The 121,896-nt window shown below is 44.0% G+C and overlaps 2 protein-coding genes across 2 annotated transcripts; both read right to left on the bottom strand.

Annotated features, from left to right (window-relative positions):
• Positions 1 to 2,105: 2,105 nt before the first annotated feature.
• On the bottom strand, positions 2,106 to 98,133 carry FAAP20 (FA core complex associated protein 20). Its single transcript, XM_085609329.1, has 5 exons — positions 98,029 to 98,133; positions 52,364 to 52,460; positions 25,591 to 25,738; positions 5,497 to 6,140; positions 2,106 to 3,823 (listed from the first exon to the last, which is right to left on the bottom strand). Exons 2-5 carry the CDS (start codon positions 52,414 to 52,416, stop codon positions 3,751 to 3,753), a joined length of 918 nt encoding a protein of 305 aa, XP_085465455.1. The 5' UTR covers positions 52,417 to 52,460; positions 98,029 to 98,133; the 3' UTR covers positions 2,106 to 3,750.
• KDM8 (lysine demethylase 8) lies at positions 83,076 to 98,149 on the bottom strand. Its single transcript, XM_085609326.1, has 2 exons — positions 98,029 to 98,149; positions 83,076 to 86,096 (listed from the first exon to the last, which is right to left on the bottom strand). The coding sequence occupies exon 2, from the start codon at positions 85,820 to 85,822 to the stop codon at positions 84,557 to 84,559; it is 1,266 nt and encodes a 421-aa protein (XP_085465452.1). The 5' UTR covers positions 85,823 to 86,096; positions 98,029 to 98,149; the 3' UTR covers positions 83,076 to 84,556.
• Positions 98,150 to 121,896: the final 23,747 nt, after the last annotated feature.

Genomic DNA, 121,896 nt, shown 5'->3' with positions numbered 1-121,896 from the left:
TGCTGTAATGACCACTGGTTAATCACTGAACTCTATAAAACAAAAACCTCTATCTAGGGTCCGCTAAGTTAATATAGAATAAAGTTGTAAACCTGCTAAAACACGACTTTCAAAACAATCACTGTGATCCTCCTTAATCATGCTAGTACCTTCATACAATTAAAACATGATGGCTACACTACCAGGCCGGTACCCCATAATGGGGCAATGATACTCAAGTGTAGGTAGATACAGGTTTTGGCTCGTCAACGAGTCACTTAAAATGCCAAAAGAGGGCTTAAGGCATATAATTAAGATGTTTACTAACACGAATGGCTTTCCATATAAAGGAGGCATACATATAAATAAGCATCATTGTAATTCCCAATATTATTAGCTAAAAACAATGGTTTTAAATAGAATTCCCCGATTCCACAATAGAAACTACAAAATAGGATAAAATGCATTTTTGTTTCCATCCAATGGGCATTTGACAGCTACCTCAGGCAATTGTTTCATTTTTGGAAAGGCTACCAAAGCACGGGCTGTACCCAATCGTAAACGTGTCAAAACAAAACGATGTTGGGTGTTAAATGTAAAAGGCTGTCTCAGAATTCAAAATTAATCTGACAACGTTATAAAGGCTTTACTTTAAACAGCCAAAACACTGAGGCACACTATACAATCTGAGAGAATTGGTCTATAAAAAAAAAAGAGTTAGAATACTTTGGGCAACATACCGAAAACCTTAGTTATTCAGAGCTAGGCCATGAACAATCTCAAGAGGTGACATCCAAAACCTGCAAACCCTTTGCTTAAGATACATTTGGCACTGCAAAAAGCCAAGACAGAGCCAAAAATATAGAAAATATCCATCAAAAATGGGGTCTCTGAATCCTGCATTAGATAAAGTATTATCAAGCAGCCCACTTGAGGCATCGTCTAAAGTGGCCCTATGCAGTGTCTCAAAAGGAATGGTGTTATGTGGCTCACTCTCTGTCGGGTAGATCCCTATGGGAAGTAGCCTGGATACCTAAGGCACAAAGCGACCATCTGGTTCTACATCTCACCTGTAATCAGGGCCATCATGAATGTTTGGGGATGATAGAGGGGTTAACTTCCTATCCTGCACCTTTTACACCTCTACTAAAGAACACAGACTTCACTATAGGGTTGAATAGTAAGGACTTTAAATATTGTAGAATAAACAGATGTGACACACTGTTGATCTCTTCCAGAAAAATCAAATCAACCACTATAACGGTTAAAAGAGGAATATGCCCTACCAGATGTAGAAAGATGCCGCTAGCTATCAGGGAGACGCTGTGGTACGCAACCTGGAGCTAGAAAAGGTACGGCTACATTGCTAACCCTAGTTGAAAAACGAATCAATAGCCACACTCAAGCTCTCTCCGCAATTTATAAATTGTTAAAGAATTCAAAGAGCGCCCTCTTGCAATTCCAAAAAAACAATAGGAGAAAGAACCAACAATTACGCTACATCAGCGCTTGTCAAACATTTTAGAACCACTTTTTAGAACAACAAACTTTCACGACACACTTAGCTTTAATGGATATGAGGCTGTCAATTATTTTTATGTAACTAAAGCATCGTGTGGGAGTGCACTGTCATTTACAGACATCAAAGTTTTCTTTGAAGTGCCCACTACATTTGCACAGACATACAATTTCACTGATAAAACTATATTGCACACAAATGATGGGTGGGAGTCGGTTTTTAGTGAATGTTGATCATTTCTTCATAACCAAGGAAAGTGTCTTGATTTGTTTTGATTCTATGAAAATCTTTTCTTCCATCACACTTCAGAATTACAAAACTGTGCTTTGTTTTGCTTTCCTTACTGCTGAATGTGTACAATTCATTGACAGGTATTTACATTTTGTTGGACGTTACAAAGAATGACATCCCACAGCCTTTCTTTCACTCTCTGTACCCCAGCCAGATTGTCACACGATTCACTTTACCTTTCTTTCTTTGACTGCAAAGTGAGAGGAATTTGGAAACACCAATCCCAGTGTTAAAAAAACATTAAGAAGCAATTCGTCAGAAGACATAGTCTGAAATTAGACCTCTGCCTTTGAAGCGCAGCAAGAGAGACAAGATAGATACAAAAATCTTTATTATTTGGACTTTAACAACCCACCAAAAATCGACTCACAGTTTGGGAAACACTGCACTAGATATTAAACAAAGGGAACAGATAGTGCTTAGACAGAACATCTTTACAAAGTATGTACAAGGAAAGGAATCCCCTTACAAAATACTACATAGATGATACTTTACCCCATGCAGATTACACCAGACAGACGCGCGAGGGGGCGTGCTGCTTTCTTTGACAAAGTTTAAAATATACCGTTTAATGAAATGCCAATAAAAACGATTACAACGAAAAATCAGTGATATTTTTCCTTCTGTATGAAACTTCATGCAAAACGGCAAATGATTTTCTGAATATGACTATGCAAGGCTATTCCTACGCTTTTTATTTTGCATCTTTTATATAGCGCGAACTCGACCCGAAGGTATTGGAGCGCTTTACATAGCAACGTATTTACATTACATATTCAGGCACGGGGAGATTAAGTGATTTGCCCAGAATCACAGGATGTGGACGCGACCCCGAGGCTCGAACCCTGGTTTCCAGCACGAACGTCGGCAGTCTAGCCGACGGACCACATCCTCTCCCCAAAGCTATATGGTTTTCAGCTCCATTGCGCTCTGAAGCATCTGGGGACATTTGTATCAGGGTGCCCTGGACTTGGAGCCATATCACTTTCTTGTAATCAGTTTACATTGCGATAAAGGAACAATCAAGATTGTTTTAACGATTGTTCAATATTTTCAGACTAGGTCCAAAACAGCTTTATTCACTGCAACTCGCTGCTAGGTATGTCATAATATGACATTTGTGACCGATTGCATGATTGCTTGCAATAGCTACAGTTTCTGTTTTCGATTTCTGCTCCCGGTTTTCCTACCTCTTTCCATTCTTGCCTTCCATACGGTCTGTCACCATCTTCACCTTCTTCATGACCCACTATAGACGCTCTCTCTTGGTCTCCACTACCTCATCTTTCTACTCCATCTCTAGGCTCTTTTCTTTCTTCTGCCTCGCTCTTCACCCTTTTTTAGTCTTACGCAATCCTTTCCTTCTTCCTATTTTATTGGTCTACCCTCTTATCTTCTCTGTAATTCTTCTCCAGCCCACCTCACAGTCCTTTTCCTGTTTCTCTCCTTGGCAGCTCCTCTCAGTCTCCTGCACATATTCGTGGTTCTGTTAGAAGGATAATGTCCTTCATTGTTAGAAAAGTGAAACTAAAACCTGGTTGATCTGCATATATGCCTCAGGGGGTAGACGTATGCTATCACAGCTCGATTGGTCTGCAGTCTAGCCTCCTGCTAGACCATCTTACAGGCCAAGCCTCCCAGGCATCCAAGTCCTAGCCTCAGGTAGGGCCTGCAGGTGCGTCGACTCCCTTGACTCCATCACATTACTTCACAAAATGGAAGCCAGGAACAGAAACTAAGTGTACTGGTGAGTCCACTTAGAACACAGAAGGTGGCACCTACATGTAGTTTCTTGGCTGGTTCACAGAACCCATTTAATAGTCTACAGTAGAGGAACATTCATTAAGATTGAAAATGACCATCATTCCCTTGAGTATTTAAACAAGTCAAAAGAACAGCTGCAAGCGTTTGTTGTTATTTTAGTTTATTTGTTTACTTCCTGCATCTTCTGCCCAGACAATTCACCACATAATATCTTCAGTAGTCTCAGATAAGCACTTGGCAAGATGGCTGTCGATATCCCAAGGAGTGAATCTGCAATGGAAGACACGACCATGTTACCGGTGTTCACGTGGCTTGCAACAATGATGAAACCTATCAATACATTTCCTCTCACCCATCGGAGCAGCCCAACATGTTGTTTATTACAAAAATGCTACCCAGAGATGAAATGACGTTTGCATGTCCATCAGTCCCTAACCAACCATGTCTCATGCAGGAAAAACTGGAATAATGTTAATGCAACAGAGCAGGAAACAGCTGATGTTTAGAAAGTCAGTTACAATTTCTAAGTACTGCCAATAACTTATTCTGCTCTTTTACAAGGGTGCATGGACAGGAAGACATACAGTTAGATAACCTGGCAGCTCTCCCAACAGTAAAGATTGACAAAACAAGCACTGACAAAGCCAAAAGATTGATTGCCAATGCCATACCGATTGGCTTTATCAGTGCTTACTGTAATCAAGTTACACCAACATGCACGCCACAACACACTACCAAGCTCCAGGCACGGAGCACACTCACAGATTGGTGAAAGGTCGTAAGTGTCACCTCTCATTTGAAGACTATGATGTCAAATGTAGGAAGCACACTGACAGCCAGACTGACTTACCCCTGGTGCTGCTTAGAACAAACAGAGAGGGCGATGTAGTAGAAAGCATTAAGGAAATACTGGGTTGTGAAAGGTTGCAATATTACACCTCACCTATAATATACCACATACAAAAAGAATATAACTGAATATAACTGTCCAAAAACAAATCATCATGCTCAAAACACCAAACTGTACCACAAATTAAAATAAAGAGCCAGTCCTACTGCGCATGTCGAGCATGGTTGAAAAGCAGGTCAGACCACCGCCTGGCCAAAATATATGTATCTATATAATATATCAGAGCCTGTTGAACGGGCAGTTTATGTGGGACAGTTTACTATAAAAAAAATAAAGGGTTCAGGTGTTAACATTACAGATCTAGCCAAGATAAGCTTGATCTTACAAACGTTGGGTCCCATTCACAAACGGCCTTGGCACTCCTGACAGAGGCCCCCAGCACTCACGGCGACAGAGGCCCCGCACTCACGGCAACAGAGGCCCCCAGCACTCACGGCGACAGAGGTCCCCCGCACTCACAGCGACAGAGGCCCCCAGCACTCACAGTGACAGTAGCCCCCACCACTCGCAACGCAGGCCCACCACTCGCAACGGAGGCACACCACTCACAACGGAGGCCCACCACTCACAACGGAGGCCCACCATTCGTAGCAGGACCACTGCACTGCATTTTCTCATGGCAGAGGTCTAGCCACGAGTGTGCCACACCCCCACCCCTAAGAGTGCAGGGCCTTTGCAACAATTGCAGAGGCCCTTTGTGAATCAGGCCCGCTCTTTGTGATTGTCACTGTATCAACACCTACGTTAATGCCATAAATTCCAAAAAGACCTTTTAAAAGTAGGGAGTGTGTGGAGTATTTTGTTCTAGCGAGTATTGCCCGCAAGGTTGCTGGACCACACAACCAACAGCGAATATGGATGGGTATTAGGAACCCAGGAAGAAGTAGCACACTTCTCCAGAGTCTGGTTCAAAGACGCTTTACTACTGAGGTACAAAACAAACAAAAAAAGGTGTTAAAGAATAATTGCTCTAAAACACAGAACAGTTCAACATTTCATAAAGACTGAAACAAGGAATAAGAAAATGACTCACTGTTCTGGGAACTGTAAAGAACACATGGGGCAACTCTTTAGACGGGTGCTTTCTTCAACATCCTTCTCAATAGGGATGAAAGGGGCACACTTTCCATCTTCTATGCCTGAAATCTCCTCTTCCACGGCACTGGGGTTAAATGGCCTGGCTGTGGGTGGTGTCCCTTCAGTTTCCTTCCTCTCACTTTGTGAGTTTGATTTGAAGAGCCTTTCAAAGCCAGAAACCTTTTTCGCATTCTGAGAAACCATTTGTTGAGGAGGATCCAGACGGTCGACTGAAATCTTAGTAATTCCCCTTTTCTGCGAGCTTTGGGTTGGGATTCTGGGTTTTGATGGTTTTGCTATTTCAGTCTTTCCTTTTCTTGACAGTTTAGGAATGCGTTTTTTGCTTTGTTCGGCTGGACTGTGTTCAGTTGTGTCCTCTCTAGAGGGGTTGCCTCTTTCAGGTGCTAAGACCATAGGTTTCTGAGGCAACACCTCCGCCGTTAGACGGTCAGGTGGGCTAGGGACCCGCTGCACCAAGTCAGAGATCACAGAATGTACTTCTTGCTCTTGAATAACTGATGGGAATGGGGTCCACTCAAATTCTTTAAGTCCAACCTGAAAAACCTCAGTCCTTTCAACATTCTTGTCTTTTTCTAAAGCCTATATGGTATGGAGAGATATTAGACATAACAGCCACATTTACAAAGAAGATCAATCTACATTTAAGTTGCATAGCATCAGAACAATTTATATAAACATGCAGTACCACAATCAATAAAGCAGACGAGCAAGAACGTGATTGTCATGCATGAGAGCTAAGTAAATGTTACTATGATAACAAGTATTTTCCGCCTGAAAATTATTTTTTGCCTTGCACCATTTTATCTGAAACGTACTCCAAGAAAACATTAATTCGCAGACCTTTACGTTTTACACAGCTATAGCTTTGTATAACAAGAAAAAAATCATTTTTTATGCAACCTTCACTAAAAGCAAATAATGCACCTTAAAATCTCAGTGGATTGCACTGGTTTGAAAAAGTTGATGGATGAAAGTGTACAGGAAAAATGGAATAAAATGTACCTCTCCACCCTTAATGATTGCAGACATTTAGTTGAAAAAGAAAGGCTTTTTTGGACCCAAGAGAATTGGCAGGTATGTAAAAGCAAGTTTTATTGTATCCATGGTAACTGACTATTATTTCATATAGTTTGCCGAAGTCAAATTACAACCCAAATCCCCCTCTCTGGCATACATAAAAGGCCACCATTCAAAGAAGGGATACTGTCTAATTGGGATTTCCTTGCATTTGTACTGTTTTGTGTTCTTTGTCTGGTTCTTAATCAGTTACCCTGTTTTTGTTTTTTCTATTCTTTCTATTAGTTTCTTTTCGCATTACCTTACAACAACTTTTTTCACATGGCTACCAAATTGATGAAATGCTTTAGAAAACATGTCACTAAACAGGTCAGGAAATGAAAATGTGCACCATAATTCTTTCTCCTTCCCACTACTTTGCAAACCAAGTACTTACCTTGCCGAATCTACATGCTCTTCTGCCACAGTTATATGTTACCAGCAGGAATTTACCATGGTCTGCACTGCTAGCAGTAGCGACTGGTGTGCCAGCGGAGTGGCGGGGGGCAGGTGTGAGGAGAAGAAAACACTAAAATAAGAAGTAAAAATAAAAGAACTTACCTGCCGCATCACCGGAACGTCGCTCGTCTGCTTCTTCCTCACTGAAGCACAGGCTCCCCAGTCTCCCCTGGGGCCAATCTTGACTGCTCCCATGCATGAGAGTAGAGTCAGGAGCAGAGTCAGGATTGGCCTTAGCGTCCTCGATTTGCGCTCCCAGGGAGACTGAGAGCCTGTGCCTTCTGTCTCCAGCCTGGCAACGCAGCTGGGTTGGAGACAGCTTCAGTGCGCATGTTGGTTTGGCAGTTCGGAGACGGCTGTCCCAATCCACATGCACACTGAAGGTAGTGCCCACCACTCCCCCGCGTGACTTGACCCGCCCCCAAGACTTATTCAATGGAAGAAAAATAAAACAATAATAAACACGTTTTATTGTTATTTTATTGTTAAAATTTTGAGGTTGATCCCCGTCAGGGTCTCAATCAATCAAAAACCTTTTGACTTGCCTTGTATAGGTGGAAACATCCACTATATATGAAGAAAGGTTCTCTTGTCATTATTGCATTGGCAACAATGATCTGTTGTGCAGGGTAAATGCAGTGTGAACTTGTTGGGGTCATGTACCACTGATAAGCATTTTCCGTTTGTGGAATATTTCTGAAGTATTTAGGCATATTCCTCCAAAATATCTCCGCCCTCTTTTTATGAACTATCCCCCTGCAGATCTCCCTCCCTACTTGGCTGGATTGCCTAGAGGTATTTCAGATCACTCATATGTAGTGCCCTTTGATCCAACATGGGTCTGCACTTATTTCTCGAGTTCTATGAGATCACTGATAGCGGTCTCTATCTCAAGTTTGTGCATGTACAGGGCCCAATGTCTAAGCTGACAATGCAGTAAAAGGAATTATCTCTTGGTAGAAAATTCTATAAGTTCATTAACTAGAAAGCTTAGGTGCACAATAGAAATTCTATCATGTCACCTTTGCATTACACTCTCTAACCACACTTAATCAAGCCCATATGATAGAGCATATCAACTATATATATATAAACACAAAAATATTATATCAGAAATGAAATTGCATTTATTAATTCATTTGTTTAAAAACATCCCATATATCGCTGTATCATATATCTTTAAAATCTGTATGTTATTGATACATTGCCGACCTTGATTCCATCTGTTCTTTTTAGATCTTGAGTGCTAGTAAACTTTTGGGGCTCCCTGTTTTTTGGACACTTGCGACGTCACTTCAACCGGGACTACTGGAAGCTGCTCTCGTCTGCTACACTCAGGGGAGTGCCCACACTCAGGGGAGTGTAGCAGACGAGAGGAGCTTCCAGTAGTACCGGTTGAAGTGACGCCGCAAGTGTCCAAAAAACAGGGAGCCCCAAAAGTTTACTAGCGCTCAAGATCTAAAAAGAACAGATGGAGTCCAGGGAGGCAATGTAAAAATAACATACAGATTTTAAAGGCAGATAACGAAAAGGAAGGATACGAAAGATTTTAAAAAGGAAATATATGAAAATAAGGAATCCCTGTGTGATTAGCGTATTTCCCGATTTTTATCAGGAATTGATTTTATGGTAACCATACAGTGCCACTAAGAGAGTTAAACGTTGTCTTGAAAAAGATGGAAAAATAATTGAGCCATCGAAACGCGTCAACGCTTCTGTTGCATAATCTGTGGAACAAGCATATCCTGCAGACAAATGATAATACAGTGTATCCAGAATTAGCTAGAAAAGTGTTCCTACCGGATATGCTCTTTTATGACAAAGTGTATTGTCTGGGTGTTTCTCTCTAGTATTTTTGTTAGTGTAATGAATGTTATTTGTATATGAATTTTATATTTGTACCATTGTCATATGTATGGTGTTTTTAGGATACAGCGATATATGGGATGTTTTTTTTTTTTTTTTTAATTTCTTTTTATTAAACAAATTCGACAGTCATACAACAAATAGTCAGTGGCAGGCGAGAGCCGGATTCAAATGGCCACATTCTGAACATTACAAGACATTGCATCTGCGGATTTTCTTCGCGATCAAGGGGATGCAGAAGCCTCATCCACTGTCTGCCTGCCCGGTGGGGAACAGATACCCCCCCTATAGCTGTTCCAGGCTCCCCACACCTTGTGCCACTTTCCGGGGCAGGCCCTGGCAACAAACACGGACTTCTCCCTCCACATGCACCAGTCTAGATCTTCTCTCCACTTCCCAAGCCCTGGTGCCTGCGCCGCGCCCCACAGCTGCGCGATGTTCCTTTTTGCTATCATGAACGCCAGCGCAGCCCACTGTTGAGTATACGTATTGAGGTCATTGGGCTCCCAGACGTTTAGCAGGCACCTCCGCGTCTCTGGGTGGATGTCAACGCCTAGCACTGCCCGCATGACCCGGTGCACGTCCCTCCAATATGCTTCTATCCGTCGACAACCCCAAAGGATATGAAAGAAAGTCCCGGTATCTCCACACCCCCTCCTACACCGCTCGCTTTCCGCCCGCCCCATGCGAACCAGCCCGGGGCCCGTAACGTATGTCATGTGCAGAATATTAAGCTGCACCAGCCGAAGTCTAGCCTGAGTCGCCACCACCCTAGGGGAAGAAACCGCGTCCTGCCAATCCTCGTCATCAAGCTCGAGACCTTCACTATTCCACTTACTCCTAAGGCGCACCAGCGGATCATCCATATTATTGATCAATTTCCTATAGATGAGAGAGATAGTTTTCTCGGGAATATGGCCGTCCAATACCCTGGCCTCCAGCGGCGAGGCCTCTGGCAGCGCCCCCCCCCCCCGGGACCCGTGCCCGCAACGCATGTCGGACCTGCAGATACCGGAAATACTCAGCGTCCACCATGCCATACTGCTCCTTAAGGGTGGCAAACGGCAAAACCCCTCCCAGACCCCACACATCCTTAATCTGGGTGAGCCCGATAAGATCCCATTTGACAAAGCCCTTGGATTTCCAGAGGCTTCCTAACTGTTCGGAGCTCCAGAAAGGCGTTGCCAGCGTCAGCCTACCGTCCCACCCCAAATGCTTATTTACTGCGTGCCATACTTGGACGGCGTGCGCCGTAGGGCCGGTGAGTGGGAATCTACCCGGCCTAGCGTACAACACTCTAGTATAGTCTCCCCCCGGAAGCAGCCACCTGTCCATCGCATACCCGGGATCGCCCGGGCCGCAGTATATCCCGTGATTAATCGCTGCCAGTTGGGCCGCCCAATAGTATTTCCTGATGTCGGGGAGGCCAATGCCCCCATCGTACCAGTTGAGGGTCAGCTTAGAGAACGCGATCCGGGGTCTACCCTCCCATAGGAGCTTCCTCTGGAGGCTCTCGACTTCCTTAAAATAAGAGCCAGGTACCGGGTCCATCGTGTTGTGGAGTGCATAGAGAAAACGCGGAAGGGCCATCATCTTAAAGAGGACGGCCCTCCCCAACATAGAGAGAGGAAGGGACCTCCAACGCGCTACGTCCGCCCTAAGGCGCTGCAAAGGCGGGTCAAGGTTAACGGCAAAGCGCCGCCCCGGGTCAAGAGAGACGTATATCCCAAGGTATCGGAAGCCATCGGAGGCGACCGCGATTGGGCAGCCCGGCGGTATCCGTGGCGGCGCGCCCGCAAGCACATAGATAACAGACTTGGACCAATTGACTGCATATCCGGAGTACCTACCAAAGATAGCCAAGACGTCCAACAAGCAGACCAGCGACCCGGATGGGGCGGCGAGGTAGAGCAGGACATCGTCCGCGTACAGGGAGATCTTGTCTTCCCACTCAGGAGTCCACCGCAGCCCCCGGATAGAGTGATCCTGCCGGACCCAAGCCGCCAGCTGCTCGAGCACCAGCGCAAAGAGAAGCGGCGACAGGGGACAACCCTGACGCGTGCCCCTGCGCAGCTGGAAATCCCTGTACTTCCGATTATTTACCACTACCCGGGCCATCGGATCGGAGTATAACAGGCGGATCCAACTACAAAATACCAGGCCAAACCCGAACTTTCACAGCACTGCGAACAGATAGGGCCACTCCACCATGTCGAAAGCCATAGTGGCGTCCAATGAGACCAGAGCATATGGGATGTTTTTAAACAAATGAATTAATAAATGCAATTTCATTTCTGATATAATAATTTTGAGTTGTTTATATATAGTTGATATGCTCTATCATATGGGCTTGATTAAGTGTGGTTAGAGAGTGTAATGCAAAGGTGACATGATAGAATTTCTATTGTGTACCTAAGCTTTCTAGTTAATGAACTTATAGAATTTTCTACCAAGGGATACTTCCTTTTACTGTTAAGCAGTACCCTAATCCCCTGGTTTGGCAAAAGGGGTCCCTCTCTCTTTTTTATATTTATTTTTATAAGCTGACAATGCAGCAGCCTTTCTGTTTCGGGGAGTGTGAAATGTTCCCTATCCTCATTGAATGTCTTAATCTTCCCATGTTGGAAAGGATTGTCCAAGGTTTCTGCACACCGCCCTGCCATCTGCGCAATATAGTACCTTTCATTACCGGGGTAAAGACTGGATAATGGTGTATTGGGGTGTGTGATGACAGGAAGGAGGTAAATCCACTTTTCTCTACTATACGATTCCAAACTTCCAGCATAGTTTTGACCTGGATAGCCAAGTATGCATATCTGGGTCTCAGCTTTTCTCAGCTATGCCAAGTCCCACAGTTAATATACTACTATAACTACTACCCTGTTCGTAAAGGGCGACTTCAGTAGATCAGGATACGCATGGCCGTCCTTTCCTTGGGTACTATGAGAATATTCTTCGGTACATGTTCTTGGCCCCACTACCCACACAAATGACATTAGCTGTTTCTATCATGTAGGTATTTCGGCGACCAGGGTGGCCTATGTTTATCTAAGTCATCCTAAGTTGCGTCCCAGGTGATGTGTACTGGGCACCATGTCCTTTCGTATCTGTTCTTGAAGGTTTTGTCAAATGGCATCACACTAGCCATCCACCCTCCCCGCTAAAAGTCATTCAAATTAGGGTGGCTCCCAGCGCAGTGTGCTATTTAATTTAAGCTGGCTACTTCCCCTTTGGAACAGTCCAGTGCAATATACCCGATTTTTGCATATTACCTTCGAAGCCGGATACAGGTTGAAATCGTTCTCGTTGTTCCATTACTGCTGGGAGCGACTTCGTTGGGTTTGTCACTGCCACACATCATCTGCAAACAGACAACTTGTACTCTTCTCCTGCAAATGATATTACTTTTATTTCTGCTGAGATCTAATATTTAGGGCAATGGACTCCACTATCAAACAAGAGAGCGGGAGGGGAAATCCCTGCCTTGTTTCCCTCTGGAGAGGGACATTTGAATGCTTGTTCTGCATCCGAAGACACCAAGAACGCAGAGAGGTTCATTCTTTGGGACTTCTCCACTAGGTAAGACACTACCCTGTCCATTTTCTATAAACCCTACTTGATCTAGATTTATCTAAACCGGGACCAACCCTTTCATACGGCTTACCAAGATTTTCATGTAGATCTTCACACCTTTATTGAGAAGGGAAATTGGCCTACAGAATGGCTTTGTGTGTTTTGTAATTACAGTTATATCGAGCTCACTCAGAGAGTGTTAACCCCAATGCCTGAGTGAAGGTGTTCTAGAGTCCGCCAGCTGTTCTCCCAAGTACGGCAAAAATATATTTGCAAAAAGCTAGGGGGTGCCATCAGGCTCTGGGCCCTTATTCGGGTGCATGGTTTTCAATGCCGCTTTTATTTCACTTAGATCAATGGGATCTTTCAATGATGCTCTAATTTCATCCGTGAGGTTTTGCCATGCACCATTATGTGTGTAGCCCCAGATTTCTGCTTGGTCTTCCTGTCATCTAGAGCAGTGGGCTTCAAAGTAATCTCTAAAATCTTGTGCCCACAGTTTTGCCCAGGAGTCATCAGGCCTCTGTATGGTTGCTAAATTAATTTTGGCTTGTTAGTGCTTAACATTTCTGGCTAGTAAAGTTCCTACTTTTTTTCCCCATTCACAAAACCACCATTCTGTGTGCAGGAGGTCAGTTTATACTCTGTCTGACATATGCATTCTACATCAGTTCCTTATTATAGTAACATGGCTTTTGCCGTTCTTGGCAGAACTTTGCCTTTCCACTTCTTCTAGCTCTTGCACCCATTGGCATTTTATCATCACGTAATCGCATTTCCCTCAACCTTGCACCTTCCAAAGTCATTGCAATCCCTATCACCGTTTCCTTAAACAAGTCCCTGACTATAGCTTGCGCAGTGTCTTGTTGGGATTCTGCCTCCAAATATTCTTTGATTTCCTTTGCCATTTCTGCTTTAAAAACCAGATCTATAACCATACTACTTCTTATCTTTCATTGCTTACTTTGCAGTGCTTCTCACTCATCTTCCAGTACCATCTCCACATTCATGTGATCTTAAAGGGTTATATCCTACTTTGCAACTTCCACAAGTGATTAATAGTAGTAGGGATGCAAAAAGATAATCAATGAGGGAGTACGTGGCATGTATATGAGAAAAGACTGAATAATCCCCTACAAAAGGTTATAACATCTCCCCGCGGACAATAGTCCCAGATCAGGTAGTTTGGTCTTTAATGTCCGGGACAAGGCTCCTGTAAAGGAGGTAAATCTGTGTGACCGTCTAGGTCAGCGTCCCATGCAAGAATGAAGTCTCACCCCTATCACACTAAGGCCCTCGATGCTAGTAACACCTTATTCATTAAGCCCATGAGCAACGGCTCTTGGGAAGTAGTAAGGGCATATACGTTTACTAAAGCAGGCAGTTGTTTATGATCAATGAATTGTATTCTTCGTCTATTTTAACCTTGATTCCTCCCCCGCTCCCCCCTTATGGTTTTTGCCGAAGATGGCTACCCCTGCTGTCGTTTAAGCTGATGTCTAATATTTATGTGGGTAAAACTTACAATTCCTGTGGAATTTCTCCTTTAGCACTAAATGCGTCTTCTGCATGAAGAAAAAATAGGGGTAATTTTTTTTTTTTTTGTACAGCTCTATACCTGATGTCTCTTTTGGGGGAATGTAATGCTTTTACATTTATTGACAAGAGTTTGAGTGGCATTTCAGTTATGGTGCATCATCTCTGCCCATCCTAGCCTGTAGTAGCTTCTTTCCAGTCTTTGGTACCTAAGTGATCACCCTTCTCTCTCATGAACAAACACCTGGGGCCAACAGGGCTCAACTATTATCTCTATTATAACTGCCCTGTCTCTCTTCGATCTGGAAGCAGCAGACCACGCCCCCTTAATTAGAGGTAAGAAATACGCGAAAACACGGGGTCCCCACAGAAAAGGTCTACTTGGGTATCTCAAATCTGGTTTTTACCCAGATCTTAACTTTCACGCCCACTCAGCCGCAAACAAACACTGGCCCTGTAAATGATGCATCTTCAGTTGTGACAGTTCTGCCGGTTAGCTTCATACTTCTTTCTGTATTTTCAGGAGGGGAGTTTTTATGGTTGTTATCTTGGCATTCTCCTCCCGGCAAACTCATTCTCTTGAGGCTTTTTTGGATTTCTTCTCTCACTTCGGCCCGCCCTCAGGGTTTGCTCCATGTTTCACTTCAAGGGACTGTTCACCATATGGGCCTGATGTCTTTGCTTCTCGAGGCCCCTTGTCTTGCCCATGCTCTTTGTCACAGTCATCTAGATCCAAGATGTTTTTGCTTCTTTGAGGGATCAAGTTGCTCTCAGTTCTACCTTACAACTGAAGGTTATATCGAATGACTTACTTAATGTGTGTGGGTTTCAATGATTTTTAAGGAGCCTGGTTACCTGGCAAAAGTCTTTTCTCCTTCAGTGTTGCTCCTGAGAGGCCCTGATACAGGTGTATTTTGTTACCTCCATTTTATCTCTTCAGCTGTCCTCGCCAGTTGCATTATCAGTCCTTCATCCTATGCACCCTGGTTAGCATGTCAGGTGGTTAATTGTTAACATGGTGCCATTGCCTTGGCTCTGTGCCTGCAGCTTAGTTTAAACGGTGGTGCTGCTGGTAAACGCCCGAGTTGTCGCAGGTTTGCGACATATTCCTGCTAGTTTTCTCCCTCTGCTCTGTGGGATCCCCTGATTCTTATCTTACATCAAGAGTGATTTTCGAGGTCTTCTTGTTTTGTCTGCACCTTCATGTTCTGTTCTGCTCTTCCAATTTCTATTATAATTGTTGTTGCTCTTCCAACCTGTCCACCACTTGCTTTAGACTTTCTACTCTCTCTTCTACGTCAGCTAGCTCTCCACAGAGTTCTAGAAAGCATGTAATTAGGTCCACCCACATTGACTAAATCTCCTTTTAAATCTCACTTAGGAAGGCTTCCAGATAGACTTGTGTGACTTTTGGGGATTTCCTTCTGCACCTGTTAGATCATTTCATGCTCACCGGATTCAGGGTCCATTTTTATACTTTTTCATTCGGAGCACCCACAAATGTTACAGAGATGTGCTCTTTTTTTCCAACCTCATATTAACTGGGAGGGGACTAGGGTAGGGGTGCTATCTTCTTGTCTGTATTTCTCCCTGCTTTTTCTTTCAGTGTTTTCCAGTGTTCCGTATCTTGAGTGGCTTACTTATTTACCTCCACTAGGCTGGTCTCTTCCACCGTAGGAGACATCTAATTCTGAATTCAATACTGCCTCAAGAGTCCAGCATTTTCAAGAGTCCAACATTTCCCCCTCCGTTTCATCTCCAACTCAGGTTTGTGTAGGTCCCCAAACTTTAGTTTTCTGTACCCACCTTTTAGTGGGCAGAGGGGTCCCTTATATATAGTTTTTCCAGAGTTTCTCTGGCACCCCTTCCAACCACACAGAGTTCTCTCTGTAGGTTTACTTTTGATCTCAGTGGAATATATGCTTAAGGACCCAGGAATTACTGGTTCCTCTTTCATCCCTACCTGGAGGTCGACAGCTTGTTTAAAGGACCACACTTCACGAGATACAGGTGCTACAAGGGTAATTTGTTAGCCTCCGCCCTATAGTTAAGGTTTCAATACGGGGCTGTGCTCCTTTTCTCCTGGTCACCACCATGTTGACTTACTTGCTCTTTTGAGTATTAGGAGCTTGGAAATGTCCTGCAATCTTCTCCGAGGCTGGTTCAGTAGTAAACATCCAGCCCCTTCCCCTACTGCCACCCCTCCCCATGCTCCCTCCATTCAACATTCTTACACCGACTCGAAGGAGGACATCCTCCATGTCCTCCACACACTGTGTGGCCCACTTCTCAATCAATCAATCAATCAGGGGGATTATAAGCGCACTACTCGCCCGTGAGGGTCTCAAGGCACTGGGGGTGGCGGTCAGCAGTTCAGTTTCAGTTTAAGAACCAGGTCTTCAGAACCTTCCTGAAGGTGTTCAGGGAGGGGGCACGTCTGATGTCTGTGGGGAGCTTGTTCCAGGTCTTGGCCGCGATGTAGGAGAAGGATCTTCCCCCTGCTCTGCGGATGCAAGGGGTTTCGGTGAGGAGGTTGTTGGTGGAGCAAAGGTTTGTTTGGATACGTGGAGGGTGATTCTGTCGTTGAGGTATTGGGGTCCGGTGTTGTGTAGGCATTGGTGAGTATCTTGAAGGCGACTCTTTTCTCGACGGGGAGCCACTGGAGTTTGCGCAGTTGTTGGCTGTGTTCGTGTCGGGGGGTCCCAAGGACGAGTCAGGCGTCGGTGTTCTGTATTGTCTGGAGCTTGCAGGGTAGAGACTTGTTGATGCCGGCGTAGAGGGCGTTTCCGTAGCCCAACCTCCTGGTAACGAGTGCATGGGTTACTGTTTTCCTTGCCTGGGAGGGGGCGGGGGGGATCCATTTGAAGGTCTTGTAGAGGATGCAGAGGGTGTTGAAACAGCTGGAGGTGATGGCGTTAACCTGTCGGTTCATGGAGATGGAGGAGGTGAGTATGATGCTGAGGTTATTGGCGTGGTCAGTGGGGGTGGGAGGGCTGCCAAGGGCACTGGGGGCACCATGTGTCATTCCACGCCGAAGGGGTGGTTCCGAGGACGAGGACTTCTGTCTTCTACGAGTTGAATTTTAGGCAGCTGTTGGTCATCCAGGCTGTAACGTCCTGCATACCTTCCTGGAAGTTGAGTCTGGTGGAGGTGGGGTCCTTGGTGAGGGAGAGGATGAGCTGGGTGTCGTCGGAGTAGGAGACTATGCTGAGGCCGTACTGTCGGAGGATGGCAGCGAGGGGTCCATGTAGATGTTGAAGAGGGTTGGGTTGAGTGATGATCCCTGTGAAACTCTGCAGTTGATTACTGTGGGTTCGGAGAGGAAGGGTGGCAGTCTGATCCTTTGGCTCCTGCCGGTGAGGAACGATCTGATCCAGTCGATGGCAGTGCCTTGTATGCCCCCGTTGTGTAGTCTGGCTGCGAGTGTGCGGGGGGAGATGGTGTCAAAAGCTGCTGACAGGTCAAGTAGAATCAGGGCTGCGGTGTGGCCTTGGTCGAGGAGGATGCAGATGTCGTCGGTAGCGGCGAGTAGGGCGGTCTCGGTGCTGTGGTTGCTTCAGAATCCGGATCGTGAAGGGTCAGGGATGACGTTGTCTTCGATGAACCTTGTCAGTTCTGTGTTGACGATCTTCTCTGCGACTTTTGCCGCAAAAGGGAAGAGCAAGATGGGCCGGTAGTTCTTGAGGTCCGTCAGGTCTGCTGAGGGCTTCTTGAGCAAGGGCCTGACTTCTGCGTGTTTCCAGTCGTTGGGGAAGGAACCGGTCTCGAAGGTGGTGTTGATGGTGCTTTGTAATACGGGTGCGATGGGGGTGGCGGCTCTGTGGTATATGTGGGGCAGGCAGGGGTCTGTGGGGGCCCCGGAGTGGATGACTTTCATGGTGGCGGCGGTCTCCTCGGACGTGATCGGTGTCCAAGCGGAGATGGTGGTCTGGCTGGCGTTGCCGCTGGGCTGCACTGCGGGGGGAGGTGTGTGGTCGAAGTTGTCGTAGAGGTTCTTTATCTTCAGGTGGAAGTAGGATCGGAGTTTGTCGCAGAGGTCCTTGGAGGGGGTGATGTCCATGGCTTCGCTGCGGGAGTTGGTGAATTTCTGGACGACACTGAATAGTTCCTTGGAGTTGCTGGAGTTGGCGAGAATTCTGTTGTGGACGAAGGTCCTTTTGGTGGTTCTAATGCGTTCATGGTATTCAGTCATGGCGTCCTTGTAGCTGGTGTAGTTTTCGGGTGTCTTGCTGTTTCTCCAGTTCTTCTCCAGACGTCTGCAGGTGCGTATTGCTTGGTTGGGATGGATTAGAGACCAGAGAACTTGCTGTAGGTGGCTGGCCAGCACAGTTGCCAAGATCATAACTTTCCCGTTAATAAGAGAGATAGGCCAAAAATTGACACAGGAGATGGATGGTGGGTGCGTCTTTGGTATGACCACTACAGTGGCTTAATCAAGATCTCGGGGGAAGAAGCCAGCCTTTATCGTCTCTTTGTAAAGGGCTAATAAGTGAAGGGTCAGGGATGACGTTGTCTTCGATGAACCTTGTCAGTTCTGTGTTGACGATCTTCTCTGCGACTTTTGCCGCAAAAGGGAAGAGCAAGATGGGCCGGTAGTTCTTGAGGTCCGTCAGGTCTGCTGAGGGCTTCTTGAGCAGGGTCCTGACTTCTGCGTGTTTCCAGTCATTGGGGAAGGAACCGGTCTCGAAGGTGGTGTTGATGGTGCTTTGTAATACGGGTGCGATGGGGGTGGCGGCTCTGTGGTATATGTGGGGCAGGCAGGGGTCTGTGGGGGCCCCGGAGTGGATGACTTTCATGGTGGCGGCGGTCTCCTCGGACGTGATCGGTGTCCAAGCGGAGATGGTGGTCTGGCTGGTGTTGCCGCTGGGCTGCACTGCGGGGGGAGGTGTGTGGTCGAAGTTGTCGTAGAGGTTCTTTATCTTCAGGTGGAAGTAGGATCGGAGTTTGTCGCAGAGGTCCTTGGAGGGGGTGATGTCCATGGCTTCGCTGCGGGAGTTGGTGAATTTCTGGACGACACTGAACAGTTCCTTGGAGTTGCTGGAGTTGACGAGAATTCTGTTGTGGACGAAGGTCCTTTTGGTGGTTCTGATGCGTTCATGGTATTCAGTCATGGCGTCCTTGTAGCTGGTGTAGTTTTCGGGTGTCTTGCTGTTTCTCCAGACGTCTGCAGGTGCGTATTGCTTGGTTGGGATGGATTAGAGACCAGAGAACTTGCTGTAGGTGGCTGGCCAGCACAGTTGCCAAGATCATAACTTTCCCGTTAATAAGAGAGATAGGCCAAAAATTGACACAGGAGATGGATGGTGGGTGCGTCTTTGGTATGACCACTACAGTGGCTTAATCAAGATCTCGGGGGAAGAAGCCAGCCTTTATCGTCTCTTTGTAAAGGGCTAATAAGTGAGGTGCCAGGATGTCTTTGTATTTAATGTAACATTCCATGGGATAGCAGTCTGGACTGGGTGTTTTCATAGACGCCATAACTGAGATTGCGTCTCCAATTTCTTCGAGGGTAACTGGCTGGTCCAGCTCTTGCCGTTCAGTGCTAGAGAGGCTGGGCAAGGGTATCACGTCAATAAGGGGGGTGGCCCTTTCTGATTTGGGACGGGCGGCCCTGTATAAGGTTGCATAATAGTCCGCAAACACTTGGGCGATTTCTAAGGACAAACGGTGCACACAACACAGGCTGTCTGTTACTTTGGGTATAACCCTTTCGGCCAGGGGGCGAAAGGCCAGCCAGTAAAACAACTTGCTATTTTTGTGCCTCCCCTGTACACCTGTGCTGTAGTGGCATGCCAAATTTGCTTTGCTGCTTCTAACGAGTGGGCTCTAATCTTTTCTCGAAGCAGGGTCAGCTCCCTAGTGATAGTGCTGTGATCTATGCCAGAGAGCTGAGTCTCTAGGCATAGACCATGAGCTTCAACTTGGGTGACCCGATTGTGTTGTGCTTTTTCTTTTTGATGGAGGAGGGTTTTGGCATGCCCCCGAATAGCAGCCTTACATGCCACTCAGTGTGCCCTTTGATTGGACCGACCCCGTATTTGTTTGGAAATACGCCATAATTCTCAAGTGTATGTTGCATCTTGAAGATGCCAGGCGTTGAGCCACATAATGGGACATCTAGTAGAGTCCGGTGTACTGATGTGAAGAAGCAAGAGGCGTGATCAGAGATTTCCCTTGAGAGCATTTCAATGCGTGCAAGTATATGGTGTGCTGCTGAGGTATGTGTGTATTTTATCTGTCTAGGATTCCAGGTTCTCCACACACGCATAACCCTAGAGTGGTCAACCACTTGTGTAAGGAGTGAGCTCTTTGGTGGCGAACAGCTGATGGGGGACTAGTGGAATCTGTCGCAGGATCTGGGATCGCATTAAAGTCACCTCCTATAATAGTTAGTCCCGGAGGCAATTGAGCTATGACATCAAGGAGTGTGGCTAGAAAGGAGTCCAATGCTGTGGAGAGGGGCTGGGGGGCATGGAGGCTGAATATTCAAGAGGCTGCCCTCATTCATACCCACCAGGGCGAGATACCGACCCTGTGGATCTATCCAGCTCTGGGCAACCAGCAAGGGGAACGAGCAGAGCAGCATGATTGCCACCCCGCAGGACTCCAGCGTGTATCCTCATTGATAGACTCTGTCAAACCCTTGATGTACCAGAAATGGACAGCTGGTGCCCATCAGGTGCATCTCTTGGATCATTAGGATAGAAGGGAGATAGTTGTTGACGTGTGGGAGCACTACAAATCACTTAATCTGGTCTAAAAGACTGTTTACATTCCAGGACATAACACCATAAGGGGCCATGACAACACTAAAACATGGAATTTGCTTGGGGGCGCGTCTACTGTGAGAGAGGGGCCAGGTGTGGAACTCGAAACGTGTGGTTGGGTGCATAGAAGCCATAGTTGGCTGGGTTGGGTTGTGATGAGACTGACATCCTGGAAAAGAAAAGAAATCAAGAAGCATGAAATAACACAAAACCATAAAAGATTACGGCAGAAACCCCACCTCTCCCACACACCATACTCCCCCCACTCTTCCCCAGAAGCATCTGTTGCCCTACAATGTGTTTCCCAACTTGTAACCAGTCTGTCTTAGATGGGTGTAGAGTGGTGGACCCCTACAAATGTAGGATCATTATAGTTCAATGTCCGACCCAGTGCCAGCAATCCGGCGCTATTCAGTAGTTGTGTGCTGAGTCAAAGACAGACCCGGGAACCAAAGGTGTTGCCCATGTTGTCGCTAAATGGGAGAAGGTGTCCGGCTCACTTGTTCCTCAGTGTGGGGTGAAGCGTGAGGGTTTCCTCCGTTCTTTGGAGAGTGATCCGATCGTTGCGGCAGTGGTGGCGCCGCTGAGCCAGAGCTTAGTGATAGGGATGCAATCCGCATATTGCTCTCCCGTGACAAACTAGAGTACGGACACACTTCCGGTGGCGTCCTGCGTCCGCCCAACCCGACTTCTGGCTAGTCGATGGAGGGGGGGAAGCTAGCTGGTGTAATTGCTTTTCTTCCGTTAGCCATTCCCATGCTAATTCAGAAGTTTAGTTTCGAAAAAATGGGTCTTATCTGCATATATCACCTTGAGGTATGCCGGGGACAATAGCGCATAGGACAGTTGGAGAGTCCGCAAATTCTGTTCGACAGATTAATAAGACCTGCGTCTGGCCTGGATCTCCCATGTGTAGTCGGGAAACATTTAAATGTTGGAGTTTTGGTACTGGAGATTTGAGTGAGCACAAGCTTCGCGCAGGATAGTATCTCTGTACTTAAAGTTGAAAAACTGTGCTATCATAGGCCGGGGTGAAGTGCCAGGAGGTGGTTTAGGAGTAAGTGCTCTGTGGTGCAAGTTCCACCGCAAACCAGGGTGACAGTTTATCAGCCGGCATCCAAGACTTGAGCTATTCCTCCGGGAATTCCACCGGTCAGATGCGTTCTACATCCTCCAGAAATCCCACAAAACACAAATGATTGCATTTCAAGCAGTTTTCTGCATCTTCCGCTTGATGGCGGAGCTCATTCGTTCGAGTGAGGAGGCGATCGATCTTGGTCTTAAGGTCGGCGACTTCATCTTCAACAGTAGAGGTGTCATTCTGCTTCTGTGATGCGGCTGGTTGCATTGTGCAGGTCTTGGCAGAGGAGTGTCACGTCCACCTGCACCTCCTCTATTGTCGTTTCAACCGCTGCCTGTGACGCACGGATGGCTTGAAAGTTTAATCAAGATCTCCTTCTGTTGGGGAAGTTTTGTCCAAGGCGTCCCCCCCGTCGCTCCAGCTGAAGTGGTAAACTGGTTGATGCGTGCCTTGGAGGGATGGGGTTTTGTGGCCTGATCTTTCCCTATGCTTGATGTGGCATGAGTAAAACAGTTGTGATGGGGGGCTTGGCCTGCTCGCCACGGTACGCGGCTGCAAAAGCAGCCAAGTATCCAGCGGGTCTCTTCTTAGGTGTGTCGAGGGCTGAGAGGAGAGGCACAACGTCTGCCTTTGAGTAGGTGTTGCTGCACTGCAGGGGAGGGCAGACCTGCAACTCAGCTCCACCACCTTTCAGGTGTCAAAAAGTGGGCAGCAGGAGACAATTTACATGTGGGAGTGAGTCCAGGAAGAGGCTCTCCAGGCCTGTGTTTGAGTGAGCTTGATTTCACGGGGCTCAACCTGGATGGAAGAAGAGGAGAGAGCCCACATGGCCTCTGGGCACCCCAGTCCTGATGTTAAGGCATCCAAGGCAGGAATTGGGATAGTTAAGGGCCCCCACTTTCGGTCACTGAAAGCACCCTCCACCAGACGTTAGTGATATGCAACCAGACTCAGTCTGGGTGGCAACACAAAGGCCGTGGGGTTCAGGCCGGTAATCAAGATCTCTCTACCGGTTCACAGCCACTCCTGACCTGTGCCTCAATGTACCCCTTTGGCATTGAGCCTTACTCCAGAATAGAATAGCTGGGCTCCACAAGTTGAGTTCCAGGAGCACGGCGCGGCTGCAAGTAACTCAATCCGGGGCTCATAACAGGTCTGCAAGGTGAGTCCAATTGGTATCAAAGGCATCACCCCTGCAAAACAGCTGTCCAGGCTCCGGGCCCTATGTGTGGGCCAGAAAACAGAGGGTGAAGCCAGAGGCTTCGCGAGAGGGAGCAGTTAGTAGCGGTGCCGGCTCCCCGACCCAGATCGGAGGCCGTGTAGCGGAGGCCACACGAATCAGTCAGCCCCCGGGGCTCCCACAGTGTCTGGTTGGTCAGGGGGTTAGATTCTTAGGAGGCTCCTCATAGATCTGTAGAGGGAGACCCAATCCGCGTCCAAATGATCAGGCAACACCCTGCAAAATAGCCGCCCAGTCACCCGGGCTTCCTGTGTGGGCCAGAGAGTGCAGAATGAAATCAGAGGCTCTGCGAGCGGGAACAGTTAGTTGCTGTGCTGGCCAGATAACCCAAATCGGCAGCTCAGTAGCGGGGGCCCCCACGGACCAGACGGCCCCTGGGGCCCTCACAGTGTCCTGTTGGTCAGGGGTGAGAACATTAGGAGGCAGGGTCTTCGCACCAAAAGCTGGTGCCTCTGCCCAAGAGCCCTCTGCGCCTGCCGGACAAAGAGATTCCTCTGTTCAGGGGCTCTGTCTGATTGCAATCGAAACGGGTGCATCAGATCCTTTATCATCAGTGACCCCCACTCACCGTCGCCTCTTATGTAGCTCTGCAGTATTTCACTTGGTTTGTGCAGGTGCCAGGGTATGAAGTCACTCGCTGGTTAGCTGCTGGGCCCAAAGGGCTGATCTCCGTATGGCGCCGCCATCGTGGGTGTTAGCTGGGACTAGGCCATGCGGGACCTCACCATCTCGGTGCTGGACCGCATGCCCCTTGCAGATATGGAACAAGTGTGGTGGGGCCCCTGCAGAGCTTCTGCTGGCTCACTAGAAGCAGGACATCAAGGTGGATGGTGGCAGATGACAGAGGGGTACTGAAACCGCCATCTTGATGCCGCAAGCCACTCCATCAGCTCCTACCCTTCTTTCAGCTACCTCTCTGTCCAAGCCACCTTTTTCTTTCTCAACTCCCTCACTGCTTGTGCTGCGAGTCCTGGGCAGCTGGAAGTTTGTTGCATCTGCTCGTATACTCTGCCTTCTGTTTTGTGGGCATGGAACCTAGTTTACATGCTTTTTTGGATTGGGCAGAAGTGGAGCTCGGCATCTCTGTATCCTATTCCATAACTAGTCAGGCTATGTCCGCCTAGCCGATCCACACTGTTCAGAATTTTTTTTTTGCCAGATCACTAACTAGATTATGTGCATAAGCACCATTATGCAAGAGACCAAGTTTCCTTACCAGATAATGTTGTGTGGCTCTCACAGAGGTACTAATATTTGTAGGCCTTGAAGAGCAGGATCACAGTCCAATCTTATAAGGGGGATGGCATCTACAGAAAGGACACTCAACATTCAGGTGGCACCTTGAAACCCGGATTCTAATCCCAGCTGCAGCCCGTCAATCAAAACATTGGGCTACAAATGACTACCTTCCCTTGTCTCAAAGAAAAAGCTACTTTCTTTGGGTAGCGATCTTTCTGGTGGATACAGTCTAGCATTTTCAATTATGGAAAACAATACAGATGCACTTTTAACCAGTGGAGTTATCTCTTGCCGCTTCTGGATGCTGAATAATAGTAGGTTTGCTTAACTTGTCCGCAAGAAGAAATCCTTATATTCTGTCACTGATTCAGCATTCATTATGCATACGCAGACCGTTATATTGAACACTGTGATTATTTTTCTGTCAAGTGCTAAATTAGTGTTGGTCTTTTCTGTAGAACTTGACACCAGGGCAGATATTGTCCAGTGGCTGTGTTGCAGGCTGTGTAACCGTGAACCTATCCTCACATGCTGGTTTCCGTACTTGACCAAACTGTGTCATCTTGGGTATATCACTTTGCTTCAACAGTGCCCACTTCTTTTTGATAAATTTGGGAACACCTAGAAGTAATTCAGTTCAGGATATAAATTACACAACATACTTGCCGGTATATAGTTTACAAGACTATAATGTCGCTCGATCTATAAAAACACATTTCGCCATGTATATAAAGCATGTCTGATCCTATAGATTTTTAAAAAATTGGAATTTAGTGCAACTGTCAAAAAAATACACAGTGAGGTGCAGAATCTCCCAGTCACAAATTACATTTGTGCTTGTGTCCTTAGCAACCAAAAAAAGGTGAGGAAACTGCATTTGAGCCTGTTTTATCTCAGCATTTTCGAACTTCTGCGCTCTCCGTTACCAGCAGCTTAAAGTGAAGGTAACAGTAACAAGAACACTTATTACTGCACATGGCTAAAAACGGACAGAAGAATTTCTCTGCTCAACAAGACCTCAACTGATGCAGGTTCCTAAGAGGTTAAAGAAAGCTTTTACCAACTAGTAACTAAAACGACTACTGAGTTCAATTTGCAAAGATAACATATGCTGGTCTGCCAGTCATGACATTCAGCAATCCAAAATACTTGCACTGAATACAACAGGTTCTAAATCCATTTCAGGCCCCGCCCTCTTTCACTTAGTAGTACCGTTTCCGGGGATGCTGGTAGGTTGGGGATCGATTCCCAGTTCCTGCTTTTCAAGTCTGGATAAGCAGCGTTCAGCACTTCCTTCCAAACATTTTCGGCTTCATTCAGTTCTTTTGCCTCAAGCCAGTAACAACTTTCGACTGATTGCCTGAAAGACAAAAAATACATCCCCAGTTGTAGTAACATGTGATTGAAATGGGCCAATAAAACTCAACCAATAGCCTGCCAAATCCTGGCAGGACAGAAACTGCTTAGCAGAGATGTAAAGTGCATCACGCCCCACCTTCCACTATACGAGCCTATGTGCTATGAACTGATCTACAGTGCAAACATAAACCCTGTACCAGTTCCTTTCCTTCGGCCTTGCTTACAGACAGCTGTCTGTTGCGGAAAGACATCTTGTGGACCATACCAAAAATTTACAGTGGGCTCAGCGCCAACCCACCGCTTACAACTGGTTGGCTTTCTTGTCAATCCCATTTGCTTGTTCCTTAATCTATGGCTTGCCTCTCTCTCTTCTTCGAGATTTTTCTCCCCTTGGGGACAGCTTCTTTACCATCCTTTTGATTGGATAACTTGTAACCTACCACTTCTCACATTCAGTGAACTACCTTTTTCTTTATGGAAGAGCATGTGTCTTCTTGCGTGCACCCTTTTTTGCTGCTTCACTCTCAAATACCCAAACTTCTTCTGCACACTGCCCTCCTTTCCTTTTTCCCCCTCTAATCTTCCCTAGCCTTAAGCTTCTCTGTCGTTTCCCTGCCTCCATTCTCTGTTGTTTCGCCCATACCACTGACTATGCCCCCAAACACACCTCCATAAGCTTCATGTTTTATTTCCTCCATTTTTAGACAGCCTGGCACCTTGAATTTGTCATTGGGCAGGCCATTTCTCAAAATATGCATCCACGGCCATTTGAAAAAGTCACTTACCTTCAATAATGCTCTTTTTAGTGGTTACTCTAACTGCAGATTCCTCACCTTTAGAATAGTCTTAGTCGCCAGACAGGATCCTGAAGATTTTTCACCATACAATGAACACAAGGAGAGGAGAGACCCAGTTATTTGTGACAGTGTCTGTCTTGTCTGTATCCGAGACACGTAAGAATAATGCACCCAGGTAAATCGGTACTTGCTCCACAATTTCTCAGACAGTAAACTTTCTCTGGGATGATGTGAAAAATGAATATATATATATATATATATATAAATATATATATCTATAAACATCAAAAAGTGAATCGCAATCCAGGGATGTGTATAAAGGCTGATTTCTTATCACCACCAAACAACGCGTTTCAACCTTCACGGTCTTGATCACGGTTAGTTTAGGCCTTCTTCCATTTCTGATTTATATACAATTGGTCACTTGGCCCATAATGAGGCACTGTGGGATATAGAGTCCAGATGAATTAAAAACCTATATATTCTTAGATTGTCATTTCATGGTCTTATGCTCTCCATTATTATTTCCTTTAGGGTGGCTTTATTTGTTCAGTTGTTTACTCCAAGGACCATTTAAAGAGGTTAGTACACTATTCCTTTTTAATCCGTTCCCGGATTCAGTCATTTTATGTCTCTGTTACTTTGTAGCAAGTTCATCCAATCTCATGTTGAATGTGTTTTGCAGCTCTGGTATCTTTTTTCTTCCCTCTTTTCTTTTATTAAGATTCTTGTATCCTTTCTTATAGCGTTGAAAGTTCGCTATCTCCCTCTTACACCATTTCGGCTCAGTGCCCTGTGTCCATTGTTATTGATGGTCTTTACTTTCGTACCAGGAGTATGACACAATTTCGGCTCAGTGCCGAAAGAGAGACAGAAAGAGAGACAGAGAGAGAGAGAGACAGAGACAGAGAGAGAGAGAGAGAGACAGAGAGAGACAGAGACACAGAGAGAGAGAGAGAGAGACAGAGAGAGAGAGAGACAGAGACAGAGAGAGAGAGACACATAGACAGAGACAGATATATATATATATATATATATACACACACACATATCCAACCTGTGGCATGCTTCATCATTGGACCCTCACCCAGACACTAAGCGTGGAGAACAAGTTACTTAGCTTCGGTAATGATGGATCTGTGTTAGACATAGGTTAGTTATAGATTCCTTACCTTAGAATTACCGCCAGACTGGATACGGAGGACTTTTCCTTAGCACCACCCCTGTGCGTCGGTAGGTGGCGTTGGTCGACTTTGCATCGTGTTTGCCGGGATGACGTTGCGGTGCCTACTTAGACGCCGCACCTGCGCGCTGACGTCAGTTCTGACACGTCTTTCCACGCCAGAAGTGCAGAGCCATGCAAGACCCTGACACTGGTGTGCTAAAACTAGGGCCCTGCAAGGGAGTGCCTGTCAGTTCACAGAGCGGGGAGGATGGGTGGGGCGGTAAGGAATCTATTAATAAGCTATGTGTCTTACTGATACATCATTACCGAAGGTAAGTAACTTTTTCATCTGGAAGAGACCGTTAGTTATAGATTCCTTACCTTAGAATAGATACCCCAGCAATACCAACCCCGAGTAGGGTCTGCGACCAAGTTCACACCAGAAAGTCCTGGAGGACAGAACGGGCAAAATAGCTGTCCCCCCGGACTTTGCTGTCCAGGAGTAATGTCTGGTGAGCGTGTGCAAGAATGCCCACGTGGCTGCCTGACAGATGTCAATAAGTGAACTCCACGTCCAAGGGCAGTGATGGCTGCCGTAGCTCTAGTGGAATGAGCTCGGAGCCCCACTGGAGGTTCCTTCTTCGCCAAAGCGTAACAGAATTTAATACAAAGGACAACCCATCTACAGATAGTACGCTTCTGAACAGCCCGACCATTCTTGGCACCTACACAGCCAAAGAAGAGTTGATCATCCACCCAGGAATCTTTTGTGCGGTCAAGGTAGAAGAACAGCGCACGTTTAGAGTCCAGACAGTGGAGTCTCTACTCCTCCTTGAAAGGGTGTGGAGGTGGGAAAAAGGTGGGCGAAGTAATGGTTTGTCCAATGTGAAAAGGTGTAACCACTTTTCGAAGGAACAAGGGTCTCGTTCGAAGCACCACTTTGTCCGGATGCACAGAGAAGAAAGGACCTCTTAAAGAGGGGCAGAAAGGGGATCCACAGTCTTTGCATTGCACCATGCCACAAACTTATTCTAACCCTGGGTGGGCAACTCTGCTCCGCCAGCGGAGTTTGCGGAGATTTTCCTACTCCACGCTCCGTTGTGAACGCGGAGGTAGGCAAAACTCCGCCTCCGTGGTGGAGCGGAATTAGCCGCTCCCTCCCCCTCACAAATTCTTTGAAAAAGATAAAAGAAGGCACTTACCTGTGTGTCTGCCGCCTCCCCTGCCTGGCCGCTGTCTTTCCTGCTCCTCTCACGTCCTTCTTCATCGAAAAAACCCACTACGTTGTACGTTTTGCCAGTGCGCACACGCAAGACGTACAACGTAGTGTTTTTTTCAATGAAGAAGGACGCGAGGAGCAGGAAGGTAAGCGGCCAGGCAGGGGACCCGGCAGACACGCAGGTAAGTGCCTTCTTTTATCATTTTTAAAGAATTTGGGATGGGGGAGGGAGCAGAGTGAAGCGTAGCCCCACTGAGTTTTTTTTCCAAACTCAGTGGAGCTATGCGTTGAGGCACTAAGCCAGTTCCGCCCACCCGTAACTTATTCCATTGACCGGCATATACAGGTTTAGTGGAGGGACGCCTGCTGCCAAGATGCCGTTACAGACTTCGGGCGGAATGTCAAAAGCTGTCAACTGTCGCCGCTCAATCTCCAGGCAAGGAGGTGGAAGCTGGACAGGTTCGGGTGAAGAACCCTCCCCTACTGCTGCAACAGAAGATCCTACCGAAGAGGCAGTCTGAGTGGAGGATCGATGGCCATGCTCAGGAGCTCTGGGTAGCAGACTCTTCGTGCGCAGTCCGAAGCCACAAGAATAACTTGGGCCCGGTCACGCTTGATCTTCTTGAGCACTCTGGGCAGAAGTAGTACAGGCGGAAAGGCGTACAGGAGGCCGCAGTGCCACTCGTGACAAAAAAAGTGCCGCCTTGGAAAATCCAACGTGCAGAATTGCTGACATTGTGCGTTCTCTTCGGTGGCGAACAGATCTAACCAAGGCTCCCCCCCACTGCTGAAAGAGACCTTGTACCACCTCCAAGTGAAGATGCCATTTGTGATCTAACAGGCACCGACGGCTATGTTCGTCAGCCCTGGCGTTAAGAGAACCTACCAGGTGTTGAACCACCAGGGTCATGTCCTGATGTTCCAGCCATGTACAGAGACGAAGAGCCTCTTGACATGGGGTCCACAACCCCACCCTGCCCTGTTTGTTGCAGTACCACATGGCGGTTGTGTTCTCTGTGAACACCTGCACCACTTTCCTCTTGAGAGAGGGAAGGAATGCCTTCAGTACCATGGGAATCGACTGAGGGGGCGCGGATGAAAACTATCAAATCTCAAAAGATTGTTTTTTGCTGTGGGTTTATGGTACGTGTCTGTATGTAACCTACCCTCTTCATGGAAGATCGTGACACCAAGGAACGTGAGACTCCCTTATGGCCAGTTTCTCTGCCTCTGCCCTTATTTGGCACTTGGGAATAATGAGAGTGACACCCAGTTCTGATCTCTGAGGCCGGTTCTTTCTATGGCTCCTCTCTCAAAAACAGTCTAAATGTTCTGCAGCAAAATAAACAAATGGACATATGAAAGCTGCTGTGATGCTCATGGAAGATACAGCGAGTCAGAAAGGAATTGGGGAGCATAGCTGTAGGAGAGTAGGGTCTGCTATCCTATGGTCACCCCAAATTTTTGCTTTTTGCTTCACTGGTTTTTGACATATTGAGGCTGTGGGCCTGCCAATCAGACCCCCAGCCTGCTGTTCTCTCTACTAAATTCACACTATGCACCCTAGGTGCATAACCAATTGGAAGTGGATCACCCTGTGAGCCCCTGTACCAGTGTACACTAGGTACACAGGGCATTGGTGTATCTAAGGCCTACCAGGGGCTGAAGCATGTATTGTGCCACCCCTGGCCTGGCCTAACAAATTTGACACAACTGGCTGATCACTCAGCTGGGGTAAGTTGGTGTAACCACCTCTTACTTAGGTGTAGTATACCTATACCTAACCTTAAATGGGACACATTATAACCTATAAGTCACTCCTATGGCAGGCCTTAACAATCCTGAAGGCAGAGTGCTTGGTTCCATGTGAGATGGTGCTCTGGCATGAGCTGAACCTGTCTGCAGTGGTCGGAACAACTTCCTTCTACTGTTTCCAGATATCGTCATACCATATACTCTTAAGTGCATTATGAACCTCGCGGTTAAATGCTATCTTTGGTTTGGCTTTATCAAAACATGTCGAGTAAGGTGTCATACGAATTGGAATACTAACCCCTCGCCAATTCTGGCGACGGGGTTAGCATTCCACCCTTCTAGAGGGACACGACATGTACAGTACCTGAAACCCGGGTAAAATCAGACATAGCCTCAGCTCCACAAAATGGATGCTGCCACCACAGACACAAGTCTGCCCTCCTGCTGCTGGGAGTCCTTCCAGCTTGGGAGGTGTGGACAAAGGGTTTCCTGCCAGGGGAGGTGCGTGCACCACCCCAGACAGGATTTTGTGTATTGGTCAGGTAGGGCTTGAAAGAAACCAGACATGCCTGAGGCTCACAAGGAGCCTCGGTGCATATGCCAGTTCAAACCGGTCCTGGGGCACACCAGCCCTGGACCTGGGGCGAGCTGGACAAAGGATTGGGGGTGTAACCACCCCCCTTCCTGGTCCCACCCTTAGGGAGGGACCTAGCAGGTAGTCCGGCCCCTAGAATCCGCTTAAAGGTAGGAGCTGTGTCCTAAGACTTCAGACATCCTGGAATCAACTTGAAACTAAGAAGAAGACGGGAACTTCGACATTCTGCTGCACAGAAGACTGAAGGAAATCTCCCCTGTGGTCAGGGAGTGACCACCTTGCTAACGCAAGCACCATCCAGCGAATCAACGTCTGCTTTGCCGCCGCCTCCCGCCGGAGCCCGAGCCCAGAGACTGACAAGACCTGGACCTCCAGACCTCTCACCACCCGATCCACAGTCCCTGAAAAGAGGAGACCCGTGGAGGCAACGAGACACGTGGAGCCAGCCACCTTGAAACGACCACGACAAGCTGCAAGTGCAACAACCGAGGCTCCCTCCAAGTTGTGCTTTGGGATCTGAGAAGCCCAACCCTCGAGCAGCATCTGCACCAAAGGTGAGCCCTCAAGCATCTCCACGATCTGCGTGGGGCCCTTCTGCATTTTGCCACTCGACGCGCCTAACCGGTTGCTGGCCCGCTGGCTAGTGGCCATCTTGGCGACGAACTTCAAGAAATACACCCCTGGTCTGGTTGCTCCAGACTGGCCCTTGCTCCCCTCCAAAGGAGCAATCCCTCTGACCTTGCTGGTCAGAACCATCAGCTTATCTTGTTCTCCACAACAATTGCTTTTGCCAAGGCTTGTTTGCTTCGATCAAGTCGCCGACACCGCCGACAGCGAGAGCCTGCGTGGGACAGCTCGTGAACCGACTCCTGGACGTCGTCGACCTCCAGGGACCACGTGGCTGCAGAGACAAGCTACACCTTTCTTCCTGTTTGCACCCGACATCGCCTGGTACCCACCTGGTGCCACGCTGGTCACTGGCTAGTGACTGTGAACACTGTCCCCTCTGCTTACAGGTCTTCTACAACTCCGATCCACTCTTGGATCCACCGCATCCCTTCCGGACCGACCGCCTGCAGCAACTTTGTCCACAGGCTCCATTGACCCGATAGAAGAAACCCGACGCACTTCGACACCTATGCACCCGCTTCCTGTGGGTGAGGTAAAGCTGGCACTCCGGTGCCCAAGTGTAGAGTAACATCTCTAGTGTCTGTGTTTCCAATCTTAAGGCCATAGTCCATCCGGAAGATCCTTTTTGCAGTAACTTTGTACTTTTTACGCACCCATTGAAACCTATGGGAGCACGCGTGTGACTATTTGCTCTGCACACGCCACCCGTGGACCTCCTGGTCACTAACTGAAGTTAGCTCCTTGTAGGCCCAGCGATTCTAGAGGCCCTAGGTCTTTTCCCTTTTCTGTTCATGGTACTTATACCACTATTTTAGTATATGGTTTGAGCGGCCACCAGGACCTATCCATATAAAGTGCAACTTCTGTGTATTCTACTGTAATCTTGTTTGACGATTTGTGCTCCTGTGCTCATAAAGAGACTAGGGGTTACTTTGAGAAATAAATACATATATATTTTGAATATATATCTGTGTAGTGTCCTTTCATTGGTATAAAAGGGGGTTACATTTGGTAATACAGCTGGCTTAACACGCTTCACGAGTTTAGCCTCAAAGACTGCTTAGCCTACGCTACCACTAGTGCAGCTAGTCCGAAAAGGTTGACTTACAACCACACCATAAGGGTTGCTTGGCATGGTACAAGGTGGTCACTTTAACTAGTGAACATCATATACCAGGCCAACTTCTCACATTGGTGAGCAGCGGTTGGATTTGAGCTTGCTGTGTTTTACCATTGTAATCTCTTGGTTACCAATTGAAAGATCACATAGGTACCTGTAGGTACATATAAAACAAGATTAGATATACTTAAGTTCTACTGAACTTAGTTGTTGTAGAGCAAAGGGAGTAGCACACCCTGACTACAACTACTAGATAGGTTTAGTAGGTAAACCCAAGTGTAGGTAGATTGCAACACATCCACCCACACTTAAGAGCAATGGCTGGGGCAGAGGGGTCCACTGTACTCATCTCTGTTGAGAGTGACCCCCAGAGGGCACCATCCATCTTTGCTACCCTTAATCAAAATGCGCTCAGGCAGTTGGCAAATATCAGGGGCCTTAAACAGCCCAAGAATCCTACTTCTGCTGAACTCAGGGAGCTTTTACAGGCTGATGAAGATCAGAAAGCTCTCAGGAAAGCCTCCCAGTTAGGCCCCTTAGGGACAGGAACAGGAGGCCCCCCTTCTGAAGATGCTACTGAAGTACCCCTTTCCAATAGCCATCCCTTAGATGAGAATCATACTACAGAGGAGGAAAGTGGTGAGGATACGGAAAGTAGTGAGGATGAAGGGAGAACTAGCCCAGTGCCAAGTGTTATACTTGGCCCAGCTAAACTAAGGCTATTGGGGACTGACAATGGGATCATCCCATTGGATCTCCCCAGTGGACTTAACCAGGGGCTTGGGAGGCAAAGGAATCACTCCGGTGACTCTAATGCTTCTCATGCCGCTAGAGGCTCTCAAGGTCACTCCAGGAGAAGGATGACCACCCCTCAGAGGAGGGAGCATGAGGCCAGAATGCAGGAAGCCCAGCTGAGGATCAGGAAGCAGGAGCTAGAGGTAGCCCTGATGGAAGAGAAACTGAACAAAGCTAGGCAACCTAGAGAGAGTGGGTCTATACCCACTGGTGGCAGCATTGTCCCTAAGGACAAAGATAGGGTCTTTGATAATAGGAACCTGTCTAAGGTTGTGCTCCCCTACAAAAGTGGGGACGACATCCACAAATGGATGACTGCTCTTGAGAGAGCCTGCAAAGTGCAGCAGGTTCCTGAAGACCAGTGGGCAGCAATCCTCTGGCTCTCCTTTGAAGGAAGAGGCAGAGACAGACTCCTCACTGTTAGGGAGGAGGATGTCAGAAATTACAGAGCCCTGAAGAGTGTCCTAGTTGATGGGTTAGGCTTAACCACTGAACAGTACAGGTTAATGTTCAGAGACACCCAGAAGACACAGACTCAGGACTGGTCTGAATACATTGAATGTGCCACTAAGGCTTTGGAGGGTTGGTTGCTGGGAAGTAAGGTATCTGATTATACAGGATTGTACAATTTGATGATGAGAGAACAGATTTTAAATAACTGTCAAAACCAGCAACTGCATCAACACTTGGTTGACTCTGATCTGACCTCTCCCCAAGAATTGGGAAAGAAGGCAGACAAATGGGTCAGAACCAGGGTTAAGCAAAAGAACCAGAACCAGGGCCAAGGGGGTGATCAGAAGAAAACAGACCAAAAGGGTGGAGATCAGAAATCTAAAGACCAGAAGTCTTCAACAGGGCCCCAAACTACTGCTAAGGAGGGTGGGTCCCAACAACAATCCAAGGGAAAGAAGAAAGAAGGTCAAAAGAAACCCTGGTGCAATCATTGCAAGAATACAACTCACTGGACTAGTGATTGTAAGAAGGGTGGAGCCCCCAACACTGTTGCCCCTAAGGCACCTGCTCCCAGTACTACTGTTAGCAGTGTTGGTCCCCAGACAAAGGGTGTAGTGGGAATCACTATGGGAACTGAAGGAGATTCTGACTTAGACAGAACCCTGACACAGGCAGTCTTGATCTGTGATGGGGACATTGATTTGTCCCTGACTGTGAGCCCCAGTAACCTGGGCAAGTACAGACAGACTCCTTTAATTAATGAAAAAGTGGCTCAAGCCTACAGGGACACATGTGCCAGTGTCACTATGGTGACACCAGGCTTTGTGGACCCTGGACAGTACATACCAGGTGAGAATTACCTGGTGACCAATGCCAGCAATGCCACTACTTCACATAGTGTGGCTATTGTTAACTTCTCATGGGGAGGGGTAACTGGCCTCAAAAGGGTTGTGGTTAGTGCAGACCTCCCAGTAGAATGTTTGTTGGGCAATGACCTAGAGAGTTCTCTATGGTCAGAAGTGGAGTACAGGACTCATGCAGAGATGTTAGGTATATCATCACATGTCCTTGCTGTGACCAGGTCACAGGCCAAAAAGTGCTTCACTGAACCTCAGGTCTTGGATCCTGGAACAATGGACCAAGCACCTACCAAGAAGAAGAACATGAGGGTCAAGGCTGTGCCTTCCCCCCTGCCTCAGAGTGATGATCAACCTTCCCAGGAAGCTGATCTAGAGGACCCTGAAGGAACTGTCCCTGAAGAGCTCGAGCCTGATCAGGTTGAGTTTCTGGGGACAGGGGGGCCTTCAAGGGGTGACTTGAGGCAGGCTCAGTTATCCTGTCCCTCTCTTGAACCCCTCAGACAGCTGGCTGCTGCTGAGGCTGCTGGGAATGCTCAAGGTACCCATAAAGTGTATTGGGATGAAGGGCTCCTTTATTCAGAGGCTAGAGACCCCAAGCCTGGTGCTACCAGGAGGTTGGTTATACCTCTGCAATTTAGGGGCTTCCTTCTTACCTTGGCCCATGATATTCCTTTAGCAGGACACTTAGGCCAGAACAAGACTTGGGACAGGCTTGTCCCTCACTTTCACTGGCCTCACATGAATGAAGATACAAAGGAGTTTTGTCGCTCCTGTGTGACCTGCCAAGCCAGTGGCAAATCAGGTGGCACAACAAAGGCCCCCCTAATACCACTACCTGTGGTGGGGGTCCTCTTTGAAAGAGTGGGAATAGATATAGTGGGTCCCATGGATCCTCCCACTGCATCTGGGCACAGATTTATACTGGTGGTAGTGGATCATGCCACCAGGTATCCAGAGGCAATTCCCCTTAGGACCACTACAGCACCTGTTGTGGCCAGGGCCCTGCTGGGAGTATTCTCCAGAGTGGGGTTTCCTAAGGAGGTAGTTTCTGACAGAGGTACCAACTTCATGTCAGGATACTTGACAGCTATGTGGAAGGAATGTGGTGTCAACTACAAGTTCACCACCCCTTATCACCCACAATGCAATGGGCTTGTTGAGAGATTCAAAAAGACCCTAAAGGGTATGATCAAAGGATTACCTGAAAAGCTCAGGCGAAGATGGGACATCCTTCTACCCTGCCTTCTGTTTGCTTACAGAGAGGTCCCACAAAAGGGGGTTGGCTACAGCCCCTTTGAATTGTTGTTTGGGCACCCTGTAAGAGGCCCACTGTGTTTAGTGAAGGAAGGATGGGAGTTACCTCTCAAAAAGCCTAAACAAGACATAGTGGACTATGTACTTGGTCTCCGCTCCAGGGTGGCTGAGTATATGGAGAAGGCATCCAAAAACCTTGAGGCAAGCCAGGCCTTACAGAAAGCTTGGCATGACCAAAAGGCTGTCTTGGTTGAGTTTCAGCCAGGACAGAAGGTATGGGTGTTGGAGCCAGTGGCCCCAGCAGCACTCCAAGACAAATGGTCTGGACCCCATACAATCCTGGAAAAGAAGGGAGAGGTTACCTACTTGGTGGACCTAGGAACTCCCAGGAGTCCCCACAGGGTACTCCATGTTAACAGGTTAAAAGCATATGTTGACAGGGCAGACATGGGCTTGCTCATGGCTACAGATGAGGGACAGGAGGAAGAGAGTGACCCTCTCCCAGACCTGTTGTCTCAGAACCCTGAAGATGGCTGAGTTGAAGGAGTGACCCTTGGAGGCAACCTCACTGCCCATCAGCAGACTGAATGTAGACAAGTTCTACAATCATTTCAACATCTGTTTTCCCTAATACCTAGCCAAACTGACTGGTGTACCCATGTGGTGGACACTGGTGACAGTCTGCCTGTAAAGAACAAGCTTTACAGACAACCTGACCACGTCAGGGACTGTATAAAGGCTGAGGTACATAAAATGCTGGAATTAGGTGTCATTGAACCCTCAGAGAGCCCCTGGGCTAGCCCAGTGGTTCTGGTCCCCAAACCTCACACCAAAGATGGCAAGAGACAGATGAGGTTCTGTGTGGACTACAGGGGTCTCAATGCTGTCACCAGGACAGATGCACACCCTATTCCAAGGGCAGATGAGCTCATAGACAAACTAGCCTCTGCTAAGTTTTTGAGCACATTTGACTTGACAGCTGGCTATTGGCAAATCAGATTAGCTGAGGAGTCTAAGGCCAAAACAGCATTCTCAACCCCAGGTGGGCACTACCAGTTTGTGGTGATGCCCTTTGGTCTGAAGAATGCACCTGCCACCTTCCAAAGGTTGGTGAATCAAGTCCTTACTGGGTTGGATGACTTTTGCGCAGCATATCTTGATGACATTGCTGTCTTTAGCTCCACCTGGGAGGATAACCTGATCCACCAGAAGAAGGCTCTCGAGGCTCTGCAAAGGGCAGGCCTCACTATCAAGGCTACTAAGTGCCAGATAGGGCAGAGTAAGGTTGTGTATTTGGGCCACCTTGTAGGTGGAGGCCAAGTTCAACCACTGGAGAGTAAGATACAATCCATCAAGGACTGGTCTCCTCCAACCACCCAGACTCAAGTTCGAGCTTTCTTGGGCTTGACTGGGTACTACAGGAAGTTTGTTAAGAACTATGGGTCCATTGTGACTCCTCTTAATGATCTGACATCCAAAAAGATGCCCAAAAAGGTTCAGTGGACAGTAAGCTGTCAAAAGGCATTTGATGACCTGAAGGAGGCCATGTGCTCTGCACCTATCCTGAAAAGTCCTGACTACTCCAAAGAGTTTATTGTCCAAACAGATGCTTCTGAGTTGGGTGTGGGAGCTGTGCTGTCACAACTTAATGTAGATGGTCAAGACCAACCCATTGCTTATATTAGCAGAAGGTTGACCCCCAGAAAGAAGAATTGGTCAGCTATTGAGAGGGAGGCCTTTGCTGTGGTGTGGGCCCTGAAGAAGCTGAGGCCATACTTGTTTGGCACTCACTTCAAGATTCAGACCGACCATAAGCCCCTCTTGTGGCTAAATCAGATGAAGGGTGAAAACCCCAAACTGCTTAGGTGGTCCATTTCCCTACAGGGGATGGACTTTACAGTGGAGCACCGGCCAGGTACTGACCATGGGAATGCAGATGGTCTCTCCAGGTACTTCCACTTAGGACATGAAGACGAGACTGGTCAAGGCTAGTTTAATGTCCCAGCGTTTGGGGGGGGGGGGGGGGGTTGTGTAGGAGAGTAGGGTCTGCTATCCTATGGTCACCCCAAATTTTTGCTTTTTGCTTCACTGGTTTTTGACATATTGAGGCTGTGGGCCTGCCAATCAGACCCCCAGCCTGCTGTTCTCTCTACTAAATTCACACTATGCACCCTAGGTGCATAACCAATTGGAAGTGGATCACCCTGTGAGCCCCTGTACCAGTGTACACTAGGTACCCAGGGCATTGGTGTATCTAAGGCCTACCAGGGGCTGAAGCATGTATTGTGCCACCCCTGGCCTGGCCTAACAAATTTGACACAACTGGCTGATCACTCAGCTGGGGTAAGTTGGTGTAACCACCTCTTACTTAGGTTTAGTATACCTATACCTAACCTTAAATGGGACACATGTTAACCTATAAGTCACTCCTATGGCAGGCCTTAACAATCCTGAAGGCAGAGTGCTTGGTTCCATGTGAGATGGTGCTCTGGCATGAGCTGAACCTGTCTGCAGTGGTCGGAACAACTTCCTTCTACTGTTTCCAGATATCGTCATACCATATACTCTTAAGTGCATTATGAACCTCGCGGTTAAATGCTATCTTTGGTTTGGCTTTATCAAAACATGTCGAGTAAGGTGTCATACGAATTGGAATACTAACCCCTCGCCAATTCTGGCGACGGGGTTAGCATTCCACCCTTCTAGAGGGACACGACATGTACAGTACCTGAAACCCGGGTAAAATCAGACATAGCCTCAGCTCCACAAAATGGATGCTGCCACCACAGACACAAGTCTGCCCTCCTGCTGCTGGGAGTCCTTCAAGCTTGGGAGGTGTGGACAAAGGGTTTCCTGCCAGGGGAGGTGCGTGCACCACCCCAGACAGGATTTTGTGTATTGGTCAGGTAGGGCTTGAAAGAAACCAGACATGCCTGAGGCTCACAAGGAGCCTCGGTGCATATGCCAGTTCAAACCGGTCCTGGGGCACACCAGCCCTGGACCTGGGGCGAGCTGGAGGATGTAACCACCCCCCTTCCTGGTCCCACCCTTAGGGAGGGACCTAGCAGGTAGTCCGGCCCCTAGAATCCGCTTAAAGGTAGGAGCTGTGTCCTAAGACTTCAGACATCCTGGAATCAACTTGAAACTAAGAAGAAGACGGGAACTTCGACATTCTGCTGCACAGAAGACTGAAGGAAATCTCCCCTGTGGTCAGGGAGTGACCACCTTGCTAACGCAAGCACCATCCAGCGAATCAACGTCTGCTTTGCCGCCGCCTCCCGCCGGAGCCCGAGCCCAGAGACTGACAAGACCTGGACCTCCAGACCTCTCACCGCCCGATCCACAGTCCCTGAAAAGAGGAGACCCGTGGAGGCAACGAGACACGTGGAGCCAGCCATCTTGAAACGACCACGACAAGCTGCAAGTGCAACAACCGAGGCTCCCTCCAAGTTGTGCTTTGGGATCTGAGAAGCCCAACCCTCGAGCAGCATCTGCACCAAAGGTGAGCCCTCCAGCATCTCCACGATCTGCGTGGGGCCCTTCTGCATTTTGCCACTCGACGCGCCTAACCGGTTGCTGGCCCGCTGGCTAGTGGCCATCTTGGCGACGAACTTCAAGAAATACACCACTGGTCTGGTTGCTCCAGACTGGCCCTTGCTCCCCTCCAAAGGAGCAATCCCTCTGACCTTGCTGGTCAGAACCATCAGCTTATCTTGTTCTCCACAACAATTGCTTTTGCCAAGGCTTGTTTGCTTTGATCAAGTCGCCGACACCGCCGACAGCGAGAGCCTGCGTGGGACAGCTCGTGAACCGACTCCTGGACGTCGTCGACCTCCAGGGACCACGTGGCTGCAGAGACAAGCTACACCTTTCTTCCTGTTTGCACCCGACATCGCCTGGTACCCACCTGGTGCCACGCTGGTCACTGGCTAGTGACTGTGAACACTGTCCCCTCTGCTTACAGGTCTTCTACAACTCCAATCCACTCTTGGATCCACCGCATCCCTTCCGGACCGACCGCCTGCAGCAACTTTGTCCACAGGCTCCATTGACCCGATAGAAGAAACCCGGCGCACTTCGACACCTATGCACCCGCTACCTGTGGGTGAGGTAAAGCTGGCACTCCGGTGCCCAAGTGTAGAGTAACATCTCTAGTGTCTGTGTTTCCAATCTTAAGGCCATAGTCCATCCGGAAGATCCTTTTTGCAGTAACTTTGTACTTTTTACGCACCCATTGAAACCTATGGGAGCACGCGTGTGACTATTTGCTCTGCACACGCCACCCGTGGACCTCCTGGTCACTAACTGAAGTTAGCTCCTTGTAGGCCCAGCGATTCTAGAGGCCCTAGGCCTTTTCCCTTTTCTGTTCATGGTACTTATACCACTATTTTAGTATATGGTTTGAGAGGCCACCAGGGCCTATCCATATAAAGTGCAACTTCTGTGTATTCTACTGTAATCTTGTTTGACGATTTGTGCTCCTGTGCTCATAAAGAGACCAGGGGTTACTTTGAGAAATAAATACATATATATTTTGAATATATATCTGTGTGGTGTCCTTTCATTGGTATAAAAGGGGGTTACATTTGGTAAAACAGCTGGCTTAACACGCTTCACGAGTTTAGCCTCAAAGACTGCTTAGCCTACGCTACCACTAGGGCAGCTAGTCCGAAAAGGTTGACTTACAACCACACCATAAGGGTTGCTTGGCATGGTACAAGGTGGTCACTTTAACTAGTGAACATCATATACCAGGCCAACTTCTCACAATAGCCCTATTGGCTGATCTGTAGGATCCACTAGTCAGATTGAATGGCTTGCACCTGTGGAGAAAATGACTCATCCTGCCTCCCACAGAGTGTTTGTGTACTGCTAAGGGCATACTAAAGCGGCTTCGAGCTGGCTGGATACTAGGATGTTTGCAGCCTTGGTGAGCCTGAACATTGTCTACTGGATCCCAGGCTCTGACCTTGAAAGGATTCGGCTGCATGCTGTTGGGGTGGTGGGCCTTGATGCTGTCTGTAGGCGAAACCCCTAGAGATCCCTCAAAAAGTGTAAAATTCTTGGGGATACTGCCTTGAGGGAGTGGAGAGACAAAGACGCACGTGTTGGCTCTACTTTCTTGGAAGTGCTCAAGGGTGAAGTTGACCTTTTCACCAAAAAGGCAAGACCTGTCAAAAGGCATTTCCATGAGTAATGCTTGAATTTCCACCCGAAAAGCCCATGGATCTCATCCATGCACAGCGCCAAAGGGCCACGCTGGTGCCAAAGCTATGTCTAGACAGTCTGTCATGTCCCGACCTGACCGTATGACATACTTGACAGTATCCTGACCCTATTAAATGTTATGTGCCAAGTGGCCTCGAAATACTTCTGGGACTGCTGGCAAGATATCAGTGACCATGCCCCACTATGCATGGGAGTACCTCTCCAGCACAGAGCTGACATTGACTGACCTGAGGTTAAGGCTAGTTGAAGAAAACATCCTCTTCCCAAATGTACCAATTCTTTTTGGCTCTCGCTCTGGGGTGGGAGTGTTGTAGGAAAAGAATTGGGGTTAACCTTCCTAGCAGAGGCCTGATCTATCAAGCTTTCAAGAGTGTGGTGCTATGTCAGGAAGGGAGGGTCATGCCATCTGTCTGTTTACCGGTTGGTAGTAGCCAGATTTTATCAAGTGCCCCAAAAGGTGTCCTTCAGGGCTTCATTAAAAGGTACTAAAGGTTGAAATGAGGTCTGTCTGGCTGTGAAACTTCAGTGAGGACAATTGATTTTACCTCAGTGGAAGGCAACTGCAAATCTAATGCTTCATCCTCTCGCCTAATAACCACAACAAATGTGGAAGGTCTAGGGGAGGAACCCTTCTCTGTATCAGGAGGTCTTCTGCGCAATAGCCTCCTGTAGGTCCAGATAAAAATTATTTTATATTATGAGGAAAATTCATCCCCACTATCATCACCAAGGTTGGTAGGATCTGGTAAAAATCCTATCCAAACAGTTGTTGGAGCACTGGAGGGTGACTCCTAGGCAGAGGCACTGTTTAATAAGAGTCAGAGTGTACTGGGGCTGGGCGCACCGCATTTGTGCTGGGACTTCACGTCAGTAGAGGTCCAGACAGATTTTATTCAAAGTCAGACAGAACAATGAGATCGGTGTCCACCTTAGGTGTTAATGTGGCAGGAACCAGAATGAATCGCAGTGTGGGTGTGAAGTCGGCTCCGCAGTTTAAGCTGAACCCGAGTGGGTTCAGGAGGCACCGACGGCTTCTAGGGCTGACCTGTCGGTGGTAACCCGATTGGAGGCTTTCATGAGGCCCAAAGCCCCACAAAGGAAGCCAGCAGGGTGCAGAAGATGCAAAACATGGCGTCCTTAAATGCCTCGATCTGTTCTGGCGACAGGCCAAGTAATTCAGGGTGCATCGGGATAAACTGTGGGATCAGCCTTTCCGACTTCTCAGAATAAGAGTGGTGAGACTTGGATGTGACCCATTTGGACTTCTTGTGCTTCATTTTTGATTTGGACTACATGTTGTGAGAACAAGTCCTACTCTACATCGAGTGGGCCTTACATGACTTTCTGCAGTGCTCAGACATACAGCTTTGCATTCCTTGATCGCATTCAGGTGCGTTAAGCCATTATTCTCAGAAGACTAGTAGTCATGATGATAGTGGAACCCAGTTTGACCTGACTGGTCAAGATTTAAATGTAAGTGGGTAATATCACAATGCATATGATCTCACACAGTACATCAAAGTTTAGAATTCAACAGTACTAAATACTGCTCAACATACCAATAATGTCAGGGCACGCAATTGCCCATTTAACCTGTGTGGTGAGTCGCCCTTACTCAACATGCGTAAGTGTGTTATCTATGGCAGAGGAGAAAGCCTGGCTGGGAGTGACTAACTCAGAGGAAAACTATCTAGCGAATCAAGTCTTTTGAATGAACAAAGAAACAGGATGAAGTGATCAATTGCACACCTGCTGGGAAGGCCTTCTAGTATTCCTCAACAGGCAATGTGTCTAATGGATCAGCAAAGACTCCGTCTCCATTATATCAACTTTCTTCCACCAGCTCAGTTCCCGCCAAAACGAAATACTTCAGAAGGAAGACCACTGGTCTGGCTCAGCCTCAGTTGGGCGAAGAAGTAACAGTGAATTCCCTTTTCTTTGGTTTAGACCCCATACTTTTTGTCGCCTATGGAAGTTCATATCCACCATGGAGGAAGAAGTGCCTCCCGTTTTTCCCCATTCACCCCGCCATCATCATGGCCACTGTTCACTCAAACGTTATCCACTCCGACAGTGAGAGACACAACTGAAAAGATTCCTGGAACACAATCATCAACTCCAGAACCTCCAGCTCCAGTATAGAGACTTCTAATGAAAGAGGCAATACATGCTCTCCCTTAACTTGATCCTAATGGTCAGAGTGTTTTCTCCCCAAGATAAAGACCGATGTAGCCATGATACTCGGGCAGCAAGAGAGATATGTATTCAATCAGGAAACTCATTACCCTAACTTTACCTACAAAAAACTGGTAATATGAGAATATTGAATCTTCAAAAGAGCAACACTGCAGGGATAATCAACGTGCAGAGGAACAGAGTATAAATTTACAGCCCTCTTGAATGGGAAGTTCTTAATTCAAAGTTGGCAGTGTTCAGCTCCTGATCACTTTCATTGTGGTTTTCTCCTTTCAGCTTTGATTGCAAGGATGGCCACGGGAGGAACATGTGAATTGCTGACATGCAGCTGACTACCCTCCACCCTGGCAGTCTCCAAACCCTCACATACTTTTGTGAGGGGTACCTGAATGGTGCTGTGATTGTGGGTCTGCTAAAGGTAACTTGGAGTTTGCAGGCACCTTGGTGGCAACAATCTCAAGCGGATCGTTGCTAATGCAAAAGTAACATTTCCTTCCACAAGGAGAAAGATCCTGAGAAAGAAAAAAGGTCCTGGGAGGTCTGTCTGGGAGAGTGGTTCGGGGACCAGAAGAAGAAAAGTGAGAGTACGGTGGCACCAATACTAGGTGATCACAAATGTGGCAGGTCTCTAGATTTTTTGAGTTAGGTGGATTACAAAATGGTTGATCACTGGATGACTGAGTCACTTTCAGTTTCCTGCTTTAGGGCCTGAGGCTGGAAAGATCTGCATGCCTTCCCTAAGGTCGATGCACCAGCAGCTGAGGAGCTGAAACAGACAAGCGCAGGCAGCTGACAACAGGTAAAAGAGGGTGTATGCAAGTGTGGGGGAGGTTGCGTGTGTATGCATTTGTGAACAGAGTGAGTGGTATGGAAGTGAGGATGAATTAGTAAAACTGAGTAAAAGTGTAAATGCTGACACAAGCATAGCAGAGGTAACTGTTGGCATGTAGGGCATTTATGGCAAATGCTGTTTCCTGCATGCTAGATGTAATGCTTGCAATAAGGGGTATGAATGTCAAAATGATAGTTGTAGGGGCGTGGCTTGGACGCCGCAGCGACATGGCGGCTTTCCCGTGAGCTCCGTTGGGACGCGGAGCTTTTCTGCTGCTATTCCACCCTCGGACGCCACCTCTTCCCGCTTGGAAGACGTCTCCGTATCCGTGATGGGTCGGTGAGTCGGCGGGCTGCGAATGGAGGCTTCTACGTTGTTTTTCGCCCTGGGAGCCGCGGCGGTGAATATTTCCTCATAATAACGCGAGCGTCCGCCATTTTGAAACGCGGCGCTCGCGTTCCGATTTTTCTGGCTTCTCCCTCCTCAAATGTTCGCTGCCTGTTGTTCATGTCTCTCATTTGGCCATTCCTACATTTTTATGATGTGGACAGTACAATACAGTACAATGAGTAATTTTTAACGCCCTTTTCATCAGTTTAAGCGGCTCTTCACAGTTTGATGCTGGTATTTACCTCTAAGATGCGAGCGTCCGCCATTTTGTATGTCTTTTTTGCGGTGCTCGGCTCTTTTTCCATTATTTAACTTTGTACTAAGGAATTGTCTCTTTTTTGTCTACAATGCTCATACATATGGCCTGATGCTCCTCAAGGGCATTTATTGACTATATTTTTTGCTGCCTCTTCTCGCCTCCTGCTGCTGCATTTGTGTTTTTTTTCTTTTTCCATGGATTTCCAGCCAATGAGTCTTTCCTACTTATGTTCTTCATGACGTGTTTTTCCCTCCTCAGCTGCGGTCACCTCAATTGCTTGCTGTTTTTATGAGGCATTTTTCCGTTCGTCATCATTGTGCCAAGTCCAGTCATGGCGGGGTCTTGTTGTACTGTGTTCTAGTATTCAAATGGACTAACTGCTCCAGGATTCTTTATTACATATTAGACTTCTAAGTCGTGTTCCTGCTTCTGCTGAATTTGCTACTAGCCCACGTTAATAGTATCGCTAGGCTTTTCCTGCTTTCGGATTACTGTATCCTGAACTCTCTACCGCTCCAGGATGTCAAACGACCCTCATGTGCCTAGAGCTTCTAGCTCTGGTACAAAACCGAAAAGGCACAAAAACGACCCGCCTTCACCGATTTTATCTTCACAGAACCCTGTCCTGGACTCCATATTGGATGAGGTTCGTGGCCTCCAGCCATTCATGTCCGCTACTAATGACAAACTTAAACAAATTGAGGAAAGATGGATTGTTATGGAAAGTAAGGTGCTAGATCTTGAACAACGGGTCAGTGATTTGCAGGATATCTCCACGAAGATCCCTTTTCTTGAACAGGAAGTTCTTAAATTAAAGCTCCATACAGAGGATCTTGAAAATCGCAATCGAAGAAATAACCTTCGCCTTTTTGGCCTGCCGGAAAATGTTGAAGGGGCTGATCTAGTTTCGTTCCTAAAGAACTTCCTTCGTGAGCTCTTAGATCTTCAACCTTCATCAAATCCTCTTAACATTCAAAGGGCTCACCGATTGAGTCGGCTTATACCATCTGCTAACAAACCGCGTGGTATTATAATGCTTTTCCTGGAGTTCACCGATCTTATGCAAGTCTTGAAAGCTGTCAGAATCAAGCGCCGTCTTTCCTGGTCTGGCCATAATATTTTTATTTCTCAAGATGTTTCCAACGCTACCAATGCCAGACGTAAAGAATTTCTTGCTCTACGACCTCAGCTGCATCAACTTAACATTCAATATGGAATTCTTCATCCCTGCCTGTGCAAAATTACTCATGAAGGTCGCACACGCTCCTTCGAGGTTCCGGAAAAACTCAAACTGTTTCTACACTGGCTCATGATGGCTTCCTTATTGCTGGATTGTTTCTTTTTATTGTTATATTGATCTGCTTATATTCCTTTCTTGTTTTTCTGTCAGCTCTCTACTTGTGAGGTTTTAGTACATTTTACTGTTTTCTCCCTCTGGTCTCATGGTGGTCCATGTTCTCGGTGTCACTATGCTCCCCGTTCTTTGATCTTCTTTTTTTACAGATCTGGATGTTTTTCCTTGATCTGTCTACTCTTCTTCACCTGATCCTTTTTTTGTATTCTCCTCTCTCTTTCATCTATTTCTATTTCTCTTTTCCTCTTTTCTCCATGCTTTTTCTTCTATCTTCTTGCGTTGGTGTTTTTTTCAGGATTATGTCCTTTGTTTTTGCTATTGTAACCTGTCTTACTTTATATTTTTCTGTCACCTTTGCAGTTTTGTGGTCCTATGTCTGTACGTTCCCCTCCTTCCAGAAGAATGGTTAATGTCGTTTCGTGGAATGTTCGTGGTCTGGGTCACCCGGTCAAGCGTCAGAAGGTATTGTCTCATCTTGCTAAACTTAACACCCAGATTGCTTTTTTACAGGAAACCCACTGCAATGACTCAGAATCTCTTAAACTTAAACGTCAGTGGGCTAATCAAATTGTTTTCTCCCCTGCTGCAGATCGTCATGGTGGTGTTGCTATTTTGTTTCACAAATCTATTAATGCTCAAATTTTATCGACTGAATGTGATCAAAATGGTCATTGGGTATTGGCTGAGGTTATCATAGATAAGAAACAGATTGTTTTTTTCAATATTTTCGGGCCTGTTAAACCAGATCCGGATTTTTGGCATTCTATAAAGTTGAAACTCCTATCCCTGTCCAATCCTAATCTTGTGGTAGGTGGTGATTTCAATAATTGGTTAGACCCGTTCACAGACAGACAATCCAAATGCAAGTTCAAACCTGATAAATCCCACAAGTCATTCCAAACTGCCATTGCCTCCCGCCCTCTATTTGATTCATGGAAAACGTGCAACCCTGATACTTCTGAGTTTACATTTTTTTCACCCGTTCACCATACTAGATCCCGTATTGACTATATACTTGTCTCTAAAGCACTGTTACCCTGTCTCCTGTCCTCCGACATTGGTTCCATTTTTATATCCGACCATGCTCCTGTCTCCACCCGTATTGATCTATCCCTCACCACCTGTAAACAGGGCAGATGGCGCTTCAATAATTTTCTGTTATCAGATCATACTTTTATTTTAGAAGCGTCTGCCTTTATCAAGGAATTCTTTTCCTTTAATAATTCCCTAGACACTTCCTTGCACAACAACTGGGATGCCTTTAAAGCATCTTTTAGAGCCTTCACTATTGCTTATTCCTCTAAGAAGAAAAGGTTACTACACACTAAATATAAAGAAACTTTATCCCATATAAAACTGCTTGAACATACTTATTTTTCTTCCAAATCTTCTTTATCATTGCAAGAGTTAATCAAAGCTAAATTCACTTTAAATAAGATTGTTACTAAGGATGCCTGTAATGTTCTCCTTAAGATTAAATCGAAATATCATGGTGGCCAAAACAAAGCTGGGAAATTACTTGCTAATTATCTAAAAATTAAATCAGAACGAAAAGTTATTGGTCCCATTCATTCAGAGTTGGATGATACACTCCTCTCATCTGATTCGGATATCATTGCCTCGTTTCAATCGTTTTACAAGCTCTTATATACTGAAACTACCAATCCCTCTAAGGAAGATTTTGTCTCTTTTTTTCATGATATCCCTAAGCCTATAACCTCCCAAGATGATTTCCATTCCCTGGAAGAAGAGATTTCCCTACAAGAATTGAATGATGCTCTTAAATCCTTAAAGAAAGCAAAAGCTCCTGGCCCCGATGGCTTTTCAATTGAATTAATTTCCGCTTTTTCCTCCATTTTCGCTCCTAAATTACTTGAACTTTTTAATTCTTTTATTTCCAATTCCCGGGCATGTGGATCTTTTCTGGAAGCTCTTATTGTTGTAATCCCCAAACCTGGTAAAGATCCATCCTACTGCAAAAATTTCCGTCCTATTTCCCTAATTAATTATGATTGTAAAATGTTTGCAAAAATCTTGGCGTCTCGTCTAGAGAAAATTATCCCTATACTCATTAACCCTGACCAAGTTGGTTTTGTTAAGGGTCGATTGGCATCTGATAATGCCAGGATGTTTTCCAATATTATTGCCCTTAGCAAAAAATACCCTTCCCCGCTAGCTGCTCTATCCTTAGATGCAGAAAAAGCCTTCGACCGTGTTAATTGGGACTTTTTGATTCATACATTACAATGGTTTGGTTTTGGCCCGAAATTTATTTCTTTTGTAAAATTATTATATACTAATCCTAAAGCTTGTATTTTGGTTAATGGTCTCTCTTCCCCCTACTTCTCCCTGCAAAGAGGTACACGTCAGGGCTGCCCTCTATCCCCATTACTGTTCCTGTTATGTTTAGAGCCATTTTTGGAACGTATTAGGAATAACCCTCTCATTACCGGTTTCAGTTTTAAGTCTACACAAATTAAGTTGTCTGCATATGCTGATGATGTTCTTGTTTATATGTCAAACCCTAAATCCTCCCTACCCCCCTTTTTACAGGAAATCTCGTCTTTTGCTAAAGTTTCAGGTTACAAATTAAACTTCTCTAAGACTGAAGTCCTTCCCTTAAATCCCTCCTGTTTCAGGTATATGTTTGAGATATCTAGTTTTATCTGGTGTCCTCAAAAAATTAAATATCTCGGCATTTGGTTCTCTCCCAACATCCATGATACACTACTTCATAATTTTTCTTCCCTAAAACTTAAGATTACTAACTTGTTAAATCTTTGGTCCCCTTTGTTTCTCTCTTGGTGGGGCAGACTTGATACAATTAAAATGATGATTGTCCCCCAGGTTCTATTTATATTGTCAATGTTACCATTTAAAATTCCTAGATACTATTTTACTCAAATTAATTCAATATGCTCCAAGTTTCTATGGAATAACAAACATGCACGTATTGCTTTATCTAAACTGATTCGTCCTAAAAATGAGGGTGGGGTGAGATTTCCTGATTTTAATTTATACCATGATGCATTTTTAATTCGTCAATTCTTTGCTCTGTCTAAGGATTATCAAAATGTACCTATGCCTCCATGGGTTGCTGTTGAAAGCTCACTGTTAAATGATTTTTCAATACGTGATGTTGTACACATGTCTAACTGTACTTTTATTTCTAAATATCCTATTTTGAAACACTCACAAGTTTTGCTACGCACACTTTTCTTTAAGTCATTTACTAACTACCAATCTTTTCTAGCGTCATCACTCTGGTTTAACAAATACATCAAATTTCGCCACAAATCATTTTACTACAAACAATGGAAAGAGAAGGGTCTTTTTTATGTACATCAAATGTTTGCCAATAATGTAATTCTCTCCTTCCATCAGCTGCAAGAATCTTTTCATTTGCCTGACTCGTGTATTAAGCAATATGATACTTTAGCTCCAATTCTTCAGGGATGTTTTCTGTCTTTCCTCTCTCTGCCAGCTCCTACTTTTTTTCTTCCTGATTCTTCTTTGTATCAAATCTCTAATGACATTATTCCTACTGCCTCTTTCATCTATAAATCTTTATCTTCCCCTATAGTCACTCGGAATAAGTCTAAGGTTGAATTGGATTGGGAATTGGATCTCTCTTTGACTCTCTCTATCTCACAATGGGACAAGTTCTGGCTGAAAATTTTTAAGACATCTAAAGCTGCTAGTCTCACTCAATCACTATTTTTTATTTACAATAGAGTTGTTATTACTCCTGTCTTGCTGCATAAAGTGAATCACTCTGTCTCAGCATCTTGTTGGTCTTGCCTTTCTGCTGAAGGGTCTTTATTGCATCTTTTATTTTACTGTCCTAAGGTTTATGCTTTCTGGAATGCTATTTGGTCAAAATGTGCTGTGATTTTTTCCTATAACTTACAACTTACTCTCCAAAATGTGTTTTTAGGCACTTTGTCACCAGCTTTTGATAATGCGAATCCTATTTCACCATTACTGGATTTATTCCTTGCTATGGCCTTTAAAGTTATATTAATTTGTTGGAAAGACAATTCTAAATTATCCTCTTTTCATTGGTGGAACTTTATATGTGATGAGCATAGAATTGCCTCCATTCCTCAATCCTCCATTCATCTACAAATTAAATCTGATCTATTGTGGCTTCCCTTTACATCTTTTCTATCACCAACATCATCATCCTCTTTCTCTCCTTTCCTTCTCCTCTTTCTCTCTCGTTCTCTCCTCTCTCTGTTCTTTTGTTTTCTTGCTCTTTTTCCCTTTTTTTGATAAAAAAATCTTAACCTATTTTTTACAGTTTTTTTTTTTTTTACTCAGTCTCTTTAGGTCCTCTGGTTCTTTGTGTACTATTATATTACAATTAATTTTTGTTATAGCCTTCAGTTATTATCCACATTGTTATCTCTGTTTATAGAGTATATTACCTTTTTATATATAATATTTGCTTAGTGTTTTACTACTACTTTATTTTTGCCTGTACGCTTACTCTTATATACTTATTGATTTTCTTCTCATTTGTATTCCTGTGCTTTCTTATCTTCAATAAAAATTTACCCAACTTAAAAAAAAAAAAAAAATGATAGTTGTAGTATACTAGACGTAATTCTTATCATAATGGGCACCCATGGCAAAATGCTGTCACACTGGAGTAGATTGTTGTCATAAGGCGCATGCATGACAAATTACTGGCACTCACAGTAGAGCTAGGTCCTTGCATATGGTGCAGCCATGGGAAAATGCAGGCCGTGGCATATTGGACAATTCTTGGCATTACAGAGTACAAAACCAGCGTGTGGTGGGGGAGGGGCAACGTTGGCACTGACATTCTCGAGGTTATTTTTGACATGCTTTTAGTGTATGTATTGCATCAATGGCAATACTGTGGCACACTCATACTGCACTAATTCTTGGCATGGGATTGCCCACAAAAAAATGTTGGACCCTGCACAAACGGAGATAATTACTCACAAACAGAGGGCATCCTCTGCACATTTTGGGAAAAAAATAAGGTCAACTCCTGGGAAACATCGCGCGTCATTGTTTTGGCACACTATGAATGTACTTGATTATCTAATGAGCATGCTTTTGAAGCCTATGGCATTGAACACACTTATGTGAAAATGATGCTTTAAAATGCATTATTTGAGCTCATTTGGAAAAAAATCCTCTGGGGTGAGGGATAGAATCTTCAAGCCATGTTAGAAGTTAGTCATCGCTCGTCTGATGGAATTCTGATGGAATTCTCCCCCATCCCCAGTCAAGTGCACACATCAGGTATTAAAAAAAGCTTTTCAAATCGATGTCTCGCACAGTTTTTGCTATCAAGTATAGCATGTTTAACTGCAGTAAATAGAAAGAAACAACTAGCTGCAATGTAATGGAAAGTTTAAATAACACAGAAAAAGATCCACATATTTATTTTAGGAAAAGCTCATTACTAACAGGAGGAGAACGAATTTTTGATGATCAGTTTGGAGGGAAAAAAGCAGTTCTCTTTGCCGAATCCTGCATTGCTAACTATCACCAATAGGCATTCCAGCAAGTTCCTTTGAGGACGTCTGCTTGGGATTTGAGACGTCACAATCCCCCGAAGACCCTTTAAGACCTAACAACACAGTAGCAATCAAAGGGTCACCTCTATCATCCGCCATGGCGCTTTACCGAGCGGTTCTGCATTAAATAAGAAGCATACATGCTGATCATGAATTCACCCGTACCGAAGCTGAAGCGCAGTTCGTTTGGAAAGGAGGCCGCCTTTCTTCCGGTCCATGCCAGTCAATTTCAGTATGCTGCTTGTAGCATAGAACGGAGCCACTGAAAAAAATTACACATTTATATAATCAGTTGAGCAATTATCATGGAAAGCTGAAACAGTGAAGAACTTCAATTAGTAAAAAAAACAATCATTGGCATAGCCAATAGGTCTCGCCTTTGGGACCTTATGTGTTTAGCCAGAACTTTTGGCTAGGTTGTAGAGCATTATGGCTGCTGTGCATTATTTTGAAAAGTTATAAGAAAAAGTGTTAAGCATTTTTGTTACCTTTATACAAGTGAAGACGACATTATATACAACTGAAAAACCTGATTAAAAAAAGATTTTACGGCGGTAGCGAAGCGTGACATTGCCGCACTATGGTTCCAAGCCAAACCACCCACTGTACGGCGATGGAAGCGGGGAGTGGATTGGTGCGGAGCCCAGGAGGAGCCCCTCTTTGAGGCCAGAGGTTGCCCCGTGATGTTTGGTAGAATATGGGGTAAATGGTTCAACCTACTTCCCCTGTGAGGGGTCCGAATGTGTAGGAGAAAGTACATGCAATCACATAATGGTCTATCTATTGCATCAGTGCTCTAGGAGCCTCAGTCTTTTTGTCTTGATTGTACTTCACCCGAATAATGTGTTTATCTGCTACCGCTGTAATTTTGTGTTGGCAAATGACAAATACAAATGCAATAAAGTTTATTATAAAAAAAAAAAAAAGAAATTAGAACACGAGCAGCGGACGGACACTAGGGGATAATCAACAGATGCCAGATTCCAAGGGCAGACTGACGTGATGCTTAGGTGGTGCGCTGATGCAAAATGGTGGTGGTGAATGATGTTTGGTGATCAGGTGGTGACACTATGTTTTGGGGATTGGAGGTACGTTGTGGATTGTGGAGTTGAAATATGTTGTTTGGTGTGTAATTATGCGGTGTGTATTGGAAATGTGTGGAGTTGAATTGTGTGGCGTGGAACTGTGGTGTTGAGTGAAATTATGCTTAGTGAAATTGTGTCATGGTGTGGAGTGCATTTTGCAATAATGCAGCGTAATTATGTAGCATATAATTATAATTATGTGGCACTGAGTGGTATTGTGTGGAGTGTATGTTGCATTCAGTAGAGTGTAATTATGTGGCACAGAGTGGTATTTGGAGTGTATGTTGCATTGAGTGCAGTGTAATCATGTAGCATATAATTATGTGGCACTGAGTGGTATTGTGTGGAGTGTATGTTGCATTCAGTAGAGTAATTATGTGGTGTGTAATTATGTGGCACTGAGTGGAATTTGGAGTGTATGTTGCATTGAGTGCAATTTTGAAAGCGAAATGAATATAGACTCAGTCGTTACTATATTGGCTTGACTTGCCCAGCCGGACAGAGGTCTAATATTTACTTTTGAACAATTTAAAAGAATTAGTACAGACAATACAAAAAGTGGAACACAAGCCTGTGTCCTACTTAGCCATGAGGTACAAGAGAACGGTGAACGACAGGAGGCTCAGGCAATGTTAATTGGTTTGTTTCACGAGTATACACAGAATTGCGAGGAACAAATCGCAAAAAACACCTTTACAAAGGAATAAATAACAGTTTTTTGTATAAGGTGTATCAAGGTGTCGACTGCGTTTCGAAACGTGGAGAGAATGGGCGGTTCATCATCAGGACATAAGGTACATGCCTGTTAGGTAAAGCCTATCAGCCTAAAGGGAAAGTGTGGAAGGAAAATACAAGGAGGAAATTAGGGTATATATATATCTAGATGTCAAGAAGTTAAAAGACAACGCAGTTTCAATCAATCAATCAAAGAAATTTATAGAGCGCACTACCTACCCGTAGGGTCTCGAGGCGCTTGGGGGGGGGGGGGGTGCCGCTACTGCTCGAACTGAGTTTTAAACTCAGGAAGGTGTGGAATGAGTGGTAGTGAGTTGCGTGGTTAAGGAGCGGTTCTGGAAGTGATAGGGTACGTGGTGTAGTAGATTAAAGATATAGGTGTGACCTATCAAGGTGGCTAAAAGGTCAAAAGCGTACAGTGCTTACGCGAGCAAAGGCGGCAAGTAGGAACCATGCTGGGGAAGATGTGAATAGGATCAGTTAGTTGCTACGATCACGTAGATTGAACATATTAAAGATAAAGGTGTCAGCGGAGAATAGCCAGTCTACGCATTACAAAGTGGTGTGGTTTTTGCCAGAGTGGTTAGAATTAATAGAACCTATACTACAAAAGGAAGTGAACCCCTAGAAGGTTAGAAATGTCATGCCAATTGTAATTATTTGAATCGTGAACATTTGTGTTGTGCCCGCATGAGTAGTGCACATAATCGGCAGAAACCTTAGACGTGGATCTATTCAGATGGTATCACGAAGATCATACAATTGTGGGTCAATTTGTTCTAAAACGTGATACTTAACCATTAAGGCATAGAAACTGATTCGAAAAACATACAGTCGATGGAGTAGACACAAATTATAGGCAGCACAAGCGATTTCTAAAACCAGAAGGTCTAGTCATTGGCCCACAATTTACTAGCAATTGAAGCAGGAATTATAAAACACATCATGATGCATTACATGAATGAAGGTTCCAGAATTATACATCCCACGGAGGCGTGATTAATAGGGGGAGGCTAGTGGGGGGCGGTGGTAAGAGTCCTAGTGCCAGAGTGTGAATTATGCGGGTAATTTACATACCTAAGCGGGATTGGATAGGGAACAGAAGGCGATGCTGGTACGCTGCTAGTTGGGCGGCGATTGGGGGTGAGAGAGCGCTGCTACAATGGCGGCGTCTAGGAGTGAAAAGAATTGGTTAGACCCATGCAGTGTCGTGGGTAGGGCCGAAGTAAGTAAAGGAAGGCACTCACCAGTAAAAATCCTTCGGGATTAACCCGGTAAGGGATAGGTACAATTATGTAACTTGGACAGCTCGATCGCCTGGAAGAAGGGGGGAAAAAATTAAGGTGCTGGCAAGGTGTTGAAGCGTGCACGTTGTCCCGTTGGAGTCTAGGACTTACCGATTAGAAGCTGTGGCTCGATCGCGGCATCAGACGTTTAATGTTAAATTTAAATCGAGGAGGGGCAGGAGTGATGATTGGATGTTATGGGTCAGGTGGGATGTGAGGCAAGTTAGAGGAAGGACTAAGGTAGGGGGATTGGTGTGAGAATGGAGGATGGACTAAGGAATGGCAAGGAGGTGGTGACATCTTGGAATGTGCTGTGGGTGGTTAGTAAACAGTAATAAGGAGACAGGAAATTCAATATATTTAACAGAAAACATTTTCCAAAACCAGATATGAGGAGTTTAAATTAGATACATTTTTGAATAACGGAGAGACAAAAATTCAATATATTTTGCAGAAAACAATTTTCAAAGCCCATTTTAAGGAGTTTAAATTAGAGACATTTCAATTCTTCTTTGTTCAGAAGTTTGGCAATGTCCCCCCCTCTGGGGGGTAATTTGACCACTGAGAAAATAGTCCAGTGAATGTCATTTTCAGAGTGTCCTTTTAGTACAAAATGTTCCACCAGGGGCGCGTTGGCTGTTTTACACTTGATTCTACTCCGATGTTGGGAGATACGTAGACGGATTTTTTGAGTGGTCTGTCCGATGTATATTTTGTCACAAGGGCGAAGAATTGCGTACACCACATTGCAAGTATTACAATTTGTAAACATCCTCAGTTCACTTTTTATATCTTTAAATACAAATTCTTTGCCTTCTATGGTGAAATCACAAACCACACAGTTACCACATTTGGAGTGTCCTTTAAGGGTGCAGGGGCCCATAGATCATTAGGGTATTGGAGCTTTTTTTGTTGTTGGGTAGTGCTGCGCGAACAAGGTGGTCTTTGATGTTCTTGATTTTCTTAAAAGCAAACATTGGGTGTTCTAAATGTAGTGTGCCGGCATTTAGGACAGGCCACTTGCGTAATATGGTTTTGCGTATTGCATTTGAGACTGGAGAGCAGGTGGTTACGCATACCAACCGATCTGAGTTGGATTTAGTTTTGGGCTCTAATAAGACCTCTCGGGGACAATACCATGCTCTTTTCATTGCATTTCTGACCAATCTACGTGGGTATCCTCTACTGGCTAGTTTAATACAGAGTGTTTTTGCTTCATGAAAGTAGTCAGTTTTAAGGAAACAATTTCTCCTAATACGTAGGAACTGCGAGAAAGGAAGAGAATCTCTCAATGCACGGGGGTGATTGCTATCATAGCTCAGCAAGGTGTTGCGTTCCGTGGGTTTTCGAAATAATCCAGTGATAAGAAAGCCATCATTGTATTTAATGTTGAGGTCCAAGAAGGAAATAAGTGTTCCTATCATGAGTTAAGGTGAATTTCAGGCACCCACAGTTGTTATTGAGCCAGTGGAGAAATGAAGCAAGTGTGGTTTCACTTTCCTGCCATATCATAAAAATGTCATCTATGTAGCGTTTCCATTTTCCTATGCATGAGCTGAATGGGTTTGTTACTGAGAGAATATGGTTGGTTTCTAATGAGTCCATATAAAGAATGGCCAGATTAGGGGCAAAAATAGCCCCCATTGATGTGCCTTTCACTTGTTGGTAGAATTGGTCTTCGAATAAAAAGAAGTTTCTTGTTAGGCAGAGCTCTAGGAGCTGAAGTATAACAACGGTGGGGACTGTGTGTGGTCGAGGTCTTTTGTTGAGGATGGACTCCATGACCAGAAGGGAGTCCCACTGTGGTATATTGGTGTACAGGGACTCAACGTCCAATGTACACATTTTCACAGGAAGGATCAAAAGGATAGTTCTCTATGAAGGATTTTTACTGGTGAGTGTCTTCCTTTACTTACTTCGGCCCTACCCACGACACCGCATGGGTCTAACCAATTCTTTTCACTCCTAGACGCCGCCATTGTAGCAGCGCTCTCTCACCCCCAATCGCCGCCCAACTAGCAGCGTACCAGAATCCCCTTCTGTTCCCTATCCAATCCCGCTTAGGTATGTAAATTACCTGTATAATTCACACTCTGGCACTAGGACTCTTACCACCGCCTCCCCCCCCCCCCCCCCCCAACAGCCTCCCCCTATTAATCACGCTTCCGTGGGGTGTATAATTCTGGAACCTTCCTTCATGTAATGCATCATGATGTGTTTTATAATTCCCGCTTCAATTGCTAGTAAATTGTGGTCCAATCACTAGACCTTCTGGTTTTAGAAATCACTTGTGCTGCCTATAATTTGTGTCTACTCCATCGACTGTATGTTTTTCGAACCGGTTTCTATGTCTTAATGGTTAACTATCACGTTTTAGAACAAATTGATCCATAATTGTATGATCTTCGTGATACCATCTGAATAGATCCACGTCTAAGGTTTCTGCCGATTATGTGCACTACTCATGCGGGCACCAACACGAATGTTCACGATTCAAATAATTACAATTGGCATGACATTTCTAACCTTCTAGCGGTTCACTTCCTTTTGTAGTATAGGTTCTATTAATTCTAACCGCTCTGGCTAAAACCACACCACTTTGTAATGCGTAGACTGGCTATTCTCCGCTGACACCTTTATCTTTAATATGCTCAATCTACGTGATCATAGCAACTAACTGATCCTATTCACATCTTCCCCAGCATGGTTCCTACTTGCCGCCTTTGCAAGGGTAAGCACTGCACGCTTTTGACCTTTTAGCCACCTTGATAGGTCACACCTATATCTTTAATCTACTACACCACGTACCCTATCACTTCCAGAAACGCTCCTTGACCACGCAACTCACTACCACTCATTCCACACCTTCCTGAGTTTAATACTGCGTTGTCTTTTAACTTCTTGACATCTAGACATATATACCCTAATTTCCTCCTTGTTGTATTTTCCTTCCATACTTTCCCTTTAGGCTGATAGGCTTTACCTAACAGGCATGTACCTTATGTCCTGATGATGAACCGCCCATTCTCTCCACGGTTCGAAACGCCGTCGACACCTTGATACACCCTTATACAAAAAACTGTTATTTATTCCTTTGTAAAAGTGTTTTTTGCGATTTGTTCCTCGCAATTCTGTGTATACTCATGTGAAACAAACCAATTAACATTGCCTGAGCCTCCTGTCGTTCACCGTTCTCTTGTACCTCATGGCTAAGTAGGACACAGGCTTGTGTTCCACTTTTTGTATTGTCTGTACTAATTGTTTTAAATTGTTCAAAAGTAAATATTAGACCTCTGTCCGGCTGGGCAAGTCAAGCCAATATAGTAACGGCTGAGTCTATATTTATTTCGCTTTCAAACATTTTTCCTTCTTGGGACCATTGTTGTCTAGAATAATTAACTCCCAAGGTCCCTGGTCCATTACCTTTGGGTTTCCTTGTTTAAAATATGTTTAGCGCAATCGCTTGATTGCAAGGGTCTATACCTAATTCACCTTTGCTCTCTTAAACTGGGTAATTTTCCCCAGCCCTGCTAGCCTTCTCTACCTACACCCCTTCTCTACAACTTATCTCTATTGCCTTGTCCTAACCCGACACACAGGCACGTGCTATGTCTGACAACGCACCATTATATTCAGATGAATATATTTTAAAAATCTGTGAAGGTCCCTCACTTTTCAACAGTTCAGAAGGCACACCAGAAACAAAAACAAAAAAAGAAGTTTGTCCGGTTGGAGCTAATGATACGCATGCTCACTGAATACCTCAAATCCAATACTATCCCAGTTGGCCTCCAAGTCAGAAATATTCCCGGGCTCTTTACGGATAATCCAAAATATATCAGCAATTTTAGCTACGTTGGTACCACATGCTCCAGACACTGGGATGGTTTTAGGGATCGACATTGCGACTGAGGAACTTAAGAAACTAACCGATATAATCAGTGACATTGAGAAACAGATTAAAGATAACAACATATTACCTGAAGCTAAAAAACTTATTGAGAAAGTGGGAAAAACAGTAGAAGATTTACATCGACTAGAGCAAAACAAAAAATCTAATAAAGTGAAAAAGGATATCAAAGCGTTCACACAAGAGCGTGCCTACCCCTACCTTAATGAAGACTACTATACAAACAGATCCTACAACAACCCCAGGAACTCAAGCCCTTGGGGACGTTTTAACAGACTTAATACTCTAGTGGGTTTTCCACAAGGAACCCTAACACTCATTTTTTTAGGGAGGGATCAATCAGTCCCCCCAAGGAGAGGACGTGGCAGACAACCAAGCTGGAACAACAACCCCCCAGGGGAACGCCAGACAAGACAAAAGTTCTATCAATGGTAAACTCACCATTGGACTCCAGCATTGACAATAATACCATGACCATCCCCATCTTTAACCTCTCCACTCATGAACTATCCAGTCATGAAATTTCGATCCTCAGCAAAGGGTTATCTTTTGTCCCTACTACCTACCCAAATTTTCTAGAGTTACAATCTGAATTACTTCGTTTTTTTCCGCAAAATAAGACTACATAGCTACTTCTTGCTTGACCCCAGTCCTACTAAGACATCTAACACACCATTCAGACCTCCCTCAACCTTTTCACCTTTTACTAACATGATTCCGACTGAAATCATCACATTTGAGAAATTGGTCCTCAAAGAAGTATCGCGCTTAGCGGGTATACATCACTACATGCCATATAATATCTCTATGGGTGAAAAAACTGCCATATCAAACCTATGTGAAAATAGTAGCCTAGTTATTAAACCTGCTGACAAGGGTGGTTTGGCACTGTGCTACAGACAACCAATCAATACAAAGAGGAGCTTAACCGTCAACTTTCCAACACAGATCACTACTGTAGGCTCCCCACACACCCAACTAAAGAGTTACAAACCCTAATAAAAACAAATTACCGATGATGGCCTACAACAAGGTTTCCTTCGCAAACACGAGTACCAATTCCTTAACACTAAATCCCCTCACACACCTGTCATTTACACCTTACCTAAAGTACATAAACAACTGGTTAACCCTCCCGGCCGACCAATTGTCTCTGGTTGCGGGTCCATTTTGGAACCTTTAGGACAGTATGTCAACCACTTTATCAAGGACTTTGTCCCACTCACGCAATGTTTCATCAGGGATAGTATGTCGATTATTAATTTCATAGAGAACTATCCTTTTGATCCTTCCTGTGAAATTTTGTGTACATTGGACGTTGAGTCCCTGCACACCAATATACCACTACTTCAGCTCCTAGAGCTCTGCCTAACAAGAAACTTCTTTTTATTCGAAGACCAATTCTACCAACAAGTGAAAGGCATATCAATGGGGGCTATTTTTGCCCCTAATCTGGCCATTCTTTATATAGACTCATTAGAAACCAACCATATCCTCTCAGTAACAAACCCATTCAGCTCATGCATAGGAAAATGGAAACGCTACATAGATGACATTTTTATGATATGGCAGGAAATTGAAACCACACTTGCTTCATTTCTCCACTGGCTCAATAACAACTGTAGGGGCCTGAAATTCACCTTAACTTATGATAGGAACTCTATTTCCTTCCTTGACCTCAACATTAAATACAATGATGGCTTTCTTATCACTGGATTATTCCGAAAACCCACGGCACGCAACACCTTGCTGAGCTATGATAGCAATCACCCCCGTGCATTGAGAGATTCTCTTCCCTTCTCGCAGTTCCTACGTATTAGGAGAAATTGTTTCCTTAAAACTGACTACTTTCATGAAGCAAAAACACTCTGTACTAAACTAGCCAGTAGAGGATACCCACGTAGATTGGTCAAAAATGCAATGAAAAGAGCATGGTATTGTCCCCGAGAGGTCTTATTAGAGCCCAAAACTAAATCCAACTCAGATCGGTTGGTAAGCGCAACCACCTTCCCTCCAGTCTCAAATGCAATACGCAAAACCATATTACACAACTTGTCTGTCCTAAATGCCGGCACACTAAATTTAGAACACCCAATGTTTGCTTTTAAGAAAAGCAAGAACATCAAAGACCACCTTGTTCGCGCAGCACTACCCAGCAACAAAAAAAGCTCCAATACCCTTAATGATCTATGGGCCCTTGCACCGCTTAAAGGACACTCCAAATGTGGTAACTGTGTGGTTTGCGATTTCACCAAAGAAGGCAAAGAATTTGTATTTAAAGATATAAAAAGTGAACTGAGGATGTTTACAAATCGTAATACTTGCAATGTGGTGTACGCAATTCTTTACCCTTGTGACAAAATATACATCGGACAGACCACTCAAAAAATCCGTCTACGTGTCTCCCAACATCAGAGTAGAATCAGGTGTAAAACAGCCAACGCACCCCTGGTGGAACATTTTGAACTAAAAGGACACTCTGAAAATGACATTCGCTGGACTATTTTCTCAGTGGTCAAACTACCCCCCAGAGGGGGGGACATTGCCAAACTTCTGAACAAAGAAGAATTGAAATTGATACTTCGAGCTGACAGCCTCAACACTGGACTGAATCGCCTTGAGGATTAGACTTCTTTGATTTAAAAATGTCTCTAATTTGAACTCCTTAAAATGGGCTTTGAAAATTGTTTTCTGCAAAATATATTGAATTCTTGTCTCTCCGTTATTCAAAAATGTACCTAATTTAAACTCCTCATATCTGGTTTTGGAAAATGTTTTCTGTTAAATATATTGAATTTCCTGTCTCCCTATTACTGTTTACTAACCACCCACAGCACATTCCAAGAAGTCACCACCTCCTTGCCATTCCTTAGTCCATCCTCCATTCTCCCAAACCCCCTACCTTAGTCCTTCCTCTAATTTGCCTCACATCCCACCTGACCCATAACATCCAATCATCACTCCTGCCCCTCCTCTATTTAAATTGAACATTAAACGTTTCACTTGGTACGTATGCACGTCCGTCTGATGCCGCGATCGAGCCACAGCTTCTAATCGGTAAGTTCTAGACTCCAACGGGACAACGCGCACGCTTCAACACCTTGCTAGCACCTTATATTTTTCCCCCTTTCTTCCAGGCGATCGAGCCGTCCAAGTTACATAGTTGTACCTATCCCTTACCGGGTAAATCCCGAAGGATTTTTACTGGTGAGTGCCTTCCTTTACTTACTTCGGCCCTACCCACGACACTGCATGGGTCTAACCAATTCTTTTCACTCCTAGATGCTGCCATTGTAGCAGCGCTCTCTCACCCCCAATCGCCGCCCAACTAGCAGCGTACCAGAATCGCCTTCTGTTCCCTATCCAATCCCGCTTAGGTATGTAAATTACCTGTATAATTCACACTCTGGCACTAGGACTCTTACCACCGCCTCCCCCCCAACAGCCTCCCCCTATTAATCACGCTTCCGTGGAATGTATAATTCTGGAACCTTCATTCATGTAATGCATCATGATGTGTTTTATAATTCCCGCTTCAATTGCTAGTAAATTGTGGGCCAATGACTAGACCTTCTGGTTTTAGAAATCGCTCGTGCTGCCTATAATTTGTGTCTACTCCATCGACTGTATGTTTTTCGAACTGGTTTCTATGTCTTAATGGTTAAGTATCACGTTTTAGAACAAATTGACCCACAATTGTATGATCTTCGTGATACCATCTGAATAGATCCACGTCTAAGGTTTCTGCCGATTATGTGCACTACTCATGCGGGCACAACACAAATGTTCACGATTCAAATAATTACAATTGGCATGACATTTCTAACCTTCTAGCGGTTCACTTCCTTTTGTAGTATAGGTTTTATTAATTCTAACCGCTCTGGCTAAAACCACACCACTTTGTAATGCGTAGACTGGCTATTCTCCGCTGACACCTTTATCTTTAATATGCTCAATCTACTTGATCGTAGCAACTAACTGATCCTATTCACATCTTCCCCAGCATGGTTGCTACTTGCCGCATTTGCTCGCGTAAGCACTGTACGCTTTTGACCTTTTAGCCACCTTGATAGGTCACACGCATATCTTTAATCTACTACACCACGTACCCTATTACTTCCAGAACCGCTCCTTAACCACGCAACTCACTACCACACCTTCCTGAGTTTAAAACTGCATTTTCTTTTAACTTCTTGACATCTAGACATATATACCCTAATTTTCTCCTTGTTGTATTTTCCTTCCACACTTTTCCTTTAGGCTGATAGGCTTTACCTAACAGGCATGTACCTTATGTCCTGATGATGAATCGCCCATTCTCTCCACGGTTCGAAACGCCGTCAACACCTTGATACACCTTATACAAAAAACTGTTATTTATTCCTTTGTAAAGGTGTTTTTTGCGATTTGTTCCTCGCAATTCTGTGTATACTCATGTGAAACAAACCAATTAACATTGCCTGAGCCTCCTGTCGTTCGCCGTTCTCTTGTACCTCATGGCTAAGTAGGACACAGGCTTGTGTTCCACTTTTTGTATTGTCTGTACTAATTGTTTTAAATTGTTCAAAAGTAAATATTAGACCTCTGTCCGGCTGGGCAAGTCAAGCCAATATAGTCACGAGTGAGTCTATATTCATTTCGCTTTCAAACATTTTTCCTCCTAGGGACCATTGTTGTCTAGAATAATTAACTCCCAAGGTCCCTGGTCCATTACCTTTGAGTTCCCTTGTTGTTTAAAATATGCATATAATTATGTGGCACTGAGTAGTATTGTGTGGAGTGTATGTTGCATTCAGTAGAGTGTAATGCACTGTGTGAGGGGGTGAGAGCTTCCACCGTTCACCCCGGGGTGCTGCTCTGGGGCTCCGGGCAGGTGTGTCGTGTAAGGAGGCTGTGGGCAGGGAAGGAGCATCACAGTCACTGCATCAGGGGCGGGGACGTGGGGGGCATGGTGACCGGAAAGTGGGGATTCTGTGATTTTCTCAATATTTTTTTACTAAGCACCAATCACCACCTGTATATGGGTGGCGATTTAGAAAGCGCACATCAAACGGTCTCTTGGCGCTTACCATACTGATGTCACTATCGACCATGTTTCTGGTGGCAATTTTACCAAACCCATGAAAATAAAAGGCCGAGAATGCCCGGCTGGCACAACCAGCTGAGCAACTTCAGCACGGAAAAATGACTTAACACATGCACCGGATGCATATAAGGAGCATTTATAGAATGTATTCATGTGTGATCTCCTATTCTGAGGGTGGGGTTTCTATGGAATGGGTGAGCTTGAAGGAGCACAGGGGATGGCAGCCTGGAGCATGTGTTCAGCGTGTGTTGGGGGTGCGTGTGTATAGAGGGGCGTGGTGCGTGCTGTGTGGGGGTTTGCAACTGTTGGGGGCTTGCAGCTGTGTGGGGGCGTGGGGTTTCTCTGTGGAGACTAGCGAGGCAATGTCTGTGTGCGCTGGGGAGAGGCGGGGGTGGTGTCTTCTGTGGAGGGTGTTTGTCTGGGTGCAGGTGTGTGAAAGACATTTTGTGTAGAGGTAGGAGTGATTTATGTGTTTTTGAATAAGTTAGTCGTGCAGGAGGGCCGTTGTGCGTGTTTCTGTGGGGGTATGCGAGAAGGATAGCTGTTGGGTTGGATGCAATAGCCAGGTTGTGTGTGTATTTTTGTGTGAATGCGCGTGCCCATGTCTTTGCGAGTGCCAATCAGTATACGAGGAGGGACGTGTGACGTGTGTTATTGTGCAGGAGAAGGGGGGGGCATGTTTCTGTGGGGATGGTGAAGAGGTTTGTTGGGTTGCTGATATGGGATGTGTGTGGGGTAAAGGAAGGTCTGTGTGTGTGTAGCACATGCCCCCACCGTCTGCTGAGTTGCTCTCAGGATTGCCTGGAGAATATATTTTTTTCTCAGCTAAAGCGCTGTGCATTTGTTGAGTGCATCGCCCCGCGATGCCACGTCTATTTTTGGAGCACGCGTTGTTTGCACCTCAGCCAAGAACGACGAATGAATTGCTGCTTATTTCAATCTCTTCATATGTAGGCAAAAAAACAGCCAGGAAAACGAATTTGGTGAAAAGAGGCCACAGCTGTGAGCAAGTGTGATTTAAACACCTGCGCCCTCTCGCCTGCACATCACACATAGTGCACAGCTTGCCTGGGGTGATGGAGGGGGGCGACTCCCCTGCACAACCCCAGATGGGGCCATGCTAGGTCGATAGGGCATGTGTATGAGGGTGCAAGACTCATCTGTCGTTGACCTTCAGGGAGGGTAGGTGTAGCGAACCGTCAGACCACAAGCGGTCTGTGAGTCGAGGGCGCTTGGGCACACTGGGTGGGCCTGGCGGTGTTTACTCTGTGACTCAGCGCTCCGAAACTGTCTAATTCCGACATGTGGCGCTCTGTAACACTCCATAGCTGAAGACATGTACGGTACATACGCTAAGAACATGTATGCATGTATGTGCCAGTTCTTGATTCTGTGAACACATTGCCCAGTGGATTCTATGCACAGGGCACCACAGACATGTTGGGTTTGTTTGGGTACTTGGGGGGGGCACATCTTCAGTGAGGGGATCCCCACGCGTCGTTGGCTAGGACCCTGGGCTGCTGCCTGCCTTCAAGGTGCTGGCGGAGTGGTCCGAAGTAACGTGGAACCCCCGGAACGTGCCCTCACACTCCTCCATTCACAAAACCCTGGGCTTGCGGCTCAGTTTCTCATTCACACCAGCAGGTACTGGGGAGGGGTAGAGGGCCGTGCGCTGCTGGTCAGGAGATATGGGGGCGAGGCCATGGCAGATGCCTGGTCCTGGGGGGAGGGGGGGGAGAGAGGGCTCCAGCTGGACGTGCAGGGGGTGAGGCTGGCGCGCATGGGGGGAAGAAAATGTGGTTGTAATCGGAAACGGGAGAGACTGGTACGGGCCCAAGAGAGGCTTTGTTCTATAATGAGTGGGTGGAGTGGACAGAGGCTGGCCCTGGGCAGTGAGCCTGCCGTAAATTATGCGAATGGGAAACTGAAAGGCGTGGCAGTCTGTCCTACAAAAACCTATGCGGCGTTCTGTTGATATTCGAACAGGAAAATTACCCCATCATGACGGTAATTATGTCATTAGGCATGATGTGTGGCCACCATCTTAAATTGGGGCAATATACATTAACAAGCGCAGGAGTAGTGCGCGCGCGCTTGTGCCTGCCGCTGCAGGCGAAAAACCAGCGCTGACCGCCATCGCTCCATCTGTTTCCAATTAACGCGAACACGATAATTGGAAACAGATGGCATTAATGCTCGCTCCAGAGCACCCCAGGCCAGGGAACAAAGAAGGAGGGACAATCACCCGCCTTGGACCAATTGCGTGCCGTCTTTTTAAGAAATACGCATGCACAGGCCAATTGCGGGTTCATAAAAAAATGCACACACACGAGCGTGTGTTCCGAGTTCAAAAGCCCTTACTAAATGCCTCGCAGCGCTTGCGCACTGGCTCAGGTGAGACCTAAAAAGGAGCGTCTTATAAAAGAGAGTATAATAACAACAAGATGGAGGCGAAGCGCAGGACGTCCATACAACTCCCGTTATTCATCGACCCGGTAACTGGATGACGCTCATCCTCCAGCCGCCACCAGACGAAACCCTGCGTTCTAGGGCAGGGAATGAGGAAGCACGCGCACAGACACATTAGGAGGGGGAAGGAGGTCAGAGAATAAGACGGCAAGGGCAGTAAAACAATGTAAACGGCATAATCATATGACTCCACCTCCCTTTTTATGGACAGGTAGCCCAATAGGCCCCCACATTGTGAGAATTAAGGCAATTCGCCCTGCCACATAAAGCTCACGTGGGGCTTGTGCCTATGGAAGTGTTTTAACATCATGGCTATGGCTCTCTGCAGGAAGGCTAATTGCCAGGCAGCCAGAATCACAAGCTGACCATAAGCGCTCACTTCGTTAGACATTCTAACTCGTTTTTTTTTTGCTAAACTGAGGTGATGCGAGTACAGCATGGAACGCATTTCAACAATGCCATGCCCAATAACATTCGCACTCACCACACACAAAAGTTGGTTAAACTTAGCACTCCCATCCATGTATTTCGGTTGGAAATGTGGCTTACCCATGGCCACTATGGGCGAACACAGCAAACACAATATGATGGACGGAGTGCTGACATTTTTGAAACACTCACCCTCAGTCAAGAGATGTGGGTTAAATCCATCATTCTTTTGCTGATCACGCCATCCCAGTTTGGACCCTGCCATATGCAAATCAGTCATGGCCCTGCTCCTCATGGAACAGCCTGAACTGCCAGACCAGGTCCTTCCTGGACCAGAAACAAGCATCCTGGCACCGGTTTCGGGGTTTCGCCCTTCATCAGTCAGTGGCCTGGGTTAATCAAGCACTCCTTTTTTATTTTTTGAGGTGTGATGGGTATGACCAAACATGGTTCTTGTGTGCACTGTGCCACTGTACTCAAGCAGCACATCACCGATGAGTCAAAAAGGCTAAAATGAGTCTGGTGTTGCTTTCGGGCACATCTGAATGAGGGGGGTAGGGTTAGCATAGCAGTGTGTGATGGATTGGCCTATTAGAGCAGGAAAAATGCAGATTTGCATATGGCTGGTCTCCGACTCAAATGGTATCGTGCGCCTTAAGGCCCTTCCTGTCAAAGAAAGGTCTCCGTTCAAAACATGGTGCCACGTCCACACAACTTTGCACTACCATGTGCATGAATACCTTTTCAAAATCTCCCAGCCTTCACAACCCTGCAGGAGGTGGACATCAGTCACCTCATCATAACATTCCTGCCTCAAAGCCGCAAACAATTCAGCACCAGACCAATTCTGTGTGCACAGGCAGGTTATCATTGCGAACCAACCTGCCTGTGCACACAGGACTCAGAAAGAATTCTTTAAGTTCTAAAGAAGTCCATAATCTATTGCCACCAGGAATAGTTATTTTAAATTGTTAAAATTATTGCACACTTAATTTTCATAATATGATACAGTACTGTTGGGGCAGTCAGTCACCTATTTAAGAGTGCTTGGGGAGGTGAGACTATCACTCTTTCAAATGCAAGACTGACATATGAGTGATTCTCCCCCAGTGGGTCGACCTTTTAAAGGTGATCCAGACATGTGGCTGACAGTATCTAGCTTGACTAATCTTTCAGTTACTCGTCTGAACAGTGAATCTGACCAGCCTTTTAAAATCAGATTAGTCATGTGACTGACCTTAAGACAGCCCCACCTCCCTCTTGCAAGAAATCCTGGCACTTGACTGACCACTACCAGCCTGCCAATGGTAATTGTGACATGAGACATACTCTGCTCCGAGTTTGCTCACCTTTCAGAGATTATGTTGACTGGTGAGAGCAGGTTCAATTATTTAAGAAGGCATTTCTATCCTAAATATGCGATTGTTGGGTTTCAAAAATCATTACATGATGTATATGAAGGCTAATAGTCTACATTCTAGATGTATGCACCCTTTGCACGTTAGCTTGTAATGTATGACCAAACACATCGTACAATTTAATATTGTTGCAGAATGGAAAGCTGCGTTTGGGATGCAACATTTAAGGACATACAAACAGAAGAGGCTCTATTGCCCTGTACTGGTCACTGAATATTCATCTGTTTGGTTTTTCCTGCTTTCAGGACTCTTTGCTCCCCTTGTCTGTCTTTCCAAGTCATCGGCAAATCCTAAATCTTGCACGAGTTCCGCCCATAGCCACTTGCAGTTCCTGTAGTTTTATCTAGGAGTATTACTCACCTTATCCGAGGTGCTCTACCACCACTTGCGTCACTGGAAAGAGTTAAGCTGTCAGCTTTCAACAGTGTACGCACAACTCATACACTTACTATAACTTTTTACAACACCTCTTCATGCTTAGACCTGACAGGCACCCATTATGTGTTTATTCATTTATTTACTTTATTTGTAATGCTTGTCATAGCTGCCATGTTGGCGCTTTGAGAAGAAAGACAAAAGGATGGATTCACAAGACGAGACACAGTCCTACTCCAGTGTGAATGCAAGTGGCCACTGCACATACAGTCGTAGTGATGGAGAAAGGACTCATAGAAAAGAGACTTGCTCTGAAGCAATCCGCTCCTTTAACTCACTAACAAGTTACCTAAATTGTTTTGGGTAAATCTAATATGCATCACACGAACACGCGGGTTAGTGAAGCTTGCTTATGTGTTATTAACGAGATTAACATGAACGAAGGACTAAAACCGCTTTTAACGGGGAATCTTTATTGCGCATGCGTCAACTGCATCTACGCAGTATGACGAGCTAATGCTTGGAGGGAAATTCTTGCGCATGAGCAGTAGGCACTAAAATGGAGTCTTAAAGACTCGCGTGAATGGCATCTGCTTGGCTGAAACGAAAACGAGCCATTTTACTAATGCTAATGCGGGGAAAGTATTAACAAGTAGAATGGAATAGAGTAGAGATGGGTGGTATACAGTGAAACCATTTTATTTGTGAAAGTAACATCTGTCTTTTGACTTGATCACTAGTGCGTGTTTGGGCCTCTCCTGCATAACCGGACTGAATGAAGTGACGCGATGCTTGCCCATGCTCACTGAGTGAAGCTATGAAGGCCATGACTAAGGCGTTGAATGGAAGCAAAATTGAAGTGCTACAAGCCTGGGAATGGATGGTGCAGAGTTCAACAAAGAGATGTTCTATTCATCATGGTGTCATTAATGTTTCCAAATGGATACATGTAGTGGATGGGAATAAAATTTCGAATAGAAATTAAGGGGATGGGTTTGCGAACAATGGTTTAACTGAATTAAAATGACATGTAAGCATGGTGTGATGATCTTTCCCCTTTCCTGACCAATTAGATTTCGTATTTTTACGATATTGAAACTTTAGTGGGTGGAACCTGCAGAACGAAGGTATAATTAAGATAGCGTTAGTTAGCACAAGAGCACGAGAGATGATGAGACGGAGATGGTGTCGGTGTAGTAAGAGATGCTGATGCTGGGAGAGATGCTGTGAGATGCTGATGAAGAAGCCGAATGCAGAAGTTTCTATCCTAATTATTGGGTTAGATAAGAAGATCGCGGAAGAATCTCGAGGAGGAAGAGAGGGATGCGGCGCAATCGTCGGTATTAGAGAGGTCAACTATCCTGTCCAGAATTCTGTCCTGAAGTCTTTGTCGCCTGATCTATCCCGGGGGACCCTTACCAGCCCTTTGGCCAGGGGTTTGGTCTTCACACCATTCTTGATAATTATATTTTCACGTTATTTGCAGATGTTCTTTTCTCTCTGTCCTATCCCTTTCTGGCATAAAGTCATTGCATGAGTCCGAAGTATGTGTTTTGATGATCAATTGTGAATGATGGTGACTGTACCGTATTTTTGAAGTGGTTCACAAGCATTTAATTTAGATAATGATTTAAAACTTTTCTCGAGTCTGTGGTTATTTTACTTTAAATGAATAAGTTAGAGTTAGTGTTCATTATCACCATCAACTAATGGTCCAAGAACTTTTTGATCAGTGAAAGGTTAGTTAGGAGTATAAAATAACTAATACTAAACATTGAAAAGAACTTACAAACCAGTCCAGCGGTTTACTCAAAACTGTGTGTGTATATGGGCCCAGGTGAGTATATGGTACTAGAGTATCTGTTGATGGTACGCCGCTGGATCAGTAGAGCCTCGAGAACGACGAAGCATGGGGTGCTTGGGTCTTGTTATGGCTTGAGGGGCTGCTTTTAAGCACCTGACTAGGATGAGGTGCATTGGATCTGGGGCTGAGGGGGAAGTTTTAGTCGAAGCAGTCGAGTTGAGTTAGTCGTTGACCTGTGGTGATATGTTGAGTTTTTGATCTCTATCCACCTCTACTTCACAGTCACACAGACTGCAACACCAGCAGCGCTTCATATCGAATTGACTACTTTCTCACAAACACTATGCAGCAATCATAATGGTGGAGAAACAGGACTCCATCTCAACAAGACACTTGTGATCGTTCAACCCCCGTTTTACCCTCCCTTTCTTCATCCTTGAACTAACTTTCAGCTGCAATCATTGCCCAATTTATTGTCTACACAGTGACCTTTCATCTCTCAAAGGGGAAAACTGGCTCCTTCTTTGACAACCATGACAATATCCTGGCATTTCGATTTGTGTCATGTTAGGCAACTTCAACCATCAGCCCATTTTCCTCTGACTATGCAGTCAGATTCCAGCCATTCCCTATGCCCGTGCATCAACTCTCTTCTCACCCAAGGACTCATTCATCCCTCTCACTATAAACATTTTGCCTCCCCCTTCTCTTCCAAAATCGAAGGCCTTAAAACTAACCTTTTAACTCTCCTCTTAAGGCTACGTCCTGTCTCCTACATCACTTCAACCCATCTCAATATCCCTGACAGCGCTTAAATGTTGCCGAAACAACACCTGCCAAATAAACACACATACTCCAAGCTGCCAGTTCATTATGTACAACATCGGATATGTTAAGTCTCCACATATTTAAAATCTGAGCTCTATCCTCATGTCGTATTCTGCCAGATATCTCTAATCACTCTCTTAACACAAGCATTTTTTCTAACCACTTTGCTTTAAACCCGCAGTGCCCTTACCCCTACAGATGCAAAGCAGACCGTTCAGTATCTCTTAACTCTACTCCATTTCTTCTTAAAAATGAGAGCAATTACAGTTTCAGTACCGAGCTACCTTCTTCACTGCACATATCCTGCCTCATTCATTTTAATACGGATTAGTTGCTCTGCATTACACCAGAAATCGTCCTCTCCCATATATCGAACTTAATGACCTCAGCCCATTACAGTAGCAACTCCTGTTATCACACCTCAATCTCTGTGGCACATTTGGTACTGCCCATCTAGCCAATCTTGGCATCACAGACTTTACATTAAACTGATTTCCACCCTACCTCTGTGATAACCCCTTCTTAGTCTCTAAGTGCTCATAACGCTTCACTATCTCAACTCTGAAAAAAGGTGCCATTCAATATTATGCATCTGTGCTTCTCCTCTTTTCCCTTAACATCTCATCTCTTCTCAAACTAGTCAGTTCCTTTGGATTTGCCTACCGTTCCTATGCTGATGATACTCAACTCACTTTCCACTATCACTCTTGACCTAGACATACATCTCTGAGTGCCTCACAGCCAGTAACTGGACAGCTATTCAATCACTTTGTCTGAAAGCAAGCAAAACTGAAATTATTCTTTTGATCCCGGATCAGGCGAGGTGTACCCCGCTAGGAATTTTGTGAACTTTGTGAACGTAAAATGAGTACCATTGCATTGGGTAACAATAAACATCTGTTATTCAGCATCAAGATACTCTTGGGTGAACGTGCGCTGTACAAATACACATGCTCTGTTAACGTGAAGTGATACAGGGAGCAGAACCCTGAATGGAGGCAACTTTCGAACTGCAACCGCATCCCTCCGCCACACAGTTCGCTGATGGTTTACACATCATTTTGATAGGTCATGGATAGTTCCCCCACTATGTGCTCTAACCTCAATGTACTTGTGAACGTTTTTCTATTCCTTGCAATATGTGGGATGTGTTATGTTGTATGTATGAAACCAATAAAAATACTTTAAAAAAAAAAACAATATGGAAGACTCCCTCCAGTCCCTCAAGGACAAATGGATTAAAGATGGAATTGAACTAGATGACGAAGACTGGCAAATAGCGGTCTCCTCCCTGAGGGAAATGGCGGTCCAAGCTAGGCTGCAGTTGGTGCAGCTAAAGATTCTACACAGAATATATGTCACTGGGCCAGATTTAGTACGGATGGGTAGAATGGATAATGGTAAGTGCAGACGTGGATGTGGAGAAGTTGGTACATTTATCCACATAATATGGGAATGTGTGAATATACTGGCAACTTATCCATCGCACTCTCCGGGATGTACTTGCAGTTGACCTGCAACCCGAAGCCCGCAGGTGCCTCCTAAGCATTTGGGAACCAACAGACCTCACCTTTCATACTAAGCAATGGGTGATCCTAGCACTGATGGTGGCCAAAAGAAATATAGCACAAAATTGGGGGCCCATCAACCGCCAACTCTAGATAAATGGGAGGACGATCTGGACTGGTGCATGTTCTGGGGAAAGTCAGTATATGTGGCCAGAAGGTGTCCCAGGAAGTGGAACAAAGTATGGGGCCCTTGGAACTTGTATAGAGGAAATATTTGTATCCCTGAATAAGGACGAGACTCTTGAAACCCCCGGTCATGATTTGTATATCTGTGTTTGACTCACTGTAACCCAGATCAGAGAATTGGAGTATTTGTAATCTCTTGCTCATGTCGTATAATGATAAGTAATGTCGATTTGTTTATAATAAAAAGAAATTTAAAAAAAAAAACATACTAAAAAAAAAAAAGATTCTGCAGCTTCAGCACATGCATCCTTTCCTTATCCAACTTCTCCAAACATTTCACTTTAAACACCCTCAGTCAGAAGCCTTGAACCACATTTAAACTGCTGTACAAGCATGGAAACATTCAGAACTAAGACAGCCACTTCAACCAGATTTGAATTCCTGAACGTTCTAAAAATCTGAACACGTTCATCTTCCCACACACACAAAGCACCAAAATCCTTTCTTTCCATTACAAAAATACTTTTGCCATAAGGGGCTTGTACAATCGTTCTAAAAACAATCCTATCTCAGACCATTGTCACCAAGTCAGCTAGTTGTTGGCTAAGAATAAATCACTGTACAGGCTACTGATCCTGGCCATCAAAGCCAGATATAGCTCCTCCTCAAACTACCAACCTTCAAACCCGAATCAATACATCCAAACGTGTAACCTACATTCAGTTATCCTTAAATACCGGATCCCATCTAAGCCTTCATAGTAGTAGTACTTGTCACTGACATCTGATCCGGCGATTATATAGGTAACTGGTGTTTTGCTACTTCTGCATTCTTATACATTTCCCTCCCCACATTCATGCCATTAGCTCCTGTGCAGATCCATATTTGGATTATTTAACAAATAGGCCACTAGTGGGCCCTATATGTCTCTCGGACATGACGTCAGTGGTAGCTCCTCCGTGTGGGTCGACCTTTTAAAAGTGATAGAGACATGTGGCTGACAGTATTTAGCTTGACTACTCTTTCAGTTACTCGCCTGAGCAGGGAATCTGACCAGCCTTTTAAAATCAGATCAGCCATGTGACTTTAAATGCTAGTCTTACAGTAGATCATATCTGTTATCCATCACTGGAACCTAGGTGCAGTCCGCCCACCCCAGTTCATTGCCACACATCTCTTGGCTAGTAATAGCGCTATCGCTATGAACTTCTTGTTAGATGGCTGTATGTTTTTGACTCGCCTGATCAGGCCCATGTGAGGGGTCCAGGTCACCAGGTCTGAGGTCATATCTTTCAAGGCCTGTACCACCTTCACCCAGTACTCTTGGACCGGGCCGCATCTCCAACCAGGAGGAAAGGTCTGCTTCGGCTTTCCCACATCTTGTGCAGTTTGCATTCACTCGCAGCCCATATCGAAACAATCTCATAGGTATGTGATACATTTGTTATAAAAATTTGAAATGAATTATGAGTAGATTGCAGTTGGGTGTCAGCATCCCTGTCAATGCACAACAGAACTCACAGTATTCCAGCAACATTGGGGGTCTGGAGTGTTATTCCAGCTAGCTGCAGCGATTCTTGTGCCGGTTTGTCCCTGTGTTATATTATATATTCTCGTGACTGCAGGGCGTTCACATGGGAGGTTCCTCTGGAAATGTAGGGAAAAGCTCCCTAATGGCAACCCAGAGACGGTGGTATTGAAGTGTAAAAATTGGTTTAGTGTTTTGGATAAATGTCGTCTGCTTGCTCAACGAACCTTTCCTCTGGGTATATATCTCCCATTGTTTTCAACCCCACCTGTTTGAAGAGGTCCAACGCGATCACTTCTTGTGTCCCCAATAGGGCCGGGTGATGGCCCAGAGCTAGAGCACTGGCGTATAACGGAAGTTAGTGGGCTTTCGCTACTAGTGCTTTCCAAGCTGAGGCAGTACAGTGGATCGTGTTTATTTCTGTCTGGTGGACGGTCATGCTTGCTTCTGTTAGTATATGAAGGGGTGTCAGGTGTGCGCTCCCGGACTCTATAGCCAGGTGAGAAATGTATGTCTGTGGGTAGTACCAGCAGTATGCATATTGCGCTTGGGCACATAGATAGTATGCATGCATACATGTCTGGTGCTCCAAACCCTCCTTGCTCGTAGGGTAAAATAATTTCCTCCCCATTTAATGCGTGGCTATTTTCCCGCCCAGGCTAGAGTGATCAGGTGTGTTCATAATGTTTTGAAAAAGGATTTGGGAAGTACGATAGGCATGTTGCTAAACAGGTATAGGAAGCAGGGCAGTATAACAATTTTCATAATTGCCACTCCATCTGCCAGTGAGAATGGCATCTTTATCCATCTTGCCACTTGGCTTTCAAGGTTATCTACTGCCCGACCATAATTTGCTTTGATAACCACGTCTGGGTCTCGGTGCAGCCATACCCCGAAATATTTCAGTGGGTCTGTGCTCCATTCCAGGGGTAGTCAAGAGCGTGTGGCATCGTGTGTCTCTGCGCATCTCATCCTGGATCACTGTTAAAGAACACCTCATATCACAAGATACGAAGAAACCTACCCATGCCCTTACCGTACTTCTACACTAAGTCTGGGACTGCTTAAATGTCTTATGATGGGGGCATGGCTTGGCGCATGTGGGATGGCTGCTCCTCACTGAAGCTCCGGCGAGGTCGCTGGGGGAAACAAGCTGATGCCTCCTCACTCCTAACCCGGTTTTTGTCAGCATACTTCGGAATACATGCTGAGTTTGGAGGCGGCATCATGGTGCTTTTTAATGTAAATCGGCTGGCGCGCTGAGGAGAGGAAAGCACATGCCATTTTGTTTTTCATACCGCTCTTCCATGGGGAGTACTTCTCTTCCGGTAGCTCTGCTCTGTTTTACCGGATGCAGTCCTCTTTTAACTTGTTTTAAAAGACGTTTTCCTGGCAGCACTGTTTTGGGCTCTTTGTAATCTGTACTAACAGTTCTGCTTGGAGCTTTTCTTTGACTTTCTTTGATACCCTGACTGGAGTTTCATGCCAGTATTTTCTTTCTCTTGCACTGTCTTGGCATGACAGTATTAATTGAAGTGGAACTATGTGGACAAGGAACTGCTTTCAAACATTGTGTTAAGGCTTTGAGACTACTTCTTTGTATAAAGAGCAATTAATTATTTCAATTGAAATTTTAGTCTCAAGCCGGTCTTTGCTATATTTTTCACTGATGATTTTTGGTCATATGTCAAAAGTGTCATATTTGGATATTGCCACAACTTACCAACTGTTTAATCAATATTATTCACCAATATTTTTGTGGTAACTCTTATTATTTCTACTGATAACTCCACCCATTGTTAAAACTAGAAATTTAAAATGGCATGTTCCCAACGTCAATTGCTAAGTCTACTACCAATGTTGCTACATTTAATTCTTAAGCCATATTGGAAAATATGGCGGACAATATAAGTACCAGTCGGCATCTCCCTCTTCTGTGTATGCTGTATCCACATCTAATACGAAGGTGTCATCTTAAATTTACTTCAACACCTGCTATTTCTGCAACCCAAAGAGTTAAAGATCTGCCCTCTGCAACTAAATCTAATAAAACAATTTCAATGGAGCTGCTTCTTGATGAGATTAGGGCACTTAAGCCTTACATGGAAGATACAAATACTCCAACTATTGGATGAAAAATGGGCTCTAGTAGAAAACAGAGTTACTCAAGTGGAGAGGAAGGTTGAGCATCTTCAAGACTGTGCAGAATATTCATACATTACAAACTGAGGTATCTTTAAAAAAGCAAACGAAAGACATTGAAAATCGCAACAGGAGAAATAATTTACACGTTTATGGTCTAGTTGAAGGATCAAAAGGTTCAGACCCCATCTCCTTCTTCAAAACATTTCTCCCACAGGTTTTGGACCTTCCTCCATCGGCTTCTTTAAACATACAGCCAAAGCTAAAGGTCCCATTTCCTGGTCTGGGTCTACCTTATTATTTGCGCAGGATTTTGCAAAAGTCACAGCAGACAGAAGAAAGACATTTCTTGACATGCACCCAGCTCTATGTTCTCTTAATGAGAGATTTGGTCTTTTCCACCCTTGTCTCTTCAAAGTAACTTAATATAGTAAAGCTACCAATTATGAGGATCCGTCTCCCCCTTCAGAACTTTAATGACACTTGCAGAGTAGCAACGATGAATACCTCTTCTATATAATTGCATCTGATATTATTAGTTGTAAATAATTTTTCTTCTGATTTGTAATGCTATTTCAGAATGAAAGCTTTTTAATTTAGTGATAGATTTGGAATTTGTTTTATATCTATTTTCCATTTATTTGATAATATAATGTTCTATTTTTTATGTTTCATTTTTTCTTTCTGTTCCCTAGGCTTCCTCTGTGTGTGCAGCATAACTTATTGAAGTATTTTTATGTGGTCTGCTTCTTTCTCATGTGTTGACTGCGTCGAGTCTCTGTTGTTGTTATTCCCTTGTATGGTTTCACCACTCTCGATTTTTTTGTTTGTTCCATAGGTATGATCTTTTTGTTGTTTATTATATTCTCTTTGATGTTCTCTGTTTTCTCTTTTATTATTCTTTCTTTTCTTCTAGGCTTTCTTTTTAACCTTTTCCTATCTATTCTGTATTTCTTTATATCCTTTCGTATTTTTTCTTTGCTTATTTTTTTAGCTTCACATTAAAATTGTATGTTTATTATTACTATTTTCTTATCTCAGCGTTGCTTCTTTTTACCATTGAATGCAAATTGCAAGTTTATTATTTAACTGTTTATGTGATGATCAGCTTGTTTAAATCATATTTATTAAATTGTAAATGTCTCTATGAGTTATCTCTTTGAATATTAAGGGGTTGGGTTCCCCTATAAAATGGCAAAAAGAGTCTTAGTACATGTGTCTAAACGTAAAAGTGATAGTCTTATTACAAGAAACTCATTTAATTCAATCAAAAATTGTTAAACTAAAAAAACAAAGGGTTGGTCATGTTTTTTCTTCTCCAAGCACTGGCTAGTGTAATGGAGTGGCTATACTGTGTAATAAACATTCTAACATCCAGGTTTTTCCCCATAAGAATCAGATTCTAATGTCAGGTGGATTATTCGCTCCATTAATATTAACAAAATTCCCATCACTATTTTCAATATATATGCTCCCACACAACATGATAGGTCGTTTTGGCCCGACGTTTTATTTAAATTAATGTCCCTTACTGATAATTATCTAATTTCTGGAGGCAACTACAATAGGATTACTGATTCATTTCTTGACAGAAACTCCACTTCTAAATCTGCATCATCCTCTATGCATAACCAGTTTACTTCAGCCATAAAACGAAGAGGTTTAACTGACGCCTGGAGAATTTGCAAACCAACCTAATAGGTATATACGTTCTCTCTAGTTCACTCCTCAGAATCTAGATTTGATTATTTGTTTGTTTCTCAGTCTTTAGTACAACATATTTTACATTCTGAAATTAGCTCTATAGTGATCTCTCATAATGCCCCAGTTATGTTGGATTTACATTTAATTCCACATATCCCTAGGGGTGGGAGATGACTGTTTAATAACTCTCTTCATGATATTAATTTCACTCAAGCTTTCGAGGTGTTTGCTAAAAAGTTCTTTCGCGAGAATTAATCTTCTAATATTTCTTTCCAGACAGTGTGGGATTCTTTTAAAGCTGTGTCTAGATACTTCATTATCCTATTTGTAGCCCAGAAAAGGAAATCTTCTGAAAAGCTACTCCAACTCTTGAATCATATGAAACAGTTACAGCACAATTATTGTTTATCTATATCAAAGGAGTGTTTAGATCAATTAATTCAAGCTAAATTCACTTTTAACAAAAAGTCAACAGAAATTGCTAATTCATATTTACTTAAATCTAGTGCTAAATATTATGGGGGCAAAAAAAAATCAGGGAAATTATTAGTTAATTAATTAAAAATTAAAAAAGAATGTACTAAAATTGACACTATTTTGTCTTTGTCCAGTGTTCTTGTTCATGAAAATGAGGATATTTTAAATCAATGTACTAACTATTTGGCACCTTATATATTGCTGAATCCCAAACATCTAAAGATGATATTTTACATTCTATCACACCACCTTCTTCACAGATATTGATTTTGCTTCCTTAGACAAAGACATTTCTTTTAAAGAGATACTTTTTGACATGCGATCACTTAAAAAAGGTAAGGCACCGGTTCTCTTTTCCAAATTTTTAACCTCCAAATTACATTCCCTTTTTTCACACTTTATATCATCCAGATTGGCTGGTGATTCATTCCAAGATGCACTTATTTGTATTATGCCCAAGGAAAACAAAGATCCTAAATTGCGTAAAAATTATAGGCCCATCTCCCTTGCTAATTTAAATTATAAAATGTTTGTGTAATTTTTGCTCTTCGTCATGATCCCTTACGTCCTAAGTTAATAGACAGGTTTTATCAAATGCAGATATCTCTCAGACAACACTATTATTTTTTAATGTTCTAAGTAAATCAAGAATGTATAAACATTCCTTAACGGCTACTGCATTAGTTTCAGAAAAAGCTTTTGATCGGGTTACTAGGCAATTTCTTTTTTCTACTCTATCTTAGTTTGGCTTTGGCACTAAATTCATACAGCTTGTTTTTTGCTATACTCTTCGCCCAAAGCGTCTATTACGGTCAATGGTCTTATATCTTCACAATTCTCCCTGATTAGAGGTATTGGACAAGGATGCCCTTTAACTCTACTACTCTTTATTCTTGCATTAGAGCCTTTTCTGATTAAACTTTGTCTAAATCAAGACATTCATGGTTTTCAATATGGTGACCAGCAATTAAATCTTTCTACACATGCAGATGATATTCTGCTGTTTATGTTGCAAAGCTCTTTGTCAGCTTTTTTAACAGAAGTCTCATATTTCCCTTTGATTTCCAGGTATAAGTTGATCTCTGACAAATTTGGGATTCTTCCTTTAAATAAAATTTATTTTCATGCTGATTTTATTTGATTCTAATTTTAATTAGAATCAAGACAAAATCAAATATTTAGGTCTTTGTTTTCATCCTACCATTAAGGACACAGTCTTCACCAATATGAAACAGGTTCGGTCTTCTATTACTTCTCTTACATCTAAATGGAATCCTTCATTTTTATCTTGGTGGGGTAGGTTGGAATCTCTAAAAATGATGATTTTCCCCATAATACTGTTTACTTTATCCAACATCCCTATCAATATTCCCTCTTTTTATTTAAAAACAAATACACTCACTATTATCTAAGTTTCTTTGGAACAATAAGAAACTCTGTATGTCTCTTCAAAGACTTAAGCACCCCAAGCACTTAGGAGGAGTTAATTTTCCAGATTTTTGTACCTATCATACAGACTTTTTACTCAAACAAGCTGCATTTTTACTTAATGGTGACATCACTATTCAGACCCTTATTTGGGTTGATATTTGTCCTTTTTCTTTTCGGTAATTCCTCTTTTTCTCTCAAAAACCTCTTTCTAGGTCTGTTCCTATTTCAAAGAATGCTTACAAACTTTTGCGTCCAATTTTTATTACGTATGACTCTAGGACTCAATTTTTACATTCCTCAATTTGGCACAATAAATTGGTTAAATTAAATAATAAAACTATTTTTTTGGAAACTCTAGGACTCAATTTTTACATTCCTCAATTTGGCACAATAAATTGGTTAAATTAAATAATAAAACTATTTTTTTGGAAAGCGTGGCATTTGAAAACTCTGAAATGGATTCATTAACTTTTTGAAAATAATTATTGTCTCTCATTCATTGCAGCTCAACAACAATTCTTCCTTCCCTCTTCATTTTCAATTAAATACAATTCTTTAATATTGGTTATTCATTTGGTTTATAATTAAGGCTCCCTGTTTTCCGTTTTCACAGATAAATACAGACAGAAAACATTCATTTTCTTGTCTGTATTTTTAATTATGGATAAAAACGGAAATTAGGTTGCTTTTTGAGTAATTATAAATACTGTCTGCCGTGACTGACAGGCCAATAGCTGTGTGGATTGATAGGTAAGGGGGATAAAAAAAGAAAGGACTTTTAGTAAAGAGGCTTTAGCAGCAGTAGATATGCACATGGTTGATACTGAAATTTGCATATTTTCTTATAAGCGCATTGATTTATCTTCTGTGGGTGTTTACAGCATTGAAACCTGATAGGCAGCCAAGCATGAGTGCATATTTACCGGTGAAAAACATTTGGAAATATACTAATTTCAGCTTCATATTTCCAGAAAACTCTAAATAAATATGGATAGCTACAGATAAAATTAGCAAAAAATGAATATGGATAATTACAGACGGAAATGGCACACAAAAAATACAGACGGAAATGGCACACAAACAATACCATAAAACTAGGAGCCCTATTTATAATAATCTACCAGAAGATTTCTCTCCCATCACTTCTTCTGCTCATATGGTTTCTACCTTGCTTACCTACTCTTCTGCGTCACAAATATATCATAACATTAAAACTTCTCCAGATATGAGAGAAAAGACAGATGTGGAGTTGCAATGGGAATGGGATTTAGGTGTTTCTTTCTCTATTTCTCTTTGGAATAAATTGTGGCTAAAAATTCAGAAATCTTCAAGGGTAGCTAATGTCATTCAAACGTTATTCTTTATTTATAATCGTCTATTTACGCCTTCCACTTTACATAAGATACGTTATACTGCCTCTCCTTCTTGTTGGTCCTGTAATGCAACTCCTTCTGATCTTAAACATATGCTTTTTGAATGTACCTCTACTTATCATTTTTGTCCGAACATCTGGAAACAGATACATAATATTTTTCAAACACATATTCCTTTAAATTTAAAAAAAATATTTTTAGATAGCCTCTCAGAAGATTGGTCTTCTTATAGTGATATAATTATTATATTGGATTTACTTCTTGCAATAGCATTTCAACAAAAAAACAAATCTTGGAAGGATTCTTGCAGTTTATATTTCAAGTATGGTGGTATAATCATAGATTAGACAGAGTATATGTTACTCCCATAATACTTGCCATCAAAAGAGACCTTCTTTGGCTTCCAGCCACAAATCTTTAAGATTTTTGGGCAAAATTGACCACCTTTCATAACCCTCAAATTGAAGAGGTTTCCAAACCACCGTAATCTTGATTTTCTTATCAATGCTACTATGACTTTCCTTTTATGGTATACTTACAATCATTTTCTTACTTTTGTTTTGCAAGGATATTGTATATAGACTTTTATTCATAGGATATTGTTGATTAACTTATATTATTGTTTGTTTTCTAATATAATCTGTTGAAAGATTTCTTCTTTCTTCTACTTTATTCCCTATAATCTATTGTCATTTACTAAATGCCAATACACTTTCCTTTTAAAAACTATAAAAAAAATGTATGATGAAACATTATCTGTACTGTCACGTCTTTGTTGATCATCCACCAGCCATCACGCCCAGGAGTAACTTCTCTACGTGTTACTACTCAAAAAGCTAAATCATCCATATACTGGTAGGCTGCTGTGTAGAACATTTCTTGTCAAAACTCTTCCATTGCTCTAACAAATAACCAAAGAAAAACAGTTTGAATATGGCCATTTGTGCAAATCATGAATAGGCCTCTGTATGCTGCTTATCCAACTGACAGAAAAAAGTTACGCTTACGATGATGGATGCAATTATACCAACCAGTATGTGACAATTTCGGACACCTCGGACTTGCTACTGTGAAAAGGCAGTGAAGCAAGTACTACTTAATGGTTCAAGGTCAGATTCAGCTTTATTGTTGCTACTGAAAGACTAACGCATATGCTTAGTTACAGTTGTTCTCAATATAAGTGAGCCTACCAGAAGTTAGAACACTTACTATAAATTTGTCAGTGCTCTGTGTTAAGGTGCATAGAACGTATTTAAAGAAATAAAAGGTTCGTTTTGTTTACCGTTTAATTGCTTATTCAACATTTCATCCAGCCCCTCATTTTACAGATGTTTTCTTTGAGTCTCAAAAACGAACACTAATTGAGGCACATGTCCTTACCAACATAGGATTTATTTGATAGATTGAGGCCGACGCAGGGAAGTATTGTGAACAGGTTCTTTCAGAAAATAATCACCAAAAACCAAGTAACAAGGCCATGGGTGCAAATATTACTTTTTACAAGTGCCACATTGCCCTACAATAGACACTCTGTTGTTCATTAACAATTACAAAATATTTCATTATTTTGAGAGTACATTCACATGAGCAGGACATATCCCTCCATGTTTGGAAGGGCTGTGCAGTGTAATATAAAGCAGTCTGTATACTGAATGTTTTACTGCCAACAAGCCGAATTCTCACTTTGATTGTCACAGAACTATATTTCCAAGAATACAGAATTTGAACTGAGGACTTGGAAGAAAAACATGGAGGAGTGGCTCGACATATTCTATAGAGCTAAAAGTTAGCAAGTTATTTTTCAGAAGCAATCTACCACGGTAAACAAGAAGCCAGATTACAAGGAAGATACTGGGCTCGCCGGGTCTCTGCCTGCCTAGCACCCAAAATTGTTCTCCTGTCAGCAAAGCCTGTAAACAAAGGCCTTCACTCTCACAATGAGTGTACCATCAGAGCCTCAACTAAGAGCATTTAATGCCAGAATAACCAAGGCTTAAGGCACGAGTAATCACCGCCATCCTAATCATTCCCATGTAATTCTCAATGTGCAAAATGTCATGTTGTTAACAAAAAATGTTGCTCACTCAGTGATTTTATAGATTTGCAATAGCAGACAACTGGTATATTTTATAACATTGTTATGATCAGAACACTCATTTGTATCTTGTGGCGACTTGCTTTACATTCAAGCTTTTACGATGAAATAGGTTTGCCAGAAACATCCTCTGGTGTCCCAATGTCTCCCTAACTTGTTCTTGTACACAAGGTGAGAATTGCAAAATTGCTCTTTTTAAATAAGCCTCCTTGAGCTCCTAGTTTGATGTCAGAATGAAGCTGAAACAACCCTGAAATGAGGTATTCAACAAGCAAAAGAACACAATGTTTAAAATTGTCAATACATTTGCCCGTAGTTGTCTGGAATATGTACAAGGGGCATAACAGAAGATTTCGTTTTAATCACCTCTACAACAGGTCTGACTAAGTTTGATTCCTTCAACTGACTATCAGCTTTGTTTAGCGACACTGTTTTAAATTGAATGCATAGTTGCTATGAGTTCTTGTTAACATCCTATTACGCCACTGGTCAAGACCACCAAAAACTGACGGAAAAGCTCACATCAAGTGACCGCACATAATGCCACCATTTGACCGGAATAAACAGAATTTGCCCAGGAGATAGAATACACTCTTGGTGCACAGCTCTTTTAAACTCAGGGAACCTCTCCAAGTCTGCATTTTCTACATCCACCTGACTGGTGTTATGCAAGATGGAAGTCTCATGTGGATACACATTTTCAGATTCATTAGGGGAATATAAGCGGATGTATTTTCTTCCTACTACTTGAGCTAAAAAGTTCTGTTGGGGATCATGGTGGAGAGGAGAAACCGTTCCCACTGGGCCAAACCATGCATTCACTGTAATGTCCTCTTCATCCCCTTCCCCAAGACAGCAGTAATCTGGGATGCAAATGTCGCTCTTCAGTTCAGGTATCTGGTCAAAAAGCTGGTGCTGAGCTAGGTATCCAATTCTGCTCTGCTGATCTACTATAAAATTACTAATAAACTCATCAACTGTCATAAGGGTCTGCGACCAAGCTTCATCCGTATATCGAGAACCCACCTCTACAGGCACTGTCCGGCATCCAGCTACTTCAGATATATAATCCGAACTCCACTTCTTCATGCAAGGCCAATGGTCAATCACCCCATTTAATATGACTGGCTTCTGAGGGAGAAGGTAGTTATCTTTGAAGTGTTGTAGGGATGGACAGTAAAGTTCTGGAACTGCAGTTTCCTTACTAATCACTGGAAGCAAGGGGCCAGATTCACACTTCATTTTCTTTGTAGTGCAATCTCTGTTTTCTACCTCAGCAGATCTCTTTCCAAATGCCAAATATTTCTGGAAAATATTTATGATTCTGACAAGAATGTTGTCCAGAATGGACGATCCCATTAACAGTCCCATATCACAGGCTCTTACAGCTTCTCTGAGCGAACATTCATCAGTACACAGTCCCAAGGCCTTAAAAAGGCACCCGTAAGAATAGACTCTTCTCCATTCTTTGTCCACGTCTTTCCAGGTTCCACCATTCAGCTTCTCCCACGCATAGTCCAGTATTACTTGACTAGTCCGCAAACATTTGTGGTTTTCCTTGTTATACAATTGATCTGCTGCTTCTCGAAGTAAAAATACAATACTTGTGTCAATTTTTTCTGTGAATTTAAGACCCAATCCTTCCTTAGAGTCTGGCAAAGTAGTCATGATGTCAGCCCAGAGGGAATGCATTTCTTTCTTCTGCTCCATGTTTCTCAGTCTAGTTTTGATCTCCGTTGCTCGAAGTAGTGCCATAAATCCTGTTATCACTATTCATTCAGTACACCCAGTGGGACCTTGAACGTTATTATCAGACACACACATATATATATCAAAATCCAATTTTGCAGGGTCCCAAAAAATTATCCGCTAATTTAAAATGTTAGAGGCACTGGTTCTTATTAAATGAGCTTCCACGTCACAATTTGCTCCATGTGTAAGTGTGGTTTAGCAATCCGCGACAGCTTCTCCATTCTGCGTCAAGAGGTTGTGGGTCGCCTGTCCATTTTAAATACAGAAGGAATTCCACCTGCACAAAAATCACACAAAATATTTCAGAAAAAACACTCCATGTTTATGTTTCATGGATTAGCGAAATTGTGTAAAAAGGTATTTGAAATGATGTACCATTATATTACCATCGTGAAAGCCATACAGACCCACCTCTGTAGCAAAGATGAGTTCGGGAAACTTTTCTGAAAAGTATAATGCCTACAAGCTAAAATGCAGTACATATATTTCCAACGTAAGCTTACTAGATCAAGGAACAAGAGAGGGAAATATAGGGAAGAAAAGGGCACACAATTACAGAGCAGGGGTGAAAAAGTATAAACACAAAAAACTTGCAAATGAATAAAAGTTACTATATCAGCTGAAGAGTTGTTTTATCTATTAGGTTACAATTCTGCAATGTTTAATAAATGGAGGATGTTTACTCTCTAATATTTGCCATCAATGAAATATCAGGCTGTGAAAGTGAAAACAAATTAAAATATTGTGACTACATGCTTTCATGAAACAAAAAGGTGTAAAAAAAAAAACACACACAAACAAACAAATAGATTACTGTCTGTATTCAACACAAACAATGCAAGCCATAGAGATCACAGCCTTGACAGTTCATCAATCATGTCACCCTTTGCTCATTTAACTGTATATTTGTTAGCCCCCAACACACTGCATGGTAACAAGTTATTAATTATGTTAGTGTCAAACAGAAGTGTTTTTTAATTAGGTAGCACATTCACCCCTAAAAAGATTTTGCAATCATGCAATTTCCAATTTGTGTGATTGATAAAAATCATTACAATATGCATTAACACTATTTCAAAAACACCTTCCTCCCGATGTTTATGCAATAACATTATAGAATTTTCATAGAACCTTCTGTCCAGTATCATAAAGATGTTCATAATAAGTAGAGTACCAAGAAAAGATAATAAGGCAAGTAAACATTATCACATAATTCCTTCCAAACTCAAAAAAACCGCAGTGTACAAGGCATTGATTATATCATATGACTACATAAAAAGATTTTTAACACGCAAAGTTCAAATCATTTTACATTTCTGCAGCCTTCTTCGGTCAGAACAGGCTGATAAGGTCTTATTACTGCAACTGCAGTGTTCCTCAATCAATGCTATCCTTCAGTGCATTCATGGGCAAACATTTTACCATTAGCCTTTTCGAGATCGATAATAGACAGATCCAAATATTTAACTAGTCTGCAGGCTAATTATGTGTCAGTGCTCATGACACAAGCTGCAGTGGCATCCTTTATTGTGTGTAGCCCCAACCTTAAAATGTATGGATTCCCAAAAAAGTCTACAAAGAGCTCAAACCAAAAGGGCATAGACAAATAATGTGAGACTAGGATTACGACCTATAGCCACAACATCTACAGTATTAGAGGAGAAAGTATCCTTTGAGCTCCAGCCTGATAGTAAATGTGCTAATTGTAAAAGTTTGAACCTCAACTATTTTGTTCTGATTATTGGTTTCAGGTTAAATAAATGTTGGCAATAAGAGCTCAATTCTACAGAGGGCCTATATTTTACAGAAAAGAGACCACAATTGTTGGATTTTTTTGCAAATTTCTTGAAAACACTACAGTTTTGGTTGTTATTCCAATCCTTATTCAGATCTAGATTATTTAAAATTATGCTTAAATTCGGAATACCATTTGAGTATATTTTGGAATTATCACAAAGCTCCCTTCATGTTAACTTTTTTAGAGTTCTTGTGGTAGCATTTTTAGCCGTTCACAAAACTTCACCAATTGTAGGTCCGCCATCAGGGTAAAATTAACAAGGCCAAATTAAAGTCTCCGTTGACGAACTGGAGTACAGGTCGGAAGACCAAAATTTTGTCTTACTGCTATTAACAGAGGTTTATGGAGTTTTGCTCCGTACAACAGAGAGCCATATGTAATGGCTGGAAGACAATAGCTCCAATATAGCTTGCCCAGACAAGCTGTGTAATTTAATGTAATGGCAATCAAGCATCCCCAAATGAAAGTGATACTCTTCATGGCAAGATCCAGGGGCTCGAAATTTTATAAAATATCTACTTGTCCAAGGGACTATGTGTTGCAAAAAACTATTTGTCCTACAAAAAAATTCTACTTGTCCCTTTTGGTGCCATGCAGCGAGGTGACAAATAATTGTAGCGTTCTTATTATATCAGATCTCTAATAACGTCTCCAATTATGTTTCGGCTCACATTATATCCGGGCCTGAATTCTAGCACGGTTGTGATTTTGCCACCTTTCGGCAAATAATCATGTTGGGGTTGCAAGTAGACAGGAAATGGTAGTGGCAGAGTTGGAATATCCTGCGAGTCTGTGCACATCAAATCCAGGGGTTGGGACTACTTGTCGAGTGAACAAAATAAACATGAAAACATGTTGTCCTTGACTACAAACAATATGTCCTAGGTGTCTGGTGATTGGAATTCCACACCCATGCAAAAACCTTAAAAAGGATGTTAGGATTTTTTCCAATACTTATTGAGCACATGTTTGACTGCATAAATAATTGAAATAGGGGTGACCTGAAATGCAATGTAACATAATTGTGATGAGGTCAAGATGCATGTATCATTGTGCATTGCAGGAGGACTGGTGCAACACATGACACTGCGAGTCACACCTGTTAAATAATAGCAAAAGCTTATTCTGAGGAAGGAGAAAAGTCAATTTGTTGTTTCAGCCAGTTGGGGACACAACATTTTAGTTGGTATTTCACTGCAATAATATATAAACAAAATGTAAGTATCACAGGTTAGAAGAGCTACTTATGCAAGTGTTGGTCAGTCAGAGAGCCGAGGCTCAAGAGTACTATCAACACGCCAAGGCTGACAGTAGAGAGATTAAGCAAGCTCTGGTGGATGTAACAACCAAGGTTACTCAGCTCTCTTCTGAGGTCCCTGACTTACAGCAGCGCATTGTGGCTGTGGAAGAGGCCAATACGTACACAGTAAATCTCGTCAAAACACAGGATTCTCAAATGCTGCTTATGCAATCCAGGATTGAAGATCTTGAGAATCAGCAGCGGTGCCAGAATTTAAGGATTTTTTGCATTCCAGATGAAGGGAAGGCCATGACCCACTGGCTTTCATCGTCAGTCTTTTTCAGAAAGCTATTCCTGACCTAGCAGACTGGGATATGGATACCCAGGTTCAGCGAGCACACAGACTGCCTTTGTCTATTTCGCAGAGTAATCAAGCTAGATCCAACTTTGCTTGGCCAATTTTTGTGTTTCTGGGCAATTTTCTGCTACGCCAAGCGATATATCTAAAGGCGCGTCCATCGTCTCCAGTTAAAGTGGATACAATGTCTGTCTTTGTACGCTCTTACTTGTGTAAGGCAACAATGGACAAGCGATGGAGGCTCGCAAGTGTTTCTGCAAGAACCGGCTCGCTTAAAGATTATTAAGGATGGTCGACAACATTTTTTCTTTAATTAGCAGGACGCTAAACAAGCCCTATCAAAGTGGCAAGCCACGGTCAAGGAATGAGTCTATGCTCAAAAGCAGCAATCATTAGGACAATAGAGAGGAATAACCTGCGAAAATGTATCTATTGTTCTACAATCTCAAAGCTATTTTTTGTCTTGTTAAGTCACTATGGAACATTTATTTTGGGAGAATGGATAGGGTGCGGGGGGGCCTTGTGGAGGGTGTAGAGGGGGTGTCTTCACTATGCTGTCATTCTGGGACAGCAAAAGGGCGATTCCTTTTCGTAGGTCCTGGGGGGGATAGGAAGGGAGGGGGAGGGTTTAAAAATGGCTGATTGGTCTACAAGTAGGAGGGGGGGTAGGGAGGGGGGTGTAAAGAGCTACAGTATAGTTAATTTCACATTGGTTGAGCACTGGGGAAAGGGGCATGTAATGAGGGTGGTGATGACTGGATCGAGTTTACCAATGCTATTAAACGTCGGACTTTAAATATATGTGCTGGAATGTGGCGGGTTTAATCAAGCTGGAAAGCGCAGGTTAGTAATGGAGGAGCTCCGTGTATTTAAACCCAATTATTAGGGCTTGCTGAAACACACCTTGCCTGCAAGGGCAGGGCTCAGTTAAAACAGTTGAGGTATGATATAATTTTATGTACTTTGCAATCAATTTCTATACGAGGAGTGGCTTTATTAAAGTCCAAGAGTTGTTGGGTTGCTGTCCTTCGAACATCGGCTGACTCTAAAGGGAGATGGGCAATTGCCCAACTGATGATTTATGGGCGTAAGGTTATAGTATGCATGGTATACGGCCCCAATACTGATTGCCCAGAGGTTATATTTCATTTAAGCTCTGAGTTGTTGGAGTGGACTGGTGAGTTAATAGTCATGGGAGATTTTAATTGTATCTTAGATAGGAAGATTGATACTACTAATGCTGCAGCTCGCACTAGAATGTGTTTAAGACTAGGGCTGCCATCTTAGAATTTCTTCATATACATCAGTTGGAGGACTGTGAGGAGATTATTTCCAAATATACCGGGTTATACATTTTTTTCAACACCACAAACACTATTCAACGTATGATTTTTGTCAACAATATTATGTTGGAAAATGCATCTGTGGTGGTATGTCCCAAAATTACATCCGATCACAGCCCGGTGAGGTTAACGGTGCAGCTTCAGCCAGGGGTTAAAGAATCAGTGAGGGAGTTTTCCTTTGCTACACATCTCCTTAGTAACTCAGAGTATGTGGAACTTATGCAAGCAGCACTAGGGGAGTACATCGAAAATAATTGAGGCACGGCGCCTATTACAATAGTATGGGACTGTCAGAGGCCCATGTAAGAGGGGTTACGTTGCAATATATTATAAAACAGAATCGTCAGGGTGCCTGCATGCTTGAGCAGGAACACAGGCTCTATTTAGATTTGGAGTAACAGCATGCTAGAGCCATTGCAGTAAAGGATGCAGGTGAACAACTGATTTATCAGCAGGTTGTCGAGGCAAGAGCTAAGCTCGGGAGAAGGTTAAGGGACGAAGTAGCAAATACGTATCATAAGTACAAGTCCAAACAATATGAATACGGGGAAAGGGTGGACCGTGTGTTGGCTAACCAAATTGCTAATCAAAGGGCCAGATCACATATTAAATTAATAAAAGGGGTAGATGGTTTGGCTTACACTAGATCTACAGATATAGTGGAACAATTCAGGCTATTTTATGCTGACTTATATGGCGATTCAGTATGTTTTATCCAACAAACTGCCATGGATTACATACAGGAGGGTGCGATGCCTGTTTTAAATCCACTGCTCTCCGAGCCAATGGAAAAAGATGTTGATGTTGGGGAAGTCGAAGCGATTAATGCTCTGTCTGCCGGCAAGGTGAGGATAACATTCTGCTTCAATTCTATAAAAAATTTTAAAGGTACATTGATTCCCGTCCTTCTTGCATTATGTAACGAAATTATGCAAGGGGAAGATGGTCCCTCCACTTGGAATACTACTGACATTATTGTTTTCCCAAAAAAGGGGAAACCAATAGACGATATGAGCTTTATCGGCCCATATCACTTATTAATGCTGATGTAAAACTTTTTTCCAAAATTCTCGCATCCCGACTGGCCCCAGTTATTCATCTTTTAGTCCCGAAACAGCAGCACAGCTTTGTCCCCGGAAGAGACACGGCTGCGCATATTAACACAGCGATTGCTGCGTTTGATGTTTCTGGCCAACTGGGCCAGCAGTTTGGGATGTTGATGTTGGATGCCGAGAAGGCCTCTGACCAGGTAACTTGGGGAGCTTTATGGGCAACAATGTCATCAATAGGTCTCGGTCAAAGGTTTATCTCGGCGGTACAGAAACTGTATAGGAACCCAATAGCTGCAGTTAAGCTTAATGGCCATTCCTCATCTTATTTTGCTGTTCCAAGGCGTACGCAGCAGGGTTGCCCACTATCCCCTTTATTGTTTGCTCTTTACATCGAGCCTTTTATCAAGTATCTGCTGCGTAATGCTGATATTCTTCCGGTCCCTCTTAATGGGCTGGAATTGAAACTAACCGCATACGCGGATGATATTGCTATTTTTTCAACTAGTCCAGTCACCGCTTTATCTAAAATTACACAAGAGACCCAGGGATATGGTTCTTTTTCCGGTTAAAAACTAAATTTGAATAAGACACAGACGATTTTGAATTTTCAACTTGAAATTCCCCCAGCAGCATTAGTGGTTACAAGAACGGCAATATATTTGGGAGTCTGTCTTAGTAGCCAAGTTGACGATGTGATCACATTAAACTATGAACCACTGCTGAAGAAGGTGGTGGCAAAATTACAATGCTGGCACTGGCTTCCCCTTAGTGTATATGGGAGGTCCAACGTCGTTAAAATGAATATTCTTCCGAAGTTCTTGTAGTTCTTTCGTACGATTCCCCTAAGGGTGCCGCTGACGTTTTTCAAGCGTTTAGATGGTGCCATTGGCAGCTTCATTTGGGGCTATCGAAGCGCAAGGAGAGCCATCCGGTATGTAAAACTATCATACAAACAACGCGGCTTTAAACTCCCAGATTTTTTTGTTGTTGATCTTTTTATATTTTATTGGCATTTAAGATATATGTGTACAATCAAACAATACATCGGTGGAGCATTTAATGGCGTATACAATAAATGATCTAAATAAACTCCCAGATTTTAAACTGTATTTTTGAGCTGCATTTGCCGGTCGAATACAGAGTTTACTTAAGGGGCCCAATAGTACTAATTGGCTCTCATACCAGCTGGCCTGCGGACCAAATCCTGGGGTTTTATTGTACAAAACGTCTGACCCTAATTTCTTTAAGTGGGTTTGATTCAAGGTAGTTAGGGACATTACCAGGATATGGCATGAAATTAGTAAGGAATATACACTCTTAGATCTCCATGTATATACTGCATTATGGGGAAATCCCATGCTGCCTAACATATTTCACGACTATGTTGGGAAAGAGTGGCAGCGTAAGGGTATACTACAGCTCGGCCATTTGTATGACGAACAGGGATTCCGATCTTTTTTATCCTTGAAAGAAGAATTTGGGTTGTTACAGACCCATTTTTTAAAATATTTGCGAGTGAGGGATTTTTTTCATTCGTGGTCGGGGTTTATTAGAGCTATCTAATCCTTCTGAGGTACTATCTGTATTTTTTCATACTACAGGGCGAGGAACTATTGGCAAAACTTATCAGAAACTTATAGCAGCTGTTAGTGATGACGGTATACAGATAGCAGCCAAGCTAAGTCGGATTTTCAATTTTAATATAACCAAAGATGAGGTACAGGAATCTTTGGAAATTATAGACTCTGCAGTGACTTCAGTTAATCTGAAACTTCAGCAATATAGAATTATATTTATGCTTTATTATACCCCAGAGCGAATCTGCAAGTGGGCTAACACTCAATCACCTGCTAAGTCATATTGTCCAAAGTGTCAAGAATATGCTGCAGATTTGCGTCACATGTTCATTACATGTGACGCATGTAATGCATGTTGAAAACATTCTGGTCTAATGTAACCCTTGCGCTTGTAACACTGGTTGGTCATGATAACCAGATTTCAGAGAAGGAGATAGTGTTAGGGTTAGTCTCAGAGGTTGGTTGTCTCACGAAATCACTTGTTTCAATTATTTTGGCATGTTCCCGCTTATGTATTGCTCGATCTTGGATTCAAAGAGTGGATTCAAATATTAATGAATTTTGGGTCTTACTAAGGAAAATTTGGAGCTAGCATTAGCCAAAGCTAAAGGTCCCCGTCCTGGCTAAAATTTAAAAGGGTGTGGGCTTGTCTCCAATGGGACTAGGAATCTACGGTATTATTTTTATAATTATCTCGCTTTACCTTATATGTGTGGTAATTGTAAATGGATGTCTATAATTTTGTTTTGCTCTTTGTGTTCTCATGTGCTCTGTTAATGATCCTTGGTACTTCATTTTGTTTTTTTTCTCTTTTTTGTTTATTTATACATGTGGCTGCAAAATTTAATTTTTTTTTAAAAAAAGGTTCGAAGAAATACTCTTCTGGTGCATGACAAAAACATGTAACACGTGTCAAGAGAGTTCCAGTACTGACTGAGCAAGTATTTTACTGTTGATTAAATCATGAGCAAACAGAACTTTAAAATAAATTAACTGAAAGGCAACTGAATTGTGTCTACCATAATCCACTGCAGAAGTACTGGTTCAATAAGTGAGTGTGAACCATATCTGTGAAATGCCAGTGAGAGTGGCCTGACACAGTATAAGACAGTATGACAGCTTACATTGTAAAGCAACTCCATGCTACCAGTAGTATGAGGAGGCTTTGCGAAGCTGACAATGCTCGAGTCTTGAAGACAAGTTAAGCCCGAAGTTCAGCTTACTTCAATGTAGCACAAATAACTAACTACTTTAGTGTGTCATTCTTGATATCAACTTTATAACTTCCAAGTATGAAGGACTGCCACATTATGTAAGCTGAATGACGGTGTGAACAAATTCATGCATTATTTTAAACGGTAGGCTTCTGTAAAAGAGAAGCAGTGCAGGCCATGGTTATCCAGTTGCATTGAAGTCAGCAGTAAGAACTGCTCCATAAGGAAGAATAACAGTCGCAGTTTCTTAACGACCAGCCCAAGACCTGTGTAGTAGCTCACATATTCCCATTCCCTTTATGTCTGAGCTGTTGTCTGAATTGCTGCACGTGGAATGCTGATAGCGAATGATGTAACAGAATGTTGCAGTGTGGTCTGCAGTGGAAGCTAAGAGACAGGGACATTTGGACAGAGGATAGAATTCTGTCATGAACTACCTTCTGTTGCTGTAACCTTAGGGCTTAACCTGAGATAAAGAAAGTACAGCCCACCCGAGGAGCTCCAGACTCCTGTATGAAGACCCTACCTTCTGACTTCAACAACCATCAAATGGGTTTAATAAGAGGTGATGGAAACTATGAAATGGCATGGGGAAGGGAACTTATGTCGACAAGGAATAAGGGTGCTCTGCCCAAGAATGGGAAACAGGGGGCAATGCGGGAAATATATGCTCCACCTACCCCAGTTGCTAACAAGGGTATCCACCTCTCAGTGAGTAATTAAATTGAACAACACATATAAGGATAATTTCTGAAAATGAATTTCACTGCATGGGCACAACTGCTTTGGTCTACACAAGATGAAGAGTTATTCAAATTATCTGTTTCCTGCAGGTATTCTTTATCCAGCTCCAAATCACAAAAGTGCATCACATTTGCAGTTTAGTAGACAAAATAAGAGTTATTTTGTAAGGTATCAGTTTCTCAGATAATCGATTAAAAGATCACCTCTCCTTGGTCATTTACACAAATGAAGGTGGAGATGCCTGTGGGAATGATGTTTACAAAAAACGCATACAGTGTTAGCAAATGCAAGCATCTGCAGTGATGGGTAACAAGGTGCCACCTCTCAACATCGTGCTAAGAGGAACGGAGTCCCCTTTCTAAAAACAGTAATGGGGTGGACTTAGTACACCCCTAACTTGTGCCCCGACAATAACATGTTTCAATTTGAAAGAGCCCCCTTTTTGTAACATAAGGTTGAGTAAGAAAGCCCACTTATGCTACAGCTGATGTGAAAATAAGTCCAGGGTTTACGGAACACTATCCTGGTCTAATGAGTAGACATGGAATGCAAGAGTTTACTCAATGCAGGGGTTTGTGGAGAGAATGGTGGGCTGGAGAACTTCCATTCACAGGTCTCTTATGGAGACAGCTGGGAATCACATGTTTATGCTGCCGTCCGCTCCAGCTCTCTGTCTGTCCCATAACCCCTTCATCTCTGCGGACTGTAAATCGAATCCTTTTGGCTTTCAATATGACCCCAGAAGGTGCAATTTAACACCAGGTCTTCTTTCAGATTGTCATTAATAGGACACAAGGGTTGAGATATTTGAAGCCAATCTTAGTGAAGTGAGATGGTGTTGGTAAACTGAAGCCTGTTAAACTGCCAAAGGGAGGCCTGAAAAGAAAGACTATAAGCAATCACTTTATGAAGTCCTTGCAAAATTTTGAAAGGGAATTTCCCACATCCCTTTTAAGCTGTGAGAATGTACTGTTATTCGTAGACCGCATATTGGAAATATATATCACTGGCCTTATTTACAAGAAAGGAACACAGTGTGGTGCCGCAAGCCATTTGGCTACGCTACGTTACTTTCAAAGCAAAGAAATGCGCCATATTTACAACACTATCCCTGAGCTCTCCCCTACGCAGGTGCAAAACTGGATGCCAACGCAGGCACCCTTGCACCACGGGGATGATTTGCACAAAAACAATCACGAGAGTGGTTTTCTTTTCTATGTGCTGCATAATGCAGCACACAGAGAAAGAGGAAAAAAACTAGGGGAAATTAAAGTATTTCTCCTTGTTGCGCCTCCTTATGCCTCCCCTGGAGAGGTATAGGATTCTGACGCATTCCCAGGCGTACGAAACGTTATAAATCTGGGAATATGGCAGAATCCATGGGTGTTGCATGTGAACACCCACAGCATCACCCACGGAACGCCCCTTTCACGTAAAGTGTTGCATGAAAAGGGGCTGTATTTACAAGGCCACGAAAAGCCACACAGGCTGGCTTTACGTGGCCTTGTAAATATGGGGCATCACCGCCTGCGGTGCGTCAAAAAAAGTGGTGCAACGGTGGCGCAAGGGGCTTGTAAATATGCCTTTATATCTTTGTTTGATGTGAAACTTCATTTACTTTGGTTTTTGCGGTTTGCATAGGTCAGTATTTAATAAAGCCAGGTTGTCTGATGCTGAAGGACACGTGTATTTCCGTTAAAACAATTCCTGGTGTGTGCTGCTTCACGGTTACAATCTATTAACAAAAACTTAATATAAAAAAAATCAGCCAACAATCGGACTCACGTTGTTGCATCTTCACCAAGTGCTGAGCTTTTAACAAGCATCACTTAGAATTACGGGAATTGTAGTTTTGAATCTAGCATTACAAGCACTTCGCCCAAAACCACAGCACACAGAATACCGCACGGCGTTAGGAAACATGATGCCATATGTACGTCGAAGTGGCGGAGCGTGTTGTTAGTCTCCTGTGCTTAAAGACACGCTCCGCCACTTCGGAAACGCAAGGCTGCACCATATTTACAAAAATGTGGTGCAGCCTTGCGTTTCCCCCTGCCATGGCGCTAAGTTATGTGTAGGAAGGGGACCTTTCCTGCACATAAACAATACTAAAATGCCATTTTGTAACTTTCAGGTGTGCTGCTTCGTGCAGCACACATATGTTACAAAAAGGCATTTTTAAAAAGGTTTATGTACAATAAGGGACATCTTCCTGTACATAAACAAACCATGGCATTTTGCTTTTAACGTGTGTGCTGCACAAGGCAGCACACATGCAAAAGCAAAAACGAAGAGAAATAATGCATTATTCCTCGTTTCGCCACCTTAAGACCAGGGTTTTCTTGGTCTTCATTTTGGCGCTGCCTCCTATGTACACCACCCTTGTACATAGACGGCAGCGTCAAATACAATAGGTGTTGCGATGGAACACCCACCACAACACCTAATGCACGCCCCTTTCACGCTAACCATAGCGTGAAAGGGTGCCTTATGTACAAGGCAGCGCTAAGCCACGTTAAGTGGCTTAACGCTGCCTTGTACATAAGGGAAGGCCCCTATCTCCACTGGAACGTCACAAATAGTGATGTTCCCGTGGCGATAGGGGCTTGTACATATGCCCCCAGTAGCTATGTTGCAAATAAAACAGAGATGATCTGACAACAACCACGTTAAGGAGTTCTGGTTTAAATATACATGCCATATTTAGCACAACTCACACTTATTTTGGTGAGTCATAAATATGTAAGTGCAAAATTGACTATACAAGGTTCGCTTGTGTTTTGGGTTTTGCAACCAAAACTGCTAAGTCTGCTACCCTTATGAACACTCTGGCTTGTCCGCCTCTAGTGCACACCACGGTGACCTCCCGCATGTACTACTTACACGGACTTCCCGTGAATTCAGCCTCATGCCCGGCCGTTTCCGTTTGCTGATCTTTCAACACCAGTTATGTTCTGTACTTCAGCGCTTCCAGGTCGCATAATAAGCGTAGTCAGGGGTGGAAACTACTGCTACTATGTAAGGTGATCTACGATTGGAGAACTGATGTCTTCCCAGCCAATCCTACAGCGCCATACAGAATTTCGAAGTGCTGATTGGCAGTAGAGTCCGCACGTGTCTTTGATCGATCCGATCTTTCCTCTTACAGTCACGAGTCCCGCCCATTGAAGGGATTTGGGTAAAGGGTTTAGGATCTGGATTGGGTTGGAGCCTGGGCACGAAACGAGCCTTGAGAATACTTTGGCATGTCAATCGTGCCACAAACATCGTGAGAAAGTCTAGTCAATATTTAAGAAAGTATTTCTCTTAACTTTTTCAAACGTTTCACCTTAGTAGATCAGAATATATCAATGCGTTATGGTTTGTATTAAAAAAGTGATAGTTTCTAAATATGCACTTTAAAACATTCCTGCCGCCCTCCTCCCCTGCCTTATGGGTATGCCATTTATGAACAAATGCAAATCAGTTACTATGTTCACCATATATATGGTCTAGATTCGTACTATTCATGGACCCCCTTCGTATCTAATAAAAACAAGCTCAAGAGGTTTTTGGTAAAAGTACATTCTGAACCCTCATATTTAAAGGTGCTCGCACTCAGTGAAATAAAATATTTTCCCAGCACTACACAGTTTGTACAAGCTGAACCTTTGGATAAGCCGGGATTGATCCTGGGTTATCTGGCTTCACATTGAACAATTCACACTCTAGGTGGGTCTCTCTCTTTCTACCCTGTTTTAAATCAAAGATCACTGCTTTTAGGGTAACCACCCGTCCGTAATTTACAGGGACTGTCCGTAGATTAGCCCTGAGTACGTCCTTCACACGTGTTTAAACGGACTGCATTGTCCGTAATTTTAGCCTTCCTGCTAAAAGAGACAGGTTCATATCGACAGTTCACACGCAGCAGTTTAAAAGGGTATGGAGCCTCCTGTAAGGCCAAGGGAGGGGCAGGCTACCAAATAGCCTTCTTGCCGGCTGGCTGAAAGAAATGGTCATGTGTGCAATTGGATACTCTGCATATGTAAGGCTGTTGAGAAGCCGGTATTCCTTGATGGAGTCACTTGAAGCTTCCTAATGACAAGATTTATTATTTTTGAGATGTATTATAAGGGTGTTCCAAGTGGAGCTTTGAAGTAAGTGTTTAAAATGGACAGTAACAAAAAAGTTACTCCTATGCCTCCTTGGTTCCAGTGAGGGGGGTGGCTTATTGTAACCCACCTTGCGCATTTGTCAATATTCTAGCTTCCTTTGTGTTAAGTGAGGGGTTTAGAAACACAGCAACACAATCAGATGTGGGGGTGCTACTAAAATGTCAGGCCGCAAACTGCTAGAACAAATTGTGTGATCCTCGGCAAATATTTTAAGCCTCTTTTAGCATTACGGCATTTTAGATGAGGGTGAGCCACCAAAATTACCAGGGAGGGAGAGACAAGGGTCTGGCAAGACACTAAGAGCCCATGCACGAGCATGGCCCTGAAGATGGTTGCTATGTATCGACAAGAATCACATAATATATGTAAAATCTGTTGAAAATTCAAACATGCGGAAGCTTTGACCTTACTAGATCACATTCTATCACTGCACTGAGAGGTACTTATTAAAAGTGCTCGTTTTAAAACATGAATTTGGAACTATTTCTGACCGCTTCTGGGTCCTGGAGACAATGCCATGAGTTAACTGAGAGGCAAGTCAGTTGTCATGTGCACCCTGTTTATGGGCACATTCTTATAAATACGTCAACATTATAGTCTTATACATCAGCACACTAGTTTTTGTGCAGCTCTTATTCTGAGCTCATGTATTTGAAGGTGATTTTGTATATGATAATGAAGTAAAAGGATGATCGATAAAAGAAAATATTTTCCTGAAATCACACCATTTGGTTAAGCAGGAAGCAGGGTTTAATACCCGGTTTTCTACTTTCAATTTATACAAATCAGTCACTAAATTGGTATTTATATGTCTATCCTTTTTAAATCAAATGTTAATGCTTTGATTTTAACTCTTTGTCCAAAATGGTAGAGTGTGAGTGGTGGGCAGATGTCACATGAAAGCTTGGCTCAAATCGGGCTCGAGCTTTCAGTGACTAGCCCACCTCTATGGTACATGAGAGCGCCTTCAAATATGACATTCTAGCTTATGATTTTCTGGATAACATCTATGCCCATCTGACCAATTGCTGTGGGGAGATAAAAATTTCAGGGAGAAAATACATTTCTTCTGTAAAGATAGGGGCTCTGTATCTGCAGTGATTGCATTTATAACTAAGGAACCTTTCTTTCGCTGGGATATATAAATCTCCCCAACAGAGGCAATACTTTCTACTACAAGCCATGGTGATGCTGCCAGCAATAGTCACACTTCTTTGGTCACATGCGTTGAAGGAGGCACTTCCTGCACATAGAGAGGTATCTCTAACATATTGAACTGTCAAATGTGAGCCTGCTGATTCTGTATTGGTATTCAGCAGAGCCTAACAGGTCATGTGGGTATTGTGGGAGTCTGCCCCACACAGATTATATCTGCAGTGCAAGAGAAAAAGCTTGTATGGGCTGTTGCAAAAAGAATAATAACGCTAAAGGGTTCAGGTGAACTACCAACAAAAGGGACCAACTCAAAGCTGCTGGTCGGAAGCGCAAAAGCAAGGTCAACACCTGGAGTCCAGTCCTAAGTGGCTACAGGATGAAGACATAGAGGAAGAATCTGCCTCCACTGACCAGCACATGCACCTGATATCTGCTCGCAGCAGTGATAGACACAATAAACAGCGTTTGCAACCCATTTATAAGCTAGGCATTCTCAAGGATCCATGATGAACTTCCCATAAACACTGGTGTGACAGTATTTGTAATGTCATGCAGAAACTATAGGAGACAGTCTACCTGTCCAAGACTTATAGCTACCCGTATCAAACTTTATGCCTATGAAAACATATCCCCTCTCACCATTTTGGATACCGTCTTTACCAAGGTATCACGCAGCTGTTATTCTGTGAGAACCCACTTCTATGTCATAAAAGCTGATGCAACACCCTCATCAGTTGGAAGGTGGCAGACTTTCTGCAGCTGATTGCTGTCACATTTTAAGTGCAGGAATGTGTTATGGACAACATGATGGAAAAGTTTGACTATGTGTTTGAGAGCATTACGTGCCAGAAAGGAAGCAAATGAGACTGCATATTGATGAGTCAGGACAACCAGTTGCTCTATGCCACTGAGGGATCCCGTGTAATGTACGAGAACAAGTAGAAAAGAAATGCCATACCCTGAAATAGGTGGATATGATTGGCTGGGCGCAAGACCAACCCTATGGTTGTCCTCCATTGTGATAACCATAAAACCAAAACAACCAGGGAAGTAAGGATCTGTCTAGATATGCACATGCATAAGAATGCAGTTAAATGAGGGTGCCACCTCCCAAACAACCATTGATGACATTAGTACAGAACTCAAAGGAGCCCCATGTTTTTGTAGATTGACTTAAAGTCAAGGTAAGACCAGTTGAAACAACATGAAGATTCACTGTGGATTAATACATTCTCCACCCATGTGGACTGAGAAGATATAAGCTTCAGCATCTCGAGTGCTGCTGCCGTTTTCCAACAATGTGTCAATGTTATGCAGTCAGGCCTGGATGGAGTGCCGTGTGAGCGATGAGATCCCGGTACATGTGACAATGGTTAAAGGAGTAGAAATGTCTGTAACAAATGACGGAAAGAAAGCCACATAGTCCTCAAAAAGATGCTGACATCACAGACACTCAAACTAGCACACTCTGGACACAGAGGTGATGTGAAGTCTCAGATGCAAATAAGGCAGACGATCTCATTCATAGATATTAATAAACTGATAGAACAAATGGTTTCCCAATGCTTAGCATGCCAAGGTGGGGCATTCCCAAGTGCTCACTACCCTGTGAGAGGAGATGCCACAAATAATATGGAAGCTGATTTTGTAAGTTTGCCGGATTGCCAACATCTAGTAGTGGTTGTGAATGATTTCAACAAGTATCCAGAGATCGAAAATGTCAGGCCCACCCCAGCTGATGAAATGATCCCCAAAATCGATACAACAACACCACTCCCGGTCTCCTGAAGGAAATCAGAACTAACAATGGCCCTAATTTCCAAGGGCAGGAGTTTGCAGGGTACCTCAAGCCTATGAACATCAATCATCAAAAGGTACTGCCAAGATGGCTGAAGCCAACCACAATGCTGAGAACTTTATGCACACCCTCAACAAGATTATATGAATCCTCAGGATGGAGAAAGACAACTTGGAATGGGTAATCAATACGTTCCCTTGAGAGTACAGGAATAGCCTGCCTCCTGCTACTCGCCTCTCACCAGTGTCTGTGTTGTTTTTTTTTAATGCAGATTTATATAGCGCGAACTGGACCTGAAGGTATTGGAGCTCTTTATATGAGCACCGGTTACGTTACACACGGACACATTCAGGCACGGGGAGATTACGTTTTTGCCCAGAATCACAGGATGTGGACGCGACCCGAGGCTCGAACCTTGGTTTCCAGAACCAAGGTCAGCAATCTGGCCGGCGGACCACATCCTCTCCCAAGGGTTGGAGGGTCTTCATTTCACTTTCATGGGCCCCACACTTTATTTATTTATTTACAGAGCACGACATTCATCCCAGGGGATATCAAGGCGCTAATAGCAAGAACGGGGGTATTAGGCTGCTGGAACAGGCAGGAAGGTGTTAGTTTTTAGGGAACAGATGAGTTTTCAATTTTTTCCGGAACTCCAGATAGTTGAATGTGAGTCGTAGGTCTGTGGGGAGGTCGTTCCATCTCTTGGATGCCAGGTATGAGTAGGAGCGTCCTTCGGACCTTACTTTCTTTATACGTTTTGTTCTGGCTAGTGCTAGATATGAAGACTGCAGGTTCCTTGCAGGGACATAGAACTCGATTCTCTCCTGCAGTATTTTGGGGCCATTTTGGAATAGTGCTCTGTGAGCGTGGCTGAGTAATTTAAAAACAGCTCTTTGGCGCATAGGAAGCCAATGCAGATCTTTCATGCACTTTGATGCTGAGCTTAGTCTGTTTTTATTGCACACAAGCTTGGCTGCGGCATTTTGGAGCACCTGTAACCGCGTGAAGAGAGACTCATTCATGCCCACAAATAGAGCGTTACCATAGTCAAGCTGGCTCATAAGCAAGCCCTGCGTGACTGTTCTTCTACAGTCTAGTGGGATCCAAGGAAAAAGCCTATGTAGCAATTTCAAGGTGGCAAAACCCTTGCCACAAAGGGCCCGCACATGGTCCTTCATGGATAAGGTGTCATCTATGAGGATGCCCACATTTTTGGCGCAATGCTTAGGGATTGGAGCAGCCCCAAGTGTTTGTGGCCACCACGTGGCGTCCCAAATCCACTTGGCCCCTCCAAAAAGCAGGATTTCTGTTTTCCCTGCGTTTAGTTTCGGGCAGTGCTTCTGCATCCATTGTGCCATTTATGAGAGACAATTATGTAGCTTTATTTTGGTGGCTTCAGGTCTTTCTTCAAGAGCCACCATTAGCTGTGTGTCGTCTACATAGGAGCAAATGCCAGTACCCCATTTTCTGCTGATTTCCGCCAGGGATGAAACGTAGGTGTTAAATAAAGTGTGACTTAGCGATGCTCCCTGTGGAACACCACAGCCAATAATATTGGGTTTGGATTGGAACTGACCTAGCCGGACCGTTTGTGTTCGGTTGTTGAGAAACGAGCCGAGCCATTGTAGCGCTGTGGAGTGGATTTCCTTTTTATAAAGGGTTTTCAGCAGTCTATTATGTGAGACCGTGTCGAATGCTGCCGACAGGTCCAAAAGTATCAAGGCTATGGCTCCTCCCTGGTCGGTGCAGGACCTGATGTTATCCGATACTGCCAGTAGTGTTGCCTCAGTGCTGTTGGTAGCCCTGAAACCCGTCTGCGAGGGGTCCAGTAGGTCATTAGATTCAAGGTAATTAGATAATTGCTTGTTCACCAATTTCTCCAGAACTTTAGATAGGTATGGGAGTTGGGAGATTGCGCGGTAGTTTTTGGGATTGAGAACGTCTTTGAATCGCATAACGCCATGCAAGCAAGATGATGGCAAGCCAACACCCAGATTAGCAGAAGAAGAAGAGAATGAGAAAGAAAGCTAGTAGTCGGTGATTACGTACTTCTTTAAGATCACAACCCTGAAAGCAAGTTCAATCCAACATTTGAACTCCTTCCCTGGTCAGTGACAGCAATCAAGGTACCATGATGTAGGCACAACATGGCAGCACTCTCTTCACAAGAAATATAACATGGTTCAAAAGGTTGTCAGAGTCACTTGTATGATCCCGGTACAAACAGACACTGAGAGGGAACCACTGCTGCCTGGTGAAGTCACAATGGTCTTGGAAAGAGTCTCCGGTGGAACTCTGTCCTCTCCCCTTCAGAGCGAGAGAACTAGCTATGATGAACTGGAGTTCTGTTTCCTCCCAAGTACTGAAACTACATAGATATTGTAAAATATATTTCTGATTAACAAATAATATTTACTTAGTGACATGAATGTTTTGCACGAAAAATGAATACACTGCACTTTACAGAATCATGTATTTTTCTAAGTTTGGCTAAACAATGCTTAAATTAGGCCAGACTCCAGCTTGTATTTCAAAACATAGCCATGTTTTCATTTCTCCACTGACTTCACAAGCAGTAAAATGTACACAAATTGACATACATTGTTATGATGTGTTGTCATTGGTGAACTCTGGAGGAAGCTTTTTACAAAATGTAATTATTCAAGGTCCTTTCTGTCTGTAATTCAGTGGGCTATTCATTTCACAAGTCTGTCATTGTTTGTGTGCAACTAAATTTGTACTGTAATATCTGATAGCATTAGGTCAAAATGGGGCTCATTATTATTCTTTAGGGAATAGTATTAAGATGGTGTTTTGTAATGTTACATTATATTCTGTATTGGGCTAAGCCTATGTAACATTTTGCACACCTCATGCTGACTGTGTGGTTTTTACTGTGTATTTTCCTATTCAAGAGGGCTCATTTTGGTGGTGAGACAGAGTTGCCTGCCCTGACTCTTATAGAGCAGACCATTATTTGTTTGTCTCATGCATAGGATTCAGAATAATTTTTTTATTTTCTCAGACGTTTGATTAATGTCAGACCTCTTGTTGCATTTGCATGAGCTTAATGCTAATTCCCAGAATACTATCTACTTATTAACCATTTTTGCCTTCTGTACTGAACCTAAAACGTTTAATACACTTTAATGGTTTCAAACTTATACACAACTCACAAAGGCTTATTTGACTACACTACCTGTTGTATTGACAATCCTGTTTCTGTTAGGGGCATACTACCCCATCTATTCTTGTGGATAAAACTGCCCCCAACCCTGCAATGGCGCTTTATCTTACTATCTCATTAGATTATCAAATATTGGCTCAATAACTGAGGCCTTGTCCAGCTCCTTCTCAAAAGTACCTCTTTCCCTTGGAGGTGGTCTCCGGTCCAGGACAAGTCATGGTCGTGGAATTGCAGGATAGTTGGCACAGGTGCAGAGTATAATGCCTTTGCTTTGTATAGGTCTTGAAGTCGCAGTCATGGGTCTTTTCTTTGTCCTTGGTCACAATTCAAGCAGATCTGAGGTTCTGATGCCAGGGGAGCCACTTAAATCCTAGATTTTGGAGTGTTAGGGTTGCGGGTGCTGGTAGTGAATGGGCTACTTGCCACAGCGGCTAATCCGCCCCTGAGGTGACCACTTCATTTGGAGGCTGGCACCTTTTCTACCCAGAAGCCTCTATTCTACCACTAATAAAAATGGCAGAACCCTTACTCTGCTGTACTGACCAGGTAGCCCATCTTAGGGGTGTGGCTAGCCTTTTGGGGATGTTCGCCTACTGACTTCCTAAGTTTCCCACCTGTATGGGCTGCAAATGTGCCAGGTGCAGAGGGATGGCTTTTTCCTCCTCTGGGATGAATCCTGCTTGCATTTCAGAGGCGGTGAAGGTTTTGAAGCTCCACGCCTTGGTGTGCCCTCTTCACTAGCCACCTTTCCAGGAAGGGAGGTGATACCTCCTCCCAGGCAGGCCTTTGTTTCTGCCTCCTGAGTGAGTTCACACCTCTAAGCAGGGTGTCAAATTCCTGTCTTGGCAACAGCAGCTGTGGGCTGTCAGCCAGGGTACAGAAAAGGCTGGGGCAAACAGGTGGGCAACCTCTAAGGTATCCACCTGGGTGCATGTCACATCAAATCGGACTTAAGAAAGAGGTCAGGTTTGATGCGACAACTTGTTTGATACCAAACGTGAAACTTTTCAGTTGGACCATAACGGAACTGGGAACCTGGGGGCGCCCCAGTGTTAGGCCATGTTATTCTATGGCCCCCTGAACACTTATAGTAGCCCTCAATGGAAGGAGGCTACTATACGGACATATACACTTGCACTCAATTGTCCACACCATTAATATAATGCACCCTGCATCCTGGGTTCAGGAGGCCTATTTAAGGGGTGACTGACATATACAAAAAATATTGCTGTGACCTTGCCAGTCATGGTGAGGGCAAAGTCGAGTTTGTGCAGTATGCACTTCTTCTGCAGTCTGCAGTGCCAGGCCTGCTGTCATCTGTTTTCTTGGGTGCCTCAGAGTGGCACAATCATTGATGCAGGGCCTGGTAACCCCTTTAAATCCCATGCCTTGGGTCCCACTGGTACCACTGACCAGGGACTTATAAGGATATTAAAGCCCTTGCCAATTGGGGTTACCAATTCACATTCATCATATTTTAGGGAGGGAGCACTGGCACTGGGGCCTGGTTTAGCAGGTTTCATGGCACTTTCAGAGTCAAAACCATTAGCATTGGAGAAAAAAGTGTAGGGGTGACCATTCAAAAAGGGCACTCTCCAACATATAAAAACAAGGAAGATACTTGTACTATGGACATTTGAAGGGGAAAAAAAGGAATGCTCTAAAGAGGAAGATTTACTAAAATGGATGTAATATAAGATATACTTGTGATTTTGTTTATTCAATAAGTCATGATGGATTTAGGTGTATATGCATTATCGTGGCAAAATATTATTTTTAGCTTCATTATGTAGCGTGTCCAATGCAATAATAGCATTGTGACAATGAAATTATTCACTTATTTATCCCAACAGAGAACCCACTCATGCAAGTATATAGAAAGCACGGCGGCTGCCACCTGCCACTGAGGAGTTTCCTCATCCCTCCCAGGCACATGATGCCAGAAATACCCTCACTCCACAATACCTTCCGCTTATCCAACTTTTACTTCAATAGTTCCGGTTTACGGTGCTGAGTCTGAGATCCACTTCCTAATTTATGTGCTTGTAAGGTGTAAAACAAACTGTCAGACTGCAGGACATTATGGAAAGGCAAAAACACCACCATTTTGTGTGCCAAAGAGGACAAGTGATTTAATTTTTTTAGTGATGAGAAAGGCGGGTCTGAAACATGAGTGCCAACACTTGCTGGGGGCTGGAGCTCAACACATAATCAGATAATCCTACTTCTGCTATTTCTGATTTCCTCCCAACAGCTGCAGCATTAAAATGGGAGCCCTCAGATTTTAGCAGCATTTTGGTGCCTGCAGTCCTCAAGGTTAACTCCTAGAAGTGGTGCAGGCAGAGAGGGACTGAACTGCTGTGATTTCTTGTAAAGAGCCAGCAGGAGTCGGTAGTCTCATTTTAGCTGCTTTTTTATATTATCCATAAAGATTGTGGTTGGGTCCTTTATTTTCTGTTGTAAAGCTGCAGAATGTGTAGAAACTAGGACACAGTATCAAAGGCACGGACAGTTCAAGTGACATGTGTGCCAGAACTTTATTTCTAATACACTGTAGTTTCATCTCATGTGGAAACCACTGCTGGTTATGTGTCATGGCCATATCAGAATCTATTTTGGTAATCTGAAAGCAGGTTATTTTCTTTAATAAATGTAGATATTTGCCTTGAGACACATCATTCAATCTTTCTGTCTTTTTGCCTCAAACAGTGCTACTGGACATAAGTTAGAAGGATCTCTTGTTTCGAGGCCTGTTTGTTTAAGGCGGGTTTGGGACAGTACCAGTATTTAAAGAGTTGTTGACCATCCTGGCTGGATTGGCTGCAGAGCTATTTATGGGGACATTGGTCTATCTGTAATTCTACTGGCCTAGAGGCTTTTGCAGCATTGATAAAAACTTCTGTGATCAAGAGGTTGAAGTTGAGTAACTGTAGTTGTTTTTGTGTTTTATCAGAACTAAAATGTGGCCGCCGGGATTGTGGTCAAGCAGTGGGAAGGGAAGCTGGAAGACTGACACTGGTGGGTGGAAATTAATGCAGCTGTGCCTCACTAATGGCAAAGTCCAGTGGACTTGCTGCCAAGGAATCAAGATGTCCCATGTGTCTACCACCTCAGATGTTTTGGCTGGTTGACCCTTTTTACTCTAAACTGTTCTAGAGGAGCTGTTGTTTGTGACCTCAAGGCCCGTCAGCAGGGCCCTCAACAGTTTTCCTTGTTCTTCATGCTTAGGGCTCTCGGCAACGGTCAGCTCTCCAGGACATTTGGCAGGTCTCCCTGAAGGGAGACACAGAACAGGTCCCATTACCTCCTCGGGTCATTCTTTAGACGAAAATAAAATCAAACATATACTCTGCTCACCATTTAGAGTTGGTGTTTTTTTGACATTTTCCATTCCTTCATGTTTGAGTTGTGTGGAGATGAGCAATGATTAGATATAATGTATATTTAGACCGTCGGTCTTACATTGAAACACAAATATGCATTTGTTTAGTAACCACAAAACATCAGATTTACAGGAGTCAACTAAACATGTATAGAGTGAAAAGACCATAAGAGAACCCATATTAATGAGTGAAAAGCATAATATTGCTTTAACAAGCTGTTGGAATGGGAATGTCCCCTGCAAGGTGTACAGTCACGCTGGCCTGTGTGCCTGACTGCGAGTATCTTGTATCACGGTTTTTGATTTTGGCGATAGGGTCACACTGATCTAACCTGTGCCCAGAGGTCTTTGCCTGCTTTTTAATTCTAGTGAGGCCCTGGACCTGCCCTGTGATATGGAGGTGTTCACCAATCTTGCACTCAATTTGTGACAGTGGATTACCGCTCCTGTCACACGTTTAGATGTAGAGTGGTGATGCCCACATACCATGTTATCTTATCCTTACTCAAGTCCAGACCGTTTTATCTGTGTCACTGGAGTGGAGACCTACTGGCTTCTACGCGATAACCCAGATTCACACGCTAAAGTCCCAAGTGCGTGAAATGAATGTGCATGTATGTGGTCTGCGTGGTGCACACAGTGTGTGTAAGAGTGAACCAGAGTAACACAGGTGTACAAGTCCTGTTTTATAAGCCTCTGCGCTGTTCCTGTGCACAATATGAAAGTACACACAGTGGACATGTATTGAAATGTACTGCTGACAATCCCGAATCTGAAAGGAAGTGACCTAGACAATGAAATAGGAGACTGAGGAGACAAGGTGCCTTGAGAACTTCAGTTTGACACTTTTTCTGAGAGGATCTGCTGATTATTTTTCCCTGAGCACTGCAATTTCAAAGAAGGTAAATGTAAAGGGCGGCACTGCAGACTCGGTTGTTCAGGGAGAAAGTGCTCTTTTAGGCGAGGGCAGGCTTTTGTCTTCCCCATGATTACTGTTCGGTGTGGCTATTGATAAGCCAGGTGCGCAAGTTCACGCCTCTTTGTGCCTCTGTTGTGGGCGCTCCAGGTTAGAGACTACCCTGCTGTGAGGAGCATTACTCTACACAAAGCCTGTGTCTGGAGAATGGCCTAGAGAGGACACTTGAAAGAACAACAACCCCAAACCTGTTCTGAGAGTACAGATAGAAAATCCACGTCCCCGGTCTGCTTTCTCTGTCTGCTGGACCTCTTACTGTTTGAGGTCCAAGTTCTCTTTGACCAAGAAAATGAGTACTTTGCAGAGTAGTCAGAGGACTGCTGTGCTACCAGAGCTTATGTCTGCCTGACAGCCAGCTTATTAGTGGTGACAGGGCCGGCTTTAGCACTGGTGGCACCCAGTGCGACAAACACTTTTGGCGCCCCCACACGCCATGACCGCATCCTCAGATTCTCTCCCTACCACCTGCAAAAGTGCCCCTCATCTCTCCTATCATAAGATATTGCTAAACACAGCGCCCCTCTGAGGCCACAGCGCCCCCTCCACAGGTCAGCGCCCAGTGCGGCTGCAGCAGTCGCGCTGCCCTAAAGCCGGCCCTGAATGGTGAGTGGAAATCAACTGGAGCCTGACTTGGAAGGAAGAGCCAAACCACTAACCGAAGCTCCTGGTAACCGACCTGCCTGCTAAGGGCAGGAAAAGAGCCTGCTAACTGGACAGGAGGTGTGACAGTCCACGTAGGGCCAGAACATCCAGACCCCAGTGCTGAGGGTACACCACGAGACTGAAGTCTGCAGAGAGTGATCTGCAAGCCCGATGAGTGTGGCCCGTAGTCTCTCCAGAAGCACTGATGCAGGCAGGAATTGCAGATTAGCAGCTGACCTCGTCGTTGTGCAATAAGAGCGATTGTGGTTGGTTTGTTTTCATTTAAGCTTTACTGTATTTTTGTCACGCACAACTGCACAAGCACTTTGTCTATTTAACTGCACACTGAACACCCTGTCTGAGATATATTTCTTATGAAGTGGTGTTAACTGCTGTAAGACATATATACTCCAAATTTGGAAAAAAATCATTCAATGCATGTGTGTTAACAACTTTGCAATGTAATTGATTTGTCTTTGAGAAACTAATATCTAGCCTCTTTTGAGTCTGAAGCATTCACTGATTGGTTTGACAGAACCAAATTAACCTCTACAATGCAATATTGTTGGCCTTACAGGAAAAGGAAAATAATGAAAAAACGGTGATTCTGAATAAAACCAATAGTGTTATAAAATAACTTCACTGCTTTTGGATAGTGATGTGGCAGGGTGCAGGGGGATGGCTCCCCCATCATGCTGTGATAGTATTGGCTTAGAGTATTGTTCCATAAGCCAGCAGCAGTATGACAGGTAGAAGTATTAGTGAGTAGAGCTTTCTAATAAGGGGGTTTTACTCTTCCAAAATGGCTGCAGCATCTAGCGTGAAGAAGCAGTAGCATATGAGCCTCCTTACGTTTTTGCTTCCTCACTTGCTTTTGTGACATGCAGAAAACACAGTTAATTCGTTTCTCCCTTCCTAGCACTGCAACTGATGCGTTGGTTGTTGCAGCCTTTGCCTGTGGTCCTGTGTGCTACCATTATGCAGACCAATGGGGATGCTGGTCTACATCGTAACTTCAGAAGCAGCAAAACCACCCAATATGGAACCGGTGACCCCCCTACAGTCAGAGAGGCTGTTATGTACCTCCGAAGCCTTCTCCCAGTTCCCCGTGCTGCACACATTGGAGCAGATTTACGTTCCCTGTCGCATTCCTGCAAATCAGCAGGGCTGCGACAGGGAAGATGCATCACGCAAGTTTGCCCTTGCGCCACCGCAGATGCGCCGCATTTACAATGTGGTGCATCGTGGCGCAAGGACAAGCAGATGCATGACGCATCTGCCGCCATAAGGTTGGCGCAGTGCTGAAGTTGAAGCAGGCGTAAGGATTTGACGCACCAGCGTCGGAAAAGTGACTGCGTGAAATCTCGTAGATTTCACTGCGTCACTTTTCCGAGGCTTTTTCCGAAGTAACGCCCACCCTGCATACATTAAACCTGACGCAGGTTTAATGTGGCGCAGGGCTTTACAACGTGACGCATCTCCCTAGATGCGTCATGTTGTAAATCTGTCGCAGCATTGCGCTAGCTTTCCACTGCCGCTGCGTCACAAAAGTGATGCAACGTCGGCGGAAAAGTGGCGCACGGGGCTTGTAAATCTGCCCCTTAGTCTGTAGTTCCCACTCGATTCCCACACCAACTCACCGCTTCAGTCGCTTCAGTTGCGCCTGCTCCCCACTCCTGCAGCCTTTGCATGGGTCCCCCCCCCACCACATCACCCCTCCTTTCTGGCTCAGACCCACAGCCTAAGACCGACCCCACCTCCGACACCAGCCCCCACAGCCTCAGACCAATCTCCCTTCTCATAGCATTCCACTGCCTGAGTAAACCTCCCCTTCTTGTATCTGCCCCGGAGTTGCAGATTTATTTGAATAGACAACTAGTATTGTGTGAAGTGCAGATAGTCTGAGGATGCATTTGTAGACATATGTGTATTTCATGAGTGTTGGGTAACTTAATGTGTGCTGTGTGAGATGTATGCCTGTGAGAGTACTGGGTGACAGTGAGTAGTGTAGGGACAGGGTGAGCGGTATGAGGATAGGTTGAAAGGTGTGCTTGTGTAAGTGCAGGGTGAGAGGTGTATGCTCACGTGAGAGCTGGGTGACCAGTGTACTTGTGTAAGTGTAGGGTGAGAGGTGTGAGCGCAGTGTGAGTGGTATGCTCACGTGAGAGCTGGGTGACCAGTGTGCTTGTGTAAGTGTAGGGTGTGAAGTGTGAGTGGTATGCTTATGTGAGAGCTGGGTGACCAGTGTGCTTGTGTAAGTGTAGGGTGTGAAGTGTGAGTGGTATGCTTATGTGAGAGCTGGGTGACCAGTGTGCTTGTGTAAGTGTAGGGTGAGAGGTGTGAGCGAAGTGTGAGTGGTATGCTTATGTGAGAGCTGGGTGACCAGTGTGCTTGTGTAAGTGTAGGGTGTGAAGTGTGAGTGGTATGCTTATGTGAGAGCTGGGTGACCAGTGTGCTTGTGTAAGTGTAGGGTGAGAGGTGTGAGCGAAGTGTGAGTGGTATGCTTATGTGAGAGCTGGGTGACCAGTGTGCTTGTGTAAGTGTAGGGTGAGAGGTGTGAGCGCAGTGTGAGTGGTATGCTCACGTGAGAGCTGGGTGACCAGTGTGCTTGTGTATATGGAGGGTGAGAGTAAAGGATGAGCCCTGTGAGCAATAGGTGAGTGGAGCGCCCATGTAAGAGCAGGGCGAGTTATGAACTTTGTGGGTGTAAGAAGAGCAGTATGAGCTGTGTGAACATGTGAATGCAGGGTGATGTATCCCTAAACACTCTTAAGTAACGCATCATGTCATTGATGGTTAGCAGGCGGGGCTTCAGGTGTAATTTAAATTGTGATTATCATAGTGTCAGAGAGTCAGGGCTTTGGGTAGAGCTAATGAATCATCACCTGATCATGTAACAAAATGTAATCTTTTTTGACGCGACTAAAGTTACTTTTCTATAGGTGGGTGAACTCCAGAGCCAGTTGCTGAGCTCTGGCTCAGGAAGATGTCCTCTTGGAAACTTGAGCCAACTCGCCCTGTGGCTTGTGCTGCCCACTCCCTTTGGCACTCACCATGTCCCCTGTCCCTTCATCTAGTGGTTAGATTGTGCAACCCGAAACCAAGAAACCTGGGATGAAACACGGTTTACCTGCTTGTAAAACTTCTGTGACCCTAGGCAATTTCCTCAGTTTGCTCTATTTCCTTGAGAGTACCTAAAAAACAGTTTAAGATACGTGCTCTAGAAAAACATCGCTTGTATATGTTTTAATAACCTTTAATGTTGCTCCATGTGTTATAAAAACCTAAGCAGGGCACACAAGAAAACTGACTTGCCTTTTAGTTTAGTAATTACATGATTATCTGGGGGAATATTTCAACCTTTACGTTTAGAAACTGAAACTTCTGATCAAGGTCACTCAATCCAGCAATTCATTCTCTTACCTTTCAGCTCTCCCGCATTTGGGCAGTGTCACCTGCTTATTCACCCCCCAGATAAAATGCCTCAGTAGACGTTAATGGAGTCACTTTCTTTTCCAATCCATACCACCTTCCAACAAGCATTAAAAATGCAATAGGTCTCGCCTTTCATTAAGTTAAAGCCATTTGCTTTGCTATACAATACCATTAGCAAAGCAAGTGGCTTTAACTTAATCAAAGGCGAGACCTATTGTATTTTCAATGCTTGTTCTTGACTGGTGTGGTGTTCATTTGCAGTGTTTTCACTGTGTTACTGTGTGTGTTTTGTACAAATGCTTTTTATGCCTCTGAGATAGGAGTCGAACCTAGCAAGTAGTTGCACGTCCTGGCATTTTGCCTTTACCAACATCCCCATCAAGAAGACAGCCCTACACGTTTACAGCATATCACCATGGGACACAGTTGAACTCCCAGAGCTATACACAGTCTTCAAGAGGAGTTATAACGTCACTGAGTGGAGACTCCAACGGGCCTCCTCTAAACTCCTCGCACCCCCGCCACAAGACAGACGACAGTTCCAGCTCGTGAAAATGAGTGGGCTTCCAAGGGAGTGCGGTGTTGTTCTTTCTGCAGATGCCTCGGCCCTCCTGCTCTCTTGCCAGGAGCTTCCTAGCTCCGGGCCTGTGAGGTGAATTAAAATACAATTTAAACCCTGTGTGGCGCACCGTGTGTGTCCTGCGAAAATGTGATTTAACTAAGCAAGGGTCCTCTGGGGTCTGGCAGCGCAGTTCTCTTTGGACTACACAGTACCCTTAGCCACAAAAATATGCAGCGATTTGATGAAAAGGCACCGTCTGAGTTGTGGGCGTCTGATGCTCTTTTGTAATGCGTACGTCACTGTGGTGTAATAATATGGTATAGCATGTTACTACCGTAGAATGCCATTTAATATTACGACAGTATACATGTAGCGGTGTTAGGGGCAAGAGCGTTGCTTGGTCAGTAAGTTGGGGGGGCGGGAGGGTGAGCTTCAGATGTTCCGACATTCACGCTGGCATACATAGATTGTTAAAACACCTTAAATACCTTCCTGGTGAACTCCGACAGTTATCTCAGCATACCCGACTGAAAACACCTGTTAGCAACTATTTATTGGAAATTATATTTATTACGGCAGTATAACACCCCAACCCTCCACCCCCTTACACTACGCCCCTGGTTAGCGGATTGGTGAGGAGCCAGCCCTTGCCTTTCCTGCGCGGAGGAGACTGTACCTCTGGAGTATTTCCTAGATAGGACAGGCTCAAAGAGAGTTAAGTGCTGAATAAATAGGGGTTAGCGGATACTATACATTGTCCATTATACCAAGGCACATCACGCAGTGCACACTCGGCGCTTTCTCCGAGATGAAGCGCGTTCTAATGGGGATTTCAACCAGACACAAATGCCCAAAGAAACGTTTTGAGAGCAAAGTAAAGCCGCGGCGTGCACATGCTTTTGGATTCAGTTTCAAGACCGATACTAAATGGGATGAGACCAGGGACGATGAACTCCATCACTTGAGTTCCTACTTGTTGTAAAAATTATGATCGTACTGCATGGTATGCCCTGTCAGGGCGGGCCCGGCGGCCCCCCTCCTCCTGCGACGCACAGTGCCTCTGTGGAGTCACGCGAGGTCGTTCAACTCACGAAAACAGTGCTGGTGGTTTCAGACTCCAGCGTTTAATGAAGAAATGACTGAAGGGCAAGCAGAGGCGGAGGACTAGTCTGGCTATGGAACTGAGCAGCTTGAGTTCTAATCACGTTTGTTACCGGGCAACAATGTGTGATCCTCAGCAGATCATAGCATTTCATTGTGTCTCTGCACATTTATCTGTCAAAGCTGGATGAACACAAGGGTAAATAAACATTGTAATACTGTATAAAACATTGTGTATACATTTATCATTTCACAGCACTGTCGGCCCCGACGTTCAGACAGACGTGGGGTCATTTATTACATGGGCCTGGCTGATTTGGACATGGAAAGTTGTGAATATGGGGGAACAACACCTTTTGTTGGAAGCTGCAGCAGACAACTATGGGGTAAGGAAAGGAAAAGTGAGCACAGAGGGAAAAAAGCGCTCGGCATTGCCTTGTCCTCCCATGAAGGATCGCTGCCTTTGAAAGTTTGAAAGGCTCGCCTGCTAAAAGGTTTCTTATCTTTATGGGGCCATGTGTTTGGTCCCATAAAGATAAGAAACCTTTTACGCCAGCAGGAAGTCAGACGAGTCAGTCCAACTGGGACGGCTCTAAAAGAGAAAAGTGTATGTCACTGGAATCTCTTTTCCAATGACTGGCCACCGTTTAGCATAAACGGTGACGCCAGCCAATGGAAAAGAGGGGCGGGGCTTAAACCCGCTAGTGAAAGCTACCCAAAAACATAAAATCTCGCTGGCGAGACTGCGCATGTCTGCGCAGCCTCCTGTAGCCGAGACCTAAAAAGTGATCTCCCCCATTTTACCTCAAATTAGCAATGTGGCGATTGAAATATTTGAAAGAAGCATGATAAAAGAATTACAAAAAATTGGTTTGAACAGACCCTATGTTAAGAACAATTAAAAAAAGATCCACATTGAGGCCATTAAGGAACTAGAGATGAACAAAGATATAGTGATCAAGAAGTCGGATAAGGGGGAAAAGTAGTGATATGGCCCCTGGATATGTATGTAATTGAAGGTCATAAGCAATTAAATGGCAAAGATAGATATGAAATTACATCAAAAATAAAATATGAGGTTGCAAATAGAGAATATTTAGACAGATTGATAGACTAGCGTCATAAAGGAATTTTGGATTGGGATGAATATCAGTTTTTGGCATGTACATTTCCCAAAATTCCTGCTCTTTACTTGCTGCCAAATTTGCATAAAGACTTTTTAAACCCCCCAGGGAGACCAATTGTCTCATCAAGAGGAAGCATGTTAGAAAATACGTCTAAGTATGTTGACTATTTTCTGCAACCATTTGTGCATGTTCTCCCATCATATGTGAGAGACAATGGAGACTTTTTGAGGCTCATTAATGAGATCACTTGGAATAAGAACTACCTATTAATGTGTCTAAATGTAAATAGTTTATACACCTGCATCCCACATGATTAAGGAATAGATGTTTGTCGATACTTTTTGAAAGGAAGATCACTCTCGTACCTCCTACATACAGAGATGCTTTTAGAAATGATACATATTTACCTAACTAACAACTTTTTCTCTTCAATAAAGTGTTGTATAGACAAACACAGGGGGGAACCTGCTTCGCCCCCAGCTTTGCCGGGTTGTCCCTGGGCTGCTGGGAGAAGCAGGTTGTCAGCAACATCGGACATTTTGAGGACCACGTCGTCTTCTGGGAACGATCCATTGATGATATCTTTCGTATCTGGAAAGGTACTCGGGATAATGCCTATGAATTTATCAACATACTAAATGATAATTCTCTAAATTTGACATTTAGCAGTAACATTAATGAGACTACAATAGAGTTTTTAGACCTAAAATTGGAGGTAGATGGTCCAAGGTGTTGGAGAAATTACTCAACATGCAGAACACAACTTTTATTTCCGCTGGAGACCTCCTGGACCATTCACAATATGGGTTTAGAGAGGGCCACGGAACAGAGACTGCTTTGGTTATGGCAGCAGAGGAACTCAGAAGAACATTGGATGCAGGAGGGAAGGCCGCCTTGATCTTGTTAGATTTATTGGCGGCCTTCGATACAGTCAACCATGAAATTTTAATTGGTAGAGTAGTGGAGTTGGGATTCCAAGATGCCGCCCTTACTCTACTGTCATCCTATCTAACGGACAGAACTTTTGTAGTTGAAGTAGATGGATCGGCATCTAAATCTTTCAAACTGCCATGTGGGGTGCCTCAGGGCTCCTCCTTGAGCCCCACACTTTTTAATATCTATGTGGCTCCTCTGGCAGCAACTATCAGGCAATGTGGTTTCTCAGTGGTCTCCTATGCCGATGATACCCAGGTGGTGGTATCAGTCTCAAATAACGTTGAAGAGAGAGAAGAGACAGCCGATCGTTTCAACATCTGCATGTCGCAGATAAATACATGGATGCAGACTAACTGCCTTAAATTGAACGGCGAAAACACAGAAGTTCTGCTACTAGGGTCCAAAGCCTCCTTTTGGTCTCCAAGATGGTGGCCGGCTGATCTGGGCAAATGCCCAATCCCAGTCTCCAAGGTTAGGAACCTAGGGGTTGTATTTAATGATAGATTGACATTTGAGTGTCAAATTAATAAGCTTGCCACCACCTTCTGGGGTATTTTAAAATGATCAGGAAGATCTGCCGGATGCATTAAAAACGCTGGTCACAACCTTGGCCCTTTCCAGACTAGACTATGGCAACGCCCTACACGTGGGGTTACAGTCCCAGTTTTTATCAAAACTGGAGCGAATGCAGAATGCAGCAGCTAGATTAATACTGGACATCCCCAAATATGATTCAGTCTCCCATAGATTGAGAGACCTCCACTGGCTCCCAGTGGAAAAAAGAATTACATTTAAATCACAATGCCTAGTATATAAGGCCCTACAGGGTAAAGGACCACTGTATTTGAGGACACATCTCAAAAGGTATATGCCAGCCAGAAATTTAAGGTCAGCCCACTCACAACTACTGTTAATACCCAGGTACAAGCAGGTTCGCTGGGGGAGCTTCCTATTAGGGACAGCGAAGACCTGGAACCGCTTATCGATCCCGATAAAGAGCAGCACGTCACTCATGTAATTAAAAAAGACTGTTGAAAACATAGTTATTCGCTAACTGACTTGTTCATATATTGTATTAGAATCACCAGGGCCTGCCAAACTTCAGCATTCCTGCCAATTCCAGCACCAAGACGCCTTTGGGCATACGTGCGCTTTACAAATCTATAAATCAAATCAAACTGACTAGCCGGCTGTTTCGTAAGGAAACAGCAGGCAACAGTCTGCTTCATGCAGACAGTTGTCACCCCACAAATTTAATTCAGAGTATCCCCTACGGTGAATTATTACGTGCTAAAGGAACTGTAGCAGGGAAGAGGGATTCCAGAAGGAAAAGGTCTTTATGACCCAAAGATTTACTGAAATAGTGTATAGCAATAAAATCATTAGGCAAGTGACAAACAAAGTGGAAAAATCGAAATGGAAAGAATTACTGGTATCCAAACAGCAGTCAAAGGATGAAGGTGACAAACAAATTAGATTTATCACATCCTTTCACAACCAATCTTGGGAAGTGAAACGTAGCCTGAAGAAATTCTGGGAAATTTTGAAAACTGACCCAGATTTAGCTAAACCAATAGGAGATACTCCAGCCGCTAGGTTCAGGAAAGCTAGATCCCTAAAAGATACATTGAGTCAATGTTGGGTGAACCCCAAAAGAGATAAAAATTATACCAAAGGTTTCTTTACTTGCAGAAATTGTAAGGCTTGTAAATATGGCGATATCTGTAAAACGGTTAAACTATTGGAAAAACAAGCTGCACATAAAATTTTTAAACATCTCACATGCAATACAGAATTTGCGGTATATGCTCTTAAATGTCCATGTAATAAATTTTACATAGGAAGTACCATACACAAAGCGAAAAAACTAGTATTGGAACATATGCGAGCAATCCGTAATGATGACAAGCAATAGCAAATTGCACGACATTTCAAAGCTCACCACAACCAAAATTGTAATTTGTTAAAATTCTCTGTATTGTATAAGGTACCAATCCGGGAACGAGGTGTTAACAGAATTTTAGAACTGAGAAGATTGGAATCTAAAATGATCATTAGGTACAATACACTTCATCCCATAGGCTTAAGCCTGGATGAAGAACTGGCAGTACATCTAGGATAACTATAACTGACAGCCTATTTTTCGAAACAGTTAGATCTCTCTGTGAAGGACCGATCTTAGGTGTATATGTTTTTTTAAAAAGGAATATTTTTTTGTGAATTTGATTTTAATCACTGCTTATTGTCCGTTTCATTACAGATGAGGGGAAAGGCGCAACGCAGGAGAGTTATCATATCTGGCTACTGTTGCACAGTAGGAATGTCATTTTGTTTATTGCAATTAAGTGGATGTGAATGGCAAATCTGAATTACCAACAAGAGTATATACTTGTAAATAAGGTTCAAGCACAGGGCACGGAGTGAATAGATTGATGAAGGGGTGACAAAAAAACAGAATAATATCTGTGATTAATTGCCCACTGGGGCATGACATGTGTAACAGGAGATTGATGGCTGGTTGTTATCTTTGTGACATAAAATTGGCTCCCCAAAATTACAAAAAGCCTTATAAAAAATCGAAGGAGTAAAATCAAATGACTCTTTAAATTTGACTACGAGCACATATCTCATGGGGATTTCTTTAAAAGATACAGAAGTAACCTCACGCGTACGGCTCCGAAACGCGTTGGGACATTGTTGCTGGTGTTGTGTAAATAAACACGCTGTAACACTGGAGCCGCGGTACTGTGGTTTTTAGTGACTGGGGTGGAATTGTATCCAGTCGAACCATTGGAATCTGGGAGCCCCTACTGAGTCATTATTGATTGCCGGGGAGCAATTTCTATGATTTGAACCTCAAAACAATACACACAAATATAAAAACAAGTATACTCCAAACAAATGCTCAAACATTTTGCTTCTTTATTTGTGTACTTTATTCGTTCTAATTTTGTAAAACAGTCTCTGACCTCACGGACACTCAGTGGTCCTCAGCTCACAGGTTAAGAGCCACTGCTTTAGCTCAGATACGTACTTGTTGCAGGTACATACATTCTTGCATATCAGTGTGTTATGCTTGGGTACAGTCCCAAACTCTCACCCCCCCAAAGTGCGCTCAGCAAACCTTTCCTGAATAGCAGGGCATGTTGGTGAGCCTGCTGATTGGTTCTGGGTGTACTTTAAGTACAGTCTATCGGTGATGCCAGTGATGGAGTGTACTCTGCAAAGAGGAAAGAGGATATGAGCCTCCAGAACTGGACAACGTTGCAGCTGGATTTCCAATGAGCTTTCAGACAAGTAATGTCACATCGCAGCTCGGAATGTAAAGCATTGCAGGGATGGCAAAGCAATTCTTAGGCACACTATTCAACCTTCCAGGGCAATGGTGACTACGTGGCTGGGTCCTGGCATAGCAGCCGTCTCAAAAGGTAGTGGCAGATTACAGTGTTCAAAAAACAATACCAAAGTCAAAGTGCTTACTGGAGTAAGAGCTGCTCAATAATCCCCAGGAAGTAAATAGGTCCAGGGCACATTTCTTCTCCTTGGTTCCTCTTCCCTGGGTTTATGATCAATCCCCCAGTAGGCTTCTCACCCCTTGGATCTTTCCCTATAGCCTACAGGATCTTATAAACATACATTGATACAATGATTAAAAGTCTTGCACTCTCTCTGTAAAACAATAGAGCATCTGAAGGCTGGGTAACAGGTAAGCACAAAGCTGATGGGTGGAATGCTTCCAAATAATCTCAGCCACAGCAATCACTTGAAGGGTGACATACCCTGAAACCAGCCCCAGGATGCTTGTTTCCGGTACAGGTAAGACCTGGCTTGGCAGTTCGGTCTGGACTGTTCCCATGAGGCACAGGGTCAAAACTGTTTTGCATATGGCTGGATCCATACTGGGGTGGCGTAGTGGGTAAAAGTGCGAAGGATTTAACCCAGATCTCTTGACTGGGGGAGAATGTTTGAATTATTCAGCATACCGTCCATCATTCGTTGCAGTTACACTTTGGGATGGATATGCCCAGACGCGGTTCCCTTGCTCACTGTGCAACTGGATTCAAGCTAGCCTGGCTGATGAAGGGTGACATACCCTGAAACCGGTCCCAGGATGCTTGTTTCCGGTCCAGGGAGGACCTGGCTAGGCAGTTCGGTCTGGACTGGTCCCATGAGGCACAGGGTCAACACTGATTTGCATATAGCTGGGTCAAAACTGGGGTGGCGTAGTGGGCAAAAGACCAATGGATTTAACCCAGATCTCTTGATGGGGGGAGAATGTTTGAATCATTCAGC

This window comes from Triturus cristatus, chromosome 1_2 (genome assembly GCF_964204655.1).
Source record: "Triturus cristatus chromosome 1_2, aTriCri1.1, whole genome shotgun sequence".
In the NCBI taxonomy this organism is placed as follows: domain Eukaryota; kingdom Metazoa; phylum Chordata; class Amphibia; order Caudata; family Salamandridae; genus Triturus; species Triturus cristatus.
This window is presented reverse-complemented; position numbering and strand designations above follow the sequence as displayed.

What these genes read in the sequence shown, in the direction of transcription:
- FAAP20 (XM_085609329.1), bottom strand. Translation starts at nt 52,416, where the DNA reads ATGGACCGGAAGAAAGGCGGCCTCCTTTCCAAACGAACTGCGCTTCAG. An exon ending in TACCAGCATCCCCGGAAACG is followed by an intron (nt 6,141 to 25,590) that starts GTACTACTAAGT and finishes CATACCATATAG; the next exon opens with GCTTTAGAAAAAGACAAGAA. An exon ending in TCTTTACAGTTCCCAGAACA is followed by an intron (nt 3,824 to 5,496) that starts GTGAGTCATTTT and finishes CTTCCATTGCAG; the next exon opens with ATTCACTCCTTGGGATATCG.
- KDM8 (XM_085609326.1), bottom strand. Translation starts at nt 85,822, where the DNA reads ATGGCACTACTTCGAGCAACGGAGATCAAAACTAGACTGAGAAACATG.